Below are 144,179 nucleotides of genomic sequence, written 5' to 3' on the forward strand. Positions count from 1 at the left end.
GCCGAAGGGGCAAAGGAGCGGCCGCTTTGTCTGTTCGCTGCCCGCAGAGAGCCACCTGCAGCCCCCGCGCGGGGTGCGAGCCCCACCCCGGCGCTCTGCAGAAGTGGTTCTGCCGCGGGGCCGGCTGGTTTTTTTTGCCGGAGAAGCTGGACAATGCAGGGGCGCTGCTTTCTCGAACCCCCCCGCCCCGTGACCTGCTGAAGGGGGGCCGGGTGTTTGCGGTCCCTGCCTCGCTGGAGGCTGGCTGCATTAGGCACGCGGGTTGCAGCTCGCCCTTCAGCATCCCTCCCACCCCTCCGAGATGGCGGACCCCGCTGAATGCAGCATCAAAGTGATGTGCCGGTTCCGGCCCCTCAACGAGGCGGAGATCCTCCGCGGGGACAAATTCATCCCCAAGTTCAAAGGCGAGGAGACGGTGGTGATCGGGGTAAGTTTCGTCGGGAGGTCCCGCTCCCAGCCACCGTGGGGCTGAGCATCCTGGGGCCGCGGTTCTGCAGCCTTGGCAAAAAGCACCATCGCCCCCCCCCCCCCCCTTTGCGCGCCGCGCAGCACCCGCGCCCTGGGCACCCGGCTCCCTCCCTGCTGCGGCCCATTGTTCCCGCTCCAGGATGGGGGTGGGGGGCAGGGGTTATCCCAGGGCTCTGGTGTAGCTAGCGGGGGTCTGTGCAGGCTCCTACCGCAGAATTGCAGGGACCCCGCTTCCTCCAGGAGGGGGCAGGGGCTCGGGCACGCCCCCAGGGTTTCTCTCAGTTCCCCCCCCCCCATCCTTTGACTTGGGGTTTATTGCCCCCCCCCGCGGGCACGCGGCCCCCTGTTGGGATGAGAAGGGTCTGGGGGATGCAGACGCCAGGCAGGGGGGAGAAGTTCCTCGGAGTGGGGCGGGTGGCACTAGCCTGCTCTGCACACCGCGGCTTTTCCCCCGGGGACCAGTTACCGCCTCCGCTGCCCGCGGCTCCAGCCCCGGGGCCAGGCTGGGAGGGCAGAGGGCAGCCCGTGTGCCGCGCTCCCCTCGTTTGTTCCTGCGGTGGGGAGGAATTGAATGGAGTCGGCCTCGATTGCCACCTGGGTTGCAGCCTCCCAGCCCCCAGCATTGATGAAGCTGATGTCATTCTGTTCACTGGGCATGCTCGCGCGCTCCCTCGCTCGTGGGGTGCCTCAACTGATTGGCAGGTGACAACAATTTCGGGAGAGAATTGCAGAGCTCCGTGTGCGAGTCCTTTCTCTTCCCCCTCCCCCCTCCGGGCTTGGCTTGCGCTCAGCCTCTGCATCTCACCAGCGGCGCTGTGTGAAAACCTGCCAGGCTGCGGTCGGTGCAGATGGAAGGCGAGAGGTGGACGGGCTGCGTGTGCGCTGGTGATTGCTGGGGTCCCTTCAGCCCCGTTGCTGTCACTAGCTAGAGAGAGCCCTTTGCGGCAGCCGCTGGAAGCCGCCTTCTTTCCCGGGAAAGTTTCTTCGCTTGAATGGATCGAAGAGCCTTCCGCCACTCTCGCTCTACACGAGCCGAGGAGTAGCGCTTGGCGTTCTTACGGGCTTCTGAGCCCCTCGAGCACCCGGCCCGTGGTTACTTCGTGCTCACTGTGTTTTGTGGAACACAGGAATGTGCTAGGTCAATGATAGTTCTGTCGCACCTGTTTTGCATTAGAGCCATGTGAGGTCAAAGAGAGAAGCAGGAGGCAGAGATTAAATCCTAATCTGTTTGTTCGAAGCAGGAATCAAAGTATAGTTTTGCAGTATGTAATTGCTGAGTATAGTTTGTATGTAAAGCAATCATTACATTGTATTATGTATTATTTATAGAGGCACATTGATAAATGGTTACAGATTCCAGTAGAACAAATAGTTGATTCTGATCGTCTGGGAGCACAGTGTAGTAAAATCTCATTCCATGGGCAAGTTAGTGATACAGTTGAAATGTTCATCCTTATATAAGTAGATCTGCACATGGTGTTTCTTTCTACCACAAAGTCTAAAATATATATTTAAGCATCAGTTCACTACTCCAGGTCCTAGTGACAACAGATTTCTGGACAGGCCAATATTCTTGTTCCACCAGCATATCACGCTGGGAAGTAACCTTCATAACAGCAAAGGGCTCTGGAATCACTGACTAGAGCATATTTAACATGATCACTAAAAAAACAGTCTATGTGGTTATTTGGATCCCTGTATGGTCTGGGACTAGGGTGACCATATTTCTGTATGCTGAATATGGGATACCTAGTAAAATTACTCGTATTCAAGCAAGTTCAATGAAAATCAATCAGAATTATGCAGTACAAATGTTCAAATTAACATCAAGTTGACTGAACCCCTATTAAAAAGAAATACTGCACAGTTGGATTCTTTTTATTTACTTCTTATCTTTAAGGCTTTAGGGTTCACTCGTGGAGAGGTGACACACACACACACACACTCCCATATACCTCTCTCTCACAGAGACAGTGACCCACCGACCCGACTCTCCTTTCCCGGTGCCCTCCGTGCTTGGCTGGGCCCCCAGGATGGACCTGCCTCTCCTGGTACCTGGTGCTGCGTCTTCCTGAGGCAGCACATGGGGGTGGCATGCAGGGTCACGTGCCCCCCTCCCCCACCAGATTTCTGCCAGGGTTCACACCAGAAAGTGGCCAGCAGCAGCCTTTCGGCACTGCACGGGAGGGCAGGGGGCTGTGCTGATGGACCAGCAGGAGGAGTGGCTAGCCGTGCATGCTGCAGCTTTGTCCTGCCACCAGCCTTGCACACCCACTCCCATCGTTGGTTATTGCCCCCCCCCCCCTCCGCCCCCTCACTGCTGGTGGGCGGGTGGTTGGCAAGCAGGGATCCGGTCAGCACCAGTACAGATTTTGGGGAGAGACAGAAAATATGGGACAATTTGCCCGTTTTTAAGAAAGTCAGGACACCTGCAGGAGGGCTTAAATATGGGACTGTCCCTTTAAAAACAAGACATCTGGGACCCAACTCTCCCACAGACTGTTTGGTTATCATGGCAGTTAAGATAGTCTGGGGTGTGCTTGCTGTGAGTTTTTGGAGCTGAAGTTTTCCAATTGAGGGCCCTTATCTTTGGAATGGGCTCCCTTTGGCAGTCTGCCAACAGTGGGCTTTGGTTATCTTCAGTACATGATGTAGGTCATTTCTACTTGAGCTAGTATGTGGTTAATTGTCTGACTTGCTGGATTTTATTTTCCCTTAGTGCTTTGTTTTGTATTTTGGTCTGCAGTGATCACAGCCATGTTTATGTTACTCGTTATAAGGTTTATTTTTATAACCAAATACTTAAATAAGTGCTTGCGATCAATAAATAAATAATAAACCACATAAATGGCTAGTTGGTTATTAACAAGGTTCTTATTTCAACTGCTTACAGCTATTGTCAGAATTTATTGGAAGGACAAGCACTTTTTCATTAGAGAGCTGCTAAATGACTCATGAAAGACTGAAATGTTTTGAGATAAATGTTATAGAAAAGTCTATTTCTCTTCTCTTTTTAATTATTGAGGGCATTGCATCAAAACAGGATATTTGCTTTCTGAGCAGATAAACTCTCATTCCTCACCTTGAGTTGTAATCATCATAGTCTCCACAGCAATTAATCTGATGTCAAAAACAGAGGATTGTGACTTCAGGCCATGAATGTTTAGAATGAAGGAGAAATAATTAGCAGAAAGAGATGAAACCGTATGAAAGAGAGATCTTTCCATGCAAATGTTAGTGATCTTAAAAACCACACAAGGTATATTAATTAAACTAAGCGAAACAATGTGCAAATTGTAATTCTGGTTATAGTGCATCTCTGCTTATAATGTAGTTCTTTGGAAAACACTGAGTTCAGTTTAAAATGATTCAACTGAAGAAACTGCTCAAACATCACTATAAAGCATTAGCTGCTCTCTCCAAAGACAAAAAGGAAAAACAGATATTTTCTAGTTCTTATGCATTGGAGGTCATAGTCTCTAATTTATGACATGTAAAAGTGTATTTTGACCCTTGTGTATAACTTGTGGTTTGGCAGGATAAATCTTCAGCACCTTTAGTTATCATCCTGGAAAGCTCGTCTCAACCAGAACAGCTTCTTCATTTCTCTTTCTCATGACATAGGCAGGGTCTGGGAAGAAGACCTAGTGACATCCAATGAGACTTAGGGCTTGTCTACACTACCGACCAGATCGACAGGCAGCTATCAATCTAGCAGGAGTCGATTTATAGTGTCTAGTATAGACGCAATAAATCGACCACCGATTGCTCTAGCATCGATTCTGGTACTCCGCCTCAATGAGAAGCACAAGGGGAATCGACGGGAGAGCATCTCCCGTCGACACAACGCAGTGAAGACACCGCGGTAAGTAGATCTAGGTATGTCGACTTCAGCTACGTGAATAACGTAGCTGAAGTTGCATAATTTAGATCTATTTTTCCCCCTCTCCCCCCCGGTAGTGTAGACCAGCCCTTGGTTTGCTTAGTTGTAAGTCTGTCACATTAAACAGAGAAAAAACTGTATCTCCTGAGTTGGGTTCACTGCCATGATACCTGTGAGAAATCAGCTAGTTTATACTGGCTTGAGGGGGCTGATGTTTTCTGTATCTCTTTACAGTTTTTGAATTATAAACATACATACGAATATTTTCACACTTGAGGCCTTGACCTTAACTGGAACCTATGGGTACTACTGCAATATACTATTAATAATAGAATGTATTATTGATCTTCATTATTTAGTGTGTCAGATTGAATGCTCAGATCCAATAACTAGTAATACTTACCCACAGAAAAATCACATTTCTGCTAGAAAATATTCCCAGCATGGTCTTCATTTTAGAAGAGCGCTCTTTTTCTTTAACATTCATAAAGTTATTAAGATGGAACTGCAAAGCTAAATTAAACAAATCAACCACAATTTCAAATGGTCCTTTGTTGCTTCTGAATAAAGGCCATAAAGTGGGTTTTTTGTTAGTCCAGCTTCTTTTTCTTCAGCAATATCATGACTGATTTTTCTATGAGAAGACAAAATTCCACTATTTTCAGTCATCACAAAAGACAAGACTGAAACTTGAATAGCTGAAAGGAAAGAAGATGTCTAATCCAACTCTTCTGAACCCTTAAAGAGAGATTTTTTTTTTTCTTAACTCAAGCTCCTGACAAACAACTGGGGGAAAATGCTTTCTTTGTGAAATAGTCAACATCATGCTGTGACGGGTTGGATCACAGAAACCCCCTTGGGAACTGCCACCCGATGTGCAAAGACTACCCCTGCTTCTGTTTTCCCTGCCAGCTCAGGACTCCAGCACCCTGTCTTGCTGAGCCAGACACTCCCGTCTGCTCCAACACAGACCCAGGGTCTGAATCACTTGTCCCAAAGCTGCAAGTGTACCTGAAAACAGCTCACAGAAGTGTGCTTGTCTTTAGCACTCAGATGCCCAACTCCCAATGGAGTCTAAACCCAGATAAATCCGTTTTACCCTGCATAAAGCTTATGCAGGGCAAACTCATAAATTGTTCGCTCTCTATAACACTGATAGAGAGATATGCACAGCTGTTTGCTCCCCCAGGTATTAATACATACTCTGAGTAAATTACTAAATAAAAAGTGATTTTATTAAATACAGACAGTAGGATTTAAGTGGTTCCAAGTAGTAACAGACAGAACAATGTAAGTCACCAAGCAAAATAAAATAAAATGCGCAAATCTATGTCTAATCAAACTGAATACAGATAATCTCACCCTCAGAGATGCTTCAGTAAGTTTTTTCACAGGCTGGACACCTTCCAGGCCTGGGCACAATTCTTTCCCCTGGTACAGCTCTTGTTCCAGCTCAGGTGATAGCTAGGGGATTCTTCATGATGGCTCCTCCCCCCTTTGTTCTCTTCCACCACTTTATATATCTTTTGCATAAGGCGGGAACCCTTTGTCCCTCTGGGTTTCCACCCCCCATCACTGGAAAAGCACCAAGTTAAAGATGGATTCCAGTTCAGGTGACATGATCACATGTAACTGCAAGACTTCATTGCCCACTTGCCAGCACACACATATACAGGAAGACTAACAGGTAAACAGCCATCTGCAGACAATGGTCCTGGTTAATTGGAGTCCAAACCATCATTCCAAGATTCCAAACCATCATTAATGGCCCACACTTTACATAATTACAATAGGCCCTCAGAGTTATGTTTTATATTTCTAGTTTTAGATACAAGAGTGGTACGTTTCTACAAATAGGATGATCACACTCAGTAGATTATGAGCTTTGTAATGATACCTTACAAGAGACCTTTTGCACGAAGCGTATCCCAGTTGCATTATATTCACTTATTATCATGTTTTTATAAAACCATATAGACTGCACAATGTCACACATGCACCTCCTGTTATTCTCTCCTATTATAGTTTTATGGGCTTCAGAAGGTTCTCCAGCAACTACAGGAAGGGAAGACTTGTAATTACTGCTGTTTCTTTTTTCTTTTTTAAAGGCAAATGACTCCTCCTCCCACATCTTCTTTTGGGACATCTTTGAGTCTATTTCTATACATCATGAATAAAGCTGTACATTTATCATATCCACGACTCTCTGACTTTCAGGATTTGCTTATCTAAAACAATCAAATCCTGGCCCCATTGAAGTCAATGGCAAAATTCCCCTTGACTTTAATAGGAGTGGGATTTCATCCATGGTCTTTGTCACCTGAACCAGCCTCCTCCATGAATCTTCTCAGATTTGGCTGTACATGTGTGCCATTTAGTATGGATAAACTAATATAACTAAATGGCTTTAATCAATTTTTAATTGCAAATTGGAGACTAATTAACTTTTCTCAATTTTCCATGGCCAACAATATAATGAAAATTTTAGTGTGCGATGACTTATTTTTAAGTTCAGATTATGATTCCTATGTTTTTACTGTGACTTAACCCTTTTTTTTTGCCATGATGGCCAACTGACCTTGATCATAGTAGCGCACTAAGAGGCAAAAGCAATAAATAAATTGCTTTCTTTTGCAGTTCACTTTTAACTAAGCTACTGGATTCCTTATTGAGCTTCACAACAGATTTTCAGTAGACTGCTGCTTAGTTTGTTGTCTTTGTTCCTCTGTACCCTGAAGTTAGCTATTTGGTTTTGCCTGATGTTTCTGCAAATGTATTTTCCTTGGCAATTTTTTTTCTTGTATTCTGTGAGTGTTAAGTGGTGTGCTCAGCTCAGCCAGTGAAGTATCTTGCTGGCTTGGGGACCTGAAAACACTTAACACCTGCAACTACTGTACTCACATGCCTAAGTGTTTGCAGGATCGGGGACTGGGAGGGATACACAGGGAGACTCTGTGAGGAAATAGGCTGCCTGTGATGTAAAAAGACTTTTTTCCCAGCTAAGTTTGTGGGCCCACAATATATTTCCCCCCAAAGTTTAAAAAATAAATAAAGAGTAAGGAATTGAACTGAACTGAGGAAAATGCAGGAACAAGTTCATTCTTTGTTCTTCAGGTGGATCTGTCGTGCCCACTCGTTTTGAAGCTTGCTGTTAGTGAAAGGTAGAAACTGATGTATTTAGTCTTAGTTGTGATATTTAGCAATGTGGATTTCCTGAACTAATTTCTCACTGTCATAATGTCAGTGTTTTCTATTTCCAGGAAGGAGACAGAAATTAACTTTTGGTTCTGATTTCGCATTCCTTTTTTGAGATGAAACTTAGGGCTGAACTAGTGCAAAATATTGGCATGTACCTCTGCATACTGAATCTGCTGAGTTTCGCACATCTCTTGTTGTGCAGGCAACGTAGGGGTAGGGAGGGAGAGGAATGTTTGGTTTTAGTTGTTGCTCAACAGGATTCATTCCAGCTGACTAAGTGTGGCACTGGTGGGCTTTGAAGCAAGTCCTTGCCAGTTGTGCTTGACTAGAAGGATGATGGCTATGATATGGGACCTCAAAGTGTGTGTGAGTGTGAGAGAGAAAAAACAGTAAGGAAAAATGGAACAAGCCTAAAGGTCCTTATACTAGCATACGTAGTTGACTCCCCCCAGAGGGAAGTCCTACTATCTATTGTTTCAGCCTTGAATTGCTCTAAAGATTCCTTATGGTATTCAGTGACTACATTTTTGTGAAGAGACATTGAATATTTTTTTCTTTTGTTAATCAGACACTACAGAACATGTAGGAATATAGGGAGCAAAAGGTCAAATGATGTTTCACAGCATAACACATACAGTACTTGTCAGATGCAAATAATGATAGCCCATTCCTCTAGGGAAACAATGTCTATTTTTACCTAGTTTTCTAATGTGTTTACTACTGAGAATTATGACTGTGTACTACTGACAATACATTTTCTCCTTAAAGTATCAGGTCAGACTATTCTCTTTCTCTTATGCAGGAATGATAATGAAGTTAATGAAAGTTGCACTAGTAAGAAGAGAATTAGATCCATAAATTCTTTCTGGTTAAATATCTTTGCAGATTATTTATCTGGATCATTCATGCCTAATTAGCTTATTTAGCAAAAACTCCTAAAACAAATGACTTTCAAGAACCAATAAGGATTTTTATGCCACATTGTCACTGCTCTACCATCCATTTCCATGATTTGATAGTTCTCTTTGATGCTGCATGGCACATTGCTGTTTTAATGAAATCCACACCAATATTTCCACCTCTCAATGCACAAGGGTAGACTATCATATCTTGATGTGAGACACTCTAGAAATACTAGAAATTATACTCTCATAGATTGATGTGGGGTAGGAATGTCTGCATTGCTAGTGAAGTTGATTTTATTTTAAATTAGCGAAATCTAACCTGTCAATTTGTTCAGTTAAACGTATTAATTTTTTTTTTGAGAAAATATATTTAGCCATGTGTTGTTGGGATTTTCTTCTTTCCTTTTATAAAACACACACAATACATACTTGATGTACAATCATTCATTAGGTGTGTGATATATTTTGTTACAATGTTTCTACTGGGAAAACTTAAGCTGGAAACCTTTAATGTGTTATAACGGTGCATCTTTAGTCCATTTCCCTGCCCCCTCCTAACTTCTTTATTCCCATGAAGTTTAAGGATTGTTTCCACAAAAGAGTTCATCTGAGATACCTGTAATGAAGTACAAGCAGCTTGCAGAGATAAACATATCATATCTTTGAAGCCTATGATCTCCAAAGGCACCATGAAATGATACAAATGTGTGGTGGGTTCTTCTCTTTTAGAAAACATGACAAATCCTCGCACGCCATCAGGTTTTCCTTCAGTATGACATAAATTGATAAATTGCAAAGCATGTGTTTGACCTGATGCCTTTCATCTTTCTACTTTATGTATAAGATGTGTCATGCTGTGCTAACTTTCCTGTAATGTTGGGCTGTGTTGTTTCCATGCCTGATTATTTCTAGAGATGGAACAGCAGAGTGCTGGCAAATCTGTCACTTTATTTCTGTGGTGATTTCCCTCCTACTCCAACCCATGAATTAGCTCAAGGTAAATGGGACACATCTTGTATAAGTACCACATTTTCTTTCAGTTTATAAGGCTTCCCTATCTGCTGCAGAACAAACATGTTTCACTAACTTAAGGACTGTAGTTGTAGCCATCCAGGGAGTAATTGTTGGAACTGCTAAAAAGAGTAGATTGCTCTAGGTCTGTTATGCTTAATAATTAATTGAAGGGGAAGCTGTTTAGGAGGTGGAGTTCTTACTGCAGTGGAATAATTAGTGTAGTAGAGTTTCTGGTTCTAACAGAGAAGTTAATTGTCTAGTACATGAGGGCTGGATCTGCAGCTGCCTTCTTTATTAAGAAATTAATTTTTGCAGCTTCCCTCTTTGAAAAACAGCCAACCATCCAATGAATTTAAAAATCTAATATATTGCATTCTCAATTGTAATTTAGGGCAACGAGAGATTTAACTGCAAATATATATTTGTACAGATAAGGGCTTCCTGCAGACATTTCTGTATTCTCAAATTTAAATTTGCTTTCCTTCAAACCACCTCATCTCTGATCCTGCCAGATTTCACAAGCTGGGCTGGGTTAGTACATGATTAGGACACTTCTAAGGACTAGTCTACACTGGCAACGCGGCAGCGCTTTAATGTGCCTTGTGTGGTGGCAGCGCAGTGCTGGGAGAGAGCTCTCCCAGCACTCTTAAAAACAAACAAACAAAAAACACCTCAATGAGGGGCATAGCTCCCAGTGCTGGGGCACTGTTTACACTGGTGCTTTATAGTGCTGCAACTTGCTGTGCTCAGGGGGGTGTTGCAGCGCTATTAATTGCCAATGTAGACAAGGAACATATTGGTCTTGTCTGTTTCTGTGAAATTTCCCTTGTGTGCAGCAGCACTGGGTGTTCTGGTGTAGACTGATTATTGGTAATATCTTAAACCACTGTGTATGAGCAAGGCTAGATGATGTGATGGTACAAATGCTGGTGGCTGGACTTCATTAACAGTGATTGCACCACCATAAAAGCTCAATGGTGGGAGGTTTCCTGAAGGTGTAGCCTTAGGTGCTGCAGGAAGAGCTGTTGCTGAGTTAGCCATTGGTACCCTGTGAGCTGGTACAGGACCAGTTCTCTATCACAGTTTTGAGGCAGAAGTGTTTGCCTTTCAGATGCAAAACTAACATCATGAACCATGGTGGCTATTAAAGATTCCATGGGACTCTTTAGAAGAAAGTATAGGTGGATTGCCAGATTTCAGTGTGGGTAACTATGTTCTGCTTGCCAAAATTCCTTCTGGAGAGTCATTTGGAAAGAGCATTCTTTATGTCCTATCCTAAGGTGTTGCGCTGATAATTAAAAAATAATGTTTCAACCCATATTTGCATTTCAGTGGTGGATGAAGTGATCCTGTGGGTGTTTTGTCGAGGGGAAAAATGAAATGAAAAACAGCTTCCATTTACACTCATTTCAAGCATGTGTGTTTCTTACAATAATGTTAATTGTTTTCACTGAAGCAAGTTCCTTTCAGCCCTCCTTGTGTACTGTAGGTTTTTTGAATGCAGTCTTTTCCAAGCCCCTGTTCCACTTTTATTTTATTTTTTGATCCCGATGTCCTATAAACACCAGTATGTGTGTCAACAGTGTGGAATTATAGCTAAAGGTTTGAAATTTTGAAGTTCAGATTCTTGATTTTTACATGATACCTGATTTATAAAATTCTAACACAATTGTAGAAATAGTTGCAGTTACATATCTCTTGTGCCCTGGCCAATCATGTTCTGCTAGCTGCTATATGGTTTCTTTCTCTTGGAGAAACACATTGGGGTGAATTTTTTAATAAATAGAAGTATATGATTTGGCATGACTTTTTCCCTGTGACTTTTTTTTGTCTAATTATATATTTTCTTATGGACAGTCTTCTAGTCTGGGAAAAGAGATGATGATGGATTTTTAATTCAGTGCTTCAAGTGAAGAATTTCACAAGGTAGACAGAAGACAAGTGTCTCTCAGGGTCATCCTGTGAGTAAGGGAGGGGTTAAATTTATAATTTATAGGGGGAGAGGGGAGAAGAGACGGGTGAGGGCTCCTTTTTAAAAGTGGACACATCTAAGATCTTGAAATCAAGGTCTCAGCATTGATGTTTAGATTCCTTGACTTCAGGGAATAGTTCTGTCTATGGTCCAATTTCTAATGTGGGTTGCTTCCCTTTGTCTTGAATATATGATCATGAGTTAGCTTGAAACTAGGCAACAGAGGTAGCCAGACAGGAATTGGGGAAACCTTTATTGAAATATTTTGGAGGAAGTGGCATTGAGGAGTCTTTGAAAGTTAATCTAACATTGTGGTTCTCAACCAGGGATATGCGTACCCCTGGGGGTACTCAGAGGTCTTCCAGGGGGCACTTCAAGTCATTTAGATATTTGCTAGTGCTTTTCATGTGGACTGTTGTACTGACTTTGCCTAGTTTTACGAAGTAAAATTTCATGCAGACAATGTTTTGTTCATACTGCTTTATACCTGAAATGTAAGTACAATATTTATATTCCAATGGATTTATTTTATAATTATATGGTAAAAATGAGAAAGTAAGCACATTTTCAGTAACAGCGTGCTGTGACACTCTTGTATTTTTATGTCTGATTTTGTAAGCAAGTAGGTTTTAAGCAAGGTGAAACTTGGTGTACGCAAGACAAATCAGACTCCTGAAAGGGGTACAGTAGTTTGGAAAGCCACTGATCCAGCAAAAAAAGTGGGATACGTGTGTTCTCTCTCTCTCAGACTCCAGCTTGCATTAATTAATGTTTGTAAAGCACTTTGAAGATAAAAACCACTATATAGGCACTAATAATGTCAATCCCCGAGATGGAGATTGAGTTATGGTTCATAAGGGTGGGTATGTTCATAATTTTTTATTATGTCTATCCTTTTATATTACTTAACTTTCCAATAGCAAGAACATCTTAATTGTTACCATATTTTCAATTTCTAGTGTCTCATCTTCTGCCTTGTCAGTAATGTTAAATGCTATCACTTTAGTTGTCCTTAAGTGTGTCCTTTCAGAAGATATTTGGGAAGTATGGTATCTCAAAGAATAACCATGCATTATGGAGAAAACTAATCAACCTCTTTAGCTGGGCATTAAGAGTATTTGAAACAGATCCTGGGTGAATGCTGAACATGAGTAGATGTGGTGCTAAGGTGCCTGAGTCCATGGCAGAGAGCTAAATTCCCATGTTGCAGCCTGTTCGTAATGGGAGCTGTGCAAGGTGCTGAAACACTAACCTTCAGTAAATCTTGGTTCCTCATTATCATTGACTTCTAGCAACCACAAGTCCATTAACCCTTTTCTAATGAAGGCGATCTGGATACGTTTGTCTGAAGCATCCCAAAGCAAACCTCTCTGTAGCTACAATACGGTCCTGCCTACCCAATGACAGGCTTTTTCTTTTCTTTCTCTCTCTCTTTCTCCCCCCCCCCCCCCCCCCCGCTCTTGGTGCAAAGAGGAGGAAATCTAACTGATTTGAAGGCAGGAAACTGCATTTAGTCTTTGGCAGAGCTGGGAATAAAACTCAAGAAGTCCTATCTTACCTTTCCTGTGACTCACCTATCAACTGAAGATTAACTAATTTTTATAAAGCACTTTGAGGCCCTCTAGAGGGTGTCCCTATAGAAGTGAAAATAAGTCCCCCAATTGACATTTAGTTTATCATATGTCTTGACTTGATAAAAATGTATCCAGTACTTCAGATAAATGTATTGTGCCTTAGTAATGCTGTAGTTAGGCTTGCACATTTAATTCAAAACCGACCTGATTTGTGTCTTAACCTTTGTCAAAGAGTTTAAATGTTTCCCTTATTTAATAATATATTTACACATTCTTTAGTCACAAAATTGTCTGCATTAAGAACTTCTGTTAGCTTCATTGTTGCTTTGTGACAGTGTTTCTTAGCTGTTGTAGCTATTCCACCAAATATGAGGCTTCAATGGATTTTTCCAAGGAGGCTTTTCCATTATATATTATGTTGTGTGTTTACATGCACCAAAGTTCAGTGTTAATAGCAATGGTAGATGTAAAGATTTAGAGGAATGCTAATTGCTTGCAATGTGTTCAGCAGCTGGGCTTGCCTATATCTTTCTAGTTTGGCAGATTTATTGTGTTGTTAGTACATCTCAGGGGAGGCAGTCCATGGTAGTGCTGAAATTGACTTCAGGAAACTCCTGTTCACTCTAGTACAGTCATAAGAGAAGCTTTCAGAGAATACTGCTCCATCCATCGAGATTTTTTTGTATGGTCAGAGGAGACTTTGTATGAGGTTCTTCACTCCCCCTGAGGTAAACGGGGGAGCAGTGGTTGTTTTGGTTAAGAAAGTGATGTGATGCTCTTATAGTGAGAACTCAGTTTTTCTCCGACATACTGGAAGAAATGCAGAGATGCTTCAGACCTTGCTTAACAGAGCACTGTGAGGCTGTCAGTGATTGGCTGTAGCAAATGATAAAATGGAAGAGGAAAGGAGAGCTGCTGACCGTGGACCTTCCAATAAGAACATGCTTATTTTTTCCCTACAATTTTTTCAAGACTTATTTTTCAGTTTTGAGTGTGAGGAATATTGGAATTTCATAATGTCTTGTAAAAATGCACTGTTGATTACCATTACCCCCCACCACAACTGGTCACCCTATGTCCTTATCATCACCTGCCAACAGCAGCCATCAAAGTGAGTCACTTAAAGATTTCCTATTTCTTCCATGTTGATTTGTGTAGTACCTCATGTGTTTCTAGCCATTCATGAACCTTCTCAGCCATGTAAGTTGCATTGCAATCAGCCTGCTAAAACAGCTGACTATATTTAGATGTCTACAGCTGGAAAGAGGGGGCCACTTCAGTGTGAATAATGTTTAAAGTTTCATTTGTAAGTAGATGTCTCATCTTTGTATATTTTTTTGTTTAAAAGACTTAGAAATGTATAAGACTTAGATGTGCATAAGTGAAGTTATGTAGTGGTGGTTGTAATAGCTTTCTAAATGGCCAAAAGCATAACTTACTTATGAGTGCAGAAGAGGAAATATTTTTACTGAAGAAAAAGATGAATTGAATGATCTAGTCTCCTTTTTGGAGCGAGGTGTGTGCATAATTGAAATTCCATCCATTTAGCCTCCAGGGCTTGGAACGTTTTGGTTGATTATCATTTCCTTTAGTTTGCTAACTCTTGGTGTTTGGATTTTTTTTTTCTAAGTATGAATGCAGGCAAATTTCAGTTGCAACTTTTCATTGAATGTAATTTTTCTAAACAGAAGAACTACTTTTCTTATTAAGAGCACCTAATGCATATGCGTACTTTGTGTCCATTTTGTTAAATCTCTTAGCTGAGCCTGTAACGCTACATCTCCGTGAAGCAGAACAAGATCTAACACAACCTATTCACCCCATGCAGCTTCTTACAGACCCTTCCCTTTCCTTCATTCATTTTTATCTTGCTTTAGCCTTTCAAAACCCAAAGGTCACATCTAGAAGAGACCTTGATTCCAGAGTGGTGTTAGTCATGCCATTCTGATCGCTTGAAGAAATTGTGAATGTAGAGTTGAATATAGATGCAGAGTAGATTTTCTATTAAGAAACTGTTCAGACTACTGCAGTCTGAAGCAGCAAAGTTCAGAGCATGTCTTTCAGCAGTGTCTCTGCAGGATACTGAAAGGATATTGAGTGCAAGTCATTTGAGATAGTAGCCTATGTGTGCAATATACAGTAAACGCTGCTTGAGCTGACTGCTTGTATGGAAGCAGAAAAATGACATTGGGGAGAAGGGCAGGAAGGTGGGCAATTACTGAGTGACTGTGGGGCAACCAAGGCTTTCCTTAGCTCCAAAGAAAAATCCATGTTGGAATATTAATGGCTTCCCCATGGGAATATTTTACAATATACTGAGCAGGGGACTCTACCTCCCTTCAAATTATCAGGTTTTCGATGTGAGAAAGCTGTGTATTAAAAAAAAAAAAAACAAGCCAATAAAATACCCCAAACTCTTCCCTTTAAGAATTCTTAAAGAGCTGTTGCTCAGAGGCACATGTCTTTCCTGTTGGGTCTGTCTATTGGAGAAATCAAAGTCTCTTTGAAATAGCTGTCTGAAATATTGTGGCCCTTTCCTTCTCTTTAAATCTGTCTTCCTGAAATGGAAATCTACTGACTTCATCTAAAACCACAGTGGTGGAGGCAGCCATGGGGCCTGGCTTTGGGGGAATGTGCATGTTATCCTTCAAGTGGACGTTGACTTTAGAAGGCTGATTGTGGTCCTCCTTGTAACTCCAAGAAAACCTCCTAGTTGGGGTTCAGGATTATTTAAAACCAGAACACTTTTTTGAAATACATGATTTAACTGGGTGAGTGCTTCTTTAGTAAGAGAAGTAAAATGTCAGAAAAGAGTCTAATATTATGCAAAATGTCTACAGTATTTCTCTGTGCCCCTCTGTCTGCTGAATGAAATCCTATTGCACTGCAAAATTTGAAACACCAGTAAATTTTGCTATTCATGCAAGAGATTATCTTCAACTGCACAGTAAAATTTTGGTTATTTTAAAACTAGGTACACTGCTATCAGTGAAGCTGGTGGAGGGGAAGAAGGTGGCAACAGAAAATAATTTTCATCATTATCAATCTTTGAACTGGCCCAAGCTAATTTTGAGAAGGAAATGGAGGTTCCAGCATTTGGTAAAAATGACTTCTTGTGCATTTTGGTAACACATACAACTTCACCTTTGTTTATCTCTTACGTACCTACGTGGTCCCCACTTTCATAGTATCTGAATTAGGGATGTAAAATTTCTGGAAATTTGAAGGCATGGCTTTTTCCATGGAAATTTTGGGAAAAATTGAAATTTGCAGTAGTTACTTGCTTATCAAAACTAAACTTTATTTACTTGTTCAAGAGTGAGAAATGTATTCTGTATAATTTACTTGTCAGATTGTGACAGAGTGCTGAGAGCTAGCGGGTGAGCCAGCACTCTGATCAATCAGCTCCCCTGGAGAAGGCTGACTGAGGATATGCAAGCTAATTAGCTGATTAGGCTGGGAGAGCTGATGAGCCAATTCACCCAGCAGCTGAGGGGTATAAAAGACACAGGAAGGGAGAGGGTGGGTAACCAGGGCCAGGTGAGCCCAGTGTGTGAAGAGGCCTTAAGAAAGGGAGACCACTGTTCCTCCCTGGCCCTGCAAGAGAGGGCTAACGGCAGAGAAGCATTGTATGTAATATTGGTGCACAGGACTGTGTTAGTGTTGGTAGTGATGCAGCTCGGTGGAGAGAGTCTGAGGGCAGATCTTAAGTGCTGCTTAGGTCTTCTAAATGTTGTCACATAGCAACTGTAACTATGTGGAGTGTGTGTATTTTTTTTTTAAATTGTTTGGAATAAAAATGGCTCCTGCCTTTTTAGCCTACTACTCTCATGGAGCCTAAAGCACCTTTCAAACGTTAATTAAGCCTCTCCTCTCCCATGTGAAGTGGTATCCTCCATTAACAGACAGGGAAAAGAGGGCATAGAGAGTGACTTTCCTCAGGATACTCTGCAAGCTGACATCAGAACTGGGAATGGGACTTAGGAGTGGAATGAACTGACTGCCAATTCTCTGCTCTAAGCATTAGACTAGAATGCTTCACTGCCTTCCATTACCTTTTCTCTTATGGTATAATCTTGTTAAGGGTGGGTTGTTCTAGGTCGGTCCTGTAAGCGATAACACTGATTGATACCCAGTTAATCTAAAATCAGATTTATCACCATCTTGCTGAGGCAGGCAGTACATCCCCCAAATAGCTCTGTGACTTTCTGCATTTGTCACAGTGGTGGAACATGCATGTGAGTCTGAACTGTCCCTGTCCTTTAATCAAAAACATTTTAAAGGCTGTTTATTCAATTTGGTGTAAAAACTGACACTGCTGCACATTCAGAAATGGCTAACTTGTTTGCTGCAGTAACAAATGCTGTGTTCAGTAGACCTCTCATCTGTTAATCACTCTGCCAGAATGCGCTTCCTGACAGGGAAGCTTTCCCCTTGTCATCAGGAACACCACAAGGCACTTGCTGTTAATCCTAGGGGAATTCTGTGCCAAAAAATAAAAAAATTCTGCACACAATAATTTAAACTCTGCAAATTTCTGCATATTTTATATTGTCAAAATAGTACAAAATAATCACGCCCGTTTCTATTATTTTGGTAATTTATTTTAAAATACCTGTCAGCAAGTATGTCTGTAACAATATAGACAACAAAAAAAATTCAGGAAATGTTTCTTGACGAATCGATTCTTTACTAGGCACATTAATACAGAACTTGGAGTAATTCATTTAAATTACAATACAGAAACGTATTTCCCACACCCCTCAGAAGCAGTGGGCAGTGCAAAAGCTTGGGGGAGGTAAGGGAAATAATTGCTGGGAAGGAGCCTGGGAGTGAACCTGGAGGGTTGTTGGGTGTGTGTGTGTCGGGTGGGGGGGGGGATGTGAGGGGAGGAAAGTGTGGAACAGTTTTTTTTCAGGGGAGGGATTGTAAGGGAGTTGGGGAACCTCCCCCATGCAGACTCTGGCTGACTCCAGCCTCTCCCATTCAGTCATTTGCCCCTGCACCCCACTACCATTCAGCCCCTGGCTCAATGCTGTCATCCCACTAGCTCCTGCGCCCTGCCCCAGTCTGTTCCCCCACTACCCCTTCTGAACTCCAGTCTGTGTGAGGTGCCCCCCCAGCAGCCCAGTGTGCCCTGCTTTGTCTGTCCCCCCCATACTCTGTGTCTCCTCATCTGTCTCCATGGGCAGGGTGCTGTGAGGAATTCAGCTCTCCTCCTCCCTCTCTGCAGCTGGCTGCTCTGGCCTGTGAGCCAGCTGCCCTCTGTTCTGGTGCCACAGCAGCCCCTGGTGGGCAAAAGGGGTAATTGCAGCAGCTCTCTGGCAGAATCTGTTTTCTGCGGAGAAAAAAATAATCTGCGGGCAACATTAATTCTGTGTGTCTGCAGTGGAGCAGAATTCCCCCAGGAGTACTGTGTGCTAGATTTTTGGAAAGGCTTATTGAAGTGGATGTTTTCTAACTGCAGCCTGAACCACTTATTTGCCTGCTACCTTTATTGCATCAGCAGAATTGGTGAATGTCGCACCACACAGAATGGTATTTCTGCTTTTTAACCCATCTCCCTGTTTACATTGGACCTTGGCTGAAATGCAGTATTTTTATGTCCTTTGGTGTGTTCTCTACATGCTGTTCTGGCTTGATGCACCTCATAACCTGTTTAGCTTTAACAGTACTTCTGCAGTTGAATGGTTTTATGATTAAGACATTGGACAGGGACTCCGGAGATCTGGGTTTAATTCCTGGCTCTGTCACAAATAAAAAGAGCTGCTGCTTGTGGCTCTTCAGTGCAAAGATTTTAGTGACTGCTTTTTCCAGGGATGCCTGCCGGACAGAATGATTTGGAGAAGGATTTATGTAGAATGCCTTCACGGTACAAACAGGATTGATGAGCTTAATGATGCCAGTAGAGCACAGATGCTAAATTATCTGACAATCCTGGTCCTTCATGCTCTGGGAAGAAGGTTAATGTGTGAGAGACCTGACATAATGACCACCTGCACTCTGGGTGGTCTAGCTGTTCTGAGTAGCCGTATTGTGAAATCCAGATCTTCAGTGAATATCCTATGTATGCTGTGTTCTTAGTTTGGTTGCTTCTACTTCCCTAAGGAGCTACGTATTACAGCTAGTTGACCCATCCTCTCATGGGTTTATTAAGGGAGTACATATTTAGGTATTTTTTTCTCCCTGTTACTAAGATTTGGGATACCAGCATTTCCCCATCTGAGAATCTGACATCTTTGGCTAGAAAACTTGGCTGACTAGCCGCTTCTTGCATGTTTGTCCCAATTTGTTTACTGTTAATATTGTGTCGTCCTTTCCTCTTCCTCCATCTGGCAGATTCCTTCTGTTAGGTGGAGACATGCAAGAAGGCCTGGATTAGCCATGATCCTATGTTAATAGTCCTTGTTTTGATGATTGGGATTATAAGGAGGTTGATCTTGTTGCCTGATGTGGACATGGTCCTTTTTTCCATTGCTTTTTTCAGTGAGGGTGAGAAATTAAGCCTATGTTCCTTCATTTGAGTCTGAAAATAGTGTTCCAGAGGCAGTGTTCACATTGTCTACCCGAATCCCACTACCTTTGTGCCCCTAAGACTCCAGGTGCTATTAATTAATTTTGTATAATAAGAAGCTGCAGAGGAAAAGGCTGTAATGGCAAGACTATATACTGTTTGAAGGATAAGTCAGGAAATTCTACTCAGTGTGACCAGTTTTAGCAGGAAAAAAGGGGCGAGATAATATCCAGTAACTTCCTGTCAGCCTTATTGCTACACAGCAAGAGAAGAGAACATAAATATGAACATATTGTCTATGTAAGCCTTATTGCATTTTGAGTGGGTAACTGATTCACAGGAATTGTAGGCCAAAAGATCCATTTCCTGCTTTATTTATAAAGAGCAAGCCCAAGAAAGAGACTTCTAAAAGAAAACAACTCCCCAATATTTTAAATAAAATTCCAATCAATATAGGAAAATATTAGACTGTATATTTTATTTCTAATTGGCTCCACGCCATAAATATTTATCAATCTGGCAGTGAAGTCATGTTATTTTTCAATTATTCATACTGTTTATGGAATAACTGTTTGGATTACAGTAGTGCATAGTGGCTCCAGCTGAAATTAGGGTCCCATTGTACAAGGCCCAGGAGAATATATCCCTTCCTGCCCAGATAAATATGTTGACAGGTGGGTTGGCATAGGCACCTCTGTACCAACTGCTGGTCTCTCTAAGCCAGGCAGAGTCAGTGCAATCAAATTTTGGATAAAGTCACACAACTCTGGATTTCCTGACTTTTGAGTTCCTGATTTCTTAGCTTTAATGTTGCCTTAATGCTAGTGTGTGTATGTTTGGCTTTTTGGGTGGTGGTGGAAGAGCGGGAGGGGGCAGGTTCTTCATATAAAGCATAACATTTTATAATCTATCCCCCTGTTTCAGAAAACTGAAAAAATGTTGTTCTATTTCAGGCATGCTAGTTGTCTTCATGGCATGTGCTTCAAAATTAGGAGAGGAAGGTACTTCAACATTCTTGCAAGCATGAACTTTGTTTCTGCCCACCTCTAGGCTGATACTTTCAAATGAAGACTGCCCCTATTTCCTTGAAATAAGGTTGGTTATACTGAATCATTCTAAGGACTCAACCATTATATCAGGGTCCACCCCAAATTTTGCCTTTAATTTTTCCCATCAATGTGCGGAATGAATTTTGCTATGTGCACCAATATGGATGTAATGTGCGGCGGGGCTGGGGCTGAGGGGTTCGAAGTGTGGGAGGAAGCTCAGGGCTGGGGAAGAGGGTTGAGATGTGGGGGGTGAGGGCTCTGGCTGGGGGTGCAGGCTCTGGGGTGGGGCTGGGGATAAGGGGTTTGGGATGCAGGCTCTGGGGTGGGGCTGGGGAGAAAGGATGCTCCCTCCCCCCAAGCAACTCCTGGACCGGGGTAGAGCACCTCTCCTCGCAGCAGAAATCCGGGGCTGGGGCCGGGGAGAGGCGCCTTTCTCCCCGCCACAGCAGCTCCAGGGTTGGAGGAGTTAGGTGCGCGGCCCTTGGTGGTACCTTAGCGGGAACTTAGTCCACCCCTCCCTAAAGTATGAGATTTAAAAATAATAAATGTTGAGATCTTTTTATTTGCCATCTAGTTTTTGAACTTTTAGGATTCAGATTTTCAAGCTTTTTTTCCTGGAACCACAAGGGCTAGGAACCTTATATATAGAATCTGAGATTCTAATGTAATCACCTGATTCCAGATGTTGGAGCTTTAAAGACAACACCAAATATTGTGAGACTTGTGTTTAAAATCATGAGTGCTGGCAATGCTGATGACTCACCCTTAAAATCAAGGTGATCTGTTTTCTTTCTCAAATTAATGAGAGAAGATTCATCAGGAAAATATTTCTTCAGACTGAACATCAGAAGCTCATGGAATTCAAGATCATGAATAGAAGGGTCTTGACTGCCTTTTACAGGGCAGGAGCCCCACTGATCAGTGTCGTCTTGTTAGAATCAAAGTTTCCAGTGATTGACTCAATTAGTGACCACTTTGTGCCTCTCGGTTGGGCTGCTGTTCCCTTCCTTGGATTAGAAAATTGATTTGTTTAAAAAAGATGGTCATGGATGGTGTGTGAAATGTTAGGAGGAGAGTGAAGCACACAGCAGTCTAGCTGAGAACAGAATTGAAGGAAATGTAGGGTGACCAGATATCCTGATTTTTATAGGGACAGTCCTGACATTTAGGTTTTTGTCTTATATAGCGTCTCTTACCCCCCCACCCTCTGTCCTGATTTTTCACACTTGCTGTCTGGTCACCCTAAGGAAATGACAAATGAAATCGAAGTGTTGCACAGTGAGAAGAATTTAGCGATTGTGAAGCGAGAACATGATGTCCAACAGTATGTGGAACACTACACCAGAGAGATGGAAAATACAGCTTTAACAAATAGATCCTGTGTATTTCTTATTTGTCTCTTGCTCTTATACAGTGAGCTTCTAGGTACAAGTTACATTAATCAAGCTTATACCATGCTGTAATAATATTGTACACAAAGCAGAAATCAGACTGCTGCACAGTCAATGAAGGGGAATCTTCAGAAGTACCACTACAAAGAAAAACGGCTTGCATGCAATAAATAATCAAAATGTTTACACATGTATAAGTGTAATAGGATCTCTCTCTGGTTGCAGTCTTTGCTCCATCTCAAAAGAGGATTCTGCCATGAGCAGCCAGTCTTTGGATCACTTACAGAGACAGGGCAGTACCTGCTTTGATGACACTTGGGATTTGGAAAGTCTTTTGGACAATGGGATTTTAGCCCCTGGTGTAGCTGCATTGGTGTAAGCCCCTACATAAACAATTTACACCATATGTAAATAGACTGAAACCAGGTAAGCTGCATGCTAGAAGTATGTGCTTGTGCAGCTATGCTGGTGGCTAAAGGCTGAAGCTACCGTCAGAGTGCTTGCTATCTTTTATGTCCATGTATTTTTTCATGTAGTTCCCCAAGAATAGCATTATGGAGAGACGGAAGGAGGTATGCAACTGGTTGTGCTGTAATTTGCCAACATTAATTCTATTACAGTTTTTTTTTTTTAAATGAGTCTTTTAAATTGTGTTACATGCGAAGCCGCTGAGGTAGGCTGGTAATACTTAAAATTTAGAGCATAATATAAATGCTCAGAGCATTGTAAAAACATTAAATAATTGAGCCTCTCAACCCTCCTCTAAGATTGGAAATTACTTTGTGTGCCAGATGAGTTAGTATGTTCAAGTGACTTGCTTATGGCCTCACAGTGAGTCAGTCAGTGATGCAGCAGGGACTAGAATTTAGGCGTTCCTAGGCCCTAGTAACATACTCATTCCACTATTAGATCACAGGCTCTGTTGTCACGCTCTTCCTGCTACCTTGGAACACTACTTGGTTTTGACTTCTAAGAATCTACAGTTTTTTCTCATGTAGGATGGAAAAAAAACAGCTAAATGTTCCAATTTATCTAGTAATAAAATTTACTATCTGTACTTGCACGTTAACAGTAATGGGATTGTTATTGTTATGGTAGTCTGGATGTTAAACACTCAGAGTTTGTGGAAATATCTGTGTCTCAGTTACTTTGACTTGGATATATCTTCAGGTTAGCGTTGCAGAGGAAATCAGTGAGTGTGGATAACAAGCAATGCATCTCATGTGCAGAAATATATGGGCCTTTACTTTTTTTTTAATTTTTTTGAATATGGAAGTTTTATGTGCTTGTGAGTTGTGTTGGCTCAACTCCACTGCCAAAAGAGCAGGTATTGTACAGCACAGGCAGTGGGAGTGCAAGCTTCCATATGTTTTCCTTCCAATGTATGTCTACCCTGACCTGGAGGGACCATCTCGAGCAGTAAGCAACTAATTTAGCTCTCCATTCCCATTCAGGCCTTGGCTTTGCTGAGAGGGCCAAGAAGGATACTGTTTATGGGGACCAAGACTGCCATCTCATTTCATGATGACCCCTGCTGACCTGGCTTGGATTTGAATTTGTGACCTAGAATGCTCTGTATCCTATTACTAATCCCCTGAGCCATCTAGTCTCCCATAAATCTGTAAGTGATACCTTGACCCAAGATGCCAAAATGGGGTTACAATGAAGGGGTCACATACTATGGTACTGATGCTGCAGTTCTCTTCCATATGCAGAGTTGATAATCAGCAGCTCCATTTATCATTTGTGCTTCCCTAAAAGCATGTTTAATTTTTCTCAGATAGTGTTTGCCTATCTCTTGTGCTTGTATGAATGCTTTTGTAAAAAAACCTCACGTTAAATAGAGACTTTGCTCCATCTGTGGTTCATCTGAATATAACCATTTTCCATTGACTTTTTGAGAGGGCATTGTGTGTCATCTGTTGCTATTGTTATGATCTGGCTCAGAATATCTTATTAATAAATTCATTTCCATGTTGTTGTGAATAGTATAATATATCTTTAAATTTCTAGTTTTCTTTAAATGGGACTTAGAAACAATATTTGATGCTTCTCTAGTGGTTCTGCAGCAGAGTTCTTTTGTGTTTTTATAAAAAATGGAATATTAAAAGCAATGTAATTCTGTTGCCACTTCAAGTGCAAGGGGAGAATAAAGATGGCTTATTAGAGAAGCACATGTATTAGAGTGTTAGTTTCAGGCCTCTAGGGAAGGGTATTACAAACAGTAACTTCTCTTCCCCTGATCCTTCTGTAAAGCTAGGTTTTGATAGTGTCTCCAAGTTATTAATTTTACACATACAAAAACAAACATGGGAGATGAATTGGAACCCTATCTTTTAATTTTTACAACCCAATGATTCAGGAAAGCAGCCATGTCATCCTTGGCTTTTGTCCTCAAACCCAGTAAAACTTGAGTAAAGGATTGTTGGAAAAATCATGAGCCCATCTTTCATTCAAAAGTCTGCTTGGCAATGCTTTAGTTGGATGCTTACAAGGGGCCTCTCATCTTGTTGGTCCTGGAACGTCACCATTGAAGATGGAAAGCATTGAATGTGTTGAAAAAGAAAGTCAACATGTTAATTGTGGCCTGGAATAATGTGTCTAGTGTCCTTACGTGACTTTTGTTTACCTAAGGACTTCCGAATGTGGTCTGAGAGAGCATGGCTTGTCTTAAGAGCAGTTGGAAAGCAGCATTTTAAAATGTTTAGCTCAGACTGACTTTGACTGTGTTTTGTGGAAGTAAAATGAATTAGTTTGTGACTGTGTGCTGAATGGGACTGCAAATACATTCCATGTCAATAAGGGCATTTTAACCTAAAATAATACTGGCTTTTCCCCCATAATGCACTAACACAAACTAGTGGAAAACTGTGAGAACAAGTATTGGGTTGGACAGAATGTCTTGCTCTCTCCTGTAGTACTATTTCAACTGCATCTGTAGGTAAAGGAGTAAATCCAGATTCACTGATGTGTATTGGAATTGCGTCTGTTTATGCTAGTGGTTCATTTGGTACATACTGTGTGATATAGTGGCACAATATAACGGGAGAGATTTACACCTATTCTAGATGGGTGCAAACTAACATCTCAAACTCACGTGTGTGAAGAACAGGTTTCTCCTTGCAATCTCATTATGGCAAAAATTTACCCTTTTTTTGATCTGCCTTTATCTACATCTGGATTCTTAATGCAGCAGCCTTTCTGTGATTTAGGAATAAATGCCTAATTTATTGTGTGTCTGAAATATTTTTTTTTATTCTGCCTTAATTCATATAATTTAAAGGGAAAAGAGGGAGGAAGGCTGGGGGAAGCCCTTTAACCTTATGAAAGCAACTTCAGTTGGAAATTCATGATTTTAGTTCCACAGCACATGGTAAATGACCCAAATAGTGAGGTTGTGAATGTGCATTTTAAATCAGTGTTATACAGGCTCTAAATGAAATCCTTTTTCCAATTAATTATTAACATAGTTTCTTCTCTGCATGGCTTCTTCTCTGCGAAGACTAAAAATGAAGCTTAAATTAAACTGCGGAAAGATAATGCTGCTGTTCAAATGTCCATTGTTTGCTGTGAATTAATCAAGTAGTGTGTGTGTGTGTGTGTGTGTGTGTGTGTGTGAGAGAGAGAGAGAGAGAGAGAAACTGATTGTGAGGTGTTACATACATTGAAAAGTAATTAAGGCCCCCATCTGCAAGCTGTTTTGTGTGGCATTGGGGTCCCCTTGCATGATGCAGCTTGCTATATTCAGGCCAAAATTAAGATGTAGAGAAATATTATAAACTTTCTCAGAGATAAGAAATCGGGGGAGGGGGAGTTCATTTATCTGATTTACGGGTATTGGTGCTCATCACTGTAGTATCTAAGCATCTTACAAAATGAATTTATCCTTGCAAAACCCCTGTGAAGTGGGAAGTATTATGTCCCTCTTACAGCAGGAGAAATTAAAGTGCAAATAATAAGTTACGTGACTTGCCCAATGTCACAAACTTGTGACAGAACTGTAAAAGCAGCAAAGAGTCCTGTGGCACCTTATAGACTAACAGACGTACTGGAGCATGAGCATTCGTGGGTGAATACCACTTCGTCGGATGCAGACTAACACGGCTACCCCTCTGATACTTGTGACAGAACTGTGACTAGAATCCAGACCTTTTGACTTCATTCCAGTAACTTTCCCCACCAGCCCATCCTAATTCTTTGTCCATTATTGCCCTTAATATAGGCAATAGAATTCCTGATCATATCTGATAGCAAGAAGTCATCCTACTCTACTGCAGAAAGGTGGTGTTTGATACCATTCTTTTGGATTAATCCATTTGAAGCTTTACTTTGATAATTTTTAATGATAAACTTGTCCTTCTACCAAAATGCAATTAGTAAAGCTGTTCAGAACTCACCATATCACAATGAGGGCAGATAAGTGACACTTTAAGCACCAAACACATCTATCTGGGGAATCCTACAAAATGTAGTTAATTCCTTTCCTCAGGCTTCCCTGGAATTTCCCCTTCCTTCCCACTACATTTCTGTTTCCTCCATAATAGGATGGGCACTGTAGCATCCCCAGAATACCAGACATTCCAGTACTTCTGGGAATGGCATGATTGCGCCTCGCCGGAGTGATGTGTGAGGTGGGTCACACTGGCTGGGGGTGGCACGCTCTGAAAAAATAAGGTCCTCCATGCATCCACCAACTGCATGTGAAAATACCAGACAACCATATCCAGTTCTAAATTGCTACTGGACAGGGGGCAGTACTTTAGAAAACCAGGACTGTATGGCTTAAAACTGGATGAATGGCTCCCATGCTCCACAAAACAGCCTCAAAGGTCCAGTGCTGTCATGACCCTCCCTCTGGCTAATAAGGGCTGGATATTGCTCCCTGCAGAGCCCCTCAGCAGTATTCTTTGCATCTGCACAGGGAGATTGCTAAAGAGGAATGTGGGGCTTCCTTCCTTCAACATGGGTTCTATCTCAAAGGATACGTCTACACTGCAAACCGCTTTCCCTCCTCCTCCCTCCCCCCCCCCCCCCCCCCCCCCCCCCCAAAAAACAACAACAACAAAAAACAACCAAACCAACCCACTCAGGCTTGCATTATGGAGCTAAAAGTAGATGTGTGAATGCTACTGCTCAGGCTGAAGCATGGGCTCTGAGGCCTGTCAAGGGGGGTGGATCTCAGAGCCTGGGCTCCTGCCTGAGCAGTAATATGCATGCTACCATTTTAGCCCCATAGCGCGAGCCCTGCAAGCCTGAGCCAGTTTGTTTTGAACTCTGAGATTTGCTGCCATGTCTCTCTCTTTTTTTTCCCCCCCCCTTTCAGTGTAGACGTACCATAAGAGTTTTGTACTGCTGCCTGTCACCATAGTATCTGAGCACCTTCAATGTAAAATCCATAGTGATAGCGAGGTCCTGAGTGAATTTCCTGGACTCTCTCTCTCTTTCTTTCTTTTCTTTTTTTTAAAGGGGTAAAATCCCTGCTTGAGGTATAGGGCTTTTGTTGTTTGATTTCTGTTTGTTTCCGGTATTGGTTTTGTTTTTTTTTCCCCGAGGGGTGTGTGTGTGTGTGTGTTTGAATGGAGTGTCATTCTTGCTATGATGGAAAGCTGAGACTGAGAGCTGAGGGTATGTTTACACTGCAGTTAGACACCCAGGGCTGGCCCGTGCCAGCTGAGTCAGGCTTGTGGGTCTCGGGTTAAGGGGCTGTTTAATTGCAGTGTAGATGTTCAGGCTCAGGGTGCAGCCTGAGTTCTGGGACCCTCCCATCTCGAAAGGTCCTACAGCCTGGGCTCCAGGCTGAGCTCGAATGTGTACATCGCAATTATACAGCCCCTTAGCCTGAGCCCTGCGAGCCCAACTCAGCAGGCATAGGTCTTTTGCGGGTGTCTAATTGAATGGTGAAGACTGCGTGTTCTATTCACTTAGTGCATTTAGCGGTTGCTGCTGTAACCAGAGGCTTATGGAAAGGTTGGGCACTTAAAGAATTTATTTTTATCGGTTAGCTATTTAAGTTGGCTTCTTTGTATTATGAAGACTTTTTATGTTCATGCCCTAATGTTCTAAGGCATTTTCAAAGAGAACAGTTTCCAGGTCTATTACCTTAACATGAATTCAGGGGAAACTAAAACTGAGGAGTGACTTCTAGAACTTCTATTTCTAGATTGAAAACTATTCCACCATATCAACAATTTCGTGATGTAAAATTTCTTTACTCTTTGAACATGTTACAAAAGGTTAAAGATTCTTTCCGCAGAGAATGAAAGTTACAAATTGCACTGCAGCTGTGTGCTAGATTCCAGCAACCCCAGCGAAATACTCAAGTCTGCTGTGTGATCTGTCAAGCTATTTCCTGACTTGAATTGCTCTGCAGTGCCTGTTCATACGTAATTGCTTGGTCTCATTTATTTTTCAGTTGAGGATTAGGATTATCATCAGGATTTAATAGTTCATGGGAAATGCTGTTGGTGTACATTGACTGTGGTATTCCAGAGAGATTATGAGCTGAGTAATTAATTTAGTTATCTGTAAAACCTTTTCTTATACCTGTCTTTAAATCTTATTTATTGTTAGATGTATTTAACATTTTCTAATCTTTTTTTAAAATAAAGAGCAGTTATGGTCCGAAAATGTCCTGGGTAAAAAAGACACATCCTTACCCAGTACAACCGCTGGCCTCTTCCTTTTTATTTAATCAGATTTGTTTACTTTCTGAACAAATACATTTTTAACCTTCTTTTTAATTCTGCTGGCACTCTGAAGCTAACATAGCTATGGGAGAGTGAGATGGGTTCTGTTTGTTCTTGTGCATCAGCAGGAATTGTAAACTAAGATTCAATTGTAGAATCTGTATTGGTGAAAAAGAACCCATTTAGACTTTCAGATCCCAGACTGACTTCAGAGGGAAGGCTGTTAGCCCTTTCTACTTGTGAATGGAACAAATTTGATATAGCAGTCATGATGCAATCAATGTGGCCCCTACACTTAAAATTTGAGATGGCATCAAATGTAATATTTTGACACTAATATAGGCTAGGAAGATGACATGAAATAATTGTTCTCTTCTTGGCAATAATACCAGTACTAGACATAGGGTGGCTGAGTTAGATTGCGTGCCTCTGTAACAGGGTTCACGCTGCGCCCCTAGGCCCCCCTCTTCAATGAGTCAGGGACACTTCAGTCTGGTGCAACACCCATGCTCTTTTTTCTCAAAAGGTTTCCCACCACCAGTTCCCAACTATATACAGTCTTCAGAGCTACTTTGCCTACAACAGGCCTGGCCAGCAACAGACTAGGGGGCTCCCACTTCCTTCTGTGCTTGACCTTTCCCTTTTTCCCCCCTTCTCTGCCTTCCTCCCAGCCTTTATAGCCAGGCTAATAAGACTGGCAAGTGTGGCCAGTTACCAGGCAGGCACCGGGCTATTCACTCAGCCCCAATCCATTCCCCTTGATTGGGGCTGGAGTGGCAGGAGCTGATATCATTAAGGGCTTCTTAACCAGCACCTTGCCACAGCCTCTGAATACATTGCTTTCCACTCTCTATAAAACTTATGTTCTTATGTTCCCTTTCAGGCATGCGACAAGTATTCTTTTCTTGTTTGTGTTGTATGTGAATGGTGTCATTTTAAAAGTATGCATATTTGAATGATCTGAGATATTATATGTATAATGAAGTCATATGACCATCTGTTTGTACTTTCGATATCTTGGTGAATGTACTTTGCTTGATAGGTTAAACCCAGTTATACATTATTAATTTTAGCATCAACAACAATAATCTCTGACCTGAATTATCAATGATGCAGAATAATGACCAAGTTTTCTCAATAGTCATAGTGCACGCAATCCACCTGGTAAAGACGACTATGTGGTCTAAAACAGCTCTGCAGTATTCCCCTCTGAGAGGATCAAAAGGATTTAGTGCTACTAAATGATTGAGTGACAGTAACTATCAGAGTCACATCTCTGAATGCACCTCAAAGGCATTGTCTGGACTAGTGGGGGTAGGGGTGTAGGAGAGTAGTGGCCCATTTAAGAGTCCCCTCTCCCTTGGTGGTTGTGAGTGGGAGGTCACTGGGAGAGGGGGGCCCCATCACCTGAGTGGGAAGGTGGGAGGGCCATCAAAGCTCAAGTAAGCCATTGGCTCCTGCAAATGTGGGGGAGGGTATATTAAATCCTATGCTTCCAGAGTCTAGCCTGAGTCCCCTCACATGTCCAGATTAGTAGCCCAACTCTCAGGAGCTCTTTCCCAGCCTAATGGCAGTGACTACCTGCAAGAATGAAGTCACGAGTCAGAGAGATGATTCTGAAGTATAAAGCAGGCAGTGGTCTACAGTGGTAACTGCCAGTTCTTCAAATTACTAGGAATACAAGGTGGATGAAATTTGAGAGTTGGTGTTTAGAGCCAGCCAGCCAGCCATTCGGGGCAGCTAGATCTCTGGAACCTTGGTTCTTGACCAGTTTTACTTGTTGCAAAGCAACTAACATCTTGAACATTCAGGTTTACATTATGGAGGAGTTTACTTAACTTTATTTGAAGGCATGGGTTTGCCCTCTGAGTTGTTGACACTACACTGTGCATTGTCATGGCTACTGCAAGGACAGCCTCTATCAGGGTTAATAAGGGGGTCAGCAAGGAAGGATTTAGATAGGGCTTTGGAATTTGGGGATCTGCAATTGGAGGGAGAGGTTTGAAACTCTGATGGCAGCCCTCCACCTGGTGGAAGCAATTATGGAAGAACCATGACCTGAACAATAAGACTCACTGCTGGATAGTTCCCAGATGAATTAATTTACTAAAGGTGTGGTCTAATTGAGTGGTTCTCAACCAATGGTATGTGTACCCCTAGGGGTACGCAGAGCTCTTTCAGGGGGTACATTAACACATCTAGATATTTACCTAGTTTTACAACAGGCTACATAAAAAGCACTAGCAAAGTCAGTACAAACTAAAATTTCATACAGACAATGACTTGTTTACACTGCCCCATATAATATATACTGAAATGTAAATACAATATTTATATTCTATTTGATTTCTTTTATAATTATATGGTAAAAATGAGAAAGTAAGCAATTTTTCAGTAACAGTGTGCTGTGACACTTTTTTAGTTTGATTTTGTAAGCAAGTATTTTTAAGTGAGGTGAAACTTGGGGGTACGCAAGACAAATCAGACTCCTGAAAGGGGTACAGTAGTTTAGAAAGGTTGAGATCCACTGGCCTAACTAAACCACATCCCTTGCATCTTGTCCATCTTTCCATGTGTCCTGGACAAACCATCTCTTTCCCTGTTCTCGCTCTTTATGCTTGATTAGCTGAAGTGCTGCTGTTGCCCACTATCTCTAGATTTGTACATCTGGGAGCAGAGAGCTCTCAGTGAAAGGCACTTTTCTCTACTTTTCCCCTTGCTTCATTCTCGAAAACAGCAAAATAGCAATTTGCACATGCTCCATTTTAGCGGCTAAATTCCCTGAAGATTCTGTCTGCACTAGGCATGCCCCCACTCTGGAGCTGAACGGGTCTTTCTCTGCAGTTGCAGCTTTGGGCTGCTGCAGACTGTGTCAGGCCCAAGCACTTGAACTGAGAGCAGGGAGTCTCTCTCTTCTTGCTGGAGGAAGCTGCCTGATTTGAACACAGAGGGGTCAAAAGCCAGATCTGCAGGGCAGGGAGTAAGGAGCACCGATTGGGACAAGAAGCCTGGGATGGGGAACGGAAACTAAGTCTGGAAGCTGGGGGAGGCGGACTGGGGAGGGAAAATGGGACCATGAGTTGGGAGTGGGGTTGGGGACGGGGACTGGGATTGGGACTGCTTCTCCAGCTTTCCTTGAGTGGGCCCTGTGGGAGGGTGCTCTCCACCCACCCCTCACTTCTGGCCCGCAGAAATTCATCATTGGGCTCCTGCCCTGTGAGCCTCCCTGGAAACACCCAATACGCCACCTGAGCTGCCTGCGCAACATCCAGCCAGTCTGCCTCTGAGCTTAATCCAGAGAACATCTGTATATGCTCATGCTTCATAATATCCACTTCCTTGCCCTTGTGTCCTGCCCCAACACCAAGCGGCCGGACCTCTTACCACCTTAGAAGGACGAAGAACCCCAGTGGGCCAGCCTGTACTCCACTCTGGTTCTATGGCCCTCTGGGGATACTAGTTGGCAGCTCCTCTAAGGAGCCATGAACATGGGTGTGCACCTGGTGCAATTCACAAACTCCCCTAACACCCATCCCTTGTGCTGCATCTATTTAGTGTGTCAGTTTGCAGCCCTTCTTCTGGCTCCTCTAAAACCTTCTACTGAGGTTCTGGCTTCACTGTTCCCCACATCTCCTGATCTATGTTCACCCTATTTGTGGCCTTACAAAATTGCAGGACCGCCTCGTCAATCTCTTCCTGGCATTGACTAAGATGGACCTCCATCCAGGAAGAGGAAGCTGCACACGGGGCGCTCCGCAGATGCGGGGCCTATTTCTGATCCCTTGTCTGCTCGCATATCCTGGCAGAATTCCTCTGGGTAGTGTCTGACATCTTGGACACCTTTCAGGAGTGGTGGGTACTGTTTGGGATTCTCTGCTTGATGTCCCCTTCTAGTTCCTTTATTTTTCAACCTTTGACCTCATTCCCATTCCTGTTTTCTCCTTTGTCCCCCATAATCAGTTGGAACCTGTACTTAGTGGTCCCTCTGCCTTAGTTGAGGGGTAGGGCCTTTAGTTATGGGTGGGCTTAGACCTGCCTGCACAAGTACTTCAAATAGTACAGACTTTCCATCTTCAGGAAGATCTGAGAGGTCCTGCTGTATTAATTTAGATGGAATAAATGGGCCAAAAGTCCTTGCATAACCCAGTCACTGTTCAACAGTATAAAGAAGGTTTGGTATACAGAGACCTCAGCCTGCTTAATGCCATGGCAAAGACACCATTAAAAATCCTTCTAACTTTTTATTAAAGATACAGAAAAGGAGGGAAACCAGTTACAGCATTTGAAATGTAAAATATTAAGTAAGGCTTTCATTTTAACAACATCCCTTGTTCCTTTCCCTTTAGCTGGAGAGAGTTTTTAGATGGAAACCCCACGTTGTTTGACAGTCTTTTAGAGGGTATCAAGGAGGGTAATAACTGTCCTTTTGGGGAAAAGAGAAAGTTTGAGGTGGGCTGGAGCAGTTGTTGTTGCTGTTAGTCTGATCACATTTCATCCCAGGTTAGTGGTTGAGATTCATCTGGAGTTGGCAGAGGGTGGCGATATTATCTGGGTCCCCCTCTCTGCCCTGGTCTGGTCAAGTTCTCTCTTAGGATTAGGATAAAGAAGGTTCTGAGTTCCAGAAGATGGTGAAGGTAGCAGCCATGATGGTGAGGCTTGCTTCAGTAGCCTACATCTGTTCTTTTCTCTCTTCCTCAAAAAAAATTTTAAGGATGCAAAAAGGGGATGGTGATTGGAATAGCTCATCCTCTCGTTATTTATTGTCAACAAATTAGGCCTAAAGTCTGACACACCAATTTTGGTTCGTTATTTTCCAGTTCCCCATCTGTTTATATAAGCATGATTTCAACACTGTCCTTGAATTTGCTCAAGGCCTATGATCTTTGGACTAATTTAGTCTCTGTGTTGTTCTCTTGTACCTGCTTATATCATTCTTTATTGAAAATGTCTTGACCTATTTTCCATGGTAAATACCTAAGCAGGCACAAGTTATAGCCCAATTGTCACAATAATCTTGTGCAAAAAATATATGATCATGTAATTGAAAACTGTGTTATTATGCATATGCATAAAGGGTCTGAATTAAGGTTGTAGACTACCTTAATTCTTGCATTTCCTAACTTTTGAGTGCTTGGTATTGGAGTCTTAATATTCCTTTAACATAGGTTTTGTGTGTGTGTATGTTGATGTTACAAGTTAAAGTGAGCTCACATTAGTTCATTTTATAAAACATTTGCTACTTGTACCTTTTTTCACATGTGGAAAAAACAAAGCAAAGGTGTGAAGAGTTTGGAATGTTTAAAAGTATTATATAAAGGCAGGTGTGAACAACGTTACGATTAAACCTGAAAAACTGACAGGTGTGGGAGGCGCTCATGGTAGGGGATTGATGGTAGCCTAAAGAAGGGGTGTGTGGGGGATAGAGGAGTTGGAGAACCCTGTTTACACTACCTTAAATGTAATTATAACTCTTCTTAGAGAGAGTACTGTCCATTGAATTGGATATATTGGGACCCATTCTTTAATAGATCCAGAATTTGGCTACCAGTAACAGTGTTTGTTAGAGATTACTTTATACCAAAGCCCTGGATCTAAAGAGCTCCCTACTCTAGGAGTTTGAATGCTTGCTCAAACTTGTGCCTTGGGTCCATCTCTAATTTTAGTGTCTGATTTCAGGGATGCCTCATAAGGTCAGAAGTTAATGGTTCTAGACAGCTGTGATGAATCTTGCAGTCTAATTTTCCTTAGTTAGTTATTGTTGCTATTAGTATATCATTTTTGAAGCTCTCCTTTCTAAAATGCAAGTGATCATCTGGGTTGAAAATTAATGTGGTGAGATTGCTAGAAGTGATATAAAATAAATTAGCTGGCATTTTTTTCAAAAGAACTGTATGAGGTAATTTAACCTACATGGCACTTTTTGAGCTGTTTGCTCACACTCTTTTACTTTTTAGTTTGATCAATAAAACAATTTAATGTTTGTAACTTGCAGATAGTGCTTGTGAAATTTACCCTTTCAGCTGTGTACAACAAAATTATGATGGATCATCTACCTGAGTTCTTGAAGATCTCTGGCATTTTTCTTGTTGAGTGCTCATGAAAGAGCTGGATTGATTGCCCTGGAGACTGAAGTTCTCTGTGTACATGGTAACAATATGGTGCAAGGTCTGCCGTATTGCTTGGCTAATGTGCCTCAACCCTAACCTGGGGCAAATGTCTCTGTGGGTGAGAGGGTAGTTCAGGCACCATGTACATTCAGTCCTTCCTTGGGCTTTCTGCTCATGGCTTGTCTTACATGGGGAAATTAACCAGGATAGCTATTGTGGATTAAATTGAAGTGGGAAAAGATGCTCTTTTTTCTACTCAGGGAATTATTCCAGAATAGCTATAGCACTTTAAACTCACACCCTACCCTATTCCAGAATAACTTCCCAGTGTAGACAAGCCCTTAAGACAGGGATCGGCAACGTTCGGCACGCGGCTCACCAGGGTAAGCACCCTGGCGGGCCGGGCCAGTTTTATTTACCTGCTGATGCGGCAGGTTCGGCCAATCGCGGCCCCCACTGGCCGTGGTTCACCGTCCCGGGCCAATGGGGGCGGTGAGAAGCGGCGCGGGCGAGCGATGTGCTGGCCGCGGCTTCTCGTCGCCCCCATTGGCCCAGGACAGCGAACCGCGGCCAGTGGGGGCCGTGATCGGCCGAACCTGCCGCGTCAGCAGGTAAATAAAACTGGCCCGGCCCACCAGGGTGCTTACCCTGGCGAGCCGCGTGCCGAACGTTGCCGTCCCCTGCCTTAAGATATCAAAAAAGGGGATCACGCATGTGCATATGAGAGAGATGGAAACCTATTAACTAGGAACTGGATGAAGGCAACTAAATTCATTTCACATAGGCTACTTGTGATCTGTGCTTTGAGAATATACCACACATGCTTTATTGCAACAGGACTGTACATAGTTTTATGTGCCTCCAACTTTTAAAAAAAATGGTTGGTAATATATGTTCTTATCTACAGTATTTCATATCTTAAGGATGAGCTTTTTCTAATGTATTTTATATTTATCTTGCTTGTATGTGTTTTACTGTAGTTTAAGAAGTGAATGTTCAGAGTTACGGAAGTGTCAGGTACATGGTTAGCTTAAAATAAATCAGAGTGCAACAAGAAAATAGTGAGTCAAGCACAAATATTTGAACAGCTGGCTACAGATGGCAGATGTGATTGCATGATTGACAAGAGTGTGACCATTATGGCAGATTTAGCCATCAATCAGTTACTTGGAAATCCCTGTAATGCTGTTTCAGAACAAGTATTGTATTTTGGATTGGAGGTATTGCATTCTTTGGTGGAAAACGAGAGAGAGAGAGAGAGAGAGAGAGAGAGAGAGAGAGAGAGAGAGAGAGAGAGAGAGAGAGAGAAGAATTGGCTTCTGTTCTTCATGGCATTTAACTGAAGAAATCTTATTTTAAATGAAGATAGCTTAGCATTTACTTGTTTTTACTGATCTGTAAGGATGCTATCTAAGCTTCTGTCTTAAAAATTATTTACCTTTTAATGTCTTCCACATCAAAGGTTTATTTCAGGATAGCTGACATGTATTTCTTTGTAACCAATCCCATGTTGCTGCCAGAAAGAAGAAAAGCAGATTCCACTTCGTTAATGCACGTGTATCATTTTTCCACTTACTTATTCACGTCTTTTCAGTGCACCATTTGCCATGGTATTTAGAATCCATGGCTAACTTTGTTTCTGTGGTAAGATCATCCTCTGCAACCTGAGAAAATCCCAATAATAAAATCCCCAAAGCCAAATGTTTTTGTTTCATTTCATAAACATGTGCTTCACTTTGTAATCATATTTGTTTCTAGTGCACAAAAAAGCATTCATATTGTTCAAGCCAAAAATCTTTGTAATTCTTTGAGTAAAAGACTAGTCTACTAACTGGTTAGGCCTTCCACTCCTTGGCTTCTTTTCTTTGGTTACGGCTATGCTTCAACTTATTTGCATTTTCAGCACTTAGCTGAAGCCCAGCTATTTTCTTTCCAAATAATCAAAATGTGCTAACAACACTCAAGATTGATATGGGGCTGGTTAGACAGCAATGCAGGGCTTTTAAAACTGATGATAATTTGAATTAATTTGGTCTGTCTTCAGTGATCTTTACCCCTACGGTTAGAATGGTAGAAAGTTGTGATGAACTTTGACACAGATTCCTTTTCAATCATAGATTTGGGTTAGAAATATGGATCTTCTATTTTAAATTCTGGAAGAGATGGGGAAGAGCTCAGGATTACATTGGTCACATTTTAGCCCATTGTTTCCTTCCACTTTCTTTAACTTTATCCAATTCAATGAGCTAAATACATAGGAAATTTGAGGGCAACATGTGCCACTCCATATTTGCTAATGACTGGGAACAGATTTTCAGACAACACCAGATGTGTCGTTTATTCATTGTTTGTTCACTGAAATGCATCATTTCTGTTGCATTGAACATCGTCCCTAATTTAAACAGCCATGCCTTTTATCAGGGTGCCTATTAAATGGGTTCTGCCTTCTTACTGCTTTGGCTATAGGTTTTTATCATTTTCTAAAACATTACTTTGTGTTTTATTATTTCAGCAGGCAAAACCTTATGTCTTTGATAGAGTGTTACCACCAAACACGACCCAGGAACAAGTTTATAATGCCTGTGCCAAGCAGATTGTTAAAGGTAAGTGATGTCACAATTGCTCTCTATTACAGCAAATGTAAACCTTAATTTTTTTTCTGGATTTAACTATAAAAGCTGTATTGTCCCATTTATATTGGAGTTCATCCTCTGGTAGGAACCAGCTTTTAAATGAGTTTTAAAAACAATTTCTGCTAACGTGGGTTAAACACAGTTTGTTTAGTGAGTGTGGAATCATTTTAAAACACTGTCAGAAACTATTTCCTCCACTAGATAAAACAATAGGAAAGCACCTCGTCTAGAAAATGGCTTTCTAAGATTGGTTTAACATGTTTTTGTCTGCTGTACTGTGACTAAGGAAACTGTGTTTTAAACCCATGTTAGCAGGAACCTTTTTTTGAAAAGAAAAAAAAAAAAAAATCCTACAAAACAGTCGTGGAGACTGCTTTCTAAAAACTTTCCTAAATGTGGGTAGGACTATAGGACAGGGCCTGGTCACCTATCCAACTGAAGATGATAGAGTGGCTTCAAGAAAGATGAGAAACTTCAGTTTTGCTAAAAGGATGAAGATCAGCTGCTGCTGAGGTACTTTACTAGAACAATTTATGGCTTCAAAGATGTTTATTGTCTAAGAGAACACGAAGGGCTTAATTCTGCTGCTGCTTTGAGCACAGATAGCACCCATTAAAGGAAGCTAAACACACAAAAAACGTACGTCTACACTGTTGCTGGGAGTATGCCTCACAGCCCAGGTAGACAGACATGCATTAGTTCTGCTTCATCTAGTATGCTAAAAATAGCAATGTGGACTTTGAAGCATGGGCAGTGGCATGGGTTAGCCACCAGACTATGAGCATGCCTGACCCCTGGGGTCTGAGCTTGGTTGGCTAGCTTATTAGCACACTAACTCAAGTAGAGCTTGCATGTGTCTGTCTGTCTGGCCTGGGAGTCACGCTCCAAGCTGCAGTGTAGACATACCTTAGTGACGGTCAGATTGCACACCAGTATCTGGGGAAAAAAATTACTATAAGTCATTTCAGTTTTATGCTTTAACTTGAGAACCCTGAACTTATTCAACACCCTCTAAGGATGTGATCCAGAGGTGCTGAGCAATAGCAGGTGGCCATGTAGTTGTTCAGTACCTCTCAGGGTCAGCCCAGATCTGTTTCATCATGGCAAATAAGACACCAAGGCAGATGGTTGCACTTTTTGGATGCTGAAAGCACTTGACAGCCTTGCTTAAAGCTTTTTAATACTCCTTTAGGGTGTTATAAACTGTCCAGAGGTGCATCGATTTGTTGTTTAATGCAGTGTTCCTCTCAGTGTGAGGCATGCTCCCTGGGGGTGTGAAGGGCTGGCTGGGGAAGTGTGGAGCCACCTCTGTTATTCTCCAGAGTCTCCCTCCCCCCTCCCCCCAAAAATGAAAGCTGTGTCTTCAGCTGTTATGGTTGCAAAGGAAATCTTACACTCACTTCGTGTTTTGAACAGATGGATATCCATCTACCTGAGTTCATAGAGAGCCTGAAACAACAGCTCTGAGGTCTGAACTGCCTTATTCTTTTTAATGGGGTTTAACTCCGATGCCAATGATGTTGTTTTAAATGTCAACATTAACTATTTCACGGCTCAAGGTATTAAAAACAAATAAAATAAAAAAAAGTAGTATCCTGCTATGAAGATCTACACCCAAAGTTTTCCAAAGGAGGGGGCCCAATTATAGGGATTGTGTAAATTAGGAAGGGTCTGCCTTTAACAACACAATGGGAGTTGGGTTGGGGGAGTAGGGGAATGATTTTTCATTTTCCTCAACTGGGACTCAGCTTTCAAAAGCTTTTGGAAAACACTGATTGAATGCATTCCATTGAAAATATTTACTGATATTATCTTGCTGGCATCCTGGGTGCCAGACTCATTGTTTTTATGTTTAAGTAGCTTTCCAATAGTTCTCTTGCATCCTTATTCAAAATATACTCTCACAGGACCCAGTGGTTTCATTGTGATTAATATAATTGTAGAGAATGCCAGCTGGCTTAATGACTGACCGCTGGTTTCTAAAATCATGGTTATAATAATTGCATTGACAGTAGAATTTTCTAAATGAGTCCTTTTTAATAAACAGCAATAGCTAAGCCAAATTATTTTCATATCCCTATGTATATGGACCATATGAAACCATACACTTTTGTACAGAAACAATCTATGTAGTATAATAATCTAGATTTTAGAGACATTTGTTAATCTCTCCAGTGTGGTGATTTTTGTAAAATCCATTTTTTTGAAGGATTATAATAGGCCGTGGTGGGTCGTATATTCATTCTTTTTTCTTTTGTTCTATTTTCCGCCCTCCTGTTCCTTCCCACTCTGATCTGGTCTTTTATCATCAGAAAAAAGGCTTCAGCTTTTTTCCTATACAGAGAGATGATTAGGTCTGAGGTCTTTGTCTTTCATGCACTGTCCTATTGGAAGAATACTGCTGACTGAAAGGAATTAAACACCATGGTTACTAGACGTTGTTAAACTACGTGGTCGATATGTAATGGCCAACACTAGCTATTCAGTGGGCTTTGCTTTTTAGTTGTAGCAATTTTTACTGTGTATGTGCAGCCTTGGAGGAAGAGACAATGAATTGTTTTAATGATTTCTTTGTGGTAATTGCTTTTTGGGTAGTTCTCATTGAATAGCCCATTGACTGTCTCCTTCAGTTACTTGTGTACTTTTTTGAATATTTAATTATAGAATTGTAGGTGGAAGAGAAATACTGGATTATACTGCCTACCTCTAGGATAATTGATTCAACAATATTTTTAAAACTGTATATTGTTTTAGATTATATTTAATGTTTAAAAGTCTTGCCTTAGGATCTTGTATCAGATATAAATACCAGTAACCTGTTTAAACAGAATGAGCAGAATAAGCCCCCCCCCTTTTTTTTTTTTAAATTAAAAATGAATTCTGGAGGAAAGCATTTATTCTCCACAGAAAATAGGAGCACTGAAGTAATTTTTTTAAATTTAAAAACACATGCAAGAAAACTTTCATTATACAGAGTCTACAAACAGGTTTAAGGACACAAGAGGCCCTATTTTCAAGTTTAAGTGTTTCTTTTTACAGGCTATTCTTTAACACTGCTTAAAAAAAAAGAAACTGTGGAAAGGAACAGACAGACTCTGTGAGAGGGTATAAGTATGAGAGGGCTAAGTAGCAAGGACAGGAATGATAACAAAGGAGAAAAATGACTGGAATGGGCCAGAGAATGTGGTCCCATATGACCTGATCCTCAGTGGTCAGCATGTACTAATATTTACCACACCGTAATAGCTGAATGGCTGAGCTCACTGTGTCGATGGAGGGAAGCAGGGAGGGCAGGCATGTGGGTACAGGGGGATATCCTGGATTAAGGATTAGCTTCATTTGGATTTTAGAGTTTGAAGAAAAGAATAACACTTAAAATGTGTTTATAGAGACGGGTTGGGTCAGGAATTAATGATGACTCAGAAGAGGGGCACTCGAGTGTGTGTGTGTGTGTGTGTGTGTGTGTGTGTGTGTGTGTGTGTGTGTAAATGTGTACAGACCACTTCTCACTCCATGACTCTTTGCAGGAGCTGCAGTCACCAAAGGCAATATAACTGACAAAGGCCAAAGCAAAAATCTCTCTCACAAAGGAAGAGGACATTTTACGTGGAAAGCTTTCCATTGTGGAACCCTCTTTGTTTATATATTGCAGCAGAACCTTAAATGTTCTAGGCTCTATCTCAGAGTAGAGGAAGATAATTCATGTCACAGAGAGATTACAAGCCAAAAGGGCAGAAAACAGATTGAGAGAAAGGGAGAGAAAATAGAAAGTGATAAGAACCAAGTGTATATATGCGTGTGCACACATCCATCCGAATGTGGTGTGAGAGAACCTGAACCTAGAACTTTCAGGGCTGTAGTGGTCAGGACCAACCCCTTGAAGCAAATGCTGTATTTAATTTTGGAGCCAGTGAAGGTTGTATATCAATTGTGTAATATACCATTATGACATAGGGGGCACAATCCAGACTAATGAATAGCTGTGTCACCCTGCCCTGTAATCTGTGGTGCCCCTTATAATGCTTTGCTGCTGTAGCCTCCAACCTGGACGGCTCACAAACAAACAGCCTCCAGCACGTAGTCACTCCCAGATATGGCTGTGTGCTGCAGCCAGCCATGCCTTGGCTCTTACCAGCCTTGGCTATGCTGCAGGGTGACCCCAACATACCCCCAGTTCCAGCTGTTCCCCAGAAATGTATGGTCTGTACTGCCCAGCCCTCTCCTGGACATTACAAATATATTTAGTCCATTATACCTTTAAGGGAATACTATGCTATTTTATTATTTTAAATAGAGTACCCAGACACTCCAATTTAAATACAATAGATTAGATAAAACAGTAAAACAAGTTTATTAACTATAACAAGACAGATTTGTAGTATAAGTAATGAGGCATACAAGTCAGAAGTGGTTACAATAAAAATAAAATGTCTTTTAGTGCTGAACTTGACAAACTATATTAGATTCAAGCAAAGTTTCCCACCATATGCTGCAGCAGATTACTGACCAAACTCTCAGGTCAGGACTCCTCCTCCAGAGTCCAATGGCTGTTTCCTTTTGTCTTCACAGGTAAAGAGAATGAGGTGGGAAGGGAGAGAGAGAGAGGGATCTCTTGGGCTGTCTGCCCCTTCTTTTTATAGCCCTGTCCCCCCTCCCTCTCAGAAGCAGTTCCACCTGGGAGCCAAGGGGAGAGGCAGTCTGGTGAAGAAAGGAAGCTCCATGCAGTATTTTTGCTAAGATGTACATTTTTGTCCCCGCCCCCTTCCTTGCCAAAAAATGGCCACTTAGCACATCATGGTCCATCAGCCTTGTTGACACCTGGCTGAGGCGTCAGCTTGCCCTTTGTCTCTGAGGAACGGGCATAGCCTCTCCCCAGACTTATCTTGGAAACGTGCTTATGTTCATAACTTTAGAGATAATGTTATGTGTATTTTGGCATGATATTATTGTTCAGCAAACTGAATTTTTAAATATCTCACAAGCCATACCTTGTGTGACCCTCCTCTCCTCCACCCCCTTTCCGTGAGACCTCCGCAGCTCGCTGCATTTCTCCTCCACCCCCTTCCCCAGCAAGGCCCCCCTCCTTGCCATTTCCTTCCTCTCCTCCCTATGAGCCCTCCCCCGCCTTGGGAGAGGGAGGGGAGGAGAGGAGGGACGTTGCGAGCAGTGGCTGGGGGGGCCCAAGGGAAGCTTCACCCGCCGCCCTTGCCTCTTCACCATGGCACCCCCCCACCTCAAATATGGCGCCCTGGGCTGTCGCCCACCCCTAAGGTCAACTCTGGTTCTCCCTCCCGCTTTCACTACCACCACAGCTATTTCCCAGATTCTCATTGCTTTAGGCATTCCTCCCTATCCAGCCACCCACGACAGCCCTCCTAGGCTGCCCCAGGCATTGTCGATTGCCTAGACTAACAGATAGAAACTCAACATTTGAGTTTCTAGGGCAAGCCATTTTAAAGTTTTGATTATCCACAAAAGTTAAGAAAATGTTAAATGAGAGAATCCCCCCTCTAACCATCAGACCTTCTAAACACCTTGTCTGATGCGCCTCAAGCTTTCTAGAAAAGTGGCATTAAAATCGCACCCAGGAAATTACAAGTGAATTTGTTTAGTTTTGGTGTAGGCAGGTATAATGGTAGTCAGAATCAGGGCCTATAAATAATTGAAGGCTAGCTGCAACCAGACCTCTGGGAAGGCTGTTGTCTCTATAATATTCAGGCTAATACTGCTATAGGCATTTCTGTCTGCCTGAGCTCACGCTTCATTTAACTGCAAATCAATAAGATGCTTCTTCCAAAAGGGAATTCTGAATGAATGTTGTGAAATAATAAAGAGAAACTCAGACCTGTTTAGAGGCCCCTTGGTAAATATAATGGGCTGGGCTGAATTCATGGACTAGTTTGTTTATACCAGAGTAGAGTTCTTTTCATACTCTTTTTCCATTTGTGAATTTATTACAGGCCTTCTCTCGCTAGGGAAGGGGAAAGCTACATTTTATTTCTGTGATATTTTTATATATGGAAAGAGGAGATAAGATGATCTGAGTGCAAATGTATTTTAATCACCTTGATGCACAGATACTCTGGTGCTCTGCATTATTATCTGATTATTTGATTTCAGGACCTGAAAAATTTACCCAGGACTACTAGCCTGAGTTCTTAAAAATCCATGCGTGTTACGAACACCTGTGTATATCTCCCCCCCCCCCCCGCCTGAAGATCCCGCTTACATTGTAAATAAACAATTATGTACTGTTGTGTGCTGTATTGAACTATAACATTGTACCAATCAACTTTCTTTTTAATATATTTTAAAAAATATAACTTTGCTCCTTTTCCTTTTTCAATCTTATTGTATATCAATCATGGTGTCTCTTTGCTTGAGTTGTCTTCAGTCTCTACTCCCTCCTTTTTTTTTTTTTTTTTTTTCTGCTTTCCTGTTCATTTATATTTTCAACTGTCTCCCTGTATTTTCTCTTTCTTGTCTCACTTTCACCTCTTCATCTCCATCTCCCTCCTAACGTATCCTTCCTGTTAATCTCTCTCTTCTTCTCTCTGGGCCCCTCCATGCACGTACCCTCCTGATACCCATCAACCTGCACAGAAACAGAGGTTGGAAATCTTATCAGATACCTAATAGCCAGAGAGGACTAAACCTAAAAACCAAAGACTGCTAGGAAAGATGGAGGGCCCATTGTCAAAGGGCAGTGCCGAGGTGAGGATTCATTTCCCCTCATACTGTATGCACCAGAGAAAGGACCGAGTACTGGAGTTCCTACCAAGTTATTGTCCCTGGACCCTGCTTGGGACTCTGTTTTATTTTTTTAAACCAGTCTCCAGCTCATAGTTGGTTGACCAATTTGAAGTCTCCATTCAGCCTTCTCTGCATGCTAGAAGGGTAGGGGAGCATTTTTATTTCTTGTGTACACATACGCGGTCTCTCTCTCTTTCTCTCTTTCCCCCTCCCCTCCTGGCTGCTACAGTGGCAGGTGACATGTCTCTGATACTTTATACCGCTCCTCAGTGGCAACAGGTGTGTCAGAATGGGACACCGTGCCACACTGAGGGTATAACTACACAGCAAAAACTGTGTACAGGTGAGCCAACCCAGGCTAGCTTGAATCCTACTGCAGTGAAGACACCTGTGTGAGCTTCAGAGCAGGCTAGTGGGCAGAGTAAGTACCCAGTGTCCATGCCGGGTCTGTACTATCCAGAGAGGGTGTGGGCTACGTTGGCTCCAGTGCCTGCCTCTGCAACTGCTGAGTGAAAGTACAGCAATAGAAACTGAGAAGATGTTCATTTTTTACTCTGTGGTAGTATAGGGAAACTCTGAGCAGCCACAGAGGCTCTGGTGCTGTCCCTCTGCAGAGACCTAGGAAGACAGCACTACATTTGGTTATACTCAATTCATATTCAATAATTTGGTTTGCTTGTTTACTGGCAGCCATAAGGGTTAGAATTTTAAGTGGTGTGTATATTTTAGTGTTTTGTAATAAAAGCTGCTGTAAGTAGATGGCCATTGCCCAGGAAAGCTTCCTACTCTCATGGGTAAATGAGCTTTCACCTGGCTAACACTCCTTGCAGATTCCTGTATTTAGATTTGTAGAAACTAATACTTATTGGTATGTTTCTGGTTTTTAGAGTGCTTATCTTTTGTGTGATAACTCATTGTTTAGAACTTTCTGGTTACTCCATTTTTTAATTTCTTTTTAGTTTTTATAAAAACTTCTATAGGCGTCCATTCTATAAATTAAAAACATAGTGCTAATAACACATTATAAAGGATTGTTTATCCTGCCTTAACAGATAAATATTCACCAGCAAATATAATCAGAATAAAATAAACCCCAAATCCTCCAGCTCTCAGGCTGCCCCCTCCCCACTACTCCCTGGAAAATTAATGAAGCTGTAAATATTGCCAATGCCATGGGTATGGGAAATGGTAAGTATCAAACTTATATCTGAGTTTTTCATTTTCTCTCCAGTATTTGATAAATTTAGGGTGTATAAATAATTTTCTAATTATCTAAATTAGATCTTGTTGTAAAGAAATCAAATCCCACTTTTTTCATTAACATAGTGACTCGGTGCATCTATGTGCTTTTCTGTTTCTTTCCACAAATTTCTTCATTTTCTTATTGAATTTTGATCAATGTAAATAGTGATTTGCTAAACACTTTTCTGAAAATGCAGTATTTAAGACAACAATGTGGATTTTGATTATTTTCTTCTTTCCTGCAGATGTTCTTGAAGGCTACAATGGAACAATTTTTGCTTATGGACAGACATCTTCGGGAAAAACACATACTATGGAGGTAAAGTAGCAATATTTGATTGTAATTGACTAGGAATTTGGGAATTAAATGGAATCGGTTACTTCAGAGAATCTGGATGCCTAGAAAAATGAATTGTACTTCTGTGGCATACAAATGGCATGTAAGAAGACATACATATGTCTTGTTTATAATGCTTGTAGAGATTTCTTCAGTGTAGAATTTTCTCAAGGGTTTTTATTGATAAGTAGCTGACATAAGGAACAGTGAATGACAAGTGCAAACTGCAGCTTCTCCAGATTTATCATACCAGGTTAGATGTATGTATTTTTAGAGGTTTAGAATGGGATTTGTTAATCACACAACAAAAGCAATAATAAGGGTTTGTGTACTCATCTTGAATGCAGCATTGTGAAAATTCATCTTTCAATTTTTGTTTTTCTCATTTGCAATCCTCTTATGGGAATTCTACTCACGCATGCTGCAGCATAAAAAGCTGAGCATTTGAATCATTGCTCTTGAAGAGAGGAAAGCAAGGCCAAAGGCTGAAGTCCTGAGTGTATCCACGTTTCCAGCCTAGAGAAGTATAATGTGGTCTGCAGCCTCAGGGCATCTTACCCTTAACAAGGGGATGGTACCCTACAAGCACAGGCAGTTAGATGATATTTTGATCTCTTGATCTAATCCTCTGAATCTCTGCAAACATTTAATTGTGTGATGGGTTTACTTACACGTGATGCAGTCTGAGTGTTGGGCTGAGATCTGTCTCACAGCAAGAGCCTCCCAAAGTCAGTATATAAGAAGCTGGATAACGTTTTTCCAGCATATTTTCAGTTCAAGCTACAAACCGTAAATAGAGGGCTGTGAAAGAAGCAGCTCCAACCAGGAAAGAAGTCTTACTCAAACTTGTTTAGCAGCATCAAGCAGATTTTCTGAATGATTAATACAAGTGACCTAATTAACCTAAAGGTGTAGGGAGAAAGCCAGTAATATTTTCTTCAGCTTTTTAATTTTTTTGTTTTGTTTTCAGGTGCTTGTAGAATGGCTGTTTGTTTGCCACAATTGCTCCTTTACAGAGCAGTGATGGCTCATGTCTAATTAAGGCTAGGTCTACACTACCCGCCTGAATCGGCGGGTAGAAATCAACCTCTCGGGGATCGATTTATCGCGTCCCATCGGGACGCGACAATCGATCCCCGAATCGACGCTCTTACTCCACCAGCGAAGGTGGGAGTAAGCGCCGTCGACGGGAAGCCGCAGAGGTCGATTTTGCCACCGTCCCTACAGCGGGGTAAGTCGGCTGCGATACGTCGAATTCAGCTTCGCTATTCGCGTAGCTGAATTTGCATATCTTAAATCGACCCCCCCCCCCTGTAGTGAAGACGTAGCCTAAGTCTGCCCTTACTTCCTTTTGTAAATTGAGGGCTGGGAGGGGAGAGGAAACATCAACTCAATCCACACAGATGGTGGATTATTCAGTCATCCCACCAGCTCATAATGTAATTAAATCAAAATGTCTGCAGGGCTTGAGCTGGTGCTTTCACATACTATGAGGAAAGATTTCTTCAAGTCAATTTATATTCAGAATTACAGACTCTGATAAGGAAAACTGCCCGCTGTGGAAAAAGGGGCATTTTCTTCCTTTTTTTTTTTTTAATTTTAAAAAAAATTAATAAAGCCACCTGTCACATTTAAAGAGGAATCATGTCTGTTTTCAGCTTTAATCCCTCTTTTTAACCCAACATCCTCTTGTAATGCCATTACAATACTTTAAAGGGGGAAATACATAAGCTGATCTAAAATAGAAGAAATATTAAATCCTTAAGGTGAAGCTTTTATGGTGGATTTTCTGTAATATATGTGAAATATCTCACATTTCAGTGTTACACTTAACAGGACAAAGTAATACAATGGAGCTCTGGTAAACCCATGTCTTGCATTTGTAACTTGTATAGGGAAGCCTGAGAGAGCCACATTGAACTAGATAAGACTCGTATCAATCTGTGTAGGGAGGTACCTTTTCTTTTGTCCACTAATCTCACGTAAGTTTATATTCAGTTGATTCATATGGGCTTTGAGCTCACGCTAGACTCTTCAGAAGCAAGTCTGCCATAGGTCCTCGTTATTGTGTCAACGGCCTGAAATAAGAGCACTGTCTCAGTGTTACAGTTCACTAGCTGCTGCTTGTCGCCCATGTTAAAATGTGGGAAATAATGTTCTTATTAAAATGAAGGGTTTTAATGAGCAAAGCATTGCTGTTTTGGTGTGTTCACTGACAGCACTGTCAGGATGGCAGCTGTAGAACTTTCCTCTAAACCATTCTTGAGGTTACAACTGGAACAATGAGAGTTTTGTAGCTTTAACTTCTGTGTGACTAGGCCACCTTGGTTTCTCTTGCCTTCCAACATTGATATGAATAATTTTTTTTTTTTTTAATTCTAATACAGTGAAACCTGCTTCAGTGAACTCTGATTTTAGTGAAACTCGATTTATAGTGAAATAGAATAAAATTTCCTCCTCTTTCAGTGCATCACAAGGTGCAAATGTTAATAAATCCCACTATGCTAAGCCTCTTGAAAAAAGTTATTTCTGTGCGGCAGGAGAAAAAATTTTATTGTCTTTGTGAGCATGATATTGCTTCTATTGAAGAAAGTTCCTATTGACCTCAATGGAAACAGGGCCTGGCCCTAGAAGAGGATTACAAAGTGTATTCTGGGTTTTCAATTTGCATGCACACTTCATTTATCTTTTTTCACATAGACCCTTTGTTTTCTGGGACTGGCCTATGTATGTAAGGAGAGGGTGGAGCATGAGAGCTCATTAAGGAAAGGAGAACTTTTTATTTTATGTTTTTATATTGTCATTTATTTGGGGTGTGTGTAAGATATTCTCTTCCCATTAGAGAAAGCACACTCCAAGCAGTACTATAGGGCAGGGTGTGCTAGCAAAGCTGATTGCAGACTGATCCAAAGGGCAGGAATTAATGGCATTAAAGTTATACTGCAGTGCCAGTTCAGTAATAGCATGTCTTAATGGCAAAGACATAGGCAATGAGGCATGAGCCCTTTGGTGGCAAGGTAAAGCGTGGATCATCTCCACTCCCTCCCCCGACCCCCAAAATAATTAGGGATTCAAAAACAATTTATTTTTAATTTAATATATGACCTCTATTTTCCTTCTCACTGACTGCAGTGAACCACTGTACTGAGCAATGCAGGCTTCTCATTCTTTGAGGAACTGAAAGGGTTGCCACACATATAGGCTTGGCAGAATTTGATTTTTTTTCCCATCAGATAATGTCAACGTCTATTTTGAGCATTTCTACTTGCATTGATTTAAATTTTCAGTTGTGTGAAATTATGGGGTTTAAGTTTTTGTTTGTTTGTTTTTTTAAATTTTTATTGATTTAAATGTTCCAAGTTGTGGGAAATTATGAGGAGATGAGACAGTTATTTAATGACAGACATTGAGATTCAAAAAGTGTAAACTTTATGATCATTAAATCACAAATTGTCAATTTATACAGAGTAAATATAATTAAATCAAACACAAAGTTGTCAGGCAGCATTTTTCTTAGCTTGCTTATCTGTAAATTTTAATTACTGTCGATGGAAATACTTTTACAGTTGTTTGTATTTGTACGTTGAAATCATGTTTACTAACATTTACCAGTAAAAATCTAATTCTTCCAAGCCAAACTATATAGTGGCTAACGTTAACTTTGTATAAATACCAAAACACATACACGTTTTAACATTAGTTGAATATTAATGGTCTAAATATAGCTGAGTTCTGCTTTTCTAGGAAGGGGCATGTAGCAGTATAATTGATTCTATTTTTCCCTAGGATCTGTAATTCAAGGGCAGAAAACTAGTGGACACTTTGAACAAAATCCTTGAGATAGACTGCTATATATAGAACGTACCAGTTTTCATGTTTAATTTCTGTCATACTGGCTTAATGTTTATAAGATGACTGTCACTCCACCCGCTCCAGTGTATTTAAATGCAGCAAGTTGTGTCTACAGGGACTGTATCTGAAAACAGTAATAATAGCTGACTGATTGGTAGGACAGTTGTATATGACAAACCACTAAGATCCAGAAATTTGTACATTATATAAAAAGCTATATAACTAGTCTGTAAATTCACAGTCTTTTCTTCCTAACTTGCTCTGATTTTTTGTGTGTGTTGCTTTTACAGTTGAAATGGGTTTTACTCATAGAAATGACTACTGATTATATTTTTAAAATGATTTCTCATGATTCATAGCAACATGGACATCTACCCAATTTTTAAAAGTAGCGGTATGATACTGAAATCAACATCTTCTCTGATGTTGACCATTTTTATTAGTGATGTTAACACTTTTATGGGGTTTGTTTTTGCAGACCATATCTTTCTTGAGTCCATATGTTTCAATAATATTTCATAATCACTGGAAAAAATCCTTTCTATTGTATCATCAGGCCCTTTCTTTAACTATGTGTGAATGTAAATGACTGCACAAGGTGTGAGATATTTTTCTGCTATTTTCATAGAAAGATTTTGTTTCAAGCTCTGATCATAATTCACTTTTAAGGTTACTCATCTGTATAAAGGAAAGCAACAGAAAGATGTCATGCAGTTAGGGAAACTGTTTTTACTTAAAAAGAACAGGAGTACTTGTGGCACCTTAGTCTCTAAGAGACTCTAGAGACTAAGGTGCCACAAGTACTCCTGTTCTTTTTGCGGATACAGACTAACACGGCTGCTACTCTGAAACCTGTTTTTACTTAATATTTGGAGCTGCTTGATAGGGCATAGGAAGCTGGCTGTGCCCGCTAAGAGAATGGTCCTGTTTGCAAGACTGTGCATCTTGGCAGCTGGCCCAACAAAATCAAGCCACAGTGTAACCAAAATACCCGCCTTCCCAGATTCCTTTTTAGCTGCCTGCACCAGGGAAGTGGTAGAATAGAGTCTGATGAATGCAGCGTCAGGAGGTTTTTCTTTTCTGCAGGTTTCCATACATCTCAATTTAACCAGGAAGACCATTCCATATTTTCTGAGTGGGTTTTGTTTGTGTGTTTTCTCCGAGTTAAATCGGAGTTGGATGGTGTGATTGGCAGTAGGAGAGCATTCTGCACAGAATGCCGGCAACTGACAAAACTAGTGGGCACTTTGTAGAGTGAAGAGTGCTAACACATTGAGTCACTCTGCCACCTTTTAATGTGTGTTTTACATCAAGCAAATCCCTAGAGAGCAGGGGACGTGTTCAGAGGTGCCCACTGTGTGAAGATTTGTTTGAGGAAGGCCTTCTCTATTTTGACACACAAACAACCCTTTCCAAGTTACAGTTTTCCATTGTGTCTTTAGGGGAAGCTGCACGACCATCAGTTAATGGGAATAATTCCAAGAATTGCACATGACATCTTTGATCACATCTATTCCATGGATGAAAACCTGGAGTTTCACATAAAGGTAAATGCAGAATGACTTGTTATGTAATGGGTCAGATGGAAGACAATGAACTGGATGGTAAAAACTCAATCTTGTTACAAAATGTAACATTTCACTGCAGGATTTTTCATTTTCCTTAGGTGATTCAAAGACCCATTAATATAAAATAGGTTTTTGTACAGGAATCCGATATAGTTGTGTCTGCTGTAGTTAGGCTATGGAAAATATCCTTGCTGAGTTTTTTTTCTTTTTGTATTTCTTTCAGATCTCTGTAATAGTATAATGCACTGTTTTTCTATATTGCTTCCCTAACTCAAATACATGGTGTTTCAGATCAGCCCTTGTTATTGGTTATTAACAATTTGATATGCATGGCACTTTAGTGAGAGACTATAGAGCAGGGGTGGGCAAACTACGGCCCGCGGGCTGTGTTCGGCCCATCAGACCTTTTAATCTGGCCATCGAGTTCCCGCTAGGGAGTGGGGTTGGGGGCTTGCTCTGTTGCAGCTGGGGAGCGGGGTTGGAGGCTTGCCCCACTCTGCATGTGCCGTGGCTCCACGCGGCTCCTGGAACCAGCGGCATGTCCCCCATAAACATAGGAGCAGCCAGGGGTCTCCGCACACTGCCCCCGCCCAAGCGTCAGCTCTGCAGCTCCCATTGGCCAGGAACCGTGGCCAATGGGAGCTGCAGGGGCAGCACCTGCAGACGGGGCGGTGCATGGAGCCGCCTGACTGCGCCTCCGCTTAGGAGCCAGAGGGGCACATGCTGCTGCTTCTGGGAGCCGCTTGAGGTAAGCACCATCTGGAGCCTGCACTCCTGACCTCCTCCCGCGTCCCAACCCCCTGCCCCAGCCTTAATCCCGCTCCTGCCCGCCGAACTCTTCGGTCCCAGCCCGGAACACCCTTTTCCCCCCCCCTCCCCACCCTAGCTGTACTACTGGGCTGCTGGATGATCTTGGACAAAGTCTTTTCACCTCTGTGCCTCAATTTCCCCATCTGTAAAATGGGGATAATGATACTGACCTCCTTTATAAAGTGCTTTACGTTCTACTGAATAAAAGTGTAATATAAGAGCTTGGTATTACTGCTTACTACTCTGGTAAATGTGTCAAGTAAATCACAGGTCTGAGAGATTTAACTGGCAGAAATCTGTCTTTGAGCGCTGCTCTAGTAATTGAAGTAGGGGGCGGAAATAATGCTTTTAACTATTGTGAGAACACATCTGTAAAGTTTAAAAAAAAACGTTTATTTTCTGATTTATTTTATTGTTCAAAGCCTAAATTTGTGATCCACGTTACCCAGTAATCACTTGTAAAAAATGTATTAAACAGATTGATGGTGTCAATTAGAGTGCTAGCCTGAAAAATGAGGAGAATGGGGCTTGAGCAACCTAAAGTTTACTCCCATCTCTGCCACTGATTGGAGCAAGTAGTTTTAAGCGTTGTGTGCTTACATTTCCCTTTTTCTAACACAGGGATTCTTACCTCCTCACAGTGCAGTTACAAGGATTAATTTATTAGCATTAATGTTTGCAGATTGCTTTGAGGTCCTCTGATTATAGGTGTTATACAATAACAAATTATCAGTATTTATTTATTTATTTATTTCTACATGGGATAAGTGAATGTTTTGAGGCATGAGGCTCAAGGTCTTTGGAAAGCATGGAGCCATAGTCATCTCTCCTTACTCAGGCAAAACTCCCCTTGATTGCAGACTGCAGAAGGGAGTGCTGTCACATAGCCCATAGTGACTAGTGTGTGTGTGTATATATAAACATATCTTCTTGTTATTCCCAGACACTTAAAGCCATGCCACTAAATTTCAGTTTTAAAACCTGTTTGTTTAAGCTATAACAATCTCTTGTTGAAATGTGTCTAGAAGTCAATTTAGTTTAAATTCTGGGCCAGTTAGTTGGATTAGAGTCACTTGCATGCCACTTGCATAGCATAGTATAAAAATATGGGTAGAATCCCTGTAGCTTTGGGTGCAACTGCATTAACAAAATGTAGACCTGTAGTTAATCATTGGTGATTCTCCATCAGTGGTAGCAATGATGGAAAATGCTAGCATGGAGTGGGCTAGGTGGTAGAGTTACAGCATTTGTGACTTACGGGTTTGAATATTGCTAGTGTTGGCAAAGCCTTAGAGCAAGTGGGTTGGACAGGATTTCGAATGGCCTAGAATGGAATCTTCCAATGGCTGTTAATATCAGAAATTCGTTTTAAAATGCATGCAGTAAGCTGGTTTCATTAAATAATAAGAATTATTCCATTAAAATCTTTTACCCAATAACGCAACTACCCTGACTGTTCTGCCTGAATAGCTAATACTTTGAAAGAGATTTAATTTTAAAAATTAATGAGATCTGCAATAAAAAGACCCTAACAAAATGGATTGTAGTGTATTATCCAGTCAAACAGAGTAAATAAGGAGGCACATTCTGAAAACTTCACATTTGGTTTAATGGCTTATCAACCATAGAACACGGAGTTTAATGTGTAGCTGCTGACAAAATAAACAGGAAATATTAATGTAGGTACTGTCTTGGGCTTTTTGACAAATTACTTCAAACAAAAAAACTTCAACCAGCTCAGCTGCTTATGATGAAATCCGTTTTTTTTTTCACTCTTTCATCTCTTGACTTGAATGTGTAAGTCTGAAACTTTTTTGGTGTCCAGGAGGAGACTGTAATTGAGACCTATGAGCTTTGTTCATGTCTTTTCCTGTAATGAATGATGGCATATCTTCTAGACTTCTTTCTTGCCAATCATTGCCTTATTAAATCTCATCTACTTAGTAGTGCCATCTATTTAACCATTTTAGCCTTTGGTGTGAACTCTAGGAAAACAAAGATTTTGTTCCATTACAAATGTAATGGAGCTGACCTACAATAGATATAATTACATGTCAAAATAAGTTGACAATATAAAGTTATCCCTTAATTGCCTACAGCAGCACTGCTACAGTAAATGATAAAGAAACTTTTGTCACGCTAAAACAAATTGGCAACAGAGTTATGAGTGTAGCTTATTTTTTCCTTAAAATAAAATTATTCAGATAAAACAGAGCCTAACTATACAAATACTCATTCATTGGACAAAACTAATCCAGATACTAGTAGCCACAACTCCATTAACTTAAATGGGGTTTTGTTTGTTTATGCCAATGCTGAGTTAGCCCTTTATTTTGAGGTTTTTGTACATTTTCTCTCCCAATTTTTATTTTTAAACAAAGCATTGTTTCTCTTCAGCTCACTCCTCCTTTTGGTCCTGATTGAGAAAGCGCTTATGCAGGTGCTTAACTTTAAGGATGGTCTTAACTTGGATTAACTAGTTTAATACAGATGTTGTACTAAACCTGCTAAGTGTCTTCTTGTAATGTACATCAGTATAGCTTTTACAAATGTCAAAGTGGTACCTTCTACTACATATGCTAAGGTAAATACATATGCTAAGGTAACATTTGAGCTTGTTAATTTTCTGCTATCTCAATTTGCATTTTCAATTCTGCATGTCTGAAGAGACTTGTGAAAGAAAAGAACAAAGGTAGATTTATTCACCTTATTTTGTTGATGGGCCAGTGTGAAATTACTCTTCACTGGGTAGTACTGGACACCTTTTTAGTTGAGTCATTTGCATCCTCTTATTTTCATAGATATGACAGTGCAAGTAAAGAAGAACAGTTTTGAGTCAGTGCTATAAATCTAAAACAAATACTTGTTTTGCACTAGGTTTCTTACTTTGAAATTTACTTGGACAAAATAAGGGACTTACTTGATGGTAAGTAACAGCATGCTTTTTTGTTCCCCACTGGCTGGGTTGTGGGGAGTTTGGGGAATGTGTTTCTTTCCTGTTTATAATTGATTCAATGCTGTTGTATTGAAAAGCTTGAATTACATTTACAGCTGAAAGACTGAATTTCTAAATTTTATTTAAACTGGTTTAGGTTATCTGATTATCTGGCTCTTTTATTTTATGATATTAGAAGCAGGGCCGGCTCCAGCATTTCTGCCGCCCCAAGCAAAAAAAAAAAAAAAAGCCGCGATCGGCGGGGCAGTACAGCGGCAGGTCCTTTGCTCCTAGAGGGAGTGAGGGACCTGCCGCCCCCGAATTGCCTCAGGTGCCGCCCCTCTCCCTTGGCCGCCCCAGGCACCTGCTTGTTCAGCTGGTGCCTGGAGCCGGCCCTGATTAGAAGAGGCATTTGAATAGTTGAGACACTGTGTGCCACAGCTTTTCTGTGTAAATGAGGATGCTTCAGTGGTGTACAAAATCCAAGTGCCAGAAGTGCATTTGTGTCCAGTGTAGATATTCATAGCTTGCTTATAAGCTACAGACTTCTGAGATTTTGTATTTTCTTGCCAACCAGACTACTTCTGAGTCCTGCAAACTAATGTTATTTTCATGCATGCTGTACATGTAAACCTCATGACTTACAGCCAGTTTGCAATTGAAATGCAGACTTTATACAGTATTTGTCAGAAGTTAGGTTAGATTTACATAGTTAAATTTTAGCCCAGAGTATGAGAATAGACCAAGCTTTAATCAGTGTTTTACTATGTTTCTATTGGTTAGAAGAACTTGGAAACATTAAAAAAAAATAGATTCTTTCAACTGTTGTTCCAGCCTGCACCTATTCAATTAGTCTGGAGATGAGGGGTGGTGGTGAACTGTAATATTAACACAAGAGCAGTGAAGTTGGCTGGAACTCTATTAAGCCTTTGAAATATTTGCTTTGTTCAGGAAATCCAAGTTGGTTTCATGTTTCTTCAATACATGTTTATATTGATTGGAGCGTGCAACAAAAGCTCTCAGCCATAAAAATCATTATAGATAAAAAGCCCTCCCCTGAAATTAAGGGTAACTTTTTTAAAGTAAGGAACAGGAAAAAATATCCTCATTCTGAATTTGAGTTTTGTAATGAATTGTTATAGTGTGTTCAAATTATTCTTTTGTCATTCCTACAATTGACAGAATTTGTAAGTGAAATACTGCCAATACATGTAATCTTTCTTCTAGTGTCAAAGACGAACCTTGCAGTACATGAGGATAAAAACAGAGTTCCATATGTAAAGGTATAAGGAAGACTTTCAGATGTTTGATTTGGTTCATTTTCCCCTTCTCCCCACCTTAAACCAGCTTCTGCTTTTATGTGGGGATTTCTATTTGCCCCTTCCTTAACATGCAGTTTGTGTGTGTGGGGGGTGGGAGACAAGGAGTCTGGTGATACTTTAAAGATTAACAGATTTATTTGGGCATAAGCTTTCGTGGGTAAAAAACCCACTTCTTCAGATCCAGAAGTGGGTTTTTTACCCACGAAAGCGTATGCCCAAATAAATCTGTTAGTCTTTAAGGTGCCACCGGACTCCTCGTTGTTTTTGTGGATACAGACGATCACAGCTATCCCTATGACACTTTGTGCATGTGGAGGCAATAGAATTTACAGAATAAAAACCCTGAACATGTAGGCAATTGTGAGGAAAATAATCTAGAAGAATTTAGAGGTTCTAATGGAAGTTATTTGATACTTCAGCATTTTCTGATTGTATAGAATCCTCTTATTTGGAGTGTTTGATTTGATTGATCCTTTAATACAATCTGAGAGTAGAATCTTCTCAAGTTACCCCCCCAAACCCTACTGAAGTCAATTTGAGGGCAGATTTTGGCCATATCTCTCTTGAAGGTTCATATTGGATATTTATTTTTGCCTGAGAGAGATGAACATTTTACATTACTATGAAAAGATGCAAAGACACATTTTCTATACTTCTAAATACTGAATTTACGTGTTTCTAGGGCTGCACAGAGAGGTTTGTCTCTAGTCCTGAAGAAGTTATGGATGTCATTGATGAAGGGAAAGCAAACCGCCATGTAGCTGTTACAAGTAAGTGATCTCAAAGAAGTATATAAAGAAACAATAGGACTTAGTACCTATATTTTGTGTCTTGCTTAGATTAGGAAATAACACCCCAATCCATCAAAGCACGTGGATAATTCTGTTGAAGTGAACGGGATTGCTTGTGTGTTTACAATTAAGCATGTGTTTAAGTACTTTACTTACTAACTCACTCTCAGGTACCAGTGTGCTAGAACAGTTGGTGAATGTTGACTTTTTAATGATAATCTGTGATGTGAGAAGATCTTTTAACTTTGGCCCAGTAAATGACTCTTGGAGACCATTAAAAAGCAAATGGGAAAACCAAGTGCAAATAGACATTTAGGGCTCATCCAGCTCCGACTGATAACAATTTGAAAACTCTTATTGACTTCAATGGGAGCTGAATTGGTACCTCAGTTTAACATGCATTGCATACGTTGCAATTTCTTGACATAGGCTTTGTGAGATTCCTTACATTTTTAGCAGCGATATATACTATTGTATGTGTGTGCCATAAAAGGTATAACTTTTTAAAGAATGGCTTGTGTGATACTGTTTTCAAAATAACATGGAGACTATTTTTTAAGATTGTCTTAAAACATATTAAAATATTTTTAAATGCTATTTTGTAATATTTATTTTAGCAGACAAAAGTTATAGAATGAAAAGTTATGAAATAATTGTCAAGCTAGTGGTTTTTTTAAAATCACTGTTAATTGCTCTTTTGTATTGTGGGTGACTTTTGTGTAGACAGTCTGTTAGTGTTGACGTTAGTTATGTTGTGTGTTTCACTAAGGAAATGAGCAGTGGATGGATGCACTAACTACATATAGCTCACTATAGTTTATTTATTCTGTCAGTCATTATTGAATAAGATGTGACAAATTATACCTGAAAAATAATTTCCAAAATTTTACCATGGGAAAATAAGTAATTTTACTTTTGAGCAAGGGATTTCTATTAAATTGTAATTTAAATCAGTCCAAATTATAATGCTAGATTTCATAACTTCAGCTCTAAAATGTTTTAGCTTGTCCACAGTTTACTGCTGTTCAATATACCTCCGATATCTTGAAAATCTGAATGTAGGCATCTGGTGGGTTCCAGGCTGAGGGTTTTATTTTGTGAATTCTAGGTTTTGTCCATATTCCCACTATGTCCCTGCCCTCATTTTGTGATTCGTTCTAGTTTTATGATTTATCTCTGCCTCAGTTTACTCATCTGTAAAGTAGAGATAATACTTTCCTACCTAGCTGATGATGAGATTCTTAACATTCACAAAGTGCTTTACTAAGTGAACGGGGCTGTGTTTAAATCCTACTGATTTTGGGCTTCTTTGCATGCATACATTTCATTGGCTACATTCCAGATTTTTGAGACCTGAATATAACAAATAAGATTTTAAAAAGAGGAATTGTTTCCTTTTCTGTACTATAATTCAAAATTCTGGAGGAATCAGTTGGTCACAATAACATATAAAGACGGCAGAATGTTGTTTAAACAGACCTTCAAAATAATTCTGCTGTCTTTTGCATTGTTTCCTTATCCTACTGCAGCAGTGGCCTGGACTGAGTTCCAGTAGCCGCAAAGCGAATAAACCTTTTAAAACATGTATTTATTATTTTGTATTTTTACCGCACCCTATACCAGATCTGTAACTATTATCATGGTGCATTATACTATGCTGGGCATGGTGATGAAAAAGACAGATATCATTGACCCAGTCCCCAGACTATAGCATAGGCTGCCTTTGATGCAACTAGTGAGTTTGGCACAGACATATCTCATTACTCAAGTATATTTGGAAACTTCTCCCCTAAAAAAGCAAATGACTACCTCCTAGACAATTCTGGCAGTTCCTTCTGATTCCTTGTTGTTCTTCAGTTTGCTGTTACTCAGTGGATAATACCATTCTCCCCTACACTCTCACCGCCTTCCATTTTTAAAGTACTGTGCTCTTCTGGTTTTCCTTTGCCTTTCTTACCATACCTAAATAACTTCTATAGAACAGCTTTTCTTTCTTTCTTTCTTTCTTTCTTTCTTCCTTGTCTATGCTTCCATGTTTCTACTTCTTTCTTTAGACTAAACACCCAAATCTACTCTTAACTTCATGTCCAGCCCCACACCAAGGTGTAGAAGTCCAGACAGGAATCAACCAGAGAACAAACTAGTGCCTGGGTTGAAGGTAGGGAGAGGAAGAGGAAAACTTTGGGAATGTTGTAGAGAAAGTGAGGGGAGAAAGAGAGTGGAACTGAAGTGAACACAAAGATTGCAAGCTTGGGAGAGAAGAAAGATGGTAGTGAGGTCAGTGGTGATAGAGAAGGGGGGGGTGGAGGGAAAGAAGGTGGTTACTTGACTGACATCTTCTCTTGGATATCTCACTACAACCGCCAACACAATGTGGTTAGATCCAAGCTTATGTTGTACGGAAACTTGCACTGCACCTGACCATGCTGTAACTATTGTGTGGATAATTGAGGATTCCAGGCCTCAGGGCTCTCACTCTGACACACAAGCAACAAAAATCACTTTAAATTTCCCATACAAATTCTCATGTGCATTTCTGATTAACATCATGGCAACAATTACATCCAGACCCATTTCAATTCAAATGCTTTATGACTCGCATGATAATTCTCAAAAACACTTGCACTCCACACCTTAACAAACTTCCTTCCCATTCCATATACCATACTCATTCTCTTGCTACAGTACTATTTTTTTTAATAATGTATTTTCTAGCCTCTGTGTGTGTGTGTGTGTGTGTGTGCGCGCACGCTATGCACTTGTTACCAAACACAGCAGGGAAATTGTCATGTTCCGGGGGCGCAATCCAGACCAGCAAGAGGCTGTGTCACCATCTGCCACACAACCTTGGGTGCCTCACAATGCTTTGCTATTGTAGCTTCCAACTAGGGCTGCTCACAAACAACCTAACAACACGCAGGCTACACCCTGAATGTCTGTGTACAGCTACATCCCTGGTCCAGCAACTCCAACCCCAGCAGCCTGTCAGCAACACTCTAGTCAAACTCTGTCTTCTGCCAGCCTGGATTACTACTTGCAGGGTGATCCTAAAACACTCCCAGTCGCAGATTTTTCCAAAAACATGTTCTGCACTGTTCAGCCCTTTCCTGGACAGGTTAGATATTAAAGTTCTGTTGCCCTTGCTAAAGAGTCAATATTCAACAGTTTGCTACTTTATTTAGTAACTGGATTAGTTTAGATTAAAAATAAGACAAATTTATTTACAAAGAAAAGTTTTAAGTGAGTACAAGTATAAGGTATTAAAGTTAGAAATGGTTATAAAAAATAAAGATAAAACGCCTCCTACTAGCTGAAACTTAACAAGCTAGACTTGGTTTAAGGTAAAATCTTTACTACATGTTCCCAGCAACAGGGATAATCAAATTCTCATGTCGGGATCAGTCAGTCCCAAAGTCCATGGGCTGGTTCCTTTGTCATCTTATGTGAGAGGAGAGAGAGAGCTTGGGATGTTTTTGCCCCTCACTTTTATAGTCCAGTCACCCTTTGAAATTCATGTTCCTGAGGATTACCCCTAGATAAAGTTCATTCCAGCTGTGAGAAAAGAAATATGAAGTCTCTTAGAGAAAGAGGTTCCGTGTTTGCTAAGATGCAGATAGATCTGTTCCTGCCCCCCTTCATTGCCAAAGAATGGCCACTTGATCGGTGATTTCCAATCCGCTTTGACAACACCTGGCTAGAGGCATCATCTTATCATTTGTTTACCCCCTCCCCAGATTTGGCTGGTAAACACACTGTAGTCATAATTTCAGTTTATGTTCATAATTCTTAATATGCATCTCATACATAGGTTGCACAAGAAGATTGATCAGTGTGGTGTTAGTTTTTAAATGATACCTGACAAGGCATATTTTGCATAGAGATTATTACAGTAATGTGTAGGGTGTGAATACAAGGGTGCTTTTGATCACAGGAATATCATCTGTAATTCTGCTTTGTACTCCTAACTTTCTTGGGTTTTCATTGACTTTTTATTTTAGTGAAAACAAATTAGGATTCTCAATTTAGGCCCAAAGTGTATGCTGTTTAAGAAAAATTATTTGATGAGGGTCCTTCTAAAGAAATGCTTCACATTTTCCACCCCATCCCCCCAGGATCATGTCATTTGTCATGAATCTGGCTAATTTTTTAGCCATGTGGATGGAAAATAAAAGCTCATTCTAGACCTCATAAATGTTCGTCACTACTCTTGAGGGGCAACTGCTTTCAGAAGGGTTCAAGAAGTTGTCTGAAATTTATACTTCTGAGTAGACTATTGTGTGGGGCTTCTATGCTTATTGACTAGTCACAGGCCAACTATGATAAAATGAAATAAGAACATATATTGGCAGATTTTTAAAATCTCTACAAACGGGAGTGTTAAACAAAACTATTAAGTATTATTTCTTTATAGATATGAATGAACACAGCTCTAGAAGCCACAGTATCTTCTTGATTAATATTAAACAAGAGAATGTAGAAACTGAAAAGAAACTCAGTGGAAAGCTTTATCTGGTGGACTTGGCTGGAAGTGAGAAGGTAATGAGTACGTTTTTATCACTAATTTTTACAGGCTTAGAAGTATTATTGTATTCCTAAATTGAGTGTGTTTTGGTGCAACTTAAATCTATGGATGTAGTTTTATGCAACTTCTGGAACTAAACGTAGCATATCTTTATTATTATTGTTATTTTATTTATTATTAAAAGTCTAGTATGTAGATAAGAATATTGGCTCAAACTTAATCTGTGACATGATTGGAGTTCAAGGTGGGGAAAAGTAACAGGTCAGTAGTACTAACTAGAACGAAATGCAAAACACAGCATCTGTAGTTGGTCGTTAATTTGTAATGGAGTGAATTGCAACAACATAATTTTCATATAACTTGACACATTCTGTATCGGAGAATGTATCTTCATGTTTGCTGTAATGGAAGGCCGGTTTTGTTCACTAGCATCTGGAGAAAGCTGTTATGGGCATGAGTATAGACTTTCCACCAGTTTTGGTTGGGGGGGGGGCATGTAACCTTTCTGTAAGATGTTATATTGGGCCATTACTGTAATTTTAATTCAGACATATCCCATTTCCAGTGCTTCAGTTTTTTAGCATATTAGGGTGTTGAGACATTAGTATTTAATTTAGTTGGTATAGCTGAAAGCTACATGTATGTTATTGAGGCTCCCTGCAGATAATTTTCATAACACTGATGGCATAAGCTATTTTTGCTTTCATTTGGATACAGAAAAAATGTTAAGCAGAATGAAATTTGTATCTTTTTACTCAGAAGAATGAGCCCAAACAGAATTACAATGGAACAAATCTCCATTTTGTTGCCCAGAATTGATCTGAACATCAAAGGAAATGTTCTTAACATGCAGTCAAACAGAATGTCTGGCTGTAAATAAATAGTAATAAAAAATTCCTTGGTTAGAAGGATTACTTCAGATCTAATTTAGGACTCTGTTGCATTTCTCCGTGCTCTCCACCCACACGCCTCTCCCTAAGTATTTGAGAAATAATCAAACTTAAATAGTATAGATGGCTCTTCCATAATGGTAATAGACTTTATTTTTCTCTCTTTAGAGACAAATGGGTAAAATAAATGTGTTGCAGTATATTGCGTGGTTGGTAAAATAGCCTTCTTCATATATTGGTTGATAATTCCACTGGAGATTGCCTTTACATTGTGGCAGCAAAAAGCACTTTCACTTTAAATAAATCCATGCATACATTTCTTTATGTCCATTAGAGAATTCAGAATATTGTTATAGCAGTTTGGAAAATGAGTTCCCAGTTAGCTTCCCTTCATCCTTAAATTCACAGATTTGAGATTTGTTAAATTGGTTTGGGGGCATTCAGAAGAAAACCTGAAATTATGCAGCCTCTCAGTAGGCTAGCCGGTTCATGGATGGGAAATTTTTTCACTTGTCTGTGAGGTAGCATCCATTTCCCATGGCTGGATGCAGAAGTAATATCAGGCATATATTGTACCTTCAGTGGTACAATAAAAAGAAATATATGGCCTGATCCTACACTTCTTAAAATTCCCATTGAACTCCTTTGACCAAGTAAGGACCCATCCATAGACTGTGTTCCTACTTTGAGCTAATGGGAAGAGAACCAAGAGAAAGATGGAAAATGCCATTAAATAGACTTTTTCTAAGATGCTTTAAAAGTATTAGATACATTTTTAAATAACTTCTTTAGTTTGAGGGTAACATTTTTTTCTCTTCCAAGGTTCTCTAATTTTTCCATTGTCTCTTCCTGTATCGTAACATTATTTGCACAAGCTCTCATTGACAGTTTAGTCTGACTTATTTCTGCTATCTGGTAGGTCAGCAAAACTGGAGCAGAGGGCTCTGTTCTTGATGAAGCTAAAAATATCAATAAGTCTTTGTCTGCTCTGGGCAACGTGATCTCAGCCTTGGCAGAGGGAACTGTAAGTAATCCTTTTTACTTTTTGTGTTACTAAATAATAATAATAAGCTATGTTTGTCAATCAGCTTTCTTTACCATGGATACATGAAATAAGCTGACATCTCCACTTAGAAAGGAGAAAGGGGAGTATTAGCTTTGAATGCTAAACGAATATAGCACTGTCTTTTTCTATTTAATTTAGAAAGTATAATGAAAACTAACTCCTAATGACTACCAGTTCAACTATTAGCAGGCAAAACACATCTTAATAGAATTAAAACAAGTATACCTATGTCACACGTTGCAAACTCAGTAAAATCTAAATCGTTGGTATGTCATGCTCTTTCTAATGTGCCTATTAAAAATATTGTTTGAAGAGTAATTTATCTGTCTTTCAATTAGAAAACCCATGTTCCATACCGAGACAGCAAAATGACCCGCATTCTTCAAGACTCCCTAGGTGGGAACTGCAGAACTACCATTGTTATTTGCTGTTCTCCCTCCATCTTCAATGAAGCAGAAACCAAGTCTACCCTAATGTTTGGACAAAGGTGAGTCCCAGCATTGGCCTGGATGTTGTTTCTTCTGTCTGCCCTGGCAGCATGTTCTGAACCAGCTGAACTGCAGAGTGTTTAGAAGAGAACTATGTTAGGTGGACATTGGTTTTTAAATGGAGGCTGCAGTTTCTGTACAAACTGCAGTTAAAAAGTTTTAGTTTTGTCCTGAAGGATGCTACAGAAATATAAGTAGTATCGTTGTTCCTTGGATTATAAGAAAAAATAAATCTTACAATGGCAGGAAACGACACTGGTCAAGAATTCAAAGCCACTTCTTGTCACTAGAAGGACTAAGCACAGTAGCATCACTTTAAAATGTTGTGGAAATGGCAACATCACTGTGTTTTTCATCCCCGAGCTAACCCAGTAGCCAACTTCTGGTTTTGCTTCATCTGGGAAGCTTTCACTTGAGGCTGCTTTTGAATCTTTTATGGTTTAGTTTTCCCTTGAATGACACCTTGATGTAACTGACGGGACTGCAAAGGAAGCATTTTCTGCCGCTACTTAGGAGGAGTATAATGTGGATTTGTGTGTAATGTCTATTTCAGTAGGTTTTTTGCATAAATGGGATCTTGACACTTTTAAAGATTTCTGGAGATGAAGGCAAGAATGGAAATGGTCAGAATGAAAATCTTTCTCTCACACTGGTCCACAAGAAACAGTTCTATGAAGTCCATGGTGGGAGTTTGGGGGGGGGGGGGGGAATGCCAGACTCATTAAATAATTAGTGTTTTTATTATAATCTGTGGAGTCTCTGATACTTTTGGAAATTACTTGCTTTGTGTAGTATATGACTGATAAACAAAACAATATGTGCTAATAATTGCTCTTTGCAATGTTATTTACTTAACTATTTGTATAATATATTGGAATCTCATTTATCTGTCAGAAATTGGGTTATGTTTCCTGATGTGCACAATTTGCAACAAAACCCACCCTTCTGAAGGAGCATTTTACATGGGATGGTATAAGAATGTGGAAAGTTTTACCTGGCAACCCTTTATTCATTATGGCCCCATTCCAGCTTCTGTTAAAGTTAATAGGAGTTTTGCTATTGACTTCAGTGGGAGAAGGATGGGACCTGTGTTTCTTAATTTGGTGCCTGATGATGATGCCTTCCTTGCACATAGACAGGTGCATAAAGAGTGCAATATATTGGGGGGGCAGGTGAGGGGGCAAAGGAGGAGGTGAAAAGGCTCAACTGAATGCACCCCTCTATGCATTTGGAGATTTGCTGTGTGGGGCAGTTAGTGGGTGGAGCCAGAGGTGACAGTGAGTGGAGCCATTCTGCAGCACGCTCCCCTTATGGACATTCTGATGCTGCTCCAGTATTAACTTGCCCTTGGCATCTGCTAGGACCCGGTCAGGGCAGGTAGGACTCAGACGTGGCAAAACAGACACAAGCTATGGGAAGCATGACTGACTTCCTGTGAGTTCTGCTGCCATTGGAGAAGAGTCTTTGTCCCCTTCCCGCTCTGTGGCACCATAAACTGCTCACTTTGAATAGGAACATGTGGAAGAACTCCCCAGGGAGAATTTTATGGGGGCTTTTGTTCTGGGTTTTTGGTGGGAGTGGAACATCTGGCCCATTGTAGTTATGACAAAATTATAATTCAAAAATCACTATAAAATGGAGAAATAATCATTTCTGTGATTAGACTGAGGGATTATTATTGAAGATTTTCTTGTTCATTAATTTTGTTTTCATTTAAATGTGTATTATCATGCAAAACTAAATTACATTTCTTGGAGACATTTACTCCTTATTGATACTTGATAACTGAGTAGTGAAACTGAGTAAATATTAGGATGCAATAATAATAATTATAAAAACATTGCTATCTAATGGGTCAGTAGTTGGTTATTGGCTTGCTTATTGGCTTGCATACTGCCCACTGTTAGAGGTTGGGAGCGGGGAGTTACTGTTAAACAGTATGATGGGGTCACATTGCTGTCCTCTTCATAGCTGTAATTTTTTCACTTTGAATTCAGTTCATTCTGGTGAATGGTTTACACCTCCTCATAACATAACAAAATAAATAGTCCCTGTTGTGCCAACTCCATCTGTCTGAATAATTTGCTTGTCCCTGGTCCTTTTTGGATAGAGCCTCAATCCAGGGAAGCAGTTAAATAGGTGCTTAACTTTAATCCTGTGAGTAAATGCTTCATTGGATTGGGGCCTAGATGAGGTTAACACTGAGCAGCCTGTTTGTACAGATAAAGGTCAGAACACACCATGTTGGACACCATATAATTTTCCAGTTCAGTTTAGGTGAATATAGAGTAACATATTTTTAAAGCTATAAGAACATGAAAGGTACTTTTCCTTCATAAGCATGTATTAATCCCCTCTAACATTACTGGAAATGATTTGCACATTCATTGTGTGTAGATAGTGCCATATATGTATCAAAACCTCATTTTATACAGCCATAGCGAAGTGCATTGAACATCAGAAGTCCAGTTTCTGTATTTGGATTTTCATCTCTCTGGGATTCAAAAATGGACCTTCTGTTCAGAAGGCAAATCAGTTTTTAGAAACTGGCTGACTCAGCACAGCTTGGCTAAGGAGAGCCTTGATTGCTGCTGCATGAATAATAGACGCAGTGCTATGAGTTTGTTTCACTTACTATGTCATCTGTAAAACTAGAAATAACAAAGTTCCATGCTAAAAATGCTAAGTATTTTTCTAGGAGGGGGAAAGCAATTTTATCTCAAGATATGTTTTATTTTTTATCATATATAATGTTTCTCATTTAGGGCCAGGATGCCAGCCCAGCTGTGGGTGTTGGGAGAATAGCAGGATACTCCCTTGTTATAATCAGTGGTGTTGTAGCTGTGTTGATCCCAGTATTTTTTTTGTCTCCTCCTCCCTTCCCCCAATGACTGGAGAGAGCTCTCCCATCAACATAATTAAACCACCCCCAACGAGCAGCGGTAGCTAGATCAGCGAGAGAAGCTCTCCCGCCAATATAGCGCTGTGCACACTACCGCTTATGCGGGCAAAACTTTTATGTCGCTCAGGGGTGTGGTTTTTTCACACCCCTGAGCGACATAAAAGTTTTGCCCGCATAAGTGGTAGTGTAGACATGGCCCTTCTTTCTCTTGATACATTATGGCAGCTAACCGCCCCCACCCCAATAATGCATAAGTGAACTAAAACAGGAGCTATAGTGCCCCTAATGCAGAGCAGTTCACTGTGAACAATAAGATACAAATGTGATGTTTGCTGGTGTATTGTGTTAAGATCAACTGAACAGAAGGAGCTTTACCCTGCATTCTCTAAGGCTTTTCTAGAAAGTAAATGAATATTAATATTTACAGTGAACATTTTCTATCCCTATCCTTCAGCCACCAAGGAAACCAGAACGAGAACCCTTTTTTGGTTGTGCATCTTTTTCCTCCAGTAGGGCTATTTGCAGATTAGGCTATGGATAAGATTTTAAATATGAAGGGAAAGTTGCTGAATATTTTATGGCTTATGGATTATCATAATTTTCACGTTTCCTTCTTGAGGGTCCTCCTGGCCTTGGTTAGATCCTTGATGAAGCCGCATTTTCCCACCTTTAAAACATTTTACATTAAGTGGTTACGTTTTCCAGGTTTAAAGGTCATCTACTTAGATCCATCTTACAATATTGAGTAGGGTACAAAAGCCAGTAGAACACTTCAATCTTCCTGGACATTCTATAACAGATTTAAAAGTAGCCATACTTGAACAAAAAAACTTCAGAAACAGACTTCAAAAAGAAACTGCAGAACTAAAATTCATTTGCAAATTTAACACCATTAATTTGGGCTTGAATAGGGACTGGGAGTGGCTGGCTCACTACAAAAGGAGCTTTGCCTCTCCTGGAATTGACACCTCCTCATCTATTATTGAGAGTGGACTACATCCACCCTGATCGAATTGGCCCTGTCAACACTGGTTCTCCACTTGTGAGGTAACTCCCTTCTCTTCATGTGTCAGTATAATAAGGCCTGCATCTGTAATTTTCACTCCATGCATCTGAAGCAGGGCCGGCTCCAGGATTTTGGCCGCCCCAAGCAGCCAAAACCAAAAAAAAAACAAAAAAAAAAGCCGCGATCGCGATCTAAAAAAAGCCGCGATCGTGATCTGCAGCGGCAATTCAGCGGGAGGTCCTTCACTCCCAGGCGGAGTGAGGGACCGTCTGCTGAATTGCCGCCGAATACCTGGAACTGCCGCCCCTGTCCGGAACGGCCGCCCCAAGCACCTGCTTGAGAAGCTGGTGCCTGGAGCCAGCCCTGATCTGAAGAAGTGGTTTTTTTTACCCACGAAAGCTTATGCCCAAATAAATCTGTTAGTCTTTAAGGTGCCACCAGACTCCTTGTTGTTTTTATTGACAGTATGACACTAGTAATGGGTGAAGAACAATCCATAGGAATGGAAATTTGAAATAGGCTTGAAAGAATATCAAGACAGTGCTCGGAGACAGCCCTGGAGTATTCATAGGCATACCATAGTAAAAAGGGCAGAGGATAGTTCTCTGTGCCAAAGATGCAAGTAATAAAACTACTGCATCCAACAGGCAGTAAAAATTGCAGTGAGAATGATTGATTGTGTAGTGGCTGGGATGTGGAGGAGCAGTGGGAGAGATGGAGGTTGCTGACATAATGTTTTCAGGGTTTTTTGTAATCAACCATGTTTTTAGAATCACTTAATGGAGCCATGAAGAAAGTTTGTTAAAAGCATTACAATAATCAGGCTTTTCAGCTAATAATTATCCTGTGTCTCTGGGCTAGTATTGGAAGTAATCTATTTAGAAAAGTAGTTTATCAGCTTTTCTTCATTTGTGCTTAACACACTGCATCTTTTGATTGTTAAATTGCTTGTCCTAGGTGTACTTAATATTCTTTTGCTTGAAATTTGTTTAACCTGATCGTGTTGCCTTCACTCTGGTTGGCTCTATAGTTGAGCAATCCAAGGGCAGTCAACACTGTAGCTTTCCTAACTAGAGCTGGTGATATTTGTGTGGGTAATAGTAAATTCACTGAAAACTGCATTTTTTTTCATGTCACTGAAACTATTTGCTAATTTGAGTTGCATTTAATAAATAGTTTCAGCTAAAAAAAAAATTGGGGGATTTTTTTTAAACCTAAACTGCTTGTTTTGACAATTTTGAAATGAAATGTTTTGACTTTTCATTTCAAAGTGGCATTTTGTTTCCAAGTTTAGATTTTTTTTTTTAAAAGTTAAAAAAAACAAACAAACAAACAAACAAAAAAAACAACCCCACCTGAAAACGATCCAAAATACAACAAAAACACCTGACATTTGTATATGGTTGAACAAAATATTTTGTTTGAACCAAAACAATTTTTCCCCCTTCTGGTGAGGAAAAAACTAAAAATTCAATTTTAGGTTTAAATCAATTTTTTTATTTTTCACTTTGGCCCCCAAACTGAAAAATCAGTTATTCGCTCAGTTCTATTCCTAACTCATTTTATTTTTAGAAAACATATATTCAAAAGCAGATGCCCTGCTAATTGTCCTGCATGTTTTGGGTGGTGGGTTTTGTGGGGATTTTTTTGTGCAAAACTGCAATCACTGCTGGGATAAAATAATTGCAGCTAAATCAACTTCATTCATTGTTACTGTTGATATGTGTATTAGGGTTTTGCTTACTTCCTACTCTAGCAGTATAATAAGGCTTATGGTTTTGTTTATAATTGTGTATGCTTTTCTAAGGCACACAAAGGCCTTTGGATATTAAGCACCAACAATTTAAACATTATTAGTATTATTGGCCTGTATCCCTCTTGGAGCACATCAGGCAGGATCTCTCAAGTTCAGCAGTTTTGGCCCTGGTCAGTATCTGGACCGGAGACACCCTAGGAAAGGCCAGCGTTCTTCATGTAGTTGTGCTGTGATTTTAGTAAGCGGTACTCTTAGTTCTGAGACAGTGCCATATTATGGCTTTAGGGAGCAGCATGCCATTGAAGGAGCCATCTTTAAAGGGGAAGTAAAGTTATCCATTTTTACTAGCTGTGGTCACTAAAGATTTTTTTTCTCTCCTTTTGAGAGAACAGGGTTAGCCATGACATCCCAACCACATTACAATTTGGGTAATTATGTTCTGCCTACTTAAACTCCCCCTGCAAATTCAGCTGGATTTAATATTTTTGTGCTAGAGTGGTATGCAGTGTTACTTTATACTGTCCAAGGTGAATTACAAAATGTACATGAAAATCTGTTCCTAACTCTACATGCAGAATCCTTCTTCTAACCAAGCTGTGGGGGAAAATTCTTCACAGACATGAGTTTTTAACTAACTTGAAGAAAATTAAGGCAAAACTTTCTGGTGCTGAATACCTCCCACAGCATGGTTTTTGTGGTTTTTTTTGTTTTTGTTTTTTGTTTTTTTGTTAAATTTAAAAGGGATTTTTTTGAACTTCTTTACCTCAAAGTGGGTCTGCTTTTTGAGATTTGATCCCTTTACTAATCAGTTGCTGCATTTGCTATGTGAACAGGGTGCCTGGTGCCTGGAGCCGGCCCTGTATGTGAACATTTTTATATTTAAGCTCCAAGGGGCCAAGGTGTTTAAGAGAAGAGTGAACTGTGGCATTGTACTTTATTTCCTAAGGTGGAGGCATTCGGTGTTTTGGTTCTGTTTTTTTAAATCTGAATCCTTGCTATGTTACACTGAGAAATATTGTGATGAAAACAATTTAATGATCACTTACATTTTCATGCCTTCCTTCTTATTGCACAGAGCCAAGACTATTAAGAACACAGTTTCTGTGAATCTAGAGCTGACTGCAGAAGAATGGAAGAAAAAATATGAGAAGGAAAAAGACAAAAACAAGAGTTTGAAGAATGTTATCCAGCATCTGGAGATGGAACTGAATAGGTGGAGAAATGGTAAGAAACGATGAAACAAAATATGTATTTATTTTTCATTCTAGATGTTTAAATCTTTCTTTGAATTGAAAAACAGTCATACAAGTTTTCAACACAGAAAAATACAAATTTTCCAAATGATGATGAACTATATTGAACTGGTAAGACACTTCCATGATAAGTGATTATTCAGTCTACTAGGTCCATATATATTACAGCACCAGAAAAAATGGAACATTGGGGTACCAAGGTGGCCTAGTGAGTTAGTTCACTAGTCTCACCTCATGAAGACTGGGTTTGAGTTGTCATAACTAAAAATTAGTTGCATTACCATTAGACTGCAGACTACTGACCTGCTGTATTATTTGCCATAACTAGCAGGTTTTTTGCTCAGAGGAATACCAGCACTGGAATAGGAAGTAACAAATCAGGATTGAATTGAAGTGACAGTTGTATAAGGAAGTTTGCACAGTGTCTGTCTGCATTGTACTAGTCTCAGAACAGTGCTAAAAACTCACTTTCATGAGTACCTACTTTCACCATAGTGTCTTTGGAGAAACTTTAAAGCCTTTGAGTTTGGGGATGGATGTGCATAGCAGCTTAATTGATGTATTGCAGTATATTCTGCCTTTGTTTAATTGATGTTGCTTACCACTTTGAATCATTGTGCTAAAGCAGAATAATTCCTTTCAAGATCACCACTCTGCAAAGTTGGCCATTTTAATCGCTCCTTAGAATCTTTAGATCACTTTTGTCCTTAGGGGATATGTCTACACTGCAATTAAAACCCATGGCTAGCCTGGACTAGTGGACTAATGGGCTGTTGAATTGCATTGTAGATATTCTGACTCAGACTGGAGTCAAGGTGAGAGGGTCACAGAGCTCAGGCTGAAGCTCGAGCCCATATTTCTATATCTCAATTACACGAGCCCAGGCCGGCTGGCCTGTGCCAGCCGTGGGTGTCTAACTGCAATGTAGACATACCCTGTGTGACTGCAGATGCCTTCATTGCCCTTATGGGGAACAGCAGCCATAGCTGCCTCTGTGCTTATCTCAGTGTCAGAAGTGGTCACAATCTCTTCGAAGGGTTTGAGAGAGGACAGAGACGATATTCTTAAAAAGCTAGCTTGTCACTTTCTCAAACCGATCCAATTCAGAGTCGATAAAACAGAGGTCCCAAACTCTTCCATAGTAAGGGCCATATTTTACAGAGAAAGTCTCATGAACAATCTGCTTCCTCCTCTTCATGAGTATGTGGACTGCTTCCCTCACATTTATGATCGCATAATGTCTCTTGCAACTACATCATTGCTTATGAGGAATAGTAGTATTAAGGAAGTATATATTTTTAGTGTCTCTTAATGCTGTTTAGCAGTTGAGAAAATTAGGAGGAGGAGTCCATGAACCACAATTTAGGAGCCTATATAAGCAATATCAATTATTGCTGTTTTGATTTTTTTTTTTTTAAAGTTTCAGGTCTCTATTGCGCACTTTAGGAACATACGTAATAGAGAACTAAAACGTAAAATATAAAAAACCAAAACCACCCCAAGCCTAAATAATCAATATTGCTTTAAGTTTAGCATACTTAACAAACATCTAATTAATGGCACCTTCCACCTCACAGCAACTGGAACTGTTGACCTGACCATCAGGCTGTAACCACTTGCAGCCAAGCCTAGTAATGCCTGCCATTGTCTGGTTCATCCTAGTCTAGCCTCCACTGGTTTAGCTCATTTCCTGGTACGGTAGAAATCTCCTGACTCTTTAACACTCAGATGAAATGTTCATGCTGCTGGAAATCCATAGATGCAAGGAAGATCCTAGTTTTCAACAAAGCTTTAAAAAAATCCTATATACAGATACTAGTAATATTGGAATTGGACATGTTGGTCATCCTCTCATGCTCACACTTGTCTGTAATAACTTTTAGGACAAGATCATTTTCTGCATTTGGAGTTGATAAAAACACCCAGATGGGGCAAAATATGGGTATAGATTTTTTTATTTTATTTCATTTTATTTTTTTTGTGAAGCAAGATCTGAAAACAGTCTTTTGTTTAATTTTAACCTGCAAATTTGGTGTGTTCCAATGGCTTTGCTCAAAAGAAATGAAGGAATTTGTGATTAAATGATTTTGTCTATATTAACCATTAAATTGAATTCATTTACTGCAAATGAACACAATTTCAGGTAAATTTTCTAGAGCATAAATGGTCGTATGATAGCTGCAATTACACAGTTGCTTGTCTAACTGCATAATGAATGGAAAATTATATTGTAATTTATTTGTTACTACGGTGTTCAATTAGGTACATCTGGAGTAACTGGGCTGTTGTAGTCATGAAGTCATATAGCATTTACTTGGTAAATAAGTGTGAAATTTATGAACAGAAAATGTAATGTTAAGATTTTTTTTTCCTGTAAGAGATCTTCTCTAATGTGGTTTTCACTGTGGTTTGTTACAAAATAATTAAACTAGCATAATAAGAATACATACAATTATTATAAGGCATCTAGGTCCAAATTCCATTTTCAATTAAACCAGTGTAAATCTGGAGTAACTGCACTGAAGTTAGTGAGCTGCTTTAGATTTACACTGGTGCAGCTGAAAGCAGACGGCCTCTGGAACTGCTATCACTAATTGCACAGAGCTCTGTTCTCTTCCAGCGTATCAACAGCTTCTGGAAGTAAAAAGCTGCACAGCAAATTTTGGAGCTAGACCCATTATTTCAGCCGGCAAGACTGCAAGCAGTTTACAGTATCTTTCATAAGTACTAAAATTCACATATGTGCTATGTAGTATGATAGGGTCACAGGAAGGCACAGTAGAGGAGATACAAACATTTATAAAGGATCTTATTAATTTCTCACCTTTATTTTTATTTTTTTTAATCACTATTTTCCAGCATGGAATTCTACTTTCTGGTGCCTCTAGTATAGCTGGATATCTCCTAGATGTGAGTTTGGCATTAGAATAAGCAATCCGTTAGAACTGCATTAGAGACTGTCAATCTGATCGCCTGCCTGCCTGCCCTCCTGTGGCTTTCAGATGGAATTTCTGTGGAGATGAGTAAATGTGCTGTTCTGAGTAGCACAAAGAGTGGAATTGCTATTCCATTCTCTGCATAGGGTTCAGTTCATTTAGCGGGAGAGAAGGTAATTTGGTAGATAGTTTTTGTGTTTGAAATTTCAACATGTAAATGCTAATTTATAGGATTTTATCTACTCCAGCATTCTGACAAATACAGTAGTGACATTTCGATAAATAGTTAACTGTGATTATCTTTACTTAATACTTGACTGCAGTTTTTTTCTTATTAAAAATAAACTGTAATTATGGGGAAAACCACTTGAATGGGGTCATTACAAAAACTTTTTTTTACTTCAGCCAAATCTTGTGTGTTTCTGCAGCTAGTAATCGAAAGGTTAATATATGCAACACACAAAAAAGGCTGGTAATCTGAAGTAAATGCACACCAGTGATTTGGCATGGACAGATATGAAAACCTTTGAATTTGTGGTCAGAAGATAGATCAGTTACACTTATTCTGAACATCATATGTAAAATCTTCATTGGAAAGAGGCAACTGCTTTTGATTTTGCTGAAAGCAGGAGAAATCAAACCTTTCCATTTATATAAATGCTCTCTTTCCCCAGGTGTTGTTTGTGGTTGTCTTCCTTATTACAGTCAACTGACTGTAATGATAGCTTTCTTGGGCCATCTCTGGAGACTCAGGCCACTTCCGTGCAGGGAATATTTCTCCATTAGTGCAGTGAAATTGCCATGGAGACCGTTTGTCTGGTGTTGGGTCTTGTGTAGTGCTGGGAATTTATAGTCTCCTAATATGCTTGTATGTTTGATTCTATGTTTGTTAAATGTAACTTTCCAAATCTCCTTTCCATCCTAGAAGGACAGTAGCATTTTAGAAAAGGGAACACAGATGCATGGCTGTATGCAGAGTAATCAGCTCTTACAGCAAACTGTCTTTTTTATTTATTTATTTTATTATTATTTTTTTTTAAATGTATGCACTTTCTCAACCCAATTCTGTCTCACTGGCCTGGCCTACAAGCAGATTAACTGCAATCAGAAATATATTATTGGCTGTCTATCTGGTGGAAGGCTCCATAAAAGGTGACTTTCTCTCCAAATAAAGCTGTAGTAGAAACAAAGATGTGTGCACAAATCCCAAGGACAGTCAGTCAGCACCAATTAAGTGTGCACGTACCCAAGGACAGAATTTGACTTGTGTGTTCCAGTAAGAAGGATAATGTCATATAGTTTTAAGATCCAAATTTTGGTGGTGGTTGTTTTTCCACACAAAGCAACATGAATGAAAAAGTTTTTCTTTTTAAAAAACAAAAAAGAAAATTAAAATGTTTGAACTTTTTTTGTACAGGTTATTTACAAACCTTGGAAACTGTTCTAGTTCCCAAGGGCAGAAAGTATCTGCTTTCATTGTTTAATATGAGCGAAATGCAAAAGCTAAATCAAAAGCATAAATGGTGAAAAATAAATTAGATTTAACATTTTCAGTATTAATCGTATAAAGTGATATCAGTAATGTAGACAAGGAATTTTTTTAATGTAGGATTTCTATGGTGCTTGATTTTGTCTTATATGTCTAATAATTTTGTAATTTTTTTAAAGCTTGAAAATTTTATTTTCTCACTAACTTTGTCTGATTACATCTGGGAAACATTGATGGTTACACTCCCAGGCCCTATTCTTTCTCCCAGGGTTGAATTACCATGTCTCCTTTTGTTTTGTTACATTTGCGTTATTTACTTTACCTAGCAGTGTTATGGATAGTGTCTGCACAGTTGACAGGAGTGACTGCTAGTTATTTCATCTATGGAACAACAATTTGGTAGGCTCTGCCTTAAACTGTAGCTATTCTCTAGATTTAAAAAAATCTTCATGAAGAATAGTGGAATTTAACCTTCCCCATACAATACACACAGTATTTACCAACTAGAGGAGTGTTCCCACCAGATTATAATGAACACCAGTTCAATTTTTGGCATTAACTACTTGCCTGTTCCTTTTCAATGAATTGCAACAGACTAGTAATTGGAACGCACATATGTTTTTGTAAAGAAAATATTCTTCAGAGAAAATTCTTCTGAAGAAAAAGTTTAAGAACATCATATCTAGTTTTATTCTGCCACTGCAAACCAATCTAAATTATTCCACTTTTGATGCCCAGAGTTACAATTGCATGTTGCTTTTTCCTGTTTCAATCTCTGTGACTGTACTGGAAGTTTGCTGTTTTCATGCAGCTGTTTGATCTTTGTATTCCTATAGCCATACGTAGGGGTGGGAAGGAGAGGACAACAGAAAAATGGGGAAAATAGATACTTTAGTCTAATATGCTTTAAAATGAGTCTGATTTCCCCCCCCCTTACTTACCATAACTCCTCCTCCTAATTGCCAGTGTGGGGGTGTGGCCATCCCGTCCCTGAATCTGGCTGAATAGCTGTTTTTATGGTCTCTTCCTTCAGGCTCCTATGACTTGCGCTAGGGACCAGTGTGACAGCTGAGTTCCTGGCCTCTTGTCTAACCCTTGTTTTCAGAAGTGCCTCTCTTTCTCATGGATTCTAATGACACGCTTCCTGTAACTGTTTCCTCTCTGCCACTGCAGGAGAAGCAGTGCCTGAGGATGAGCAGATCAGTGCTAAGGAGCAGAAAAATCTGGAGCCATGTGACAACACACCCATCATTGACAACATTGCACCTGTTGTTGCCAGCATCTCAACTGAGGAGAAGCAGAAATACGATGAAGAGATTACCAGTCTCTACAGACAGCTGGATGATAAGGTCTGGAAATTGTTTCTTTGAGTCTGCTCTATGTACGTAAACTGCTTCCCAACAGTCAATGGGTACATGTACCTAGCTGTTGCATTATCAGTGCTGTATCCTTCCCAAACTTCAAGCTGTAGTCCTTTCTATTTACTATTTAGAATAGGCCTCGCCTCCATCTTCACAGCTTGGGAGTGACGCGCACGGCTGCCTACCCTCACAATGGTGAGAGGCACCTATGAGGCTGCCCCTCCCCACAGGTGAGGGGGCTGTTGGCTTACTCCAGTTTTTATATAGTTTTAAGAAACGTTTTCTCTGCTATATACTTTTATTTAAACTAGTCTCTCTGTGTTCTTGGCTTGTAAGCATATCCTAACTGCCTTCAATTTTCTTTCTCAAAGTTGCTCATTTTCAGTCTAACTGTAGTGTGGAACTGTTTGAACTGCTTTAGGGATTTCTCTGTGTTGTGTATAGGAACTTTATGTTCTCACTGCTGTTACTCTTGAGTGCCTCTGTTTATGGTAAATACTGGTCCTATGGATTATTTTTTCCCCTTATGCAGTCCCACTGTGGCTATAACTGCACAGCACAGTAAATAGACTTTGACTTTTCCGTTACTGGTGAATCATCCTAAAAACAGTAGGCTCATCTGATATCTACAGCTTGATATTTAATACACACTAGCTGATATGAAAATAGAACAGGGGAGAGCCTTCCAGCCCCATTTGATTTTTTTTTTTAACATCTAGTGAATTTTGGCACAAGAGCCATATAATTGAAACTCACTAAACCTCTACCAAGCCACCATTTTACATAATTACTCAGTTTGAAGGTCACAGATTTTCTATATTTTCATTTTGAGCCCCATGTATTTTCTTTCTGGGTGGGTAGGAAGCAACCCAGGATTCAAAGTTCCACCACCAGATCTGCTGTATCCATCTATTTTACTCCACACTCTCTTCATGTATGTCTCTATACAGCTCTCATTGAAGTCTAGGGAAAGATTGAGATTAATTTGTAAGGTTCTGACCCACTTCCTCCTGAATCCCTCACCTTTTCCAGGAGATCCAGAACCCACATCAGTTATCTACCACCTCATCTCAACATTATTTAGGAGAAGGCAGGGGTGGGAGGGAAGAGAGCATGAGATACAAATATTAGATTTTAATTTAACAAGTAAAATCTAAGACCATCCTTTAGGTCTTCTAATGAATGCATCTTGTCTGATCTATGTCAGTCTCCTAGAATGCAAGTACCTTGGGACAGGAGTCTTTTATTTGTCTTGTGCAGGTCCAATACATTATCAGTACTTCTCAAATATATGATAGAGCAATTTATTGGGCACCTATCATTCTGAATAGTTGGGCTTGGGTGACAAAAGAAAATACTTCTGTTCGGGAGATTTTAACTATAAGCATATATGTTAGGAGTGCCAAAAGATAAGAACATTTTGGCAAAAACTGATTGCTTAAAAATATTCCTGAACCAAAACTTCATTTGAACTCATGTATTTTTTCATCAGGATTGTCCAACACAAATGGAAAATCATGCATAAAAACCTGCATTGGCTCTGTATCTGCTGATAGCTAAAAGCTGTTGGACTCAGGAGAGCACAGGGAGTGCACTTGTCTCTGAGTCCTGAATGAAGTGGGAGAGAGTGTTAGGGCTACTTGAACATGTGCTTTCCATTGTGCTCTTGGACAAGGACCATATACAGCCTGACCCCAGAAATATCAAGCAGTGTTTTAATCTTTGATTTGATTTTCAAAATACCATCTGAGCCTCTTGGTGAAATTGCAGATATTCCACCTAGCTTATCAAGAGGTAAAAATTCTAGTCATAAAATACTTAACTATTTATTCTCCCCCTGTCCCCTCTAAACCCACACAGGCTATATTATTCTTCAAAGGACTAATTATAGATTGTTCTAGTCACTTGCACTTTTTTTGAGATTTATTTCTCCAGGAAATATAGGAATGCACAATTCAATCCATTATTACACTATTGTAGGGACTATGAAGGGTGGTGATTTTCCCTAGTATAAAAACAAGGCTTTCCCATTTATAACTCACAAGAACCCACATTTTATGTTTACAGGAAATCTGAAAGACCATTTTAAGTGTTGGGAGTGAAGTGTCCTATATACTGTACTTGATAGCTAGCCTTGCCATCAGAAATCAATCTATTGTTTAGGATGGCTGCCAGGAAAATTCAGAATTCTGATTGTCTCCGACAGGGCACAAAAGCAGCCACTTAGATGCTGAGTTGCTTTAGAGATAGACATCCCTTTTCACAAGAGTGGATGAGAGTGACTTTGTCAGCTGCCAGGACTGACCTGTCTGTCTGAATCCATGCTTTTAGAGAATATATTCAGTGGAGTCAGACATCTCTGTTCTACTTCTGCATTCAACAACAATTTCTAACCCTGAGGATATTGTCTTAACTAAAAACCTGAAATGTCAATAGAATTGAACACCTGGAGTTGCAGTAGACACAAAGGTGGATAATGTTTCCTTCAAGGTCTTTGATAGGGAAGGAAAGATATAAATGTAACAAAGTGTACACATCCCATGTTTTATGATGTACTTTTTTTAATGAAGTTCAGGGCTGGCCCTAGTTCTTGTTTAATAAACCTATTTCCTTTCAGAATAGAGCAGCAGACATTTTTATAAAATAATATCTATATTATCACAGCTAAATTAAACTTTTGAAAGTCAAACATGACAGTAAAACTGCTGACTGATCTTTCCCTATAAAAGCACCTCCATTTTAGGGGCACCATGACTGTCAAGATTTTGGAACTCTTTCAGTGTAAGCAGGGAGAGATGAGATATAAAAGCCCTCAACTGAAGTCTGCAATCTTAGCACTGAAGATCTTGTTGTGTTATACAATTACAAATTGACTGTTACTGGTTTGTTTGCTTGATGCAGTTACTGCCATTTCAGTGTCTTAGTCATGATCTGAGGCAAGCCTGCTTAGCTACATGCTATGATTTTTATTGAGACATCTAATCACTAATGTATTTTTTTAACCATGTAGCTATTCTTTATAATTTTTTTTCTTTTGCCCATCCATATTTATACTCATTTCATTTCCATCTTGGGGCATTACTGTTGTCCAGGTCCTGCAAAAGAAAAGGGTTCAAATCCAAATTACGGAAATAAATCTTTTTATTAAATTGCAGGATGATGAAATCAACCAGCAGAGCCAGTTGGCTGAGAAACTAAAACAACAAATGTTGGATCAAGATGAGGTAAAAAAAAATATCCAAAGAACCTTTGTTACAAAAGTTTTGTTTCACAGAGAGCTTTTGTTTTTTAACATTACTGTATTAGCTATGCTGTTAGATGTCATAACTGGCTAAAAATCTGTTGGATAAGACAACGACAAGTCCCTATGGCACCTTGGAGACAAACAAATTTATTTGGGCATAAGCTTTCGTGGGCTAGAACCCACTTCATCAGTGGAAAATACAGGAGCAGGTATAAATACACGAAAAGATGCGAGATGCCTTACCAAGTGTGAGGTCAGTTGCCTTATGTGACAGATGGAAGGGTTTAAACTTTAAATTTGTTAGTCTGGTCACCTTGATAATTTGAAGTCTAAATGAGCACACATTCAAGTACACCATATTGCTGGGCCATAATATAGAGCAGGGGTGGGCAAACTATGGCCTGGAGGCCGGATCCAGCCTGCGAGCCATTTTAAGCTGGCTTGCGAGCCACACCACGCAGCTCGGCCCCGCTCCGGTCGGGGCGCAAGGTCGGGGGCTGCACCACCGGCTCCTGAAAGCTGCGGCATGACCCTGCTCCGGCTCCTACATGCTTCAGTGGCCCCTTCTGGCGCTCCAGTGGGAGCTGCAGGGGCGGTGCCTGCAGATGGGGCAGCATGCAGAGCCGCCTGGCCGCGTCTCTGCTTAGGAGCCGGAGAAGGGACATGGCACTGCTTCCAGGAGCCACTTGAGGTAAGCGCCGGTCAGATCCTGCACCCCTGAGCCTCTCCCCACGCCCCAACCCCCTGCCCCAGCCCTGATTCCCCTCCCACCCTCCGAACCCCTCGGTCTCAGCCCAGGCCATCCTCCTACACTCCAAACTCCTCATCCCCAGCCCCACCCCAGAGCCCGCACCCGAATCCCAATTTTGTGAGCATTCATGGCCCACCATATAATTTCTGTTTCCCGACGTGGCCCTCGGGCCAAAAAGTTTGCTCCCCTCTCCACTTCCCCCCTGTATAGAGGATGGTAGCTCTGGGGTTTTGAAAGTAAGAAATGCTGGTAAAACATTTTTCAGTATGTTCGTCTTGTAAAATGCAAGCCAAGGTGGACGTTAGCCAATTACCTGATTTCCTTGGGAATGCTGACGCTTTAAAAATTATTACTACTGGTGAATTAGTAATGCCCAGGATTGGCCATTACTGATGGGTAGGCTGCATAGTTTAGTGGAGTGTATGTGGGAAATGGAACCAGTTTTTCTTGAGTTTTCATCCTGGCACTGCCACTGATGTGCTCTGAGGCCTTAAGTGAATCAGTTAATATCTCTTTATATCAGTGTCTGTGTCTGAAAAAGGAATGTGTGTGTGTTTTAATGAGGATGATCCTTACCTACCTCACAGAGATGGTAAGAGGATACAGTAGTAATTGTGTGAAGATGTAAAGTACTGTATAAATGCTAAATCACTATTACTGAGCTTCCAAAATGTAGTTGTGGTATTTTTCGGAAAATTTGGAGGAGGTGAAATGTTTCATAGCGAGTTAAATTCTCTATTTTTTGCTGTGCTTTCTTTTGCAGTTTGACCCACTTTTTAAAAATATTTTAAGCTTTTCTTGGGTCAATTTCTGCTGTTAAAGCAGTGTAAATACAGAGTAACTCTGATACACCAGTGCAGCAAGTGAACTGAGATCAGTTAAACAGAGCAAAATTTGCCCCTTCACCCACCTCTTTTCTTTTTTGAGAGTTCTTCCTGCTTATTCCCCATATTTCTCACATCAGTATACAGAGATCTAAGATACTGATTTGATTTCCCCTCTATGTTCTCTCTTTTCTTGCTCTTATTCCTCCTGTAATGGCACATGCTCCACCTAGGTTCTGACCCTTGTCCCGGATCTCCATGTTTTTGACTTACATGTGGGCTTTTGTCTCCTGCTCCCATCAAATCTAGTTTTAAAACCCTCTTCACTAGGTTAGCCATAGTAAAAAAGAAGAATTTTCAGAAACCTAGATGAACACAATATGTCTCACCAATCCATTAGAATTCTTTGAGGGGGTCAACAAACGTATGGACTAGGGTGATCCAGAGGATTTAGTGTACTTGGGCTTTCAGAAAGCCTTTGACAAGGTCCCTCACTAAAGGCTCTTAAGGAAAGTAGGCAGTCATAGGATAGGAGAGAAGGTCCTCTCGTGAATCAGTAACTGGTTAAAATATAGGAAACAAGGAGTAAGAATAAATGGTCCGTTTTCAGAAGTGAGAGAGGTCCCTGAAGGATCTGTACTGGGACCAGTGCTTTTCAACATATTACATAAGAAAATAAGAACGGCCATACTGGATCTGACCAATGGTCCATCTAGCCCAGTATCCTGTCTTCCCACAGTGGCCAAGGAGAGGTGCTTCAGAGGGAATGAACAGAACAGATAACCATAGAATCATAGAATATCAGGGTTGGAAGGGACCTCAGGAGGTCATCTAGTACAACCCCCTGCTCAAAGCAGGACCAATTCCCAACTAAATCATCCCAGCCAGGGCTTTGTCAAGCCTGACCTTAAAAACCTCTAAGGAAGGAGATTCCACCACCTCCCTAGGTAACCCATTCCAGTGCTTCACCACCCTCCTAGTGAAAAAGTTTTTCCTAATATCCAACCTAAACCTCCCGCACTGCAACTTGAGACCATTATCCTTGTTCTGTCATCAGGTATCACTGAGAACAGTCTAGATCCATCCTATTTGGAACCCCCTTTCAGGTATTTGAAAGCAGCTATCAAATCCCCCCTCATTCTTCTCTTCTGCAGACTAAACAATCCCAGTTCCCTCAGCCTCTCCTCATAAGTCATGTGCTCCAGCCCCCTAATCATTTTTGTTGCCCTCCGCTGGACTCTTTCCAATTTTTCCACGGATCAAATGATCTGGAAAAAGGGGTACATAGTGTGGTGGCAAAGCTTGCAGATGATAGAAGATTACTCAAAATAGTTAATCCCAAAGCTGCCTGTGAAGAATTACAAAGGGATCTCACAAAACTAGGTGACTGGGTAACAAAATGGCAGATGAAATTATGCACATTGGAAAACATAATCTCAACTACCACTCTCAAGGACGAGATCTTGGAGACATTGTAGAGCATTCTCTGAAGACATCTGCTCAATCTGTAGCGGCAGTCAGAAAAGTTAACCATGTTAGGAACCATTAGGAAACGGGTAGCTGATTAGACAGAAAATATCATAATGCCTCTATGTGAAGCCATGGTAGGCTTGAATACTGCATGTGGTTCTGGTCATCCTATCTCAAAAATAATGTATTAGAATAGGAAAAGGTTCAGATAGGGGCAACAAAAATGATTAGGGGTATGGAACAGCATCCATACAAGGAGAAATTAGAAAGACTGGGACTGTTCAGCTTTGAACAGCTGTCAACCTGTGGAACTTGTTGCCAGGGGATGTTGTATGTTCAAAAAAGAATAAGATAAGTTTATGGAGGATAGCTCCATCAATGGCCATTAATCAGGATGGTCAGGGATGCAACCCCATACTCTGCCAGAAGCTGGGACTGGATGACAGGGAATGATCACTTGATAAATTGTCCTGTTCTGTTCATTCACTCTGAAGCATCTGGCCCCGACTACTGTCAGAAGACAGGAAACTGGGATAGGTGGACCATTAGTCTGACCTGGTATGGCTATTCTTATGAGTGTCTTGATTAGTGTTGCATTTCACATATTGCCAGCAATAATACTTCAAATTACATTCTACAACTTGCTGATGTGTATTCTTAACTTTATAGGGTTTTAAGCCATCTACTTCTGTTTCATAAAAGAATGTAGTCCTTTGTGGATCTAATGTCTGTAAGTCTAATTTAGTGTCCAAATCTCACTCATTTTCACTAGTTCCCCATTTGTATAGTTTCTGTACTCCTGGGTTCTGGCATCTTTTCTTACCTTTATTTCTTGGGCTATTTGTATCACTCTCCTTTTGGATGTTTGTTTACTTGGGAGTCTCCTGTATTCTAGCTCATCTCCTGCCTCCCTCTGGATCCTTATTTAATATTAGTTTGTTTTCAGTGACCTCTAATCCCTGCCATGGTGACCATTTTCTTTCTTTTTTGCATTCATTCCTGCTTCACCAACTTTATCATCAAAATCCCTGAGGCTAGTGTTGTATCACTGGCTTAGAAGCTTTACTGGCTCTTCCAATGGGGATGGCAGTCTGTCACCTCTGGAGGCCAGTGCAATATTTTTGTTAGTTTGACTCTCTCTAAAGGAGGAAATTAAGGTTTTTTTAGGCTTTGACTTCATGTCTGTAAACTTCACGAGCTTCTCACAGCTCTCATTGAAATGATCCACCTGCAGTCTACTACTGCTTGTGATTAGTTCATTGATATATGATGCAACGTGGCTGTTCTCCCTAATTAGCCAGAGCACTTATTTCTGGCTGATTAAACTAGTAGATTCAATGCTATTATAAAGCATGTTACGGATAGGACACGTGCTGTTATAATACCCTTAGCATTCCTTTGCCATGGGTTAACTATTTCTTTCGCAGGTGAAAGTACATACACTTGAGCTACATACTGCTGTATGGTATTCTCAGATGAAGTTCTGAATCTTCGCAGGAAGGCCGTGCCTAAACTTTACTAGAACATGAGGGGTAGAACTCCATGTACTAAATTAAGCTTAATTGCTAGATAAATTGTTCTGGTCTGCTTTCTTTCTAGGTATGTGTTCATAAATTGACCTTTCACAGTGTTCCAACCATCCTAAGATTTCAGTCGCTCTTCCTTTGGATGGATGGCCAATAACTTGTTCACTCCTATATATTTTGATTCTTTCTCTTTGGCCTCTGTAGTAAATACGCTGCTTCTAATAGCCCCCACAGTGAAGCTTACATCTCAAAGTTGTGAAACATGGGGAATAGAACTCCAGAAACACAGATCTGTACCCCTTAAGGTAGAGAACTCCTCCTTGCATCTATCTGTCAGTATTAAGGCTTATCTCTTCTTTGTGAACCAGTCGGTAGAGAATGAGATAACTAAGTTCCTGAAGTCTTGATTTTCCCCCCCCTTCCCCTGCAATCAAGTAAAGGGTAGTGTTGCCACTTACACATTAGGTAGTATATTGCACCAATGGATTTTTGGTATTGTGAAACCACAGTGGTAAGCACATCAAAATATCTTTAAATAAATTGTAAGGAGTAGTCCATGTCAGTTTAGCAGAGAAATACTTTTAAGGTGTTCAGTTATTATTGTTTAAATCATCTCCTATCCCTAGGTCCTGATAAATTAACTAACACTTCACTTTGAGGATACAGTATTACCAGCTGGGTGCATTTCCCTAATGGTGAATCATCTCTTCCACCCTTTTGCAGCAGGGGCATGTGTCCTGAAACTAACCTGCTTACTTCCTATTTTCCAGCTTTCCTCTTAGACATCTCTAGATGCTGAATATATTGAAAGAGAAGGTGAAGAGATACTATCTCAGTTCTGGTTTTGTATCTAGAGCTGAACTTCCTCAAGGCTTGGGGGTGAAGAGGTAGTGGACAGTGGTAGTTCAGGCTGATGATAACCACATACTTACCTAACTTTTTATCATTCCTATGAAGTGTGGCAGTAGAAAGAAGAGCCTACCACACCATCTTTCAGAGCTCCACTTTTTTTCTTAATTGTTTTAACCGTCCACTCCCATGGCATGTTCATTATCCTTCTGGCTAAACCGGACAAGATTTAATTCTTCAGCCCCCACCAGGACTACTAATTTGGCACTAAGGGCTGTGAGTAGCCTAGGAGAACTCCATCTACAGCACTTCAAGCTCCAGTCAACCCATAAAGTGAGACCCTTAAAAACAAAAGCATCTCCTGAATAAATGTCCAGGATGTTGCCATTAGGATGACCCCAATCAATAACCCCTTCTTTTAATTGATGGATTAAATTTGTAGTCTTTATTTGGTGCTGCTTTTTGCCTTATTTTATTTTTTTAAACAATGATTTTTCAACTTGTGACTTTCCAAAAATGTATTATTAGCAATAAATATTGTGAGATACTTTTCAGTTTTCTCTTTTATTTTGACACTGTTCTCCTATAGGTAACTTTACTTGAGAGGTTTTCCAGTTCAGTGTGCAATCTGAATTTTGAAGAATTTTCCATGGTTTAATTTTTTGTATTAAGATGGAATAGGATATGAGAGTAGAATATGAAATTGACCTCTGCACAATCTTCGCCATCCTATAAACTTACCTACGTCCCTTCTTATTTGAGAATGAAATGGATTAGATGGGTATAACAGGAAGGTTAGAGACAGCCATAAGTCTGTGCTAAACCTGTGTTCTTTTTATTAATCAACGGTTTGCGCATAAAAATGCTTATTTTAAGTTGATCTCTGCAAATAGGAGTAATTTTTTAAAAAGAAGTCTGTCTATAGTTTCTTTTAACTCAAGTTAAAATGATTATCACAGTTTTTCCTGTTAAAATATTCAGTTATTAGTGGTTCCCAATCCTGCTGGAAAGGCAGAACAAGTGGGGTTCCGCAGGGGTCTGTTTTGGGACCGGCTCTGTTCAATATCTTCATTAACGACTTAGATATTGGCATAGAAAGTATGCTTATTAAGTTTGCAGATGATACCAAACTGGGAGGGATTGCAACTGCTTTGGAGGACAGGGTCATAATTCAAAATGATCTGGACAAATTGGAGAAATGGTCTGAGGTAAACAGGATGAAGTTTAACAAAGACAAATGCAAAGTGCTCCACTTAGGAAGGAAAAATCAGTTTCACACATACAGAATGGGAAGAGACTGTCTAGGAAGGAGTACGGCAGAAAGGGATCTAGGGGTTATAGTGGACCACAAGCTAAATATGAGTCAACAGTGTGATGCTGTTGCAAAAAAAGCAAACGTGATTCTGGGATGTATTAACAGGTGTGTTGTGAGCAAGACACGAGAAGTCATTCTTCCGCTCTACTCTGCGCTGGTTAGGTCTCAACTGGAGTATTGTGTCCAGTTCTGGGCACCGCATTTCAAGAAAGATGTGGAGAAATTGGAGAGGGTCCAGAGAAGAGCAACAAGAATGATTAAAGGTCTTGAGAACATGACCTATGAAGGAAGGCTGAAAGAATTGGGTTTGTTTAGTTTGGAAAAGAGAAGACTGAGAGGGGACATGATAGCAGTTTTCAGGTATCTAAAAGGGTGTCATGAGGAGGGAGAAAACTTGTTCACCTTAGCCTCTAAGGATAGAACAAGAAGCAATGGGCTTAAACTGCAGCAAGGGAGGTCTAGGTTGGACATTAGGAAAAAGTTCCTAACTGTCAGGGTGGTTAAACACTGGAATAAATTGCCTAGGGAGGTTGTGGAATCTCCATCTCTGGAGATATTTAAGAGTGGGTTAGATAAATGTCTATCAGGGATGGTCTAGACTGTATTTGGTCCTGCCATGAGGGCAGAGGACTGGACTCGATGACCTCTCGAGGTCCCTTCCAGTCCTAGAATCTATGAATCTATAACAAAATGACACGAGACACCCCAAGCTACTTTAGACAGCTTATTATGTGGTTCACTTCAAAGTTGTAACACTTTGACTTGAAGTCTTTTTCATTTTGGTTCTTAGCTTGGACAGCATTGAATTCAGAGTAGAAAAAGCATTTGAAGCTATGAAATTGCTCAAAATAAGTTTTTGTTTTTGTCTGAATCTTGTGGCATAATAGGATTTGATTAAGCTTTCTTTTCCATGAGGTCCAGAGGTTTTTTGCTTAGTTTCTTCAAAGATATATTTGCACATTACACCTGCTGCTTATATTGTTTCTGGTAGAGTGGCAAGGTCTCTTGTCTCCTGTAGTCAATGTTGTAAATCTTTTGAGCTAGTTCTTGGGGGAACAGCGACCTACTTGTGATCTCTGCCATCTATTTCCAGCTTTTGGCTTCCACTAGAAGAGATTATGAGAAGATCCAAGAGGAACTGACTCGTCTTCAGATTGAAAATGAGGCTGCAAAAGATGAGGTGAAAGAGGTTCTTCAGGCCCTGGAGGAATTAGCTGTCAATTATGACCAGAAATCGCAAGAAGTGGAGGACAAGACCCGAGCCAATGAACAGCTGGCTGATGAACTGTCACAGAAAACAGTAGGAGCATTGCTGGTTATTCCTTTATCTGATGTCTGTTTTTTACATGCAGTTTATTATTGTCAAAAAGACTGATTTTTAGGGAGATACCCACTAGTCTGTACCAATTTATAAATCTTTTCTTAATATTCTAGTCAAGTATATTACTAGCTTTTGTTGCTAAAAACTGAAGTAGAGAAGCCATTAAAAGGCCAACATTTGCCAAGAGTTACCTCTTGTATCGCCCATCTTGAAGAATAAAATTGTGGTAGACTCTGATACTACTGTGTGGTAATTGTTGGCAGATACTTGCATACCACACTCAAAATATAATGGTAATTTGTAGGAGCAAAGCACAATAGTAATGTTCTTTCTAATGACTAGACTTTCTTCTCAGCAGCTGTTAGCTTTATCGTCTCTTTGTTCTTCCAATATTCTGGTATGTAGATCTACTTTGTCACTACAATGTCTCAGCCTCACTCGCTAAGGGAACATCTAAGCTTCAGGCTGGCAGTGTAAATTCCAGCTCAAGGAGACATACCCACACTAGCTCTGATTGAGGTACCTGCACTCTAAGAATATAGTCAGTGTTGGGAGTGGTGGGACGGGCTCGCTGCCCGAGTACAATCCTATCCAAGATGCTGGGCATGTACTCAGGGCAGCTAACCCCTCCTACCACTCATGTTGCTACAGCTACACTCTATTTTTAGGGCTCTAGCTTGATTGGAGCTAGCATGGGTATGTTGCTTCAAGCTGAAATTTATCCAGTTAGTAGTGTAAGTCTACATTAAAACTGCCAGGTTGGTGAAAATCTCCCTCCTTCACCCCTCTCCCTTCAAGGATGTTGGAATAATCTGCATCTTGACAAGCCCCACCAGAATGTAACAACTGTTTCTTTTCCCTGACTTCTCTGGCTGCCGTAGAGAAAACTTAGCATTGGGGATAAAGTAAGAGTGCAAATATTTACAAGAACATTTTGTATTCACTCATTTCTTATTCTCTTCTCCTATGACACACACCTTAGCTTCTTGGATGTGATCAAACTACATCACCTACTATATCCTAGTCTACAAGAGTTTCAAATCTAGATTTGGTTTAAATACCCAAAGGGTTAGGCAGGATAGACTCTGGAGCATGTGTGATTCCTGCCTATTTGGGTCATTGTCAGGTTCTGATTTCCATTATTTTGTAACTGATACCAACAATATTGATTTCATGTTGGTAATGTTTTTAACATTATATTAGCAATTTTCATTTTACTGTGCTATTTGCTAAAAGGCATACTGGCTGTCTGCTGAGGACACTGGTGTTAAGGACAGGCAGTTAGATAGAAGGCATTACTGTACAAACACTAGAAAGATGCAGATGTTGGTGTGTTTAATATGTAACTTGGATGTCAGACTCTAAGTGAATTCTGCAAAAGGATGAATAAAATAAATAATCCTGTAGCCTGAAAGCCATAATTGAACAGCTTGTACCCATGGAATGGCACTGAAACAAGGGAAAATGAAATGTGGGGTCACAATTATACCTCTATCAAAGGGGAGACATAAAAACAACCATATAAAGACAATCTTTTAAATGTAGAAATAGGAAAACTGACCTATGTGGGTTTGTTCTGTTCAGAGTATGAACTGTCAGTTTTCTGAACTATAGTTGCTGTTCTGTATAAAGGGAATCATTGGACAGGTTTGTAATCTCATCTCTTAAATCTTTTCCAGACGGCTTTGACAGCCACCCAACGAGAGCTGGGTCAGTTGCAGGATCTCAGTAATCATCAGAAAAAGAGAGCTACAGAGATCTTGAACTTACTGCTTAAAGATCTGGGAGAGATTGGAGGAATCATTGGTACCAATGATGTTAAAACGGTAAACCAGATCTTATATTGCTTTTTTCAAAAGACTATAAAGATGTAGTTCTGAGGATGGGTGGTATGGGTATTTACAGCCCCAACCTTTCACCTCTGTAGTCTGATATTTAAATCCTCCTTGGATCACAAATTAAAATAATTTGTTTTGGTCTTGGTGGATGTTTTTCTAGGTCATAAAACCACCATGCAGCTTACACAATCTATTGTGATAGGCGCTCTCTGTTCTTGAGAAGTCAAGGATTTGTATTAGCACCCGTTCAGCAGATCAGGACAGAGTCATGTGAGGAGAAATGTTTGTGGCTTATCATTTAAACACTGGCTGAATTTAGAAATTTCACAAATTTTCAGGGAAATCAAAGTATTGGTGACAAACTCAAGTCTGTCAATTTCCAGCATTGGTGAATTTTTCTGATTACCCCATAAATGTCAGCATTGCTGTAGCATACGCCTGACTATAGCCAATGTAGGAGAGGAAATTTATTGATGGTTTCTTCTTCTGTGGAATAACAAAGTGGAAAATAAATGAATGCTATTGACAAAGTAGAACCTGGGAGTGGAAATGTTTCTGGAGATACCTGCTTTGAAATTTGCATGCTGACTGGCTCCTCTGAATACAGACAGCTGGCCAAGTTCTTCAAGGTTTTCACTTCTCCCACAGTAGATAAAGGAAATTTCAACAATTGGAAATGGTATTTTAATGGCCATTGGCTAAAACTTTGCATCAGGTAACTGAACAAACTATTCACTGTAGGTGATATACAAATTCTCTTTACACTGTTGACCATGTCACTTTTTTCTTTTGAAACTAAATGTTATGTCTATTTGCTAGACCATTCCGGCAAGTTTGCATGAGACAAATCTATTTCCAAGTAGTATTTCATGTTGTCTTTTTAGTGTACTAACTTTCTCCTTTTTGCTTCACTTGGAATATTGGAGCTGGCATCTTACTTTTTAAACTCTTTCCCCATACTTCAAGGATAAAAAACAAGTATGTGTTGCTGGATACCCTGTTCATGATATACCCCTTGGACCTGATCCTGAGAGTTGTTGTGCACCTGCCTCTCTCTCACTGAAGTCAATGGGATTTGCAAGTGCTCAATTCCTCTCTGATTACAAAGGACATGATCTTTGTCTGTCTGGCAATGTGTTTCTTATGACACGTCCTGCATCATTATTTCCCGGAGTATGAACTGTTCATTTAAGAGTTGCTAGAAGGCATGTTTGGGTAGGGGAGGGAAAGGAAATCCATGCTTGCTGAGGAATTCCTTGCTCAATGAACTGAGAGAAAATTGGGCTCCTGGAATTCTGCTGTTATCATTGGATTCCACAGGTTCTGAATGTTCCTTAGTGTATTAATTTATATTAAAGTATTTGATAATTCTGGAAATCTGGCTGTTGCAATCTCAAAATAAGCAAAATAAACTGTCATACCATTTCAGTTTTTGGCTGATACGAATAGCCAGTAAATCTAGGGTTGATATAAGATTACAGGGAGCTCTGTCCAAATTAATGTGATCTGATCTGGAAGTTCTTTTTAACCATTTTTTTCCTAGTAGTACAAGAGTGAATCTTGCATAAGATGTTACAGCAACCCCTGGTGGTCATGTAATTGTATATGAAATTATATTAAAGGGTACAGTACTTGAAAATAGATGTTTACCATTTAGTGGAGGCGTTGTACTAATTAAGAAGCCAGTTTTCAGTGTAAACAAGTAACAATGGAAGGTGCTTTATAATGTCACTTTAAAAAAGGAGGTTCCTGGCCTCTCCAGCAGCATCGGAAAGCTCTTCTGCAATGTGTCACTGCAATTAGGGCAAGTGTTCTAAATTATTCCCACTTTTAATGTTGAGTCATTGGATCAGTGGTTATAACCTGAGCAGGAAGACTTAACTTTTGGCCTTTGTCTGACTTTTATCCATGAAGTTTCGGAGAGGTTGAGTGATATGACATCTTGGAATGTAAATGAGAAAAAATCCAAGCTGGTGTACCCAGGACTTGTGAGTTGTGCTGTGTATTACTGAGATCTCCTAGCTCTAGACAACTGGTTCACTAGTAGAAAGTTTTCTGCATTGGCTATTTTCTTTTATAAGCCTGCATTAAGCAATGCAACTCTTTGTGTGTTTAGTTAGCAGATGTGAACGGGGTAATCGAGGAAGAGTTCACCATGGCACGGCTGTATATCAGTAAGATGAAGTCTGAGGTGAAATCTCTGGTGAACCGCAGCAAGCAGCTGGAGAGTGCCCAGATAGACTCCAACAGGAAGATGAATGCCAGTGAGAGGGAACTTGCAGCCTGCCAGCTCCTCATCTCACAAGTATGCCTCTTTCCTCCTCCTCCTCCTCCTCCTCCTCTCTTTGGCAGAAGTCTCACTGATTTACCCTCTTCTTCCTTGAAATCTTCTGCCTCCACCCCCAACCTTCTTAAACATGCTACTTCTCAACGATGAGATCATGCCTGCTTGGCTGTAGATTTCTATCTCCCTCATACTGTAAAGTACAGCTTATCCACACATGCTGAAGAAACAACTTTATTTCTGCAACTCTATACCTTTAACACTCTGCCTTCAACTTAAAAAATGACATGCAAATGAAATTAACAAAATTAATATCCAGTTCATTTGTAAAACATGCTGGGAGAGGCATTCATCCCATTAGCAAATATACAGTATAGTACAGGGGTCGGCAAACTACGGCACGCGTGCCAAACACGGCACGCGAGCCAATTCTGAGTGGCACGCAGCTCCCTTCCGCGGTCCCAGCACCACTCAGCCCCACCGCTCTCCCCTGCGGGGGCAGGAGGCAGAAGCTTGGTTCTGCGGCAGCCAAGCTTCCCCCCCTCCCCCACTTCTTCCTCCAGCGTGGTGCTTTCCAGCCCCCTCCTCTCCTTCCCTGGCCAATCAGCTGATGGCCCTAGCAAGGGGGAGGGGGAAGAGCGGCAGCATGCTCCCTGCTCCGTAGAGGACACAGAGAGAAGTAGGGAAGGGGGTGGAACAGGGCATATCCCTTCCAGCCCCCTGCCCTGAGCTGCTCAGGGCAGGGGGTTGGGAGCACTCCCACGAGCCGAGCACCCCAGCCTTTTGCTCTGCACCCCCCCACCCCAACACACATCCGTCCCTCTGCCCTGCACCCCCACAGCCCCAGCCCTCTGCCCTGAACTCCCTACACCCCAACACACACCCAGCCTTCTGCCCTGCACCCACACAACCCCATTCCTCTGTCCTGAACCCCCCCACCCCAACACACACACAGCCTTCTGCCCTGAACCCCCCACACCCCAACACACACCCAGCCTTCTGCCCTGCACCCCCCACAGCCCCTAGCCCTCTGCCCTGATCTCTGAACCCCCGCCACACACACACACCAGCCTTCGGCCCTGAACCCGCTCCCCCAGCCCTCTGCCCTGACCCCTGAAACCTCCCCCCCCCAGGTCTGGGTCCCGGCCGCAGGCCCTGATCAGCCCTCTGCCGGCCTAGGTGAACAGAACCCCAGGCTGGCAGCGAGCTGAGCAGGCTGGTGGCATAAGATCAGCATTTTAATTTAATTTTAAATGATGCTTCTTAAACATTTTGAAAACCTTTGTTTACTTTACATACAATAGTTTAGTTATATAATATAGACTTATAGAAAGAGACCTTCTAAAAACATTAAAATGTATTACCGGCACGCGAAACCTTAAATTAGAGTGAATAAATGAAGACTCGGCACACCACTTCTGCAAGGTTGCCGACCCCGGTACAGTATATGAAATGATACTGTTAACACTATGGAGACTGGTGCCATATAATTCTGAGCAGCAGGGTTTCCTGGTGACTGTTGTGTGACCAGAAAAAGAGCTTGGAGGATGCCCCTCTGGGTCAGACTTTTTGTGATCCTAAAGGGGAAAAAGGAAAGGAAATGTGCTGAATGCCAGCTACTGCCAATATGTTGGGGTTTTGTTGATTCCAGATGGTCATCTCCATGTTCCCTGATTGTGGGGAGGAATTGTGAGTCCACCACATGTAATTTGCTGGCACTTAGTCTGAAAAAACTAGAGTTTTTATCATTAAAACGTAAGTAGGGACAGACCCAGTTTTGCAGTTGCTGTGGCTCTCCAATCCATTGAACTTGCTGTAGATCTTGATAAGGAAAGGCAGAAGTTGTAGCATGCTTCTAAATGTTCCAGAAAGACACTAGACCAATTTGTGGCTGGATAGATCGCTTGTTCAGAAATGTGAAATGAACCATGCATGTGAATGATCTTATCCCAGCCCTTTTTTTAATCAATAAAATTGTATACTGGAGTCTGGTAATACTTAACAGTTACATAGCACTTTTCATGTTCAAAGCACTTAACAAATATTACCTAATTATTCCCCTCCACACCCCTGTAAAGATAGAGAATCTGAGGCAAAAAGGTTAAGTGACTTTCCAGAGGCCATTGAACGAGGCGGGATCAGAAGTGGGAGTGGAACTCACTACTGTGCTGAGACTGATGGTCTACACCTCTCTTCTGGCGTTTGAATGCTTTTAGTGCTGTGTGGAAACCAACCAGATTAATTCTTTCAAGCATGAGAACTTTTTTTCTTGTCATTCTGGGAGCCCTGTGAATAAGATCATGATGAGGTTCCCTCTGTATTTAAGCCTAGAAGGAAACTTAGTAACAGTTAACAGAGGTTTGAACTGTTTAATTGAGCCCTTAAAATTGAGTATCTCTGCCATGTGCTGCTCTAATGCCACACTTTGGGGAATGAGCATTCCAAATGCTTCTTGTCAAATTTAGTAATCTAGCAGACTGTCATCATGATAGATGTGGGATTTGACATGTACTTTTCATTGAGAACTAAGTCCTGAGAGGTACTGAACTCTTTCAACTCCCATTAAGGTTAGGAGGTACTCGGCACCTTCCAAGCTTTTGCCCTTAATGCGGAAATATAATGTGAACTCAAAAATCTAGACCTCTTCTCCATGCTGAGGCAGGTCTTCTTAAAATGAAATGATCTCATCAGTAGAACTGTAATAGCTCCCACACAGGCCCCTCTTAACTCAGAAATTAGGAATAGAATATGTTTCAAAATAAAATATATTTTGTTCTTTTTACCTTTGAAATGTGTCAGCTGCTATTTTTATTAATTAAAGTGACCTTTCTTGTTTAAAGACGTGCTAACAAAAAATAGGAGCAAATGATCAGTGTTGCTATTCACCAACACATCTGGCTTCCTAGTAGTACAGCTTGAGATGCCCAGGAAGCTACTCAATTATGTATTCCATCCTAATGTTAAATGAATTTGACTTTAAAATATTGCTGCTGGTTGATAACAAGCTGGTCCTGCGTTCCATATGGTATTGTGGAAATACTTGTCATGCTGCATAGTGTTAACCACAGGCCACAAAGAGTTAAGATTGTGTTGGTGTTACATCTATCGTAGATCTTGTACAGCACGTCCACCTAGTAGGTAGCTCTGGATGCAGAGAGCTTTCACACGTCCCTAATCTTTATAGGAAGAGAGCACCTGAATTTCTAAATTACAAGCTTTACCATTTATATCTGCTTATTGTTCACTTTTTTTAAAGCATGAAGCAAAGATTAAGTCCCTTACAGACTACATGCAAAATATGGAACAGAAGAGAAGGCACCTAGAAGAGTCACAAGACTCGCTTAATGAAGAGCTGGCCAAGTTACGTGCTCAAGGTACTGTACTTAAAACAGGGTAATTAATTGTGGGGGGCCTCTAGTCCTAGACTTTTTACCTCTACAGTCTAGAAAATTGAGTTCTATCCAACTGGCACATTGACAACTCTTCTGGGGATCTTGTATTTTGTTGTGGCTTTCCTTGCAAATAATGGTTGCCCCTGCCGACCTGCTATTCATTCCTCCCATTACTAGAAGGATGACATGGCTGAGCCAGATTGGATAGGTGGGATTTTAATTCACTTGCCTAATCCTAGGCATTTCTCAGGGTCTCTTTGAAGCAAAAGCAAACTCTGAAGAGGATGCATGGATGTAGCTAATGGGAAACCTGAATGTGCAAACTTGACAACAAATGGATTTCCCCAATCCTCTTAATAAATTGTCCTGCATGCTTAGTATTCAGTCGTAGAACAGTACAACTGAGTCAATATCACACAGTTCTGTGACTTGCAGTACACACTGTGCTTGTTATGAAACTCAGAGTTAAGCCACAGCAGCCTAGTTCATGCAATTGAAGGAGCATCAGGCCCTCCTGGTATTGTAATATTCTTCGAGTCCAGTCCAACTGGAATAATCCCCCTAGTTGCTGACCCATACAAGCCCTGTGGGTTGCCTGCTCTAGAACTGGGGAGACTGCGCCCTGTTTGATCCTGGGTGAAATGCTCCTTTCGTAGCTCCTACGTTACATCCTGCAAATACATGGGCTTCGTTTTATGGATTGCAAATTAGGTTTTTGTGACAACATATGCAAAATTTATTGAAAGAGCAATTCTCTCTAGTGTTCTTAAGCCTCTGTAGCACACACTGCCACCATGGGTCCTGATTTCCACCATACACCTGCCAACCCAGAACATCACCCCATATTCCTTGTTCGGGGTCCCTTCGGACTCCAGGAGCAGCAGGCTGTGTCAGAGAATTCATTATTTAACGTTCTGGCAAGTTGTGTTTTGGCTCCACCTTCAGGCTTCCCCATCTATTCCTAGGGATAGGTGTGGCATCAGATGCTTTGGATCCTCTGAAAAGGTAGAAGAAAAGGATGGAAGTCACCAAGGCCTAAGGACAGTGGGAAGGGTCACAAGTAGACATGAGGATGCTGGGAATGGGAAGGAGTTGTAGGCATGTGGGGGGTATGACCGGGTGATAAGTGGAGAAGGTGATGGATGGGTTATCCACATGTCACTTCAGATAGAGCCCTGCATAGCCATATGTGAATCTTTCAACAAATGACTGTTAGTGTGCCCATTTATTTTGTTACCATTAAAAATGTATCGGAGATGGGTAATGTGATATTCTTGAATTGAGAGCTGAAGTTCTCTGTCTGCTTCTGGAAAGAAAAAGCTGTTGTAGTGATTTTTTTTTTTGTAATGGTTTCAGATTCAGTGTGTCGAGTAAGTCTCTGGTTAACTCTTTAACTTTTTTTTTTTTTTTTAAACTCTTAACAGAAAAAATGCATGAAGTCAGCTTCCAGGATAAAGAGAAGGAGCATCTGACCCTGCTTCAGGATGCAGAGGAAATGAAGGTAGCATTGCAGGCCACAATTATAGATTTTCCTCACCAAGAACACTTGTCAAACTGACAGTTAGGTCTAAATTCTGCTTTCGGATGCACATGTGCTGCCCAATAATTTTTAATAAACTTTTATAATCTATCAGAGCCATAAACTTCCATTGGGAAACCTACATGCCACGTAGGAATGACTTTCCTGATTTGAAAGGGAAGAGCTTGATAATGTTGATAAAGTAAATTTGTGTGGGGAAAAAGGTACATTGTAGCCAAAATATGGTTGGATGGTTTGGAAGTTGAGCTAACTTCAAAAGGTGAAAAGATTCAGTTGAAAGATTTGTACAAATTTAATCAAAAAGGTTTTAGTAAATCCACTTCTTCATTTGAACCCAGGAGAGAAATTCAGTGCCTAATATAGTACACCTCTACCCCGATATAACGCGACCCGATATAACACGAATTCGGATATAACAGGGTAAAGCTGCGCTCCGGGGGGGGCGGGGCTGCGCACTCCAGTGGATCAAAGCAAGTTCGATATAACACGGTTTCACCTATAACGCGGTAAGATTTTTTGGCTCACGAGGACAGCATTATATCGAGGTAGAGGTGTACTCTTAATTGGAAATGGTTTCCTTACCTACACACACAAAAATGAGCCTGATTCATTCAGCCTGCATTACTTCAGTTTTATACCAGTAGAAATCTATTGAAGTAAATTAGTTAAGTGGTGAATCAGGCCTTATGGATCAATGTGATTTTTATACTGGAATTTAATAAGGAAAGGTCAGATCATATTTAAACAGTTGCCCAATCATCTGGAAAGAACCTCCTCCTAAATATGACCTAATGAATTATAAAGCCAAAACACATTTTCTGATATTTATCCTTCCTGTTTGCAAGTAGAATGCAAGGAGGAAATATTAAGTTTTTTTAATGAGGATTACAGTTTGTGTGAAGCGGGGGGAAAATCCTGTGTTTAACAGGGATAGTAACTGAACTTCAAAAATTTGACCTCGGATTCAAAAACCTAAGTTAATGATTAAATAGCCATGCAGAATTATTCCATGTCTGGTGTGAGGGAAAAATGTCCTATGTAACATCAAGCCAAAAAGAGAGAGAATAAAAATATAGCTTTCCCAAGTACTTGAAATATCTCTAGCTCTAGGAGTTCAGCAGTAGTGTCATGGGTAAGTTGTTCCCCCCCCCCCACCCCACTACCGCCCTTTAGGTGTTCTTCATCTGCACAACTAAAGCAGTAAAAAATTTTTTTCCTGGTAAACAGATGGGTACAATGGTATAGAAGGTGGCAGGAACAGCTGTAATTCTTGGGGTATGCTTAGTAACACACACCTGCCATCTTCTTGTACGTGTTCCTTGCAAAGCCACAAAAATAGAAATCAGGGCTTCCCCACATAAGACAGGTTTCAGAGTAGCACCTGTGCTAGTCTGTATCCGCAAAAAGAACAGGAGTACTTGTGGCACCTTAGAGACTAACAAATTTATTAGAGCATAAGCTTTCGTGGGCTACAGCCCACTTCTTCGGATGCATAAGACAGATGCATAGTCATGAATCTAGCACTCGGTGCAATAGATGGTACCGCGCTGTCCATATAAATCAGTATATTGAGTAAAGTTCTGATGTGATTTAGTTTTTAAATCTAAAACTGTAGGTTTGACTTAGCTCGTATGTACAGAAAAGAGAGGATTAGGCATTAGCAAAAGCAGATAAACTATTGAAATACACCATTTCTGTTTTTCAAACTGCAGAAAGCGCTGGAGCAGCAGATGGAGAGTCACAGGGAAGCCCACCAGAAACAGCTGTCCAGGCTACGAGATGAGATTGAAGAGAAGCAGAAAATCATTGATGAAATCAGAGAGTATGCTTGCTCATTGTTTCCCTGTCATTTAGCTCTTTTCTATACTGTTCTAATGACATTGTAAGATTGTTCTTCCATCCATACCTATGTATCTCAGAGTTCTACTAGCACTAGCTGGCCTTAGAAACCAGCATGTACAAGTACCCTATATAACTATTCTGTACTGATTTGAAGATAAAGGGACAGAAAAGTATAGAATATTATGGATTAAACTGTCCTTTTCCTTGTTGTGTATCTACTTCAATAAAAAGAATTGTGGAGGGGAGGAAGAAAGACACAATAATGTTATGCCTAAAGGCTTATAGATAATAGAAATAGTAGATGAGAACAAATTGGAAAAATAAAGACTCTGAATACCTGTCATGGTGACTGGTCCTGCCACAGCCTTTCTGGTTCTTCAAACAACTACTAGCCAGTAAACTCCAGCTGCTTCCTGTTACAGCACTATGGGTGTTTTTTCTTGGCATCACCAGTTTCAGTATATATCGGTTAATGAAGTACCCCGAAAACATACTGAAGCCAAGTCTGTACTTCTAGTGCATGATTCTGCACTGGAATCCTTTCTCAATACAATTATGGTGTAAAGTACAATGTGGGGCACTGTGCTCCTTACTGCTATACCCTTGGTTCTGTAAACAGTTAATTAAATCTGTCTCATCCCAATGTAATGCTCATTTTCCACTGCATTTATAAAAGGGATAAGGCATGATAACAGAAAAATGAGAAATGTGAAAACAGAATAGTTTTGGAAGTACAGGTTGTGCCCTTGAGGTATAAAAAGGGTATGTGAGGGGAGGGGACAAGAGCTGTTTGTATGTTTTGTTTCCCCAAAATATTTAAATGAAGGCTATTATTCCAGTTAATGATCCATCATGGTTAGTATAAATACCAAAATCTCTCAGTGGAACTGCAGGTTCATTCTCTGTGGGTAACTCTGTTCTGAATGTGAAGGTTTCTCGAAGTGTTTTATCTACAATGGTCTGTATCAAGCTGGCGAGGTTTTTCCCCTTCTCATTTCAGTATGAACCAGAAGCTGCAATTGGAACAAGAGAAATTGAGCTCTGATTATGATAAATTGAAAATAGAGGATCAGGAAAGAGAACTGAAACTGGAAAAGCTCATGTAAGTTTGCAGTCTCCTTCTCTGATCTCTTTAAGCTTTGTTTCTTGTATATTGTCATACTTACGGGCTAGCTGCACCTCTGATCTCTTTCTGATCTCTTTGAGTGCACCTGCTCAGGTGATAGGCCTTATCTGTCTTGGGGTGAAATCACACAATTCTTCCATTCTGAGATTGTTACCCTTTGTATACCAGCCACTTAGAGGGGAAGGATGGTATAGTGGTTAGGACACTGGCCTAGGACTTGGGGGGCATGAGTTCAGTTCCCTGTTCTGCCAACAGACTTCTTGTGTGACCTTGGACAAGTCACTTTGCCTGTGTTGCCTCATTTGCCCATCTGTAAAATGTGGATAATAGCACTTGCGTACTTCCCAGGGGTGTTGTGGGGATAAATACACTAAAGACTGAGGTGCTTGGATATTCTGGGAATGGAGAAGGCCATATAGGTACCACAGAAGATGGAATATTACTCAGCAGATCCCGTTGGGTTTCAGGCACCTGTTTCCTTCTTACAGGGACAAGTGACATAGTGACCAACAACCTTCTTAAAACAAAGCATTTTTATTTAACAATTGGATCAAAGCATTAGAGAAAAGTGGATTTTAAATCAACAGCGTGTAAATATGTCTATCTTACCTAAAGTATTACCATCCCATAATGGCAACCGAGGCAGGCCTAGATTCTTCGGACACCTGCACAGTCTGTGTGTGTCTGTCTGGTTCCCCCTTTATATCCTCAAGAGAGTCCTTTTTAACCCTACAAGGATTCTTTGTTTTCCAGGAGGCCTCTTCAAGTCTTGGCCAGCTTTGAACCATCCTGGTCAGACCAGTTCTGTAGGTTGTCCAGGACTATGGCAGAGTCACCAGAGATAATATTTATGGTGTTGTCCCTTAACAATTCTTAAGTGGAAGCTGACCATCTTGAGCCATGTCTTCCTTCCTGCCTGACTCATCCCAGATTGTCTCCTAGTGAGAAGCATTTACACCAAAATACTCATACAGAAGACACCATCCCAATAACCAGGCTAACCTACAAATTACAGGGCACACCACATTGGTTATGTCATGTTTTTTTGTTGTTTTAGTATGTGCCAAAATAAGTTTTTCAGAGCTCTAGTTTTGTTACCTTGTGCAAGGAGATAAACTGAAAATGTCTTGCTCGTTGCAAGATTGCAGATTGGCTTTTTGTACTGTAAAAACAAACAATCCACCACTAACAAAGCTACCTAGTTGCTTATTTGGGCTTTTTCTCAGACTTTCCTGAAAATATAGAAGATTAAATTTTCAAATACAGTTACAAGAGATGCATGTCAAAATGGAGATGGTGGCCCAGTCATTACTGCTGAAAAAGCCTGCACATATGTGTGCAGTTGGGTAATTGCATGTGCAATTTATTTAGATGTGCGAATGTGGGCACACCTGTTCCATCCAAATCTGAAAACTTTGACTGATGCTATTCTGTTTTATGTTCTTTTATTTTCATGATTTCAGTATGTTGTTTGGCTTACATAATGGTCTCTCTTTTTAGACTGCTTAACGATAAAAGGGAACAAGCAAGAGAAGATCTTAAAGGGCTGGAGGAAACTGTGGTATGTTATAATTAAAACATCAGCGTTTTTGCAAGGGCTTAGGCAGTGATTTGTTGCCAGCCTTTTTGTATGTGCTTGTTGCCTACAATATTTTTGCAAGAAAATGACCAGCTTAGGTGAGGAATAAGTTTTAAAAAGTAGTATATTTCCAAACTCTTCTTCTGTCTTGAGCTTGATTTGAATACGTTTAGTATCTGACCCAACCCACTTTTGCCCATATCTAGGTTACACCTTATTTCTAAATTTCCTAAAGCTATTTTACTGATCTGTTTACTTATCATCCTACATATACTCATCTCAATGGCTCATTCTACAAGTTTTTCAATATTTGATATTTATGATTTAATGTCATAACCAATGTATTAAATTAATACATTTAAATTGCGTTTCTCAAAGATGTTAGTACTTTATCACTGTGCAATCAGTATAATCCTGTATAAAATGCATTATGCTCTGCAATCAGTACTGAAAGGACACTTCTTTTGAAGAACTAGTGCTGTCTTCAGATCAATGCTATGAAATCTTCTTGTGAAAAACTTTGACTTTGTGCAATATACAAGACTTTTGGAAGAGGTAAAAAGGCTGGTTGAAACAATAGTGATTTTCTTCTTGATTACAATACAAGTGAATTAATTGTCCCACTCTACTTGGCACTGGCGAGGCATTAGGTGGAGTCAGAGATGAAAGTAAGCCGGTACGCCGTACCAGGGCGGCCCGGCTTCCCCAGGCGGCAATTTAAAGGGCCTGGGGCTCCCAGCAGCGGCTGGAGCCCCAGGCCCTTTAAATTGCTGCCAGAGCCCCGCCGCTGGAGCCCTGGGGTAGCGGCAGTGGGGTTCTGGGGGTTATTTAAAGGGCCGGGCTCCCGCTGCCTCTACTGCCCTGGACCCTTTAAATAGCTGCCGGAGCCCCACTGCTGCTACCCCAGGGCTCCGGGGGCTATTTAAAGGGCAGGGGCGGTAGAAGCAGGGGAGTCCTGGGCCCTTTAAATAGCCCCTGGAGCCCTGCCGCTGGAGCCCTGGGGTAGCAGCAGCAGCCGGGGGCTCAGGCAGCGGTTTAAAGGGCCTGGGGGAGAGGGAGGGCACTTACCGGTACAGGGCGGGCCGGGGCTGGCTCTGGGGGCCAGAGCTAGGCCCAACACAGCCCTGTACTGGTAAGTCCCTATTTCTAGTTTCACCCCTGGGTGGAGTACTGTGTCGAGTTTTGGGTGCCATACTTTAAGAAGATATGGACAAATTGTAGAGAGTCACAAGGAGAGCTACAAAAATGATAAAAGATTTAGAAAAGCTGATGTATGTGGAAACGTTCAAAAATCTGGGTATGTTTAGTCTTAAGAACAGAAGACTGATGGTGACCTGATAAGTCTACAGATATGTTAAGGGCTGTTATAAAGAGGAAAATGATCAATTGTGCTCCATGTCCTCTCAAAATAGGACAAGAAGTAATGTGCTTAATCTGCAACAAGGAAAATTTAGGTGTTATATTAGGAAAAACTTTCTAACTGTAAGGACAGTTAAGCTCTGGAATAGGCTTCCAAGGGAGGTTGTGGAATCCCCATCATTTTTTTTTTAAGAACAGCTTGGACAAACACCTGTCAGGGATGGTCTAGGTATATTTGGCCCTTCCTCAGAACATGGGGCTCCTGAGGTCCCTTCCTGCCCTACATTTGTATTAGCCTATGAAAGAGGAGTAGATTGTATGGTAGGTTAACATGCTAGCTTTTTACTTCTGAAAACTGAATCTGAAGGGAAAATAAATCTGGTGGTGTTTCTCATAATCCCAGGTGGACATTGGTGTGTGCCCCCAAACTACCACACAATAGGCAGTTTTTTCTGCTCAACTTTGGAATATCAGAGGTAGTTCAGGAAAGATGTGTGTATTCTGAGCTGTATGGTGAAACTTGTCTGGCTCTAACCAGTTTAGTTTTTCCTTTACCTTCTTGAGCAAAACATTCAAACGTTATCTTTTAAAGTTTTTCAGAACTTCATTTTTTAGTAATTCTTCCAGTTACTGTATAAGTTGTTGAATTCAAAATATAATATTTTGCATAGAGTTAATCAAGAAGCATAATTGCTTACATATTTTGTTAATTTATTTTTTTTCCTATGGAGCATAATTTTAAATTAAGGCTGTATTGACCCTGGGAGCAGTCTCAAAAATCAGGCTATTTTTATTTTGGAGCTGAACTTTAGGCACCCAGATTTCATATATAAAATATATATATTTGATAAACATTTCCTGATTTTTAGAAAAAGTGTTTAAATACCCTCCTGATTTCAGATGAGTTCTCTTGCAGCTATATTGCTCATGAATTGTAAGAATAACCTGTGACGATATTGTCCTATTCAGTGAGTAAGTGATATAATTGGAGCTCAGTTTTAAGCAATAGGACATGGATATTTTGCACCGATTATATCAGATGGTGTTTTTGTTTAAAATCAAGGAACTACTTAAACTGTTGTACACTCATGCACTCTTTTGTTCATTCCCATGGCATCTCAGAGGGTGTTGCTGCAGCTATATTAAAATATTAGCAATGATCAAAATTTCAGTCGGTAATTACTGCAGCAGGAGGAAAAATCACGTAAAACAAATTACATGCAACATGTGCCATTTTAGTCCAAGACCATGGCTTTCTTGTGTGCACAGAGAAGTAAGGGAGTGTAAACCCCTGCAAGCATGGTGTGCCTCCTAGGTCACTGTGTGGTGGGGAGAGCTGTCTCCGTGGGGTTGCTATTTCCCTGTCCTGTGCAGGTAGGTCTCCAGCAGGAGACCTGTCTCCCTCAGGGCTGGAGAATGGGCATAGCCTTGACTTGGCCCCCCACTGACCGCCAGCACAATTGAGCCAGCGTGGTGAGGGAAGTAATCAGGAGCAGACGGCTTAGTTTCAGGATGGAACCAGGGAAGGAATTGGGACTCATGCTGCCCCTTGCTTTGGATAAGAGCTGTGGGGTAAGAATAAACTCTGTCTAGCTCTAGATTACATTTCCCCTTCTGAGAGTAGTAATGTGCATCTGTATGTTTGTATTAGAACACTATAAGGTATGTGTTATGAATACAACAGTATATGTGGATAATTGTACATCAGATTTTTCTACTGATTTTTTTTTTTTTTTTTTGGGTGTCTGTGTATAATTGGAAGTAAGCACTTCTATCTGTCCTTTTGCAGTAGCATCTCCTTTTTTGGGTTCAGAATCACTTTCTAGTTTTCCCCAGTAAGTGATAAAGATAAGAAGTGGCAGTCCAAAAGCTTATAGTCTTATCGCTCCTGATTTATTGAGTGGCCAGTTCAAATTTCTGTGTGAGAAGATGAAAATAAGATAGAAAAGCAAAGGTTGTCCTTATCAACTTGGGGCATATCCTTCATACCAGTGCAACATATAAAAAGTAGAGAATGGGTTGGAATTCACTGTTTATCCAAATGGTTATGCACATTTCCTTCCTGTAACTGGTTTCTCTGCCCTTCACAGAATGGGCAAAGGATTAAGACTTTTTGTGCTATGCCTCTCGCATTTCTCTTTGAATAAAGTGGCTCTTATGCTGAAGTTTAGCAAAATTAAGTAGTGTTGAAAGATTAGGAATGAACCTGTGGTATTTATAAGGCACCTATCACCTTGGTATCTAAGTGCCTGTATAATGTCACCATCTTTCAGTGCATAGGTTTGGTCAGCAAAATTGTCATAGCATGAATTCAAGGCTCAATGATTTAAGAGCCATTTAATAGCTGGGGACGTTACCACAGCCAGCTTTTGAGACTGTCTTTCTGGTTGGTTTATTTTTTTCTTCAGTGTGTTAGATTTGTTTTCAGAGAGAACTTCACTGCAGACACGTAGCCAAAAACAATGAACTATGGGGATGTGACTGAGTGAGACAGAAGATGTACAAACAAGGGTTTGGGTTTTTTGCTAATTACAATTGCTTGCTTTTAGTCACATGAACTAAGCCTTAACGCATTGTGATGGTTCCCCCCCACCCCCCGTTTTACAATCAGTTCAATTTTGGCTGATGTGAAATGATTATGGACAGTAAAGTGAGGTGTGATAGAGGTACTGTTTCACACTAGATAATCACCTTTGTGAAACCATCAGATTCCCACACACCAATTACATCCCAAATTCATGCCCTTCTGTCAACTAATGCAATTCATTAATTTAAAGTTACTTAAACAGTAATGATATATGTATGTTTTCAAGCATACCTGCATATATACTTCTAGATAATGTACTCTACATGTTCTTATGTGAGGAGAAATTTTACAACAGTGTCTGCAAAATTTTACTGACTTTTTTGTTTAAATTCTATTTTCAGGCAAGAGAACTTCAGACCCTCCACAACCTACGAAAACTCTTTGTTCAAGACCTCACCACTCGAGTCAAAAAAGTAAGTTCAAATATTACTTGGATTTTATTTTAACACAATCTACCCCCTTTCCCCAGTAAAAATCTTGCCAGGCTATTATATTGCGTAGTGTATATAATTCCTGATGTAAATTCAGCAGACTTGTAATTTATTTATCAATGTTCTTATACCATGCCCGATTATCTTGGTTTCTGGGAGCCTGAGAGCTTGCTGGTTGTACTTTGGGGGAGTGAGATTTGCAGTGCTTTCAGCTCTGTCTAGGAAAGTTGAATTCTGCTTCAGCTCCTGTTTTTGAGGCTTTTCCCTCTAACTAGTTATTCAGTGAAATGGGCTGATCTCACTTATCAGTTCAGTTACTGACTCAGAGTTTAGTGAACCAGATCTGACTCAAACCCACACCTAAAACTTGTGCTGACCTGAGCCGTAATTGTGGGCTGTGGTTCTTTTTTATGGTTCAAAACTCCTCATCCTTTCCCCAGGCAAAATAAATTTGAGAAATTAATTGTGCACCTCCGACATATGATTTTTAGCAGAATTTAAGGTATTTTTTTATCACAGACAAACTGAAATTTTTATCAACATGAAAGCTGGTCAAAAGGTTGCACGGCACTCCCCTTTCCGGATCCTTAAGGTTTTTTTGTGAAGGTTTTTATTTGTTTAATTTCCATATTGAGGAAATGTAGCTGTTGAGAACACAAAATGAACAGAAAAAGCAATGTCTTTTTTGACCTTTTGTTGAGAAGTAGTCTCCCTTTGGGGAGCTTACAAGACCCCCAAAAACCCTAGCTTTTCCCTCTCCCTGGGTTCAAAGTCTTCGCTCTAATTTTATAATTTGCTCTCTGTGCAGAGTGTTGAACTGGACAGCGATGATGGAGGAGGAAGTGCTGCTCAGAAGCAGAAAATTTCCTTTCTTGAGAACAACCTGGAGCAGCTTACAAAGGTTCACAAACAGGTGGGACTAATACCTCTGGCTTCGATTTTAGCAGACACTCTCTTTAAATAGAAAGTGGGCTAGTCTAGTAGTTTGTTTTCTTCAGTTAATTTTTAACCATGGTCTTTGCTGAAATTCTAGCCATAGGAGAATCCTGTTAACTTGTTACTATTTTATATTATTCCAAATCACATTTTTAATTGACCTTTTTGATGGATGATTTTGTAATTAATTGAGACTAATTATCTATATAATTACCCCCAGGATAGTTTATTGAAGGCAATTTGTCTCAGATATTGTTAGATTGATTGAAATAATGTTTAAATTGCCAAAATATCCATGATATTCAGTTAAAATTCATTGCATCAGGAGTAAATCGGAGTCTGAGTTGGTCTCCTGCACTCACAATGTTTGTGTAATGAATGCATGTGTCATGAACATGTGATGCTTGGCATAAATATACATTTGTGTACATTTATGCCAGTCTAATGTGTTTTGGTAATTCTGTGGGCAAGACTTTGTCAATGTGTCTGTACAACATTTTAAAAAACCAAAACTGTTAGTTATCTTCAGTGCCCTTTTCTGTAGGGACTAGAGATGAATAAAGCCCCCCTTTTGTGTGCACACACAAACACACACATCCCTCATTGGGCCTGTCCCTTTGTTTCCCCCTGCTCTCCTCTGTTGCTGTCTCTGTGACTGTTCTTTCCTGTCTCTGAACGGGTTTGCGGGTATGCCCTCTCTTGCCAACAGTGGTTCATGGCTTGTGGGAGAAATTGGGAACTGACAGCAGGGGGAAGTGGAGTGTAATATGGAAGAGAAGAGGTAGGGTTCTCTGTTCAGGTTAAGGACTGCTTCCTCCCAAGCGTCCTGATGCTGGCTCAGCTCCTAGCAGCCAGAAACCCATTTTCCCTCTGTGATGGGGAATGCCCACTCACTTCCAGTAGTTCATCTGAAACTGTAGAAAACCAGCTGTTCCCCCAATATGTTAAATATCTGTGGGTTGTCAGTGTTCTGAGGGTTAATGAATTCATTATTGCTTGATCATTTTTTCCCCTTTGTGAGGTTTCAGCAGCAGCAGACTGATTCAACAAGCTGTAAATCCTTACTGAGGTAGGAAGAGAGACAGGAAATGGGAGACTAGGCTCTGTTTCACATGCATTTAACCACTAATGATGGTATAATTCAAGAAGGTAGTGCTGAAGGCAGTCTAAGACATGAAGCAGTCTTGTTAGTAGCATGAAGTTTAAGCATATGGAACACAAAGAGCATCTCTAGTTTGATCTTGTATGAATCTGAGCAACAAGCTATGGATTTATTTATCTTTGAAATTCAATTTAGGCAGATTTATTTCCTAAATACAGTGTTGAGGTTTACAAATTAAATACAGCTGTCACTGAAAGAGGTTTGACTCTTGCTTTCCTTGTATATCCAAAACTTTCATTACTGGACTTCTCTTTGAACAGCACTGTGTAGCTCGAAAGCTTGTCTGTCTCTGTCTCTCTCTTTCACTGACAGAAGTAGATAAAAGATATTACCTCACCATCTTCTCTCGCTAGTATCCTGGGACCAACACGGCTATTAAAACAAGCATACAAAACTTTCAGGTTTTCAGTGGAAGAACAAGGGAATACCATCTCCTAAATCATTATAGTTGAATAAACCTCCTCTTTCCTGTGTACTTTACAGTGAATTTTACAGAATCCTATTTGTTTCACCCCAGTACATTTCTGTAAGGATGACAGTGAAATCTTCTATCCCCGCAGGACACGATGGCTTATTCACTAGACCACATGGCTTTGCAAAAGGAGTAATACCATTTCTTCTTCTTCCTACTACAGTTGGTACGTGATAATGCAGATCTTCGTTGTGAGCTTCCTAAGCTGGAAAAACGACTTCGAGCTACAGCAGAGAGAGTTAAGACTCTGGAGAGTGCACTGAAGGAAGCCAAGGAGAACGCCATGCGGGACCGCAAACGCTACCAGCAGGAGGTAGATCGCATTAAAGAGGCTGTAAGAGCCAAGAACATGGCAAGGAGAGCACACTCTGCTCAGATTGGTAAGGACATAAAGCAAACAAGGTATTGGGTTGTTCACAAACTTTGTGTACATCTTAAAAGTGCTGTGATAGTAGAAGGCATCCAGGGCAAACTATTGATTCCCAGCTGTGTTTTGCCAGTGCACCCTTCCTTACAGGAAGAACACTTCCATGGGCGGCAGGTAATGAAGGCTGGGGAAGGCTAAGCCTCTCCAAACCTCCGCTAATGCTGGGGCCAGGCCATGACGGGGCTCACAGCTCCTCCAGGTGGCCCAGGCTAGGGGCTCTTTCAGACTGCTCTGGGTGGCCAGGACTCGGGGCTCCTCTTGACTGCTCCGGGCACCAGAGGGTTGGCCGGGGGGCTCGGGGTTGCTCTGGGCACCAGCTGGGAGGCTTGGGGGTGGGTGGAGTGGGAGTGGAGCTTATGGCAGAGTGGGGCAGGGCCTCAGACTGAAGGACTGGGGCAAAGGGATAGCCTCCCCGAACAGGGTGTGCACACCACACCCATGGCCACTTCAGGGACCTCACTTTTATAGAACATAACCCACCTGAAGGATAAAGCTCCTCAGATATTTGTTTACTGATTTAGATAGCTTAATGTGTCTTGTGTACTTCTAATGACCTTTCTTAAGTTGGACTGTCTCTTCCATTCCCCTTGTTGCTCTTCCTCCCTCTTCTGTCCCCTTTCTCATCCTCTCACTTCTGTACACACTTTATTTTAAAATGTAATTGCTGTGCCGCCTAGGGATGTCTGGTGCTACCAGGGCACTGGACAGACTGCACACCAGCCATGTAGTGTTTAAAGTGGAATTCATTGTGGAACTTTTTTCAAATCTTGTGGTGGAGCACACCGGAAAACCTGAGGGGGGGCAGCAGGGAGCACACATACGTAAATGCTTTCATTCTGCTTCCTCCAGAAAGTCCCCCAAAGATGCCTTCTCATCTCCTCCATAGTAGTGGGAGGAAAGTGGGCATATGCAAGTACCTGGCTGGCCAACCCAAGCAGTGGTCACCATGTACAGTCTTCCCCACTCAGCTGCACTGAGAAGTCCTTTTTCCAGAAGCAGAATGTATGAGGTGGTTGTATAAAGGGATGATCGCTGGCAGAAAGCAGGTGCAAGTGATCACCTTTGCAGCATGTGTCTGTGGGCAGGATGAGGGAAGTTGTCACTTTCCCCACAGCCAGAATTTGGCCCAAACTATTGTAGATGTCAGGAAATGCCTAGAACAGTTACTTTTATAACAGTACAGTGAGGTGCTAGAGCAGAAAGTGAGGTGCAATTGCTTCTATGAATGCTAAATTTTGTTTTGATTTTCACGCTACAGCCAAGCCTATCCGTCCCGGCCATTACCCAGCATCTTCTCCAACAGCTGTTCATGTTATCCGAGGAGGAGGAGGAGGAGTGTCAAACTCCAGTTACTACCAGAATATGAAATAAACAGTAAGTGAGTTCAACATGACTTTTAAATCTGTTGCTGTTCAACATTCACTCTTTTTATATCCCATTCTTGTTTTTAGAAAACCTGTGAAGGCTTTTGTATGGAATCTATTTTTCTGGTGGTTTAGTTATGAAGGACAATAATAACCATTGTAGTGAGAAGGAATGCACTGTCAGAACACTTTGCAAGCTGCTGGTTTAGATTATCTGTCCTTTTTCATTATATCCAGACCTGAAGCTCAAAAGCTTGTCTCTGTCACCAACAGAATTTGGTCCAATAAAATATATTACCTCCCACACCTTGTCTCTCTGTGAACAACACAGCTACAACAATCTGCAAGCAACCTTCTCATTGTGGATGTTTTTTATGTAAACTGAACTGTTGTTACAAATATAGGCTGAAATATGGAATGTACAAAAGTAAAACCTGTGTTATATGGAGAAGATTCCCCATGTACAGTGGCTGCCCTTGCAAACTTTCTTTGGATAACTTAATGTGCCTGTTACGCAGCAATGTTCAATTTCTTGTGCCACATTCTACCAAACTCAATAACGTGAGCAGCGAGAGCACTGGTAGTTGTTGTAAACAGAAGGGAGAACAATATGTCAGTGGGCTGATGCCTCAGCCACACTGCCATTTAGCCAGAGGAAGGGAATTGGTGTTGACCAACATGTTGGATTAGCTCTGTGTTTTTACTAGGAAAGTGAAAGGGGAGTTGGGTTGTTTATATTAGAACTCGGTGGGAAACAATTTTGTAGTCTTTCAAAAATGTTGGAGATTTAAAAAAATGTTCCCATGTCAAATTGGGATGCAAAATCAAAATTGCAAATTTTCACAAACCAAAAATCCAAAAAATAATTGGTTTGGGTCAATCAAAACATTTTGTTTTGATAATTTTGAAATGTATTATATTGATTTTGACCATTTTTTTACTGTAATTAGCAGATGTTTTGAACAGAAAACCAGAATTTTTGTTTTGAAAATGTCAAATTGAAACATTTTGATAACTTCAAAATCTTTAAGTTGAAAATTTTTCATCAAAACTGACCCTTTCCTGTGGAAAAAAGTTGTTTTGATGAATTGTCATTTTCTGATGGAAACAATGTGTTTAGAAAAAAAAATTCTGCCCAGCCCTAGTTCATGTATTATGTATTTTGATGGTGGTGAAGATCTTACTGCATTGTAAACAAAGGCGTGAATGGCAAAGCTGGCTTTCAGGAAGGCTTTTTTTCCCCTCTAGGATCATACAATACAAGCAACATTCAGGATATACAATAGAGGCAATTACACTACATCAAGCATCACTACAGTTTTAATACACTATCTGCAGAATCAGAACATCGCTTTCATGTGTTGTTCCCTCCTTATCTATCTCATTGTGGTGTGTGTGTGTGTGTGTATGTGTGTGTGTGTGTGTGTGTGTGTGTGTGTTTTGAAGGCATCACTGTTTATCTGCACAGATTTATTTATAAAACATGCACATTTTGATTAAGAAACTAGAACAATACAAAATCAACATGACACAAGTCCAGTGGATTAAAATCTGGCTAACTGATAGGTCTCCATGTTATAGTAAATGAGAAATTATTATTGAGTGTTTCTAGATGCAGTGTCCAACCTCAGAGATTGGTTGTCCTTATGCTACCTAACATAAAATCATTGCTGATGAAGTTTGCAGATGACCCAAATATTGGGGGAGTGGTGAATAATGAAGAGGACAGGTCACTGATACAGAGCAATCTGGAGTGCTTGGCAAACTGGGTGCAAGCAAACATTTTGTGTTTTAGTAAGGTCAAATGTAAAATCATGCATCTAGGAAGAAAGTGTATAGGCCGTACTTACAGAATGGGGGACTCTCTCATGGGAAGCACTGACTGAAAAAGAGTTCGGGGTCATGGTGGATAATCAGCTAACATGAGCTCACAATGTGATGCTATGGCCAAAAGGGTTGCTAATAATTATATTAATAATATCTAGCTCTTGCATAGCATTTTTCATTAGTAGATCTCAAAGTGCTTCACAAAGGGAGGTCAGTGTCATTATCCCCAGTTTACAGAAGGAGAAACTGAGGCAAGGAGGTGAAGTAACTTGCCCAAGTCCTAGTCCCGTGCCCTATCCACTGAGAGACACTATCTGCTCCACAGTGCGATCCTTGGGTGTACAAACAGAGAAATACTGAACAGGCACAGGAAGGTTATATTACCTCTGCATTTGTCATTGTTGGTGATGGCTATTGGATCACTGTGCCCATTTCCAGTGTCCGCAATTCAAGAAAGATGTTGAAAAATTGGAGAGGGCTCAGAGAAGAGCCATAAGAATTATTAAAGGATTGGAAAACCTTCCTTTATAGTAGATTCAAAAGACTCAATCTGTTTAGCCTAACCTTTTCTAGGATAGGCTAAATAGATTAGGAGGTGACTTGATCAGTGTCTTACGAATACCTGTATGGGGAACAGAAATTTGGGAACAGTGGTCTTTTCCTTCTAGCAGACAAAATATACTAAGATTCCATGGCTGGAAGTTGAAGCTGGATAAATTCAGACTGGAAATATGGCACAGATTTTTATCAGTGAGGATAATTAACTATTGGAACAACTAATTAAGGGCTGTGGTGGATTCTCCATCACTGGAAATTTTAAATCAAGACTGGATGTTTTTCTAAAAGATATGCTCTAGTTCGACTTTAGCTATTGGATGTGAAGCAGGTATTAATTCAGGGAAGTCCTATTGCTTGTGTTATGCAGGAGATCAGAGTAGGTGATCACAGTGGTCCCTTCTGACCATAAAATATATGCATCTATGAAGCCTAATCCTTTAATCAGTTTGCTGGCTTTAAATGTTTCCTCTCCTCTCTGTTTTCTCAGCTTTGCCTAAGCATCGCCTCCATGTACAGCTTTGATATGTTCCTGTGGCTTTTTCCTCGTCTAGGAATTTTTCTCTGTATATTTAGATTGTGGCTAAATATCCCAACTCTGATATAGTTTGTAGTTTGTTCATACATTCTTTATTAATTTACATTAGCTTCTTGAATGTGAAGCTAGTTAAAAATATTTGCCAAGCAGTGAGAACCATGAATGTTCTTCAATATTTGTGCACCAGGTGGAGCCAGTGTGACGCTCCTGAGAATGTTTGTTTGTTTTTTAAAGGAATTGCTCATGAAGGGAGGAAATGTGGTTGGTTGGAGCCCGTCGTCCCCCCCCCCCCACACACACACACCCTTTTTGTGTGCATGACTGCTTCACAAATTTGTTTCCTATAAAGGCTGGAAATTCCTAGCCATCGGATTATCCCCCTTTCTCAGCAGATTCATCATCTCTAGTAAATGTGGCCAGGATTACCACTGGAACAGTATGTTGACTTCACATGGTTAACTCCATGCTGATGTTGATGTTAATACCGAAGTTTTTTGTAAACATATTGTTGGCTTTTTTATATTTTCTACATTTTCCGGGCAGATTTCAATTGAAAAACTATTAGCTAACAGTTTAAATTAGTCACGAGGATTTCAAATGAGCAAAGCGGCTTCTACTGGGAGGACCAGCAATGTATCCTCTCTCGTGTATTATTTACTTTGTAACTCATTGTCTCCTAAAAGTGCTTTATTTCTTCAATATTTTAAAATTCTAATTATTATTTTAGGCAGTTACTAGCTTTACTTAGCTGTACAGTTCCATCACACTGACTAAAATGACTTGGACTCTAGCCAGGTGCCTGTCAGTTGTGAAAGAGGCTGGGGGATGGTTATGTTCTTTTCAGTGATTTTGACTTTTTTCTCCTCCCTTAAGGATGGCTCTTATTCTGCTCTTTTGTTACTCTTCTCTGGTTTCTTTTTTGAAAGTTTGCTGTTTCCTTTAGGCACTAAGCATTCTTGGATACTGTGTGTTTTTTTTGCTGAGAATGTTTCTTGTCATACATGCATGCAAACCATCCGTCTAATCACATTCACGCTATTTAATATCCTGTGTGGGTTGTTTTTGCTGCTTGTGTTTGCCTTGAGCCCTGTTGCTACAGGCAGCATATTTTTGCTATAGATGAATTGGGCAAGCCTTTGCTGGGGTTTTTCATGTATTAGCTCATTCTTAATTGAAGTTTGCTTTTTGGTCTTGCCAGCAACATAACCCAAGAACTTCATTGTATTGTCATCTACACATAATTACAAAGGAAAAGTGTACAGTAAGAGGCATATAAGAAGTTTTTTACAACAAGAACTATACTGGGAAAAATAAACTGTATCCGTATATACTGAGTGTGCCTTTAGGAAATCATCTGCACAAAAGTACAATAATAAATGGCAAAATCAAATCTGCTACATAGCAGGTGCAGGAAGCCCTCAAACAAACAGAACTGCAGAAGCGGTCATCTTCTCAGAGACACCCTGTTAACTGCTTCCATGTTCTAGGAGCACACTGTTGCTGAACACCCTGGATCAACAGACCTTGGAACTAAATCTGTCTGAAACTGGAAATTTCCTGCAAACCAAAGATTCCGAAATTTTTTAATTTCGGACACACTGATACATGATGTTTCTGAAATGAAACATGTCCCCTGGATCAATAGCTGTGCATGAAATTGAGGTGATTCTTGAAAGTTTGTCTAACCTGAGATGTCTTCACAAAACATTTTGGGTTCAACAAATCAGCATTTTTGACAAAACTGTCATATATACTTAATTTTTTTTCAAGTTTTAATCCCACTAGAACAGAAAACCAACACAGCTATAAGTTGGATTCTGTTTTGGTACTTGCATCATCCATAGATTTTTTTTTTTTATTTAATTTCCAGTTGCAGGACCAAATTCACTCTGTTACATCTATGCAACCCTATTAAAAATGGTACATGTGTAATATAAGGTAGTTTTTGATATGGCGAATATTTCTTACTGATCACTATGCTTGGGCCGTAAAAGACATTACTTGAATTTCAGATCCTAGAATATGGTGGTTAACAATTGGTCAGCTGAATAACTTTGATCTGAAAGTCACTGATACAATAAATATGGAACTTCATGTTACTATTTTTAGAGTTGCTACTTCAGAATATAACTATATGCTTTAAATTTTTTTTCTTTTAACTCAATTATGTTGCCAAAATCTAGGAGGGCAACTTCATTCTCCAGTCCATTAATATGCCTTGGTCAATTTACTGAATTGTTTACTCTCTGAGAATACATTGGCCCTGCAGCTAAGGGCCAATACTCTGCAACCAGGCTGAGCAAGTGATCCCTAGCTAGATACAGTAATCCAAATGCTTTGAGATCTTTGGATGAAAGCCACTGCATAACTGTCAGTGTATTATTAAAATGGAGTGTCTTGCACAGATACTCACACAGATTATTGTCACAGCATAGCTGATAAGTCATCACCATTGCACTCCATCATTTGAATAGTTTTAGAACTCCTGAAATAAAATTGTGCCCTACTGAACTTCCTTTATAATCTCTCAACAGCAATGAAACAGGAATGTGATTCCTACATGGACTGTTTATTGTCAAGTGGCGTAGTCTACCCTATCTCCAGAATAGAAATTTTATGACATGATGAGGGAAGTTATCTTAATAGCCCATTGATCATTTCACACTAGAGATAAGTCATTTATTGCTGTTGGTCTGGTCATTTATGTTAACTTATTAATCACAACATGGTAACGCGTTTGTCAGTAAGTCAGTGCTATTTTTGCTATTTCTACTAGCTCCAATGGTGCACAGACTTGGATAAGCAGTTGTAAATATAAAAAGCTAGATCTGGACAAAGAAACCAAGTCACTCAATCAAGACTTTGATTGCCCCATCATGGTCCCATTGTGCTAGGAGCTGTACGCATCTAGTAAAAAGATAGTCTCTAGCTCAAGGAACTTAGCATATGACAAGACAGCAGGTGGAGGAAAGAAAGATGGGGCATGAGGAGAAGAAGGGAACAGGGAAATAATTGGCATAAGTAGCAGTCATAGCAGATCAGCTGCTTAACCATTGTCAAGTGTTTTGTAAGCATCATGTCAGAGGTGTTAGGCCCTGTCCACATTAGAGAAATTTGCAAAATGTGCAAACCTCAAATGTAGATGTGCTGCACTGATATAAAGTGCGGTTTTTTGCTGGTGTGGCTACTCCATTAATTTACTAGATAAATCTTACCAGTGTCATCTTCACTTCACATAAGTAAACTGTCTGCATTAGAAGCTGGCCCACATGTAAGTACATCAATGTAGTTACTCTGGTGCCAGTGTCTAATGGAGACAGAACATCAAGGAATTCTAAATTTCTACTTCGGTTCCACAATTACTTAGCCAGTTCTTAACCAATTCTTATCATTACAAACTCAGAATAGATAAACTAAAGCTGTTCAAAATTTTTTGAATTTCAAAGACATTTTTAGAATTTACAAATTTTGACTTTTGGAGAAAAGTGTGTGGTGGAAGATTTTTCTTTTATTTATAAAAGTCTCTTCCTCCCCGTGCACACGCACAGTCTCCTTCTGACTAGCTGCAAATCACACCCAGATACCAGAATTTGGTTGAGCATTTTAGTTTCTGTGATGCTCAGCCAGGGAATGTAAAGATACATGGCCAAGTTAAAAACTACATGTAAAAGAAGAGTCAACTTGTGTTACTAAATGCAACTTAAATTTTTTAAATGAGCCATTTGAAATTTGCAGTTTATTTTTCACCATTCATCTGGTGAAGAGGAGAAGGGATGGTGCAGGGGGTCAGAAGGAGGTTGCTGAATTTTGTTCGGTTTGGACATTGCAAATAGAGTAGTCAGTTTTCACTTTCTGCTTTTCATGCTGTCATACAAATGTCTAGGATGCAAACACTGCAGGGAATGCTCAAACCTAAATGAGTTGTTTTCATGTATTTTTTTTTAAGTTTTATAAAAATAATTTGTATTAATAAAAACAACAAGGAGTCCGGTGGCACCTTAAAGACTAACAGATTTATTTGGGCATAAGCTTTCATGGGTAAAAAACCTCACTTCTTCAGATGCAAGTGAGGTTTTTTTACCCATGAAAGCTTATGCCCAGATGAATCGGACAGTCCTTACGGTGCCACCGGACTCCTTGTTGTTTTTGTGGATACAGACTAACACGGCTACCCCTGATACTTGTATTAATAGCAGCTTTTAAAAAAAGTGAATAAATAAAACACAAAGTCAGGGCCTGACTGATCCTTGAAGTGTGACCATAGTAATTCACGTTGTTGACTTTGAGCTGGGTGCTGAAGAAGAGAAAAAAAATGCAGCAGTTCTTGTTCTGGGGGCATGCCCAGAGCAGTGTGGCACTATGGCCATTCATGGCTGCTCAGTGGCTTTTGGGGGGCTGTGACATCCAGGCATAGTTTAAAGCATTCCTGATCCTGCTCTAATTATAGCTGGGGCTGGACCTGCCTCCACAATCCCAGGAATCGGGGGAGCAGAAAAGTGACACTGAGCAGAGCTCTGGTGCAGCTGAGGATCTGAGCCTTGGAGGGTCAAGTGTGGAAAGCCAAAGCATTTCACAACTCTCTCTCTCACAAACCACCTTGTTAGAGAGAAGCTTAATGAACACAAAAGCATTCCCCAAAACTTTGTTTGCTACCAGCACTCCAGCAACACTACTCTGAAATGCTGACCTGCAACCTGGAAATCATTATCCAGATAATGATATACAAATAAGCAAGCTGGTGTGCTTGGAGCCTATTATCTGTGTGGAAATACCAAACAGACTAGCCAATGATAGGTAGGAAGCCTACAAATGTATTCAGTTCTTCCTTGATGATATATGAATGTCTTCATGTTTCAGTCTTCAAGGAGGCTTGTTCCCTGCTCCTCCTCCTCTTACTTGATATTTGCTGAAATTTGCATGACACCTTATTTAGTAAGAGGTGGGGAAATTCAAATGGAAATACTTTTACAATAGAAGTAATGCCACTCCGTGGTCTATTGAAATTATGAAAGCAATATGTGTTGGGATCTGTATAAATGAAATACTGTGTAAACATAGGCTAGTCATGTATATCTGTGCCTTTTCCTAATCCTGAAATCTATGGTATGTTCCCAGCACCTCCTCATCCTTACGCAAGCTAGAACATTATTTAATCAACCAATAAAAAGCATATATTAAAAACTGCTCTGGTTAGTTGGCAAGAATTTACAAGCAGAGTGAGTAGAAGCTGACATACTGTCCCTGCATTTGTTTCAAAGCAAACTTAAAGAAAAAAATTCAGTGTTTTGGTATTGAAAACACAAGTAAAAAGAAATGTTGGCTCCATTGACTTTTTAATTGCATTTTGGATAACAGCATTTATTCTTTTTTTATTTACCATAACAAACTTACAAGAAAAAGTGAATAATTGGATTGCCTGGCAGCAAGACTTTGATCTTCCTCTAATCTCCACTTATTGTTATAACCAGGCATGCAGAAAAGTATTAAATATATTAATTTGTTTAGTGATAGGCAAATGAAACAGGGAATTTTGATATATAATGGGAAGCCTGTGACATGATTTAAAATCAAATATTTTTCTTGGAAGCCAATTCTTCCAAGTTGCTGTTTGTGAAATTATTTTAATGTACTTTAAGTAGCTTCCCCTTGTACTTGGCTGTTTTATATACCTTGAACTTTGTTTCCTAAAATTGTTTGTTTCCATTATTTGTGGTGGATAAGAACGATGTAGGTTGTACAAGCAGATGAGTATCTCTATGTTAAGACATACATTGAACCTTTGGATGTGATTTGTTTTTTTTTATCCACATCCTGCTGTGGTTACAAACTCAAATACAGATATGTTCCTTACTAAATAATATTTAGACAAATGGGCTTGATAGTAAAGATATTTAGCTACCTAAAACCACCTTTAAATATATCCCATTCTGAAATTGTACATCTCTATTGTTATATCCATATACCTAGCAATAGAGGGAAAGCCCTATTAAAAGGTTGAGGGGAAAAGAGGAAAAAAACAAGTAAGTACTCTATGATTGTAAATAGTCCAATGGGACATATTTAAATGAGGACACCCTATTACATTTTAGATGGAAAAGAATGATTTTCACCATGGTTATTAATATTAATGTATTGTGCCAATTGTGTACTAGGAGCTTTAAAAATAGACAAGAAAAAATTCCCTGCCCTCATAGCTTACTGTCTAAGGCCCCATCCTGCAAACGCTTAGACGCATGTTTAACTTTAAGCATCTGAGTAATTCCATTTATGATATCTGGACTACTCCCGTGCTTAAAGCTCTTTATGTGAGTAGTGTGTTTACAGGATTGGACCCAATAAATGTTCCCTTGCTGACCTAAATGTTCACTAACTTTTTTTTTTCTCTCTCTCCTCCTCTTTTGACAGGTCAGGCGCCACGTAGCATGTTAAAAGACAGACATTAATTCACTGATATTTTTTTTTATTCTTCAACCTGCTCTGCATCCTGTTCATCATGTACTTTCTACAGCCATCTGCAGTGCACTTTTTTTCAAATAATTTGAGCTTCATAGAATCTCCATGTGTACAGAAGTGTGTTCAGCTCAGCTCTTCTTTGGAAACATGTACAATATCTGTAACATATCCATCTAAGTAACAATAGAAGGTCTGCCATTCAAAATATCTTCCATTGACTTCATTTTACCCCTTGGCGCTGGTTAAGTTAGGGCTTCTCTGCTGGCACTGATGCTGTTTGAAGTACTCTGTGGCATCAGTAAATCCTGACTTCTGACATCAAAGAGTTAATCATTCATCGACCAAGTGCCATCAAAGGCAGCTGATTGTGTTCTATCATGACTGATTTACTGTATAATATACATATTATTTTATATTTTTAGGGGATGAAAATGTGCTGCTATATTATTAAAATAGTTTAAACACATTTTCTGAAGTAAATTTCCCCAAAGAAGCATTTTTAATATCCTGGTAAAATCTTTGGACCTGTATAAAAATATCCTTTACTATCATACCTATTAAAGATCAAACTATGGAATGGAGAGAAATCTGTTAGTATAGCATTACATTTTGAAGTTCAGTGGTCACACCAACTATCTTAACATCTGATCTGCTTGTAATTCTGCCTATGATGAGATGAGTATTCCCTGAATTTGATAGCTAGCCATTGAGTTTATAAGCATTGTTTATCATGAAATTCTGAACGTTTTCAAAATGCTGCAGAAATCTTGTTTTGAAAAAAAGTGAGATGCTTCCCCCTCCCATCATTTTTCTGGCAAGCCCTGATATGTTCATATTGGAATTCAGAAATGGGAGCTAATAGTCTCTTGGATACCTAGAGAAAATTCTATTGAGTGCTCCTAAGAGAGTATGGGGGTACATACTTCAATTGTGCTGTGCAAAGAGAATTTAGGAAGATGGCACATGTTAATATAGGGGCAAAGAATGTAAATAATAAATTCATACTGGAACTTGATAATATGCAAGTCTGCCTCTGGATAACTTTAGCTCATTCAACCAATAATGAGACTACTTGCCTTTTTTGGATTCTCTTTTAGTGCCAGATATGAAGTTTCCACCTTCACAGCACGGGGCACTGGAATCACCATGGAAAAGCTAGGTTAGCAGGCCAAAGTCAAAGCTCTTATGTTGTATACCTACTGCTTTTGTTTCACATGTGCATATCAAACTATGTCTTAAAGCAGTATAGATTTCAAGATGACTAAAGCAAGAGTATACCCCTTTAGTCTTGGTTGCTGCTGTTAATTCTTATTTAATGTTAGGGTTAGTTTGGGGGTTCTGAATGTGTCCTGTGTGTTGGTAGACATATATTTAAAAATATTTAACCTGCTATAGAGAATATCTAAAGATTCTGAATTGACTTCAGACATTTTTTTTCTACACAAATTATTTAGAAAGCTCTCAATTATAGCACAGTAAGTTGGATTTAATTTATTTTTTTTAAATGTTGCACTATTTTGGGGAGCATTTTGTTAAAAGTATTTAATAAAGACTGCAAATTTGCATTTAATTTATTTTGTATTTTCCTAGGTTTCATTTTTTATTTTTCTTTAAAATATGTGCATAGGCACCACCAGGAAAATGAACTGTGAACTTGTCATATGCGATTTCCAGTAATGGGACTATTTCAAAGTTACCCTGTGCTATCTTGATAGCCGTGTATAGCTAAAATTTGTATATTTAACAAAGTATCAACTCTCTTCTTCTTTTGTTTCTAAAACCGTTGTCTGAGTGGAATGCCAACTATGAATTACTATCATTTTATTGTACAGCAAACATTCTGTATTATTTCTTCATACGCTGAAGTCATATAACTGGACTACTGTAGAATATGTTTTTCCTGTATCCTTGATTTGAAATCTGTCACACAGCTATATTTAAAAATTGCTTCTAGCTTAAAAACAAAGCCCAGGTTCCACATCAGAACAAAAAGCAAAATCATCCTGTTATGCATAACAGTTTAGATAGTTATCTTCAGTTTCATTGATGAGTTAACTCTGATGTTTCTTAGATAATCATGCTAGTGCTGATCAGCCAGTCAGTCCATCTAGCTTAGATCACTTAAGCGCCTCAGAGTTAACTTTTAGATCCTACCTATGATAACTTTATCACTGAAATGCTGAAGAGGTATATTATACTGTAATCCTCAAAATGGAGGACTGAAAATTTCTATAATTTGAACTCATGAATGTGTTGCTATAATTTATGCTGCTGCTAGTATCTTCCATTCTTAAGACTGTTTTAGGTAACGGTTTAATTTCATCCTACATAATTTGCATTCAACATTTTTGTACTACTTTTACAGTATCTTACATATTTTGTACACAAATGGAAACCACACCTCTGCTACTCAGAGCTCAAAAGTCTGTATTTTGCTATTTCAATTAATACTGTTGTGCTTCCTTTTTGAATGTCATATTACATATTTATTCTAGATGTTTGTTTGCAAGGAAACTGAGTTAAATAATTTAGATTAAATTTCATATGTAAAACTTCACACAGGACAAGTTTTACTAAGATAATGGAGATGCTTTCATGGATTGACTTGCAATATGGAACTAAAGTGCACGTTTTTCATTTTGCTACTAATTAACAGCATGTTCTGCTCAGTTGTTTTTTTTTTTTTACTAATGAGTTCTATTATCTTGAGTTTTATCCTCAAATTCATCTTTTATTTATTGAAATGTGTTTTTGTTTTTGCTGAAAGTAAGGAATGCTTTAAAAGCTTGAAAGATCCTGGCTGATAGATGCAACCAAGTGTGTATTTCACCAAACAAGGGTGAGAATAGATTATCCTGAATGTATTGGAACCTTCTAAAAATAGATTCTTAACTACGTTAATGTCTGTCTACAACAGACTTCTGAGTGACTTTTTTAAACTTCAATTCATGAAGAACCAGGAATTAACATACCCTTGCAGTTCTCAGGTAAATTTGTAACTGTAGAATATGTGAAATAGAGTGTAATCCTCATCAGTTCATTAAATATGAACAAATCTCTAACTAAACCAAATCACTCTTTGGATTCCATATATCTGAAAGGAATAAGTGTTTGAGGATTGTGGCTTCATACAATAGCGTGAATGTAATTTTCCTTTGGGGGGGGGGGACAGCAAGGAGGGGGAAATAACTTTTTATAATATAAAGAAGATACCCATGACAAGAAAGGGAATCATTAAATCATACTAGCAGGATAATCTTAATTGACCTTTGCTGTGATATTTTTGCTTTAAGGACTTTATGAACTGAAAAACACACAAATATCTGCTAAACAACTACAGAAACCACACTTCAGAGTCTGTCTTAAACAACTTTGTCTGTCAATTTGAAATACTTCTCATTTCAGGAGGACTATGGGGACTGAGGCATTCTGTAGAATTATACGTGTCTAGTTTGTAAAGTGTGTAATGTGTACTGCAGATGTGTATTTTCTGGGCTCTGTGTATCTGTACAGTAGTGTTCATTTTAGGAAAAATTAAATTGTGGACACGTTTTGGTGGTAACAAGGGGAATAAATTGCCACTACAGCAAATGATGCTGTAATGTATTAAACTCTTAACAGCAGATCTGAACCCCTCTCCCCCTTCCATGGATAAATCTTTTAATCTTGGTTCTAAATTACTATCTATTAAAGATGTATGGATACACTGGCAGACTGCATGATGTATCATTTAAAAACTGTTGAAGTGGAAAATAAAATTGAATTAAACTTTCTTGTATGCTGTGTTTGTGGCATGTATTAACAACATCTATGGTGCCGACATGTCTTTTTGGCTTTTTTCACCAAGAAATCTCAGCTCCTGGCATTATGGAAGTTAATTATTTTTGTGGCAAGCAGTATAAATGTACTGGAGCACTTGAAAAATGTCTGCATTTTAATCCTCCCCTAAAGGTGTGAGGTAGTCAGAGTTTTCCCATGTGCTCTAGGGGAGCATGTGCGGGAGTGGGGACTCTACCCCCCTTTTACAAGTGCTTCTTCCCTTCCAGCTCCCCACCCAAATCTTCCATCCACCCATGCTTTGCTGGCTGGCATATGTGAGGGAGAGATGGCAGGGCATAATCCTGCTCTCGTTCTATCCCCTTTAGGGAGCTTAATCATAGTGACACTGTCTGCTTTCTGTGCTCCAATTATAGCAAGCCTCTACACATACAGTGCAATGGGGGAAGGCTCTTGCATCCTCACTACTTCCCTTTCTGAGCCATCTAATGTTTGGTATTGTTAAATTTCTGTTTAAATGATGCACTAAAACCCTTATTTGAGAATTAAACTACGAGGGAGTTTAGGCTTGATATAAAAGTTGATTATTTCTCTGGATACCCATAGGCACCAAAAAAAAAAATAATAATAATAATAATCCATGTCAGCGAGTCTAGGTCAACTTTTGTGTTCAAAGGGCTCACACAAACAAGCTAAAAATAGCAGTGTAGACATTTGTGCTCTGAGACTCACTGCCACAGGTCTCTTTTTTTCCTGTATAAACATACCCTCTATTGAAAAAGTGCATGAGCTGACATTCATCATCACTTGCATCTTCACCATATGTTCCATTCCGTTGCTTCACCTGGGATCCATACCAACATTTACACACTCAAAATAGCATTCGTGGGCAGGGGGCTCTTCTGTCAGCAATAGGCAGCTCCTTGTTCATGATAGATGCTCAATGCCAGATGAAGGCCTCTTACTTCACAGTAGGCATTGCAAATTTCAGCTGCTGGCCTTGTGATTGCTGACTACTATGCCACTGACCAGCTAAAATATATGTACATAATCCTGTTCTTGGATAGACTATTTTCCAGTCTGTTTCTCTGCTGATCACTGTTGTGGGAATGGAGGTTATTCTGCCATTAAATCTGGGAGTTAACCATTATTTTGATACTTAAATTTAAACACTTTTTCTTATTAGTTTTCAGTGTATGGTGAAAAATTTCTATATGCTGGCTCAAAAGCCATGTATACAGAACAAAAAGCTTCAAATTCAGCAGCATGAGGAAGTTTCCCCATTTTAGGGTTAAAGAGAGTAAATCAGGAAACTCAATCCTGGACATTTTTTCCTCAGCCTTGCAAGCAAAGGCAGATACTAGGAGGGGAGAGAATATATTTTCCCATGAGGTACAAAAAAACCAAACATCCCCCCCAAAAAAGTCCCCACAGATAAACTTGTGCCTGGAGGTCAAGTTCAATAACCAAGCAAAAGGCTTGCGGGAATATCCAACGGTTTTCTGTTCAGAGAGTTGGATTGCATCAGTTAATTACCTTCTCTCTCTCCACTTCCTTTTCAAAATTCAGTTTGCCGAACTACAATAAGGAGCAAAAGATAAGATTTTTCTATCTCTAGAAGAGATTAGTTCAACTACTAAAATATTAATTCCACGTAAAGCTACCAATTTAGATGAGAATGTATTCTTGACAAGACGCTGGGAATGCTATAATACATTTCTCTTCTAACCATGCCAAACTTGGGTACTTAAATTGAAGGCCAATATTATTTTTAAATGGGAACTGCAAAATATTTGACTTCTCAGTCTTGCAAAGAGCAGCTCTTCAGTCCCGAAACAGAAACATTAGTAGACAATTGAGTCCTTAATGTCAAAAAAGTGTTGTCTGTAAAGTTCAGTTGATGAAAGTTTGGTGATCAACAGGGACATTGGTGAGTTAAATGTGCACTCTCACTGCCCATGCTGGATCTCTTATAGCTTGTCACCTGGGCTGTCAAGGCAGCTTCTTTCATGAGCACTATATTTACTTTAAAATACTGGCTCCAATTTACATTTCTTCTTTCATTCCCTCCGAAAGTCAGTGCAGATTCCCACCTAACTGAACAAATATTAAATCAAGGAGCTTGGTATACAAAAACATTTATGTTGTAAGTCACTTTTGTAATGTGCCACGCATCTAGTTTGATACTAACTCCCCATTTAATAAAAATAACCAATTGTTCTACTATATATTTACTTCACTAACCTATCTTATGCCTTAGCTAAAAACAAGTTTAATTTTTTGTTGCAAGACTCCATTCTTTTTTCACTCTGATTCTGTGACTCTGAAAGCTGATCAGGCTAATAAAATGAATTATCTTTCTATATATTTTCTCAACTACAGTTTGTAGAATTAATTGGAAATGTGTCTTAAGCCTTCATCCAGCAAATTTTTCTGCATTGTCAGAACCTCTCCCGCCCCACTCACCAGGATTCCAAGTAGGCACACTTGGGAAAGTTTATAGGATTAGGAATTTTAAACTGGGGAGGAGGTTGATTAAGTGTGTTCACGCCACTGTTTTGTTTTTAGGTGGGTTTGGCGGGGATGTCCAGCTCAAATTAAATTAACAATATGTGGTCAGTAAAGCAAGATAACTCACCAAATAAATTCAAGATTTACATTCAGGTTTAGGAGTAATGAAGTAATTACTAGCTGATGTGCAGCCCTGAAATTGTGATGCAGATAAAAGTTAATACATAGCCCAATTCAACCCCTACTGTTTGATTCACAGTGGATAGGTAAGATGGTTTTGGTTTTAATTACAAGAAGCCAAATGCCAGAAATACTCTGAATTTTTATTTAAAATAAAAAAGTCTAGCCTATGTGGTTGTGAAGATAATCTTAAAGATGTGAACTAAGTGCATAGGTGCTGGGGATGATGCTGATCCCCTGGCTTGAAGTGGTTTCCATTATATACATGGTTTACAGTTTGGTTCAGTGGCTCTCAGGACCAGGGCCGGCTCTGGCTTTTTCGCCGCCCCAGGCGAAAAAGCCTCCGGCCGCCCCCCCCCGCGGGGGGGGGGGGCGGCCGGAGCCCCGGGGGGAGGGCAGCGAGCCCCGGGGGGAGGGCAGCCGGAGCCCTGGGGGGAGGGCAGCCGGAGCCCCGGCTGGGGCTCGGCTCTCCCCCCCCGCGGCCAGAGCGCAGGGCAGCGAGCCCCGGCTAGGGCTCGCCGCTCTCCCCCCGGCGGCCGGGGGAGGGCGGCCAGAGCGCCGGGGGGAGGGCGGCGAGCCCTGCTGTGGCCCCGATCTCCCCGGCGGCCGCCGCGCCGCACCGCCCCCCTCCAAGTGCTGCCCCAAGCACCAGCTTGGGTGCCTGGTGCCTGGAGCCGGCCCTGCTCAGGACCCCTGACTAAGTGTCAACCAATGGTGTAGTTTTTGCCTGAATCTTTGGACAGCCTAAAATATAATTCAGAGCAGTGTAAATTGTCCCTTATTGCAATGGGCTGTTGATTCTGAAGCCTAAGAATGACACAAATCGGTTAACAGTACTTTAATCAGCAATGAAAGAGTTATGATGGATACTCACCCTAGAGTGTACCCTGACAGTCTGTTGCAGAAAGTAGTTGTATCCTTGCCTCAGCCTAATGGTCTTTCAGTTAGTTCAGTGAGGCTTTTAGGGGTCTAGTTTATTTAACAAAAGGCCACAACCTGGTACAAGAGGAAGCCTTCACAGCAGGATCATAACTAAGGCTACACAATTTTTTCACAGAGGTTGCTGGAAGACATGGATTCCATGACTTCCACGACCTCTGTGAATTCATCCCAGTCAGCCAGGAGCTTCAGGGTCCCCCCACTGCGAGGGGGGGGGGGGAGGACGACACAAGATTCCACAGGTCCTCGTGGCTGTGGGTGCTGGGGGCCCCTGGAGTTCCCAGCTACTATGGGTGGTGGGGGGACCCTCCCCAGCTCCTGTCCAACATGGGTGGAAGGGGACTCCCCTGGAGCTCCAAGTCCCCACAGGCGGTGGGGATCCCCAGAGCTCGGAGTGGCCCCCAGAACTGCCCAACCTTTGCAGGCAGTGTGGGGACCCTGGTCACAGGCTTCCATCAATTTTTGTTTATTGCCCATTACCTATCAGTGACTTTTGCTAAAAATATCCATGACAAAATCTTACCCTAACGTTAACTCTACTTCCTAGTTATGACTAAGGCTATCTGTCCCACTTGCTTTCCTCTGTCTCCTCCATCCAGGCGCCTTACCTTTTCTGGAGTCAGGCCTCTTGTCACCACCTGGGGAAGCATCCCCCCACAGAACTCAGGGCCCCTGCAGAGGGCAAACCACTACAACTCTTCTCTGGCATTGCATGTAGTTCCACCACAATCTGGACTACCTACTGCTGTCTGGGAGGCTTCTTTTGCTGGGCCCAGGTGTCCCTTGGGCCCTGGCACATTCCTAGCTCTCCCCTTTCAGAACTTCTTCCCTCTATGACAGTGGTTCTCAATAGGGGGTGTGCAGCCCCCTGGGGGTTTGTGAACCTTTTCAGGGGGGCCACGGGGCCCCACAGCTAAAACCCAGAGCCCAAGCACCTCCCGCGGGGCTGAAGCCCTGATTCCCCAGGGCCCTCCATGGGACAGAGTTGGGGAGCATGGGGGTGTTGCCCACCCCCAAACTGCAGTGCAAGAGCAGGGCAGTCCTGTCGTAGGCAGCTTTATACTCCCCGTCCCCTAGCCAGGTCGGAGGCGGGCAGCCGGAGCCGGGCAGTACGGGACAGCTGCTGGTACCATGGAGCAGGCAATGGCACTGTTCCCTTGTCTCCTGCTGCTGCAGGGAGTTGAAGCTGCTGCTCAGCTCCCAGCCTCCTTCGCTCACACAGCTGGTAAGAGCTGTTGGGCTGGGGACCAACTTCATGGCTGGCAGAGCCCTGGGGGAACAGGGAGCGCAGCTGCAGGGGGGAGAACCCCTAACTACCCCTCTCCCTGCACTCTGAGCTATCCGTCCTTGCACCCTGAGTGAACCCCTAGCTACCGCCCTGCCTGCACACAGCCCTAAACTGTTCTCAAACTTTTTGAGCTGAGGCCCCCACCATTGAGTTATAATTTTTGGTTACCCCCCTACCCACCCTGCCTAGACAGGTGCGTGGCCTGCTGAGGTGAGTCAGGGGGGTGGAGGTTGTGCTCCTTTCCCAAACCCTGTCATGTAGAGCTGGCTTGAACCCTGCTGGCCCCTGCCCACCCAAAACAGAAGTCAAATTACACCTACGCCCGAGTACCCCGCTCCCCTGCTGGGCCCTGGAGTTTTTATGGCATGTTGCGGGGGCCTCAGAAAGAAAAAGGTTGAGAATCCCTTGTGACGTTCCCCTGGTGTTATCTGGACTGGTGATCTGCTAGGTCACTCCAGTATGACTCTGGGAGCCAGCCTTACCCTGCTCTGCTGTGAGACCCCCCGCTCCTGGGCTGTTCATGCACAGCCTCTAGCATGTAAGCTGCTTGGATTGTGCAACTGAATGACACTAGCTAATATCTCCGGTCCCAGACACAATCCTAGGAACCTCCATCTTGCAGTGTCCAAGTTATGCCTGCTGGATGCTGCAAGCTTATATGAGTTCATCAATTTAACAAAGAAACAGATATGTACCAGGCTTATTATCCCAAGGGAAGTCTCTGACATGCTTCAAACCAAATGCACTGCTCAGGTAGAATAAACAAACAAATTTATTAACTACTAAAGATAGATTTAAAGTGATTATAAGTCAAAGAACAAGAAGTCAGATTTGGTCAAATGAAATAAAAGCAAAATGTATTCTAAGCTAATCTTAACACTTTCAGTGCCCTTACAAACTTAGATGCTTCTCACCACAGGCTGGCTGGTTGTCCTTCATCCAGGCTCTTCCCTTTGATCAGCGGTTTAGTTGCTTGGTGGTGATGTCTGTAGATGGAGATGGAAGAGAGAGAAAGAGCATTGCACCCCCCCCTTCAGAGTCAGGTGAGCATTACCTCATCTTAGTCCTAAACTGCACAAGGGAAGGGGGGTGACTCACTCGAGAGTCCAACAGATCCTTTGTTGCTGCCTAGGCCAGTGTCCTTTGTTCCTGTGAGGCTGGGCTGGGTTTGTCCCTTACATGCTCTGATGAGGTGTGAACTGCCTCTCTGTTCCTGGAAAGTTTTTGCCTGGGCTTGTTTTAAGCCATGAGGACACATTTTCAGCCTCATAACCAGGGCTGGCTTTAGCAGGTGCGGGGCCCCATGCCGGGACGTGAATTGTCTCACGCCCCCCCGCCCCAACTCCACCCTGACTCTGCCCCCTCGGATCCCTCCCCAAATCTCCGCCCTGGCCCCGCCCTCAGCCCCACCCCTCACTGCCCCATTGGATCCCTCCCCAAATCCCTGCCCTGGCCCCGCGTCTTCCCCAAGCATGCCGCATTCCTCCTCCTCACCCCTCCCTCCCAGGCTTGCGCTGATCAGCTGTATGGCGGCGCAAGCGCTGGAGGGAGGGAGGAGAAGCAGGACACGGCTTTTTTTCCCCCCCCCGCTCCGCCGGCAGCCCTGGACGTTGCGGGGCCCTCTTAGGTGCAGGGCCCCATTCCGGGGAATCGGCCGAATTGGCTTAAAGCCGGCCCTGCTCATAACTATATACCTGAAATTACAACCTATAACAACAATGCTCAGTGCATCATGAGCCTTCCGAAGACACTCGACATGACAAACTTTGCATTGGATACCACACAGTCATATTATACGGATGAACATGGGGGTGCAGGGTGTTCCCTGGAGATTACAGAGTGTCACACCCCTGCTCTAGGAGTTCATTTCCTGGGGCACTCTCTGACCAGCTCCCCAGAGCAGTCCCTCTCCTCAGGAGCTTCCTCTGCATTCTGGCTTCTTCAGTGAGCCCTCCTGACCTGTCATCAGGCCCAGGTGTTCCTGAGCTGAGTAACTGCTGCCTAGCCACCTAGGCACTAAGAAACTCTCAGGTGCCTGGGGGCTGGCTCATTCTCCTGTGGCAAGCCTAGCTAGGGACCAGCTACCTGTACCAAGTGCCCACAAGCATGACTGTAGGGTCAAACCCTACTGTAAGGGGGAGGTCCCAGAGCAGCCTTGCCCCATGGCAGAGCTGGCGCCTACTGCTCCTTCACCCCCTTGCTAAGCAGCACTCTGGAAATCCCCAGGGGCCCTGCACTCTGGCTTCAGCTCGCTGAAGGGGGCAGGGACGGCTCTAGCTTTTTTGCTGCCCCAAGCAGTGAAGAAGAAGAAGAAAAAAGATAAAGCCGCAGTCAGTGGCACTTTGGCGGCTGCTCTAACGCACGGCTTCATTCTTCGGCAGGAATTCGGTGGCCGGTCCTTCCCTCTGAGAGGGACTGAGGGACCCGCCGCCGAATTGCTGCCAAGACTGGGACCTGCCGCCCCAAGCACCTGCTTCCTGTGCTGGTGCCTGGAGCCTGCCCTGGGTGGGTGCTAGCTCTGGGGATAGACCTTGTCCCTGGCGCCCTGCCAGCGCCCCAGGGCTTCAGGGGAGCTCCCTGAGATGGGAGGAGAAGGCTGCGGCCAGGCTCGACTGCTCAGCCAGCGAAGCACCGAGCCCCAGCCGGCAGGGACTTCGCACCCGGCGCTCCTTACCTGGAGCCCGCCCCGGGAGGGAGCAAGCCCCGCCCCGCCCCGGCGGAGCAGCCGCCCAGGTGAGGCGCGTGTGAGGGGCGCGGCTACAGCGGGCTGGGGTCTGGAGCAGCCGGGGGTGCGCAGCTGCTGCTCGCGCCGGACTCTGGCCCCGAGCCGCAGACGGGCCCCACCCCCTTGGGGGCTGGCTGGGAAGGGGCTTGGCAGCGCCGGCAGCTGCACTAGGCGCTCGGAACGCCGGGAGGCTGCAGCTAGCGGGTGAGTGCTCGGGGCTGGCGCCTCCCAGCGCCGCTGTGGGGGCGCTCCCGGGGCCGCAGGCTTTGCCCAGCGCGCAGCCGCTCGGACTCTCTGCCCCGGGGCGGGCAGCTGGCGCCTGGGTGTGACGGATGGAAGCAGCGGCAGCGCACGGCGGCGGGAGGTGGGTTAAGCGTCGGCGGGGCTTTGGGACCGGTTCCGAGCGAGCAGGGGCAGGGTCCGTCCTGCTGCCCCCTTCATCGCCTCTTCCAGAGCCCGGGGAAGGAGCCGGAGCTTTCTGCTGTCACTGGCGCGGTGTTTCTAGCCGGGACTCTCGGCTGGCTTAGCAACAACGGCGAGACTGCCCCGGGCTTGGGGTTTGTGAGCACAGCTCAGCCAATCGCTGCCGTGAAATAACGTCACACCCAAGCTACTCAGTCGGCACTTTATTTGTGTTTCACATGGGCTTTATGACAGGACAGGAGCAATCTGACTGGCCAGGGAAGGTTTCCATAAAGCAGAGCAGAGCTTTTTACTCATACTTTGTATGCAGCACCTTTCAGGCTAGGATTGCAAAATGCTGTATAAAGTTTAATTAAACCTCACAACCCTTCTCCCCCTCTCCCCCCAATCCAGGTGGAATGTGTAAGTATTATTTCTGTTTTGTAGATGGGTAAACTGAGGTACAAGTGCAGTGATTTGTCCATGGTCCGAATGAATTATTGTCAGATCAGGAAATAGAAGCACACAGGCCTTTGCTTTTAACAATTAGATCACACTGCCTTTCCCATTAACAGGTTGTTGTAAACATTTAACAAAGTAATTCCCAGAAGATGGACTGTGTCAAACAGTGCAGTTATGTAGGATTCCTTTGCTTCTGGGATTGTTGAAATCACGTGGCCTTTGACCTCATGCTTCTCAGTGCATTCAAGGCATGTGGGTATCAGGGCCGGCACTTCCATTTAGGTGACCTAGGCGGTCGCCTAGGGCACCAGGATTTGGGGGGGTGGCATTTTGCCGCCGTTGGCGGCAATTCGTTGGCGGGGGGGTCCTTCCGCGCTCCGGGTCTTCGGCGGCAATTCTGCGGCGGGTCCTTCACTCGCTCCGGGACCCACCGTCAAAGTGCCCCAACGACCGGGAGCACGGAAGGACCCCCCCGCCGCAGAATTGCCGACGACGACCAGGAGCGCGGAAGGACCCCTGCGTAGGGCGCCAAAAACCCTGGCGCCGCTCCTGGTGGGCATCCAGTATAACCGTACACTCCATTACTAACAGATCTATCCATTTGTCTTCCATGTACAGTTTACCATTCTTTTTATAGCCACTGTAGTGGCATATAATACATGGAAAGACAGACAGCACTTACTTCAAAGAGAGAGATCAGATCTACATTTTCTAGATTAATGAGACGGAAACTTTATTTAACATTCAAGAAACAAGAGTGAGAGTGAAAATCTGAAGGGCATCAGGTGTTCATTATTAAATACTTTAAATCCAAAGTATAAACCAGGTGTCCTATTTGTATGAGACGTTTGTATATATTATTACATTTACTAATCCTATGGACCTGATAGTGCTTTACCTGGTCATAGTAATGTTAGCAGATTGACTGATTCATTGGGATTTATAATAAATGCATTAGATTTTAAAATAAAGGAAAGCAAACAAAGAGAAACACCCCAAAATGTAAAACTTGTGATTGAAATCATGCCAGTAGGTAAAGAAAGCCCTTGAATGTGTATGAAAACAGATGTTCAGACCAGAAAACAGAGAATGCAAAATTAGATGGAGGATGACCCAACTCTGGCTAGTCACCGTATCCAAATAATCAAGCCACTTTGTGCAAGAAGCACAAGGTCATCAGCTTCTAGGGTGACCAGATGTCCTGATTTTACAGGGACAGTCCTGATTTTTGAGTCTTTTTCTTATGTGGGCTCCTATTACCCCCCTACCCCGGTCCCGATTTTTCACACTTGCTGTCTCGTCACCCTATTTGCTTCCTATGTAGTTCTAGTAATGGCATCCAGATGTAATTGTAGATGTTCATTTTATAGTCTGGATGAAGGGAGTTGTCCCATTTGGCCCTGGTGAAGAGGCCAGTGCTTCATGTTTGGTATCCGTTTGCTCTTTCAGTTTATCAGCACAATTAGCTTAGCTACCCGTTCTGTCCACAGGAGCCATTCCCTCTCCTCCTCCTCCTTTGATCACTTTAAGTGGGTTAGATTTCCCAACACAACAATTACTGTGTTCTCTTTTGCAGCCAGTTCCATCCCTTTAATGACATCCTTCCCAAAGCAGACAGTGATAGGGCACTTGGTGTTAGCCAGGCTTTATAAGAGCTGTGTCTCCCACACTTGACATCTGCCATTCTAGCCATGCAATGTTAACTGTACGGAGTCCAGTAAATCCTGTGATCAGCTTATATGGGATGGATCCAGCATGTTGATCCCTGGAGCACATCTGATGATTTCCATCCCTTGCTGGCGCCAGATGGTGCATGCTTTGTCCCGCTCATTCTCTGCTGGATGATGTAGCAGAGATGAGAGGAGAGAGAGTCCATGAGTTGTGGATGGTGTGGGGTACCGGGGACTAGCTAGTGCAGCCTCTACAAGCTGCTTCAGGGTGAAGGTGCAAGAACTGCAGGAGATGAGACTTCTCCTGCACCATTGGGGACTTTGCCACTAATAGGAAGTGATACTCTCTCTCCTGCAATGCGATCCTCTCCACCCAGTAGATTTATCCTCCTAGGACTTTGCCCCTACCCATCTGCAGATGTGAGGTAGGGGACAGGGAATGCTCCCTTTCACACAGGTGGAAGCTGGCATTGTGTCAGTTATGTGGGTAGGTATATTGGCAGAGTTCCTGTCTGGCAGTCCTGGTCTCAACCAGTGAATTGAGAGAGAGAGACTGAAAATGCTAATGCAAACTAAGGTTAAACCTATTAGGAAACTCCTCCATTTGACTGTAGGACCTTTCAGCTTGGAGAGGCTATGTGGTCAGCAATACCAATAGGTCGCTGGACTTTCTGCAGCTTTGCATATTCTGTGCAAATTATTTAGTGAGCATATTTGCATATCCACTATAATCTTTGACTTAGTCATCTCTGCCTGCTCCCAAGCAGTGTGGGGAGGTGGAGCTTAGCAGCTGCATCTGGAATGGGTGGGAGAGAGTTTGGGGGCTCTTTGGAGAGGATGCTGGATAGCCCAGTACCAGTACTGGGCCCCCCTCAACTTCTGTCCCACCATTGCCTCTGTTACAGCTGTCCCCACTCAGATCCAATTGGGGGAACAGGAAGAGGGAAGGGGGAGCAGCTGTGGCCCCAGGTGGCAGGGAGGAGGTACTGCAGAGTAATCCCTGCTATATGTGTGTGGCGGAGCTGGCAAATCCATGTCACATGAGTTGCAGGACACTGGGCAGCCCTGTTTTCCCGTGCAAGTCAGTGGAAGAGCACATCTCTTAGCATGTGATACCTCTGTCAAAATGTGATGAATTTTGCATGATGTGAGGTCATGTGATAATTAGGGCTTTCATTAATCACAGGTTTCAGAGTGGTAGCCGTGTTAGTCTGTATCAACAAAAACAACAAGGAGTCCTTGTGGCACCTTAGAGACTAACAAATTTATTTGGGCATAAGTTTTCGTGGGCTAGAACCCAGTTCATCAGATGAATGAAGTGAAAAATACAGGAGCAGGTATAAATACATGAAAGGATGAGGGTTGCTTTACCAAGTGTGAGGTCAGTCTAACGAGATAAATCACAGTTAACTCATCATGTGATTAACTCAAAAAAATTAACTATGATTAAAAAAAATAAATTGCGATTAATCGCACTTATAACCATAGAATACCAATTGAAATGTATTAAATATTTTTGGATGTTTTTCTATACAGCATTTTCAATATTGATTTCAATTGCAACACATAATACAAAGTGCACAGAGCTCACTTTATATTATTATTTTTGATTACAAATATATGCACTGTAAAAATGATAAAAGAAATAGTATTTTTCAATTCACCTTATACAAATACTGAAGTGCAATCTCTTTATCGTGAAAATGTAACTTACAAATGCAGATTTTTTTCTGGTTACATAACTGCACTGAAAAACAAAACAGTGTAAAACTTCAGAACCTACAAGTCCACTCAGTCCTACTTCTTATTCTGCTAATCGGTAAGATAAACAAGTTTGTTTACATTGATGGGAGATACTGCTGCCTGCTTCTTATTTACAATGTCACCTGAAAGTGAGAACAGGCATTCACATGGCACTCTTGTAGCCGGCATTGCAAAGTATTTACATGCCAGATATGCTGAACATTCGTATGCCCCTTCCATGCTTCAGCCACCATTCTAGAGGACATGTTTCCATACTGATGATGCTAGTTTAAAAAAAAAAAAGCATCAATTAAATTTGTGATTGTACTCCTTGAGAGGAGAATTGTATGTCTCCTGCTCTGTTTTACCCATATTCTGCATATATTTCATGTAATAGCAGTCTCGGATGATGACCCAGCACACGTTCGTTTTAAGAACACTTTCACAGCAGATTTGACAAAACACAAAGAAGGTACCGATGTGAGATTTGTAAAAATAGCTACAGCACTCAACCCAAGGTTTAAGAATCTGAAGTGCCATCCAAAATCTGAGAGGGACGAAGTGTGGAGCATGGTTTTAGATGTCTTAAAAGAGCAACACTCTGATGCAGAAACTACAGAACCCAAACCACCAAAAAAGAAAATGAACTTTCTGCTGGTGGCATCTGACTCAGATGATGAAAATGAACATGCGTCAGTCCACACTAGGGTGACCAGACGTCCCAATTTTATCGAGACTGTCCCGATATTTCTTTGTTTGTCCCGCGTCCCGACCGATGTGCGGTCGGGACACTGGACAAACAAGGAAATGCTCCGGAGCCCGGAAGTGCTCGCTCCCCCCCCCCGCCTAGAATAATGGGGCCTTGATTTCTGACTGGAACTATTTGAGACTGCTGTAGTATAAATAAAAATAAGCTTTGCCCCCCATTCTGTATGGAGCAGCACAACGCTGATCCTCCTCTGGAGGTGCTTTGCAGGAAAAGGCAAATGCCATATAAGCAAAAGAGGAGAGGAAAAAAGAGGGAGAGGTTAGAGACAGATAATTGTAAGCTGTTTGGGGGCAGGGACTTCATTTTTGTTTTATGTTTGTATAGCATCTAGGACCATGGAGTTACAAGTCTCTAAGTCTGGGGTCATAAGTAGGTGGACTGTGAGCCAAATCCGGACTGCCAGATGCTTTGGACCTCAAAATCTTTTTATTTACTTATTATTATCATTGCTGTTATTATGTTTATTATTTTCTCTGGAATCTGGACCTTGACTATACCTTGACCAAGAACTTTGGGCCTTGACAAAAATAAATGACGATAAATAAAAAAATAAAAAAATAAACCCCTGCTTTAGGTAATACAAATAATTAGTAACGAGAAATAAAGTTAAGGTGGAGAGGGAACATGACCAACTACATATCAGGGAAATAAAGGTCACATGAAAAATCTATCTTGTGGGTTTATCCTGGGACCCATCACTAGGTCTATTGAGATAAATTTGGGGCTCCACTACATCATGTTTGCTGGGGCCCCACCCCCTCTCATTTCACTTTATTTACACAGATATTACATATGTTTTTGGGGACCCTCAAGCTTGGGGCCCTGATACAATTTTCATTTGTTCTCCCCTCTCATCAGCTCTGCCCATCACCATAATTCCTGAGCACCTTCAATACTGAAGGCCCTAGACCACTTAATGGGGTCTCTGGCACTTTTCCCTTTTTGGGGTAAAATCTCTACTTGCACTAGAGGTTAATTTGGGGAGTGGGGTGTTTTCTGATTTAGACTATTCATTTCCCTTTTTGTTATTGTTGCTGCTGTTAGGGATTTAGGGATAGAAGGGAGATGTCTGTTGTGCTTGTCATTCTGATGGTGGACTGGCCTTTACAAATCAAGACCCCTTTGCTGTACAGTTCTTGTTTTCAAGAGACAATTGATGTTTTAGTCATACTTAGCTTCTTATTGGAGATTGGTGCCTAATGTCCTTCAACCTAATAAGGAAAATCTCTTAAAACACAACATGGGTGGTCTCTCTAAGAGAAAGGGAGACACCTGGTAGGATGAGGAGCTAGTCTGACTGTTTAGTGGACATCTGACTTTTGTGATTGTCCATCACTCATCAATCCACAAGTTTCTGGGAGCACTGAAGGGACAACAGATACAAATAAAATTATTTCCCTAATCCATTTTACCCTTCAGAAGGTTTTTGGGAAAATCCCCTCTTCCAACATACTGAAATAAGGTTTCATTTCTGCTACATGGAAAATGAGAAATTAAAATAAGACGGGTTATTAAGCCTCACTTGTGGAATGTTGTTTATCCTTATGCCACACTCATGCCCTGTAACTGGGATTCTGTTGATTCAAAGAACACTTACAGTTATGTTGTTACATGTATGTAAAGTGAGTCAAAGTTTAATGACTTCCAGGCTTGGGATTAGGTGTATGTTTGACAGTTTGGAGCAGGTGGAAGCGTGTGTATGACAGCTGAGGCGGCAGCGTTGGTAAACTTCCGACTCAGCAGAGCCAAATTTTCATTAACACTTAGAGATCAAAACCATTGGTACTAAAAGGTACAGTTCTGAAGGTAAATATTTTCATGGGTAAAACTTCCAATAATAACTTTACTCAGAGATTGAGTCCTGGTCTTGTGTTGTGTACAGCAGGCGTGATTCCATTTTATTCTACTATTACTTCTTAAATGAGCCATTCAATCTACATAATAGGTAAAAATCTTCTGGCCTTTGTATTTGCTTACAGGAGATTGCTGATCACAGTGCTCTTTATTCTAAGCCCAGAATGCCTGAATGAAACCAAGGTAGAGTTCAGTTCTACCCCTATCTGTGCTCTTTTCTTGCTCGATCTTCAAAGTGTACTTCAGAATCAGGATACAAGACATATGTTAAAATCCAAAGCGTTGCTGTTTGTTTTTGTTTCCACTAAAATATTATGGCAGCATATGTTGAGAGGCTTTCTACTTCTCGAGTTAAGGTTGATGCCAGTTTGTTGACTTATTTAGGAATATTTGTTTGCTAGGGGGTGGGGTGTCCCACTCAGGGCCCAGACCTGCAGTCCTTATAATAAGTGTAACCATGTTCCTTGTAATCCTTTTAATTTTTGCAGTAAGGACTGCAGGATTTACACTTCAATGTGTGGAAATATATTCTTCTAACATGGGAAGCAGATGTAAATGGGGAGGGGGGGAGGGAATCTCAGTCTGCCTGATTGCTTTAGCAATAAATTAACTAAGGAAGTAAAACTTTAATTTTCTAGGACATACCCTATAGCTATATAAATTCCAAATAGCGGTGAATAGTTGTAGTTGAAATGCCTTTTAAAAAATCAAGTTACTCTTTTCTCTTGAGTAATCATACATTGAACAACATAATGGGCATTGTTCTGCTTCGGAATGGAAATGCTGACACTAAAGCTGTGCCTGAGATTTGGAACAGGGTTCATGTTTCAATTCCCCAACGTTTGTGGGCTTTCTGATGAACTTGGGTTGAGCTACAGCCTTTGGAAGCAATGAGGTGGAATATTTTGGTTTTGTATGATTTTTGCTTAAAACCAGGTCAAATTGGTAGTTTCATCTGAGTTTCACTTTGCAGTTTGGGTTTAAACCCAAAACTCTCTGTGTGGGTGTGCATGTGGGTGTGGGGGGTGCGTGGCCTGGTCTACACTGTAGAGTTAGGTCAACAGGGCCGTCCTCAGGATTTAATGGGCCCTATGTAGTATTATTAAACTGGTGCACCTATGCCTGACTTGCTCTTAGCAACACAAACGTAAGCTTACAGTATTCGAAAACTTGCCACATGCACTTTATTAAAAACAGTTTAAACAAATTAAGCACACTATAGTGCTGATGGACTTGCACTAAAGTAGTGCTATAGAAAAAATTCTAATTTATTGATAGAATGATGCAAATAATAAATTTTTTCAATATTTTATTGGAAATTACTATGAAGAGGTATTGGAACATGGATTTGTTTTTAATTAAAAGCAATCTTTCTGGCTTTTTTGGCTGCAAAGTCAGTAATAATGTCATCGTATGACAAACACAAAGTGATGTCTTGTTCGATTGCAAGAATAGCAAGATCAGTCAATGAGCTTTAGTTTTAAGAAACTCCGTTCTCCTGATGCTACTGTTATAGGAATTATCAGAAGAATACGAGTGGCAATGTACACATTAGAATATGTTTCAAAGAGGTAGCCGTGTTAGTTTGTATCAGCAAAAAGAAGGAGGAGTACTTGTGGCACCTTAGAGACTAACAAATTTATTTGGGCATAAGCTTTCGTGGGCTAAAACCCACTTAATCGGATGCATGCAGTGGAAAATACAGTTGGAAGATATATATACACGGAAATATATACATACATATACATAGTATATATGTCGTCAAGTTTGCTGGTATGAATAAACTGTACATTGTCCATCACTGACTTTGTACAGTTCAAGTCCATTTAAATCAAAACTATCACCATGCTTCAGGAGGCTCTCTAGGTTCTTGCACTTTGTAATTAGCTGCTCTTGTTTTCCTATTTCGTTGAATTTAGTTATGTCATACAAAAATCCAAACTGTTCATGGTGTGCTCGTAAAGTATTAAACCTTTCATCAACAGCAGGTATTGCTTTATCCATCACAACATTAGAAAATTCAACCTCCAGTTTCTTTTCTGGATCTTCTATGGGTTCATCTGCTCCTTCATATTCTGCTTGCTGCTTTTTTTTCGAAACTCTTGTCATGTTTGGACATGGAAATTTTGGTTCTACACCAAGTGTCTCTGCAAACTCTCTTGCTGTAACCTGTGCTTCTTTGAATCCAGTTTCTTTGTATTTCACTAAAAAGTCTTGTGTGTTGTTTAGTAAGGTAAGTGTTGAATCAAGCTGCATCGTTGGACTCTGCATTATTTTGCTTACACTTGGCCGGGAATGGCGAATCACGGCCACTGGGAGCTGCAAGCAGCCGTACCTGCGGATGCTCAGGTAAACAAAACATCTCACGGCCTCCCAGGGGCTTACCTTGAACAAGCTGCAAACCAAGTTTGGGAACCACTGCCCTACCGTGACCACTCTGGTCACCGTTTTGAACTCTGCTGCCGGGTGGCCAGATACACATGATTGCGCCCTTCCCGTTTAAAGCCCTGCAAAATTTTGAAATTCCATTTCCTGTTTTTTTGGCATGGAGAGCTCACCTAGCAATTGCCCAGCTGACCAAGTTGGCCCCATGCTGCAGATGCACTCCTGCCTGGAGTACACAGGTGGTGGTGGATGTCCTGGGTCCATGGGGAAAAGAGGTTGTGCAGGCACAGCTCTGATCCAGCCATAAAAAGGTAGATATCTACGAGCAGATCACTTGTGGCATGGTAGAGAAGGGCTACAAGAGGGACATGCAGAATTGCCACCTGAAAGTCAAGGAGCTGTGGCAGATGTACCGGGAGACTAACAATCATTCTGGTGTGGAGCTGCACACATACTGCTTTTATAAAGAGCTGTGTGCCATCCCTGGCAAAGACACCACCATTACCAAGAGTCCTATGGACACTTTGGGGGAGCTGGAGTCACAGCGAGGAGGAGGAGTATGAGGGACAGGTGACTGGGGGATCCAGTGATGCAGGGAACCAGCACCTGTTCTTGACTATAGAGCAGTCGAATCAGTCCCTACAGTCCAGCATGGGCAAGACTGATGCAGGGGAAGGAACCTCTGGTAAATATGCAGTTTACTTTGATATTGCAGGGACACATCTGTTCATTTACTCTTTTTTAATAATTTTAAATAGGAAGAGGTAATGAAATAACTAAGAAAGGTAGAGTTGCTATCTGCTTCTCATTCCCCTGCATAATTAGGCAGAGGGGGTCCTGCAGAACAGTTCATGTGCACCGGGATGTCTTGTGAATCCTCCATAGAGATCTCAAAAGGTTCCTGAAGGTAGTCTTCAATTCTGTGATGAAGATTTCTGGAGAGGGCTGCCTTATTTTTTTCTGCTGTGGTAGGACATTTCCCAACACCACTAAGCAATGACTTCAGCAGGCACCATTGCAGCATACAAGCTAGCAGCCTACGGACCTGGTCTGTAGCCAGACGCATGCAGGAGCTGTTCCCTTTCGGTCTCCATTACCCTCAGGAGTGTGATATCAGCTAAAATCACCACCCACCACCGGTAGAAAATGGTGCCAGTATTCAGTTCAATGGCCCTATCCGCATATACTCATGCCCGTGAGCTACCCTCCTCCATAGTCCCAACTTGCCCACTAATCCCCCCCACCCACGCTGTCCCATGGTTGGGACTGCCACCGTGCTCCATGAATCCCAAGGAGAAGTGAGAATGTAGTGCTTGGAACTTGTGTGGACCAAAGGGAGTCAGTTCAGTATGCCAAGTTTCCATTTATCTTGTGAATACGCTCTCAATAGTAGCTCTGTGCATTGTATCTTTTGCAGCTGGAAATGTGGCCTTGAGGGACTCTCCATTCACATCGGCAGAGCAGCTCCGCCAGATAAGGAGGAGAAGGAAGAGGACGTGAGATGACATGGTCCAAGAGATCCTGCAAGCCGAGCACAGGCTTGGAGGATCACTATCATGGACAGAACAGACAGGGATAGAGCAGAGAGGAGAAAAGCACAGGAGAGAGACATGCAGCAGGACATGCTAACGCTTCTCAAAACGCAAACAGCCATGCTGGAGACACTTGTTGACCTTCAGTTTCAACAGACCTGTGCTCACCTCCCTTTGCAGCCCACAGAGAACTGCATTTTGGGACCTCCCTACCTCTTTCCCCTCCCCTCCCCCATTCCATGTGGTGTCCGGGGCTGCTGCTCTACACCTACCACTCCACCCTGGAGGACAGTACAGACAATCACAGTGCACATACAGTGACCCATGAGAGACACAGTTGGTGTATGTGTTTGTGAAATGAAAATTACTGTTCTTTCCTCTTCAAAGGTATTTTCCCCTGTATTTATAAAGTCTCATTCAGTTATAAATATGTCTATTTGCCTGGATTTGGAATAAATAGCTAGTTATGGAAACTGAATTCATCTTTACTAGTTCACAACATATGCTGGCTGGGTCTTGGATCATTCAGAGATTATAGCAATAGGTACATGTGTGATGTTACTCTCCGCACTCATTACAAGGTTCATACCAGGGTGCACAAAAACAATGCCAGGCAGAGCATGCTACAGAAACACACATTACTGTGGCTCACTATTAAGATGGTCTTTCAATGACTCCCTGAGTCCCTATAGCTCCCGATTGAGCTCTTTTTATAGCCCTGATATCTGGCTGCTCAAAATCAGCAGATAACCATTCCTCTTCCACCCCGGCAGAAACTGTCCCCCCTTTGCTTCACAGATATTATGAAGTGCACAGCAGGCAGCTATAACCATTGAGATTTTTTTTCCCACTGAGGTCTAATCTTGTGAGTAGACTGCACCAGCGGCCTTTCAAATGGCCAAAGACACATTCAACTGTCATTCTGCACTTGCTCAGCCTGTAGCTGAAGTGCTCCTTGCTGCTGTTGAAGTGGCCAGTGTACAGCCACAGAAATAAGGGGTAGGCTGGGTCTTGACAGATCACTATTGGCATCTCAACATCCGCAATGGTAATCTGTCGGTCTGGAAAGAAGGTCCCTGCTTGCAGCTTTCTGAACAGGCCTGTGTTCTTAAAGATGAGTGCATCATACACCTTCCCTGACCATCCTGCGCTGATGTTGGTAAAACATCCCCGGTGATTCACCATCACTTGCAATAGAAAAGTAGCCCTTTCTGTTGATGTACTCCGTGGCAAGGTGGTCTGGTGCCAAATTGCTGCAAAGCCATCCACTACGTTTTGAACGTTGCCCAGAGTCACAGTCCTTTGCAGTAGGATGCAATTAATGGCCTGACACACTTGCATCACAGCAACCCCCACGGTGGATTTCCTAACTCCAAATTGATTCCCGACTGATTGGTAGCAATCTGGCATTGCAAACTGCCACACAGTCATCACCACTCGCTTCTCCACTGTCCATGCAGCTCTCATTTTGGTGTTGCTATGCCAGAGGGCTGGGGCAAGTTCCACACACACTTCCAGGAATGTGGCCTTGCGCATCCAAAAGTTCTGCAGCCACAGCTCGTCATCCCATACCTGTATAATGATGCGATCCCACCAGTCAGTACTTGTTTCTCTGGCCCAGAACCGGTGCTCCACTGTCTGCAGCTGCTCCATGAATGCCAACAACAACCTTGAATTGTTTGTTTCTAGGTCCAACAGCAAGGCAGCCTCTAAGGAATTGTCTTGTTCTGCTGCCCGGCTCCTCTGGCGGCTCTGCAAATACTGCAGGATCAGGTACATTGTGCTTGCAACACTCATCACAGTAGTGCAGAGCTGTGTAGGATCCATGCGTCTCACACCGATGGCAGACCTGCTGGTTTGCAGGGCTTTTGAAAAGAGGCACGAAACATTATGGGATGCAGATAAAATCCTGGGATGGAGAAAACTGCATCATGGGATGTTGAAACCATGTTCCCAGTCACCCCTGTGCAACTCGTTTGCCCTCCTGAGGCATTGCAAACCCCTCCTAAAACACCCTGCGCTAGATGGTGGCAAACTGCACAGTGGGATAGTTATTCACTGCTCTCTGCATTGATGCAAGCCCTGGTAGTGAGGACATGCACTGTTGACCCAAGGAGCATAGTGAACATGCAAAAGTGATTTAATTACTGCGGCGGCTGTACGTCAACGGAACTTAGCTTGAATTAATTTTATAGTGTAGACTTGCCCTTAGCGTGAGAGAGAGAGAGTGAGTGAGTGTGTGTGTGTGTGTGTAGTG

At 41.2% G+C, this 144,179-nt stretch overlaps 1 protein-coding gene across 3 annotated transcripts; it reads left to right on the plus strand.

Annotated features, from left to right (window-relative positions):
- Nucleotides 1-301: 301 nt before the first annotated feature.
- Nucleotides 302-110,319, plus strand: KIF5C (kinesin family member 5C). 3 transcript variants are annotated; one of them, XM_029910567.1, is made up of 25 exons: nt 302-427; nt 37,274-37,364; nt 45,635-45,708; nt 51,021-51,125; nt 54,834-54,882; nt 56,119-56,174; nt 56,896-56,983; nt 61,416-61,540; nt 63,336-63,440; nt 63,821-63,969; nt 70,710-70,858; nt 76,486-76,661; nt 79,829-79,897; nt 87,746-87,952; nt 89,653-89,799; nt 91,928-92,116; nt 95,352-95,469; nt 96,912-96,988; nt 98,740-98,849; nt 99,870-99,971; nt 101,496-101,556; nt 105,862-105,933; nt 106,760-106,864; nt 108,685-108,901; nt 110,207-110,319. In XM_029910567.1, exons 1-25 carry the CDS (start codon nt 302-304, stop codon nt 110,317-110,319), a joined length of 2,880 nt encoding a protein of 959 aa, XP_029766427.1. The 3 variants fall into 3 exon arrangements, with proteins under 3 accessions (XP_029766427.1, XP_029766428.1, XP_029766429.1); XM_029910568.1 differs by having other exon boundaries at nt 37,277-37,364; XM_029910569.1 differs by lacking the exons at nt 37,274-37,364; nt 45,635-45,708; nt 51,021-51,125.
- The last annotated feature ends 33,860 nt before the right edge of the window (nt 110,320-144,179 follow it).

This window comes from Terrapene carolina, unplaced genomic scaffold (assembly GCF_002925995.2).
Source record: "Terrapene carolina triunguis isolate 2854851 unplaced genomic scaffold, T_m_triunguis-2.0 Scaffold62, whole genome shotgun sequence".
Classification (NCBI taxonomy): domain Eukaryota; kingdom Metazoa; phylum Chordata; order Testudines; family Emydidae; genus Terrapene; species Terrapene triunguis.

Coding starts and splice junctions, on each gene's coding strand:
- KIF5C (XM_029910567.1), top strand. CDS start 302: ATGGCGGACCCCGCTGAATGCAGCATCAAAGTGATGTGCCGGTTCCGG. Junction 428..37,273: donor AGGAGACGGTGGTGATCGGG/GTAAGTTTCGTC, acceptor TTATTATTTCAG/CAGGCAAAACCTTATGTCTT. Junction 95,470..96,911: donor GGCCAAGTTACGTGCTCAAG/GTACTGTACTTA, acceptor AACTCTTAACAG/AAAAAATGCATGAAGTCAGC.